Source organism: Macaca mulatta, chromosome 11 (genome assembly GCF_049350105.2).
Source record: "Macaca mulatta isolate MMU2019108-1 chromosome 11, T2T-MMU8v2.0, whole genome shotgun sequence".
Lineage (NCBI taxonomy): Eukaryota > Metazoa > Chordata > Mammalia > Primates > Cercopithecidae > Macaca > Macaca mulatta.
The window spans coordinates 75,497,137-75,641,315 of record NC_133416.1 but is presented as its reverse complement, the minus strand read 5'-3'; the positions used below and the strand labels follow the sequence as shown (position 1 = coordinate 75,641,315).

Below are 144,179 nucleotides of genomic sequence, written 5' to 3'. Positions count from 1 at the left end.
GAAGGAGGAAGGTGCAGACCAGTTAGGCAGAGGGGATGAGAAAGTAGAGATTCTCACCTGATGACTGCTATTTTGTTCTGAAGAAAAGAGGTGAGATTCTCTGCTGAGAGCCTGAGCAGATGCTTGAGAAAAGTGTGAAGCTTTGAAATAGCCACTGAGCAGGAAAGAAGGCACTCTTGTGCCATTTTCCCTTCAAAACCTATTCCTTGTTTTCATTCCTGTAATCAATGATTGGCACTGATGATTCAAGATAGAATCTGGAAATCACTCTCCACATTCCTATCGATCAATAAGGTTCTAGTAATTCAACGCCCTCAGCATTGTCTCTTCAATCAGCCCTCTCTCTCTGTCTTTTTCATCTTCTTGCCTGTATTGCTGCAATAATTTCCTAATGGTCTGTCTAGGTTCATTTGTTTCTTCCTACTCTCAATCTTTCTATTACACTGTTGGCAGGCCCATCTTCCAAAAATTCAATTAAGGACTTTGTTATGACTCTTTAAAACATACTCCAATTGCCTTTAGGATGAAATCCAAATTCCTCTGCCGGATATACAAGACACTTCTTCTTTTTTGTTTCATTGTTTTGTTTTTTATTTACCTATAAAGTTAATTTTAAAAATTTGAACTTATAGCTTGGCATGGTGGCTCCTGCTTATAATCACAGCAACTTAAGAGGCCCCGAAGTGAGAGGATCTTTTGAGTTCAAGGCCAGTTTGAGCAACCTGGTGAGAACCCATGCCTAAAAAATAAATAAATAAATAAAATAAAAGTAAAAAACAATTTTTTTGAACTTACACAATGTTTAGTAATAAAGCCCAAGTTTTAACCTACTTTACGTGTTGAGGATCTGCAACAGATTTTGTTTGAAAAAGGACTTCAGTGCTTTTGAAATTTTAATTTGGCTGAGTGTGGAGGCTTTCACCTGTAATCCCAGCAGTTTGGGAGGCTGAGGTGGGTGGATCTCTTGAGCCCAGGAGATCAAGACCAGCCTGGGCAACATGACAAAATTCCACTTCTACAAAAAATACCAAAAAAAAAAAAAAAAAAAAAAAAAAGCAGGGCATAGTGGTGCGCGCCTGTAGTCCCATCTATTTAGGAGGCTGAGGTGGGAGGATTGCTTATGCCCAGGAGGCGGAGGTTGCAGTGAGCTGAGATTGTATCATTGCATTCCAGTACAAGGCACTTCTTGATTTGTTTTTTATACATTTTCAACTTTATTTTTTCTCTTTATTTGTCCATCCATTCACCCATCCACTCCATCCATCCATCCATCCATCCATCCATCCATCCATCCATCCATCCATCCATTTTTTAAATTTATTTTATTTATTTATTTTTTGAGATGAAGTCTCACTCTGTCGCCCAGGCTGGAGTGCAGTGGCGCGATCTCGACTCACTGCAAGCTCCGCCTCCTGGGTTTACGCCATTTTCCTGCCTCAGCCTCCCGAGTAGCTGGGACTACAGGCGCCCACCACCACGCCCAGCTAATTTTTTGTACTTTTAGTAGAGACGGGGCTTCACCGTGTTAGCCAGGATGGTCTTGATCTCCTGACCTCGTGATCCGCCCACCTTGGCCTCCCAAAGTGCTGGGATTACAGGCGTGAGCCACCACACCTGACTTCATCCATTTATTTTTACTTTCTTCTTTCCTTCCATTCATCTACCCTTCCATTTACAAATGCCTACAATATGCTGGCAACTGTATAGGCTAGGTGCTAGGGAAATAATACAAAGAAGTCTAGACGTGCTGTCTGTGCAAGGGAAACTTAAAGGTCTGGTGAGGGATATAGACTTAAATAAGTGTGATAAATGTTACAGTCATCAAAATATGTACAGGATGCAGTGAATACAAAAAGGAATGAATGTTAGGTCTCTAAGGTGAGGGTTGGGCAGAGAGATGGAGTCAAGGAAAGTTTCCTAGAAACTAAGATGACTCTAGGGTTTCTGATAACTGGGTATGTTAGTTACAGAAAGCAACAGAAGCAACCTTCCCCCACCGCTCTGAAAGATAGTAAATTCCCACTACCCTATCATTTTGGGTTATACTTGTACTAAAAAAAATGCATTTGAGGAAACATATCAGAATCTTTCAGCCTCTACATTTTTGCATGCACCATTTTCTCTGCCAGAAACATCCACTATTCACTTCTTCACTTGGCTAATACTTAATATAAAGGCAAATGTGAAAGCATTTATGTATCAGCTAATGTGCTAAGTTGTTTACATTCATTATTTCATTTAATCCTCATAATAATCCTGTGAAGGAGGGATCTCTTTGCAGATGAGAAAACTGGGGTTCAGAAAGATAAGTAACTTGTTCAAGGTTATCCCAACTAGTAAACTGGTGGAGCTGGATTTTGAACTCAAGCAATGAGACTCAAGAACCCACATGTTTAATCATGACAACAAAGTGCCTTGTCAAGATTCAGTTTAACTGTCTTATCTTCCAGAAAGTCTTTCCTGTTGCCCTTTTTTAGTGGGTGCATCTCCTTATTCCCAAAAATCACATGCATGCAAATTCATCATGGGACTCACCATACCCTGCTAGAAGAATTTGCTGCTCCTTTTCTGTTCAATAGCTGCTTCCTTTTCTTTCTCAGACTATGAGCTCCTTGAGGGCAGAAAGAATTCCATACATCTTCCTCAATCCAGAACACAGTACCCAGTTTTCCATAGGAGCTTGATCAATGTTTGTTGAATAAATGGAGGCATGAAAAAGCATGGCATATTATTGATGGGAAATTAGATGGGGCTAGAAAATAGAGTGTATAGGCTAACCCTGCAGAGGTAGAGTGGAGTCAGATAATGAAGATTGTTATATACTAGTTTAGGAATTTGCAAGCAGCAGTTGCAGGATCCTTTAAAAATACTTCCACATCCATGGATATTATACTTTTCAATTCTGTAACTCTAATGTGGGTCATTAACCATGTGTGTGCTGGTACCTATTTAACTACCTCCCACTAAAGTCCTGATGTGTAGTGTTTTTTATTTCCATGATGTACATGTTTTTATCATGGCAAACTTCAAGTTGCCAATGTGATGTTATTGAATGTGGAAACAGGAAGGGATGTGCCGTAGCATGCCATTATATTTTCACCCCACAGTTAAAATAGACATAAATGACCTCAGGAGCACAGATAACAGTGAAATGTAGTAAAATAATTAGGAAATGATGACTTCTGAGTGTTTATTACTTTTGTTTTTAATATCAATCTTTAATTATTTAACATAAATCTTTAATTTTTTATATAATTTAATTTTTAATAATGTCCAGGTTTAACAGCTGTCTTACAAAATTCCTTAAATATTTATTGACACATAATAATTGTACATATTTACAGGGTACACATGATATTTGATACATGCATACGGTGTGTAATAATCAAATCAGAGTGATGGGATATTCATCACCTCAAACGTTTAGTATTTATTTGGGTGGAGAACATTTCAAATATTTTCTTCTAGTTATTTAGAAATGTACAATAAATTATTGATAACAATAATCATCTACTGTGCTATTGTACACTTGAATTTATTCCTTCTATCTAACGGTATTTTTGTACCTATTAGCCAACCTTTCTTCATCCACCTTTCTTCTCCCTTTCCGGTCTCTGGTAACCAGTCTATCATTGATGAACTACCTTCATGACATCACCTTTTTTAGTTCCCACATATGAGTGAGAACATGAGATATTTGTCTTTCTGTGCCTGGCTTATTTCACTTAATGTTCTTCAGACTCATCCTTGTTGCTGTAAATGATACGATTTCCTTCTTTTTATGACTAAATAATATTTGACATTTTCTTTATTAATTCATGCATTGAAGGACACTCAGGTTGATTTCATATCTCGGCTGTTGTGAATAGTGCTGTGATAAACATGGGGGTGCAAATATCTCATTGATATTCTGATTTTCTTTCCTTTGGGTATATACCTAGCAGTGGGATTGCTGGATCATATGTTAGTTCTATTTTTTATTTTTTTGAGGAAATTCCACACTGTTTTTCATAATGGCTATACTTATTTAAAATTCCTTCAATTTTAACAATTGGCTCTCATGAGCTGGTAATGAGTTGGCTCCAGCACACCACTGTCACTACTTTCTTTACGTGCAGATTTGTTCCAGTTCAGCTCCTGGGACCAAAGTTATTCCTAAGCAGGTGACTATAAAAAGCTCTGGGTCAGTGGGTTCTCAAGGTAGCATTAGTTCTCTTATTATCTGCTCTAATCTTTGTGTTCCAGTTCCTCAGTACTCATGTTTCTGCCTTGTTTTGCAGAACATTCTCTGCAGATATAACCATCTTTGCAAAGACTGCTTTTTATCCTCAATGCTAGTTTCCCTCTGATTCCTTTTTTGAGGCAGTGTTGATCAAGTCGTGTAAGTTCTGACCTGCACAGGGATCATTATTCATATATGGACTGTTTGCTTGGACTATCACATGTTACATTGCTTTCTATTGTTTACCTACCTCACTACTGCTTGAATACTCGCCCTGGCCTTTGGACTTTCTTTGACTCCAGTGCATGGATGGCTCTTCCATCTTGCTTACCCTCTTAGTTTTGGATCTACTTTTGGAATCAATGTTCTATATTATTTTTGCTTCAGTGACTGACATCTGGCCTTCGTCTGTGATCTGATTGCAGGGCTGCCTGGCTTCCTGGCTTTGACCTAGCCAACCACAACTCAAATCCAAATGCTGATAAATAGCAACATGAGAAAATGAGCTGATTTAAGCAGATATTACAATGTTAACGTTATCAATATCTGCCAATAGTTACAAAGACAATAGTCGTCTTACTTCTAAACAATTCCTGAAGATTCAAGACTGCTGAGAGTTTTGAAGAGTGTCTAGGTTAAAATAATGGAGCAAATGAATTAAATAAATGGTAGTTTTCTCTGGTGAGTTCAAAGAAGGCTCATAGAAGACTGAGTGAATATGTGCATCTTTAATGGATTGAGTTTCTCCTTTCTATAGCCCCACAGCAAGGACATATGGCTAAATCTATGCTAAGCAATATAAGGTTTTGAAATAAAACACACTATTCTTATACATAGTCTGTTTATTTGCTATTTGAACCTAACAAACTCAAGAAGGAAGACTTGGCATTTGTCTTAATGTTCAATAGTTATTTATTATTATTATTATACTTTAAGTTCTAGGGTACATGTGCACAACGTGCAGGTTTGTTACATTGGTATATATGTGCCATGTTGGTTTGCTGCACCTATCAACATGTCATTTATATTTGGTATTTGTCCTAATGCTCATTTATATTTGGTATTTGTCCTAATGCTCTCCCTCCCCTGGGCCCTGACCCCCTGACAGGCCCCAGTGTGTGATGTTCCCCGCCCTGTGTCCATGTGTTTTCACTGTTCAACTCCTACCTATGAGTGAGAACATGTAGTGTTTGATTTTCTGTCCTTGTGATAGTTTTCTTAGAATGATGGTTTCCAGCTTCATCTATGTCCCTGCAAAGGACATAAATTCATCCTTTTTTCTGGCTGCATAGTATTCCATGGTGTATGTGTGCCACATTTTCTTAAACCAGTCTATCATTGATGGACATTTAGATAATAGTTATTAACATTGTGTATTAGTCCATTTTCACACTGCTATAAAGAAATCACTGAGACTGGGTATTTATAAAAGAAAGAGGTTTATTTGACTTACAGTTCACATGGCTGGCAAGGCCTCAAGAAACTTATAATCATGGTGGAAGGAGAAGCAGGAACCTTCTTCACAAGGCAGCAGGAGAGAGAAGAGCAGGGGAAACCACCACTTCTAAAACCATCAGATCTTGTGAGAACTCACTCACTATCATGAGAACAGCAGGGATCCAATTACCTGCCTCCCTCGACACGTGGGGATTACAGGTCCCTCCCTGCATACATGAGGATTACAATTTGAGATGAGATTTGGATAGGGACCCAGAGCCAAACCATTTCACATTGGCAACCTAATATTGATACAAAACTGACATTAATAGATTTCAGCCTTGAGCATCCTTGAATGATCTAAGAATCAACTTGAGAAAAACTGTAAGGGAAAATGCATTTTAAAATACTCATTTGGTTCCCTCAAAGGGAGTGGAAACCTTGATTTCCTAGTTTAGGATCAGGCTCTTGGTTGAAGGTAGGAGTTGCCCTGTGCCTCAGGCTTCGCTGATATTCTGCTCCTGCTGAAAGGTGACTGGGGCGATTCCCAGTCCAGGAAAAGATTTCTATGCTTATTACTGAGCAGAATGAATCCTTATGAACTCAAAGATTATCTGATTTTTCCATACTCCAGGAGAGCTGTTGCGTTCAATGACACAGAAAAAAAACCTCCCTTAGAACAAGAAGTTGGTTTTCCTCAGAACATTCTAATTCTCAGATGCTTTCCAGAGAAAGGGAGTTACCTTAAATCTTTTCCCGGACAAGGTAGGATTCAAAACAGATATTCCAATAAATAAATAACTGACTGAAGTTAGAGAGCTCTGTGTTTCCAAAAACAGAGAAACAATGTCATGTAAGACTGGCTTCATGGGCATGTGACCTACGTCATTACACAGAATTCTGCACTTAGAGGGCTCCACACTGGATTTAAGATGTGGCTGTTGTAATCTTGAAATTATTATTATTATTATTATTATTATTATTATTTTGAGATGGAGGCTTGCTCTGTCGCCTAGGCTAGAGTGTGGTGGCGCGATCTTGGCTCACTGCAACCTCTGCCCCCCAGGTTCTCACTGCAACTTCCGCCCCCCAGGTTCAAGTGATTCTCCTGCCTCAGCCTCCCGAGTAGCTGGGATCACAGGTGCGCTGTAATTTTTGTACTTTTAGTAGAGATGGGGTTTCACCATCTTGGCCAGGCTGGTCTTGAACTCCTGACCTCGTGATCCACCCACCTCAGCCTCCCAAAGTGCTGGGATTACAGGTGTGAGCCACAGCGCCCGGCCAAAATTCTTAATAATTTTTGAACAAGGGAGTCCTGCATTTTTGTTTTTCACTGGGCCCTGCAACTCATGTGGCAGGTCCTGATGGCAAGAGAGTTGGAAAAAGACTTCCAGAGAGGAGCATTCGCTGCAAGAATGCTCCAAGACAATACTGAAAACATGTCTTGAAGAAAAGTTTTTATTTATGTAGCCAGGCAAGAGTAAACGGAAAACACAGCTACCACAAGTGGCGCTTTATAAACACCCAACTGTAACAGTAGCTGTCATTTATATCGTGTTTACCATGTGCCCAGCTCTGCATGTGTTAACTCGTTTAAACATCATTATACCCCCCCATTCACAGTTGAGGATATGGGGCCCAGAGAGGGTAAGAAAAGCTCCAGAAGTCACACAGGTAAGTACATGACAGGGCCTAGATTCAAACCAAGGCAATATGGCTCCAGAAGTTTTTTTAAATGTAATGTTTCTCCCTATTACTGAGGAACAATGACATTGGTTTGCAAAAAGATATTTTGCACTGTCTCTGATTAGTCTAGCTATTACTTTAGAATACAGAGAAAACTGATGAGCTATGGCCTTTTAAAAGCTTAAGTCAATGTGTCCTTGAAAGCTAATAGTGAATTGCACCATAGAACAAACACATTCTTTCCTTTGGAACATCAGCTACTGACTATTTTACAAAGGGGAAAAGTACTAACATATTATACTTTATTGTCTCATGACTGGCATTCAATTTTGACTCCGATTTAAACTATAGTACTAAGTTTATGTGCTAGAGGCAACATATTTATCTTTGGAAATTTATAGTATATTTTATTCCTTTCAGGGAATTGGGGATTTGGCTCCTACTTATTGAATATATTACATGATTCTGTAAATCCATTTTTAAATTAAAGAGATTTTCTTTGACTTTATTTTTAAAAATCTTTGTAGGCACCATAGCATATTGGTTGAAAGGATAGGCTCTAGAATTCCGCAGCTGGCTTTCTGGCCCTTGTATTTGCATCTGTAACAAATATAATAAAAACAGACACCTCACATAGCTGCTATGAGATTAGGAAGGACCTAGCACTTCCTAGAACATAGTTAACCTCAGGCTATATGAATAATGATTTTATTTATGAACATTGGTATAGAATAGTGCAATAGATGGATCTTGGGGAGATAACTTATGAGCCTCAGTTTCTTCAACATAAGTTAATAACACCTATCTCACAGGGGTTTATAAGGACTAAATAAGATACTCTATAAGAAATGTGTACTTAGCACAGGGCTGGAATATAGTAAGTTCTTATTAAATTGTAACTACTATTATTCTCTTTGAACTTTCTTTAATGTAAGTCTAGGTAATTCCACAGTGAAATTTGGAGCTCAGCATAAAGCCATTTTCATCTTTTTCTTCTTCTAGGCCACACTTTGTTAGAAGAATGAGATAAATATTGGTCTTTATTGTACAGTGATACTTTTATGTATTAATTATGCATTTAAAAATAAACTTTGGAAAGACAAATTGGTCTCTTTCCAATGGTCCTTTTATAAAAAGCTATTAAAAATAAGGCACAAAAGAAATCACATTCATTCATTATTAATACCTTGTAGCAGTGATTACATCAGCTCAGTCTGCCTATCGATCCGCCTCAGAGCCCTTGCCTCAACTGGAGCTCAAAGAGCAGACAACAGCACAGAGGAGGCAAAGAGCACGCCTTTTCCTGGGTCCTCCAGACCTTGCTCCCTCCGTAAGGTCCTTCTCCCGCACCTGCAGCTCTCCTCCTCCATTGATTTCTTTCCCTTGGCCCATCAATGTGCTTGAGTCTTTTTCTACCTTATGCACAAGAAATAAGACAAACTATATTCCCCTCAAACTTGCTGTTCCCTTGAAGTGCCATTTTATCTTTCCCTTTTCTTTGACTGCTAAACTTCTGCTAAAAGTGGTCTTCACACCCTTAACGTCTCCCACTTTTGACCTGCTCCTTTCGTGCTTATGGCTTTCCAGAAACTGTTATTTTGAAAGCATTAAGAACCTACTGGTGAGTTCGTGTCCTTCGTAGGGACATGGAACTCTCGCAAGGACAAAAAACCAAACACTGCATGTTCTCACTCATAGGTGGGAATTGAACAATGAGAATGCTTGGACACAGGAAGGGAACATCACCCCCTGTCGTGCGGCGGGGGGAGGGGGGAGGGATAGCATTATCAGATATGCCTAATGTAAATGACGAGTTAATGGGTGCAGCACACCAACATGGCACATGTATACATGTGTAACAAACCTGCACGTTGTGCACATGCACCCTAGAACTTAAAGTGTATATATAAAAAAAGAACCTCGTAATCATCAAAGCATTTGATTTTTAGACTTCGTTCTTCTTGATCTGTCTGAAACATGTGACCTGTTGAAATCTTGACAGTCTCTTAGCTTCAGAAACATTGTACTTAACATTTGTGCTTTGGTTTGCTCATAGAAAATGTAATGATGTCAGCTTTGCAGAATGTTGTAAGAACAGAAGAAGGTGATATCATTCACATATTTAGCAATCAGCAAAATTAGCGTCACTTCCCCCTAAGACTGTAAATCTTACACTTAGCAGATGACTTTTATATCTGTATTTTTGTTTTAGCGTTTCTCTACAGGTTCATTCTTCCTTTTTAACAGACTGCTGCACATCTATTTCTACTTGTAATAATAAAATCATGGATGGTTAGGGCTGGAAGCATTCTTAGAGAGATCACTCTCAATTTATAGTGAAGGAAATGGTGGTGTGGAGAGTAAATTGATTTGAGCCAAGGCTGCTTGGTCAGTAAGGAAGGCTTTGGTTTCAAACAATAGGAATCCCAATGTGATTGGCTTAAATGTATGATCTTCCATAACAAGAAGTACAAGACTGTGGTATGCTAGGATTGGTTAATGTAGCAGTTCAATGACAACATCAAGGGCTCAGGTTGCTTTCCTGGGCTGCCACCCTCAGCACACTGGTCTTTCTACAGGCCAGCTCCTGGAGGTTAGATGGCCTCAGCAGTTCCTGGTGTCTCAGTTAGACCTGACAATGAAAGGAGAGGCCATCTCTTCCTGTGTGGCTCCTTTTAGGAGTGAGTGTACACTACTCTGCAGCACACAGCTGGCTTTCCTTCATGCCTCATTGGCCAGACTTGTGACATGCTCTGGGAGTGGGACATGTAATTGACTCAGACCGATCAGAATTTACCCTTGGAGTCTGAGTCCCATCTCCTCTGAAGCACATGGCACTACCAACTTAGGTGGATGCAGAAACTAAATCTGGTTTCTTATATTAGAAAGGAGGAAGGTGCAGTGAGAAATGGGTGTTGGGTAGGCTTTGACAGTGTTTCCCACTGTCTCACAGGGAGTTTGTAGCAGTGTCACAGCTAGAACCCACTATCCAACCTTCTTTCAATAATTCTTATCACCTCTGAACACTTGAACCAGACTTACCATGACCAGCATCTGACTGATTACCCTTCTACCCAGACTTGTCCAATACCATATTCTCCTATGTATTGATCATTTTCTTCTAAAGGTGTGTGATATGGTTTGACTCTGTCCCCACCCAAATCTCATCTTGAATTGTAGCTCCTATAATCCCAGCATATCTGGGAGGAACCTGGTGGGAGGTAATTGAATCATGGGGACAGGTTTTCCCATGCTGTTCTTGTGGGAGTGAATAAGTCTAATCAGATCTGATGGTTTTATAAAGAGCAGTTCCCCTACACATGCTCTCTTGCTGGCTGCCACGTAAGACGTGCCTTTGCGTCTCTTTCACCTGCTGCCGTGATTGTGAGGCCTACCCAGCCATGTGGAACTGTGAGTGCATTAAACCCCCTTTTTAAAAAATATTAATTATCCAGTCTTGTGTATTTCTTCATAGCAGTATGAAAATGGACTTGAACAGTATGCTACAATTTTCTTCACAATTTATTCATCTTTGACTCCTACCTTCTCTGTTCTCTACAATGATTCACTCTCCAATCTTATTTAATCTCTTGATTAAAAATCTCACACATTGGCCAGACACAGTGGCTCACGTCTGTAATCCCAGCACTTTGGGAGGCCGAGGAGAGCAGATCACCTGAGGTCAGGAGTTTAAGACCAGCCTGACCAACATGGAGAAACCCTGTCTGTACTAAAAATACAAAAAACTTAGCAGGGCACGGTGGCCCATGCCTGTAATCCCAGCTACTCGGGAGGCTGAGGCAGGAGAATCGCTTGAACCCAGGAGGTGGAAGTTGTGGTGAGCCGAGATCACATCATTGCACTCCGACCTGGGCAATAAGAGTGGAACTCCATCTCAAAAAAAAAAAAAAAAAAAAAAAAAAAAATCTCACACATTCATCATTTTCTTTCCATTATTGCTATTATCTCTAGGCCACATCTTTATTATATATGAATTAGATTATTGTAATAGTCACACAACTGATTTTCCTGATGCAATTTTCTAACTCATTTATCCTTCAAATCACTGGTATATTCATTTTCCTAAAACATTCATCTCACCTTTGTGAAAACTTTCGTAGGGGGGTGCCAAGTGAAACTAAGCTCTAATAATTTTTAAAAATTAGGATAAAGTATGAATTCAAAGTTGTCAGTTCCTTTTATTTTTAGTTTTAGAACTTATTTATTTATTTGAAACAAAGTCTCACTCTGTCACCCAGGCTAGAGTGCAGTGGTACGATCTCAGATCACTGCAACCTCCGCCTCCAAGGTTCAAGTGATTTGCCTGCCTCAGCCTCTGGAGTAGCTGGGATTACAGGCAACTGCCACCATGCCCGGCTACTTTTTTTTGTATTTTTAGTAGAAACGGGGTTTCTCTCTGTTGGCCAGGCTGGTCTTGAATTCCTGACCTCAGGTGATCTGCCCACCTCGGCCTCCCAAAGTGCTGGGATTACAGGCGTGAGCCACTGTGCCAGGCCTCTAGTGCTGGAATTTACAAATTTCCTTGGAGTAGATACCCTTTTACCTGAGAAGAATTGCTCGAATGGTCTCTTTCAGGTAGATGTGATGTCCAGAGTTACCATTGTTCAGGGGAAAGTATGAACAAAACTTTTGTCTTATATTGACAAATACTGTCCTTCTGGGAGACTGTAAAACAATAACAACAACAAGAACAAAAATAACCCTCCATGGGTATATTTGCATAAGGTCTAAGGAGCCTTCTGGGAAGTGGTGGGTAAAGCACTGACACTGCCTTTGAAGTTTAACATTATTACTATAATATCAATAGATTAAGATGGATCCAACTGAAATCATTTAACAATAGGTATCAGGTGCTTTGAGGAGAAAGTCACCATAACAGAAAAGAGAATTTGGAGTGGTAACCCAAGTCATACTGCTAAGAGGGTTAGAATGGGATCGAGGAGGTCTGGCTTCACAATGGGTTTGACACAGCAAGTAAGTGTTGGCAGATAACATTATCAGCCATTAAGAGAAAGAGCTTTGGAAAAATGCGGGGTGTATGTACATAGATATGTATAGGTGTGATATGGTTTGGCTGTGTTTTCACCCACATCTCATCTTGAATTGTAGCTCCCATAATTCCCACCTGTTATGGGAGGGACCTGGTGGGAGATAATTGAATCATGGAAGCGGTTTCCCCTGTACTGTTCTTGTGGTAGTAAACAAGTCTCATGAGATCTGATGATTTTATAAGGGGAAAACCCTTTTCTTGGCTCTCATTTTCTCTCTTTGCCACCTCCATGTAAGATATCCCTTTGCTCTTCTTTAATCTTCTGCCATGATTGTGAGGTCTCCCCAGTCATGTGGAACGGTGAGTCAATTAAACCCCTTTCTTTATAACTTACTCAGTCTTGGGTATGTCTTTATTGGCAGCATGAAAACGGACTAATACAAGCTGTGTATAGACTAGGGACCAAACTCATGGGAGGGGTAATTTAAGAGCCCAGTACAGAAGTTTCTTAAGATTTCCATAGCTGTCTAATAACGAGGAGGAACAATTTCCACTTGCTTTTGAAGAATTCTTGCCAACAATGATGATGAATCAGTGACTTTATTCTCTTTGGAAGGGCCTCTGGAAGTTTGTAGTCACATTTTTCCTGAAGTAATATAAGAAAGATATAACAGCATTCAAGCTGGAAAGCAAGGAGCGAAACTCTATTCACAGATAACATGATTATTTGAATAGAAAACATGATGCAATCTACAAAAAAAATTTCCTAGAACTAAAAGTGACTTTAGCAAGGTTGCAGAATACAAGATCATACATGAAAATCACTTGTATTTTTATCTACTGATAATAAATGAGCAGTTGAAATAACCATTTGTGATAGTATCAAAAATATGAAATATATGGAGAGTAATTTGATAAAAATACTTGAAAGACCTGTACATGGAAAACTACAAAACATTGCTGAGAGAAATTAAAGACCAAAATAGAGAGATATACTGTGTTTTCAGATTGGAAGACCAAATAATAATATTAATTACCTAGTCTTAATATTGTTAAGGTAGCAGTTCTCTCTAAATAAATATGTAGATTTAATCCAAATAAAAATCTAAGCAAGTTTTTTTTCTTGTAGAAATTGACAAACTGATTCTAAAACTTAGAGGGAAATGCAAAGGACCTAGAATAGTCCAAGCAATTTGAAATGAAAGAACAAAATTGGTGGACATAAATTACCTGACTTATGGCATATTATAGCACTATAATAATCAAGACAATGTAGTATTGGTATCAAGGTAGACAAATAGATCAATGGAACTGAATAAAGAGTACAGAAATAGACCCACAGATAAAACATATGGTCAACGGATTTTTGACAAAGGTATAAAGGCGATTCAGCCTCCCAAAGTGCTGTGATTACAGGCATGAGCCACTATGCCCAGCCTAGGCAAAAATTTCTTAGATGCAACACCAAAAACATGAGCCATTAAAAAATGGGTAAATTAGACTTCATTAAAATTAACAGCTTTTGCTTTTTGAATGACACTGTTAAGAGAATGAAAAGACAAGCCAACACTGGGAGAAAATATTTGCAAATCACATAAAGCACTTGTACCTAGAATGTATAAAGAACTCTAAAATCTCAATAACAATAATAATAGTTTAAAATGGGCAAAAGATTAGTGCACTTCAAATTTGACACTTCATGAAAGAAGCTATAAGAATGGCAAATAAAAACATAAAAAGACACCCAACATTGTTAGTCATTGAGGAAATACAAATTAAAGCCACAGTAAGATATCATTACATATCTATTAGAATGTCTAAAATAAAAATAAAGATGACTATCACAAGCATTTCCAAGAATGTGGAACAACTGGAACTCTCATAATCTGCTGGTAAAAATGTAAAGTGGTAAACCACTTTGGCAAATTGTCTGGAAGTTATTTGAAAAGTATAATATTAATTAACCTACTGTGTGACGCAGCCATTTTATGGCCAGGTATTTATCAAAGCGAAATGAAGACATATGTCCATACAAAGACTTGTACGTGAATATTGTTGGCACCCTTATTTGTAAGAGCCAAAGACTGGACACACTGCAAATACCTATCAAAAAGGTGTATGAATAAACTGTGGGACATCAATACAATGGAATATTACCCATTAGTAAAAAGAAACACCCAACAACATGGATGAATCTCCAAAAATTATGGAGTGTAAAAAGCCAGCTTAAAAAGAGTCTATACTTACATGAAAAAATGCGCATCATCACTCACCATCAGAGAAATGCAAATCAAAACCACAATGAGATACCATCTCACACCAGTTAGAATGGCAATCATTAAAAAATCAGGAAACAACAGGTGCTGGAGAGGATGTGGAGAAATAGGAACACTTTTACACTGTTGGTGGGACTGTAAACCAGTTCAACTATTGTGGAAAACAGTGTGGAGATTCCTCAAGGATCTAGAACTAGAAATGCCATTTGACCCAGCCATCCCATTACTGAGTATACACCCAAAGGATTATAAATCATGCTGCTATAAAGACACATGCACACGTATGTTTATTGTAGCACTATCCACAATAGCAAAGACTTGGAATCAACCCAAATGTCCATCAGTGACAGACTGGATTAAGAAAATGTGGCACATATACACCATGGAATACTATGCAACCATAAAAAAAGGATGAGTTCGTGTCCTTTGTAGGGACATGGATGCAGCTGGAAACCATCATTCTCAGCAAATTATCTCAAGAACAGAAAACCAAACACCTCATGTTCTCACTCATAGGTGGGAATCGAACAATGAGATCACGTGGACACAGGAAGGGGAACATCACACACCGGGGCCTATTCTGGGGAGGGGGGAGAGGCGAGGGATAGCATTAGGAGATATACCTAATGTAAATAACGAGTTAATGGGTGCAGCACACCAACATGGCACATGTATACATATGTAACAAACCTACACGTTGTGCACATGTACCCTAGAACTTAAAGTATAATAATAATAATAATAAAAGAGTCTATACTGTATGATTTCATTTATATAAAAGTCTATGCAAACTGAGCTATAGTGACAGAAAGCAGATCAGCAGTTGCCTGGGGATGGGGGAGAAGGGAGAGACTCCAAGGGGTACGAGGAAATTTTGGAAGTTGATGGATATATTCATTATCTTGATTGTGGTGATGTTTTCATGGGTGTATCATACCTTATCAAATTTTACATTTTTTTTTTTTTTTGAAACAGAGTCTTGCTGTGTTGCCCAGTTTGGAGAGCAGTGGTGCAATCTCAGCTCACTGCAGCCCTCTGCCTCTCAGGTTCAAGCAATTCTCGCACCTCTGCCACCCGAGTAGCTGGGATTACAGGCACATGATACCATGCCCAGCTAATTTTTGTATTTTTAGTAGAGATGAAGTTTCGCCATGTTGGCCAGGCTGACCTTGACTCCTGACCTCAAGCGATCCACCCACCTTGGCCTCTGAAAGTGCTGGGATTACAGGTGTGAGACACCACCCTGGCCCAGATTTTACACTTAAACAGTTAATTTTATGTCAATTATGCTTTAATAAAGTGGTATAAAAAAAGGAATACTGTAAACATGTAAAAATAGGTAAAGTATGAAATACTGGTTATACCTACTGAATCTGTGTTTCTCCAACTGATAACCTTCAAATCCTCGGACCTGTTCTCAGCCTAACCTTCCAACTGTATCTCCCAGTGACATCTTAAATTCCAGTTAAAGGAGACTGTTTCCTGAATAGGTGTTAGCTTTTCTTGTGCATTTTGTCACCCTGACATGAGCTGCCCACCATCTTCTGATCCCCTCACCAGATGGGATCTGAACTCCCACAATGCTTTGCATCTTTCTTTAAGGTACTCATCACTCTGTGTTACAGCTTACAAACACGTTTCTTACCTCCCCTATAAGATGAGAGATTCTTGAAGGTAGTGAACTATATATTTATTATTTATCTTTGTACCCCAATGGCAACTTAGAGAATGTCTTGTCAGTAGCAATGATAAATATGTTTAACTGAAGATTTTTTAAATACTGTCCCAAAGGATTGAAAACGTTTCACTGTGCTTAAAAATATGAAACCTTTCCTAATTGTGGTGCATGCAATCTTCATTCACATAAGACTGGGTATTTCTCTTATATTTAGTTTACTTGATGTCTTAAGCTGTCATAAATATCTTTCGTTTATGATCTCTAGTGACATTTCTCATTACCTAAGTATCAGTAGCTATTCTTTGTAGTAGATTTGCAAATGCTTAATGATCACTCTTATAGTGCAGCAGTCCCCAACCTTTTTGCCACCAGGAACCGGTTTTGCGGAAGACAATTTTTCCATAAAATGTTGGAGTAGCAGGAAAAGGGTTGCGGGATGAAACTGTTCCACCTCAGATCATCAGGCATTAGTTACATTCTCGTAAGGAGTGTGCAACCTAGATCCCTCATGTGCGCAGTTCACAATAGGGTTCATGTTCTTATGAGAATCCAATGCCACCACGGAAGTGGCAGGTGTGACAGGAGGCAGAGCTCAGGCTGTAATGCTGGCTCACCCATAGCTCACCTCCTGCTGTGTGGTGATGGACCACACCCCTGTGACAATGTGTACACTCACATTTTGAGCAAAACGGCATAGGCTGTAATGCCAATATAGTAGAGAAAAATAACAAAATTCTGCTTCTGAAATATTTCTTTGTATTTTTTCATCCCATGGTGACATAATGAAACCCAAACCCTGTCTAAGAAATAGTTTGAGATAAAATCTAAGAACAATTTTGTTGCAGAGTTAAGGTGAACAAGAAACTGGGTTAAAAGGAGAGCTTTATTTCAGCTCATATATCTGACAAAATTGGGAAATTGGATAAAAGAAATTTAGGAAACTGTACTGAATGAAAATGTACTGACGTTTTGTATTTGTTCTGATGTAAAAGCATCTATTTCCTTCACACAGAGACGGACACATAATGGTCTCAAATCTAATGGAAGTGCTCATTTCCAAGGGTATTGTAGTTTTGAAATGAGTTTACTTGAGGATTCTAGGTCTAATTTCACATTGTTAAACTCTAAAATTACAGAAGCCTTTTCCAAAGTAATACTTGAACCTCTGAATGGCCTCATAGTGCACCTCGAGCATAGGTTTGTTGTGTACAAAATTTGGTGGGCTTGTTTGCAATACAACAAGCCCTTCAATGCAAAGCATTCAAATCCTCCCTCTCTGTAACAACTGATGCCATATCTTAATTCTTGCCTTTCCCATGGGATAGATTTATTTTTCTTTTTCTTTTTTTTTTTTTTGAGACGGAGTTTCACTCTTGTTGCCCAGGCTGGAGTGCAATGGTGCGATCTCAGCTCACCACAACCTCCTGCCTCCCAGGTTCAAGCAATTCTCCCTGCCTCAGCCTCCCGAGTAGCTGGGATTACAGGCATGCGCCAACACACCTGGCTAATTTTGTCTTTGCCTCCCAAAGTGCTGGGATTACAGGTGTGAGCCACCGCGCCTGGCCTTCTATGGGCTAGATTTCTTCCTTCGCTCGTATAAGAACTTGGCCTGGGTGATGAAGTGACAGCCACTGAAAGTTTCTAAAGCAGGTAAAAGGGCAGACGTTAAGAGTTTAGGGTTTGCAGGTAGACCTGGCTTTGATTTCTTTTTTTTTTTTCTTTTCTTTGAGATGGAGTTTTGCTCTTGTTGCCCAGGCTGGAGTGCAATGGCGCAATCTTGGCTCACCGCAACCTCTGCCTCCCAGGTTCAAGAGATTCTCCTGCCTCAGTCTCCCCAGCAGCTGGGATTACAGGCATGTGCCACCACACCCGGCTAATTTTGTATTTTTAGTAGAGACAGGGTGTCTCCCTGTTGGTCAGGCTGCTCTCAAACTCCTGACCTCGGGTGATACGCTCTCCTCGGCCTCCCAAAGTGCTGGGACTACAGGTGGGAGCCATTAGTTCTGTGGCTCTGATCTAGTTACTTAACTTTCTAAGCCTTAATTTCTTCCTCTGCAAAAAGAGTCCCATGCATGTTAAGAGCTTAGCATGGTGTCTGGCACAGAAAGCACACATCAATACATTTATGCTATTAATATTATTAACAGAAATATCTTAGTTTTATTTCAAGAAAATAGCCTCCTTTGCTTTTGATGCATGAGTCACAAATTGAGAATTACTTATTCACATTGTTATTATAAAATAGCTTTATATGCTAATTTTAAAAACCTGATAGTTTGGATGTGGACAATTTTCTTGAAAACAGTTCTGGAGAATTTGGTGGTTGTGTATCTAGTGTTTAAAAAGCCAGCCCAGCTTTGCCACAAAGACACAAATATCAGTGGCTCCAAATAGATACACAGATGGCCTTATGGAGCCCCAGATATTGTCTTACACAGTTCACTGTGGGCAGGAAGAAGACCTATTTTTAAGGAGAGGGAAGACGACTCTAAGTGGTTAAAAATAGGATGCTTCTCCATCCTCTCTTTGCTGCTTTCACCCTCCATGTTTCCGACTATCCCCATTTTCCCTAAATTCCTCTTATCATCTCTGTACATGTTTCCCTCCTCCTTTTCTACTCTAGAAATGGTACATAATTATGAGAGAGCAAATACTTGACACCATCCCCAGAAAGTCAGTGATGGGGATAATGCGTTTTTTAATCCCAAACATCTGGCCTCCTTTTATTTGCCTGCCAGAATGAGGTTTCTTGATTATTCAAAAAAGTCCTCTTAATGCTGGTGCTCACAAATGAGTAAAAAGGTTAATAAATTTCAGATCTACTTAGTAATCCAGGGAGATAGAAGTCTGCAAACAGAGATTTTTCTTTTTAGGTTGAATCTGACATTATGAAAAGCTACCCACCTCTTATCATACTCAAAGTATTTACCCAACCTTTAAATGCTGGGTAGCAAGACTGTGGTGAAGGAGCTAACATTAATCGTGGGACCATTTTGCAGAATCTCATGCACATTAACTCATTTAATTTTCATGACAATCCCTTGAGGAAAGCATCATCATTCCCATATGACGTAAGTGAGGACAGGAGGGGGCTTTGACATATCCTATCGCAGAGAGGCCCATGCCAATGCAGTTTCATTAAGCCCTAGTGATCCCTTGTAAAATTTAGTCATCCTCTGCAGCCAACCTCCCTCATCCACACAGTGGTATCATGCTGCAATACTTTGATACAAGTGCCTCTTTGCCACTGTGCAATGCCAGTTATAGTGAGATGTAGCTCCCATTTCCAGCCACCTTCTGTGGCCAGCCAATTCATGAGACCATGGACAAGTGCAGACTCCATCTTACTAGGAGAGGAGACAGTGGAACTGATAGCCCCTCCCTCAGCAGTACAAATACAACATCTGTCTCCTCAAAGCTATTTCATCTGCTCCGGTTACGTAGAGGCAGGCATGCAAGTGGCTTTATATTGGCTGGGGCAGTGGAGGTGGCAGAGGATGATAGTGGGAGGTAAGGAGAGTTTTCTGAACTGATACCTCTCAGTAAACCCTGCATGGCCAGGGAAGGGGTACCTGGTGATTTTGGTCTTTGGTTACAATTCTGGGACAAGAGCATCATTTACACATGGATTATCAAATTTAGCTCTTATAACAACCCTATAAGGAAGGTTTGTTCGTGTAATATAGTAGTTACAAACATGGGCTTGGGCTTTAATTACAGGTCTTATACCATTCATGTGGAGTTCAAACATGACCACTTGTTATCTGTGTGACTTTCTGCTCCTTGTGCCTATTTCCTCTCTGTATCATGGGAACAGTGATAGTACCTACCTTATGTTATTGTGAACAGTAAAAGAAATAATCTACATGGTAGTAAATGCTGTGTAAGTGTTTGCTATTGTTATTTTTATTTTCCAGATGAAGAAACTAACACCCAGATAGGTTCATAGCTGTTGAAGGTGACCTAGCTAATATGTGCCTCTGAAACCCATGCTCTTAGCCATTCTTACATGGTGGTGTTACTTAGCCTTTTCCACATTCTGGCACACATGGAAAAAATGTATGTTTATAATAATGATATTATTCATACACAGCATTGGGGAGAATTAATAGGATAGCTCAAGTCTTAAGGTAACTGGTCTGGGAGGCCCTGACTGTCTGAGGCCCCCTCTGATTAACTGACACTCTGGCTGTACTGGAGCAGGGAACAGGACCTGCTTCTCCAGGCCAATAGTTAGGTAAGTCTTCCTGGAGAAAATTATGTTTTAGGTGTGACTGAAAGATTAGTAAAATTTAGTAGTGAAAGCAAAGGATGAGAATGGGGAAGTGGGGAAATCTGCTTAATTTTGTCCTGTGGAAAATGGAGATCATGGTAATACCTATTTCACAGGTTAAAAATGAAATACAGGAACATACATGGAAAAGGCTTTGTAAGATGTGATATCAATGTTAGCTGTTACTTACTATTCTTGAGGAAAATGAATAAAATATTTAAAACCATAAAAGTGAACAGGGCATAGTGTGGTTGCAGAGAGAATGCCTCTACCAAACATTCACTTGGGGAAAGTTTACAGCTTTAATAGGACTCGTATCCTTTCATTCATCCATTTATTCATTCATTCTTAACCAAATAAAAGTGGACATTAGCTTTCTCCAATATTTGTTATGAGGCTTATCCTATTTTCATCAATAACCAAAGCAAGTAGGAATAAGATCAAGAATCCTATAATCTCAAGCCAGGTGTGTCTCTGAAGTCCGTAATAGTTTGGCCATATCTGGGGAAACGGCATGCCAGGCCATCTCAATGTGATGGTCCCAGGGCTTCGTGGGTGAGGACTTGTCCAGAGGGGCAAGGCAGCTAGGCAGAAGCAGCTGGATCCCAAAACAAATCTTCGATCATTGGAGGGAAGGGGTTTGGGGCTGTCACTCAGGTTGTCTCTGGCTCAGGGAGGGACGTCTGCATCCCGTGGAGGGAGCATGGGAAGGCTGTGAGTAAAACTTGCATTGACAGCGTTGTCCATCCCTGGGGTCCAAGGACATCTGCCTTGGACCTCCTGCACTAAGCTAGAGTAAGCCAAGAAAAAAGAAGGGAAGAGAGACCTTCTTTCCAACTATGTAACACAATACCGAGAAGCCTTGCCACTCTGAGGGCTCCATGGCATCAGCTGTGGCAGGGGATGTCAGTACCTGCTGGACATGGTGACAACCAAAGGATGGAGGTCACAGAAGAAGAGAGAATAGCAGGTGCCATGTGGGTGAGAAACAGATTTATTTATGGAAGATATTTATAGAGTGATTAAGGGCAAAAAGTAGGAAAACATGGGTTACATACAGAACAAGGCGAAGATAGTTAAACCTTGAAATTTTCCTAAGTCTTTATAGCCAGTTCATTTCTGTGCCCTTCAGCTACATACATGTTGAAATCCAAGATGAGCTCTGTAGACTAATTCATCTCAAAATATTATATATTTTTAGAAGTGTTTTTTTTTTTTTTTTACAAAGAGAGTTCATTTAAAATTTGTCCAACTTTGACATTTTCTTTTCTGAGTTTGCTGTAAGATTCAAGTTGAGTAATTTACACAAATGCATCAATATTTTAAAAGCTACCAATCTTACACATGCAAAAAAGAAGGCTTACAATCTTCAGTAATCTTTAATGTAACACACATTCATTATATATGAACTCTCAAAGGAGAAACTTGCATTGTTCGGAATCCTAAGTGCTACACAATGGCGGCTTTGGGAAACTTAAATACCACACTTTTGCTTTGTAAAACCATCATTGAGTGACTTTGGTGGATTAACCCTGAAAGTCATCATGACTGTTTTGTCTTTAATAATCTGGACCAAGCAAAAGGAGAAAAGTTTCTATGATGTGACATTCTTGTGGTCATAGTTTTATACAAGATTCACTCCTTGAAATTTGACTCTGATGTTGGAATGCTCCTCAATTCTCGGAGAAGCTGACTCATTCTTTGTGGCTGAACGCAAATGTCACCTCTTCTGTGAACTAGTCCTCAAAACCTTGAGCAAGATTAATTGCCCCCATGGAGCTTGGTACATGCCTTTGTTACGGCACCATTATTACATCGTGTCTTAGCTAGTCATGCATTTGTTTACCCAATAAACTGTGAACTTCTTGGGGTCAGGAATGGTTCTTGGTACAGGAGGCACCTAGTAGACATTTGTAGAATTAGAGTACATATCTATCATCAGTAGATACAACATTTAAAATATGATAGCTTTGCACACTTGTAAAAACCAAGAGAAAAAATGTTCAAGGAGCTGTTGCCATCAGATGTAGGACAGAAAAATGAATTTTGGCATGTTGCCATCTAAAATCTCCTTTAACTGGAGAGATTGAAGAGAAGTCAACAATATTTTGAGGTGAATGACTGAGTTAGTGAGTAAATGAAAGTTTCTCTTTAGCCAGTGTGTACTTGATTTATACCTACATTTGAAGCTATCATTCAGGGGAGGGAAAGGGATGGGTTCAGTATTTGTTGAATGAGTTCTGCCTACTAGGCTCTGTACTAGGAAGTTTCCATTACAGGATTTCACTTTAGGTGCAACCGTCCTGCTGGTTGGGTTCTATCAGTCTTTTTTTTTTTTTTTGTCAAATGGAGAAACAGAAACTGCAAATTAGTCAACTTGTATTTTCAGAGAGATTTAGTAATGTGAACAGTCATTCATCTAGTACATGGCTGGACCAGAATTCTAACTCAAGTCTGAAAAAAAGTCTTAGCATATACCTATACGTATTAGGAAAAAAGGGAGAATTCAGCAGTTATTATGATAAATGAGGGGCAGCCCTCATCTTGTAGTTTACACTTACCCTCTTAAATACGTATCTAAGGAGAAGGGGGAGATGGGATGGGGCTTGGATTAGGCAATATGTATGGTGGTTAAGCAAGTGGACTCAGAGTTAGACAACCTGGGTGCAGAGGCTGGTTCTGTCTCCTTTTAGTTGTGTGACCTTGAGCAAATTATTTAACTTCCTCGAGCCTCAGGTTCTTTAACTGTAAAAATTGGTGGAGGAGAATAATCATCATTTCTATCTCACTGGATGTTGTTAGAATGAAATGAAAGAATGCACATAAACAGCCAAATGTTTGGCACACACTAATGCTCAAGACCTTATTATCATAATTATCCAGTGCTCCATATTTACCACCCAAAGTCAACAGATAATTGCTTATCTTCCTACTTTCTTAATGTTTAGTAGATGTAATGTTAAAGTGGAAGACAAGTTCACTCAATGGACCTGCAGCCAGAGTATTGGGTTTGGAATCATTCAGTCGGAGTTTGGTTACTGGTTCAGCTTCATAATCTTGTCTAGACACATTGCTCAGTTTCTCTGGACTCAGTTTTCTTATCTGTAAAATAGTGATTGAAACTATACCTAGCTTACAGAATTCTTGCCAGGCAAGAATTGCTAAGACAAGGAGTACACGAAAGGACATTTAACTTAGTATAAGAGAGTCAGGAGGATCTCCTGGAAGGGAATGAAGCCCAGGTGGACACCTAGAAAAGAAAAGAACCTTGTCAACTCTGATATACACTTATGTCAATAATACATTATTATTTAAATAACATAAGTATATATAACTAACATTTAAAGTTATTTTGGACTGTATTTCCCATTTTACTGGTTTTTCTTCCTGATTAAACCTTTGAATTTCATTAAGTTTTAAGCAGAGAAATGCTGTGATTTTTTTTTTTTTGGTAGATTGTAATTATCTCCAAAATTTGGTCCATCATTTTCCTAAAGATGTTTCTAGTGAAACGCTGGTCTTCTGCAATGTCTTCAATCATCAACTGTGTAATGTGAGAACTAAAATAAATATAGACTGAACCTCTTTCTTGCTTTCATATTGAATGAGATAAGTGCAGGAGCTGAGAAAGAGAGAGAGAGAGAGAAAAACACATGTTTACATCTTGGATGTGATCCTGAGTTATTCCCTGGATATAAATAAGACACTTTGAAAGGCACATTAACTTTTCCAGGTCACTAGGGTTTTCATTAGAATGCTGGACTATTAATAGTTCCCTAGGGAGGCAAAGGAAATGATGCCCTATTCCTTCTCACTCCCGGAGTTCTTAGCATACTGAAGAACAACATTCTCTTGCAAGTGTTTGGCTCACTATGTGCTGGTATTGTTTATAAGATCAAATTTTGGATTAACCTTTTGAGATTAAAAAAAAAATCAGACAAGGGAATCTTTGTGAACATTTTATTTCTTAGGGAAAATCATTTTACATGGAATTTACCTAGTGTACCACATAAAAATTTTAACACAGAGTACCTAGCACAGTGTGAAAATATATTTCCCTTGAGTAGCTTAAATGTCATCATGTTTGGTACAAAATAGGAAATACTTCATTTTGCAAATTACCTTGCCAGAGTTTCTCTGCTGTGGTCTCATACATAACAGTGACATCTATATAGAAAAGGATAATTGAGGAATTACCTAGTGAATTCAAACAGCAGCGTCAGTCACAAGTGATAATTCAGAAAGTATTTTGTTTTGTTACCTTTTATTTTTAAATGATTTATTTATTATTATTATTTTTTAAGAAACAGAGTCTTACTCTGTCGCCCAAGCTGGAATGCAGTGGCCTGATCATAAGTCACTTGCAGCCTCGAATTCCTGGGCTCAAGTGATACTCCTACCTTGGCCTCCTGGGTAGCTGGGACTACAGGCATGTGCCACCATGCCTGGTTAATTTTCTTTTTTTCTTTTCTTTTTTTCGCCTGGTTAATTAAAAAAATTTTTTTTTGTAGAGATGAGGTCTGGCTGTGTTGCCCAGGCTGATGGAAAACTGCTGCCCTCAAGTGATCCTTCTGCCTTGGCCTCCCCAAGTGTTGCAGTTACAATGAGCCACTGCGCTTGGCCTGTTTTGTTATCTTTTTAGAGCAAGATTATCTGTCTAAAGAATTAAAAAATTACCTATACATATTTCAGTGTATGTCTGAAGTATTTCTGGGAGATGCATTGAACAGGCCACATTGGGATGAAGTGGATTTGTTGGAATAGTGAGATCTGGCACACAGCTGGTCATGTCAGGTTTTTGCTGGACTATAACTGCTTGAGGACACAAACTGTATCTTATTTATCTTTGAATCCCTCTGATGTCTTGAATGTAGTAGGCATTCTCTAAATAGTTATCAAGTTGATTGAAATTCATTTTGTTATGAAAATAATTTCTGGGCCTCCTAGGAATCAGACAGTGTTTGAAAAATATATCCTTCAATGCTCATTATTACATTTGGTTTAGTTTCTCATGGGGACCTGTGTATGTTATTGAAACGTGAAATATATTTGTAACAGGAAAATGTGGATGTGACAAGAAAAGTAGCCGCAAAAATTAGGCAACCTTTGGTAAATATGGGTAAAAATCGATGCAGACCTGTCTGACCTCACAGAATTCTTACAGATTAAGAGTTTTTGGAAACTGCACAGTTATTGTACGTTATACAGTTTGTCTTACTTTTCTCTTTTGACAGTTTTATTATCAAGTAAGCCAGAAAATGAGATGAGGAGATGCTTATCTGTGTGTGTGTGTGTGTGTGTGTGTGTGTACGTAAACAAGAAGTCAATACAACTTCACCTCAATAAGATGAGTCCTGCTTAGGAAGATAATGACCGTTAATTGAGAGACTAATATGTATTAGGCAGTCTTTAAATGCATTCACATAGTTAATGCATACAACAACCCTATGAGGTAACTGTTATTCCATTTTTAAAGTTAATAAGCTGATGTTCAGAGATGTTTAATAATTTTCTCAAGCTCACATAGTAAGTGACTGAGCTGGGATTCGCACCCAAAACTCTTTGAGTAGTGAATCAGTGTTCTTCCTCTGTATTGTGCTTGACACAGAGAAGGCACCCACGCACGCTTATTCTTGGCAGTGTCAAAACATCTTTTTCTTTTTGGCACCATTTGTCTGTAATTATTACCTGTAGAATCTTTCTTTGAGCCTTAGAGCCAGATTAAGGCTTTGCTTCTGTACAGCAGTAAAATAGTCCAATCTTAGCTTCCAGTACTGGCAATTATTTTCTGGAAAGTCGGTAACTGGACAAAAGTGAGTCATTTTGAATAAAAGAAAAAAAGTGAAATAAGCATGTTTAAATAAATAAATAATAAAAAGCAAAATAACATTTTCGTGTGTTTCCTTCTACTCAGAATTCAAATTGCCCAATTAGTTGCATTAGGAAAAAACAAAGGATCAAACACCCTCATATATTTTTTGAGACAAAGTCTGGCTCTGTCGCTCAGGCTGGAGTGTAGTGGTGCAATCGCAGCTCACTGCAACCTCTGCCTCCCAGGTTCAAGCCATCCTCCCACCTCAGCCTCCTGATAACTGGGACTGCAGGTGTGCGCCACCATGCCCATGTCCGGCTACTTTTTGTATTTTTAGTAGAGATGGGGTTTTGCCATGTTGCCCAGGCTGGTCTCAAACTCCTGACCTCAAGTGATCCGCCCTCTTTGGCCTCCCAAAGTGCTGGGATTACAGGTGTGAGCCATGGCACCTGGCCTCACTTTTTAAACCATTGAATTAGTACCCTAGAGTTTTTACTTTCAGGCAGTAATAAAGATGCCCTATGGAAGAGCTGCAGGTGGAAGAGGTTGAGAAGGATTCTGTGTTTCATGAGTTGATACAGGAGTCAAGGTGGTATTTTGTCTGGGGAGGAGAATGGCGATGTAAGAGAAGCATTAGCTAGTTTCTAGTCAATCTTCTTTCCTACGCACACAGGATAATTGCAAAGTTAAAATTAAAAGACAATTTACCTATCTGACTTTTTTGTTCCAGTGATGTCATACTCAGAAGCAGTTAAAATAGCAGACAAGGAAACCCGGGTCTGCTGAGATCTAAACAACCTGTTTCTTTGTTGTATTATGTACCAGGTAAAGTGGTAAACAGGAGAAGCACAGTTCCTAACCTCATGGAGCTTACAGTCAAGACATGGAAAGACATATTTTCATATAATGGTATGTAAGAACTTTCAGAGACATTGCAGTCAAAAAAAATTCAACTCCAAGGGTGAAAACTTGCCTCCAAAACGCCCCTGGAGCCAGGCTACTGCTGGGAGCGTTCAGAGGGACTGTGGGAAGACAAGATAATTGAAGGAAAAATAAGGGCTCCAACTAGTTTAAGGTATTGACATCAGCTGGAGATTGCACTGTCCCTAACTGGGGTTACTGTGTTATTAAGCAGTACAGACTGCCTGGACATTAAAAACTCTGACTGGAGTGGGTACCATAGTGGTCTAATGCAAAGTACCTTCTGTTCATTGGTGACTTGAGGTAGGTATATCTGAACTCCAGCAGCTGATCACATCCACTTTTTGTGAAAAGGCTTTCATAATAATTATTTAAAAATTATTTATTTATTTAGGTAATAGTAACAGCACATAAAATTAATCATTTTAAAGCCAACATTTTGGTGGCATTGAGTGCATTCACAATGCTGTGCATCCATCACCTCTAGTTCTATAGCATATTCATCACTCCAAAAGGGAACCCTATACCTATTAAGTAGTTGTTTCCCATCCCCCTTTCCGCCTGTGCCTCATATCTACAAATCTGTGTTCTGCCTCTGTGGATTTACTTTTGCCGGATACTTAATATAAACGGCATCATACAATAGGTAACCTTTTGTGTCTCGCTTTTTCCACTTAGCATAATGCTTTTGAGGTTCGTCCATGTTGTAGCATGTATCAGTACTTCATTCCCTTTTATGGCTGAATAATATTCCATTATATGTATACACCACATCTTGTTTATTCGTCCATTGGCAGACATTTGAACTGTATCTCCCTTTTAGTTATTGTGAACAGTGCTGCTGTGTACATGGGTGTACAGTACATGTACTTGTTTCAACACCTGTTTTTGATTCTTTTGGCAGTATACCTAGGAGGGAAATGGCTAAGTCGTATGGTATTTTTACATTTAATGTTTTGAGGAACACCAAATGACTTTCTACAGTGGCCGAATGACTTTACCTTCCAACAGTATATAAGAGTTTCAATTTCTCCACATCCTCCCCAATATTGTTTTTTGCTTTTTTGATAGCCATCGTCGTGGGTGCGAAGTGGTACTTCATTGTGGTTTTGATTTACATTTCCCGAGTGACTAATGATGAGCATCTTCCCATGAGCTTGTTGGCCATTTGTGCATCTTCTTTGGAAATATATCTATTCAAGCCCTTGGGCCATTTAAAAAATCATGTTGTTTGCGGGTTTTTTGTTGTTGCGTTGTCATAATTTGTGAGCTGTGTAACTTAACTATGTTATGTTCAAATCCAACACCAAGAGCAGTCTTAGCGATGGGCTTGTTGGGGAGGTGTGGGCAGGGAGAAGAGAACATAAGAGAGGTGGAATTTCGTGTATGGGTGAAAAGGGGTAATGTCAAGATTCACCTTTCCTCATAACTCAGAAGAGGAAGTGCTAACTCTGGCATGCCACTTTGATGGATTTGCCTTCCTAGAATCTGTGATCTCGACTTCATTCTCACCGTCAATGTCTGACTTAGTAGTAAAGATCTACCATTTTTGAGTGCACTGCACACAAATTATCCTCCTTAAGCTTCATAGTTATGCTGGTTGGTGCTATTATTAGCTTGGGGGGATTACGTAACTGGTTCAAAATCACAACTAGGGCAGCGTGCGGTGGCTCATGTCTGTAATCCTAGCACTTTGGGAGGTTGAGGTGGGTGAATCACTTGAGGTCAGAAGTTCAAAACCAGCCTGGCCAACTTGGTGAAACCGTGTCTCAACTAAATACAAAAAATTAGCTGGACATGGTTGTGCATGCCTGTAGTCCCAGCTACTCAGGAGGCTGAGACAGGAGAATCACTTGAACTTGGGAGGTGGAGGTTGCAGTGAGATGATATTAGAGCACTGCACTCCAGCCTGGGGGACAGAGCAAGACTCTGTCTCAAAAAAAAAAAAAAAAAAAAAAAAAAAATCACAACTAGATGGACATCGAATGAGTAGAATTTCTTCCTCCCAGATCCATGCCCTTTCTCTGTTACTTCATGGATGGCTCGCCACTTATTTGTCTCATTACTGCAGGCTCCTAACCTTTCTCCCTTTCTTAAGTACCACCTTCTTCAGTCAGTCCTCTGCACTGCTGACACTGGCATTCTTTCTTAAATGTAAATCTTATCAAGCTACATTGCTGCTTGAAGTCTTTTAATGACTTATCATCCTTCAAGATCTACTGTCTTCTCTTTCAAGTTACCATCTTTTACTTCTCTCATTTGTGCCCTACTTTACAGTCCTGTCAAACTACTCCCAGTTTCTGGAATCTGTCAAGCTGCTTCACAACCTCATGCTCAAACATAGAGTTCCCTCTGCTGGGAATGTGCTAAAGGCCCCTCCCCACCCGCAGTACATTATGAACCTTTCCCCCATGCCATAAAATGCACAAATATTAGCAAATGAGGTAGTCAGGGGAAAAGCCAGAGAGGAAGCTGTCATTATTTATATAGTTCACCTTGACTACCTGGAATATCCAAGAGAATTAACTGAAAAACAAAGAAGAAAGTAGTCAGATATAACATTTAAAAAAATCAGTAGGTCTCCTAATCACCAGCAGTAACCAATTAGAAAACGTAATGGAAAAAAGATCTTATCCGTAATAGCATCAAAATGATAAAATATCAGAAACAATAAAAATATATAAATCCACATATTTAAAAAATGTTCTAAAATGCTATCGAAAGAGAGAAAAAAGAACACCTGAGTCCATGCAAATATACTGCATGTTTCTGCACAGAAGGTTTAATGTGGTAGCTACGAGCCTAAAGCTTGAGTTTGAATGTCATTTCTACTCATTCCTTCCTTGATCATCTCAGGAAAGTGACTTCACTCCTCTAAGGTCTAGCTTCCTCGTTTGTAAAATAAGAGTAATATTATTAGCTAAATAGTGTGTTAAGTATAAGAATTAAAGAAAATGATCTGTTTAGAACACTCAGCCCAGTGCCAGGCACATAGTAAATAATCAGTTATCTATTATAGTAAAGATGCCAATTATCTTTGAGATGATCTGTGCACTTAATGCAATCCAAATTGAGGATTCGTTTTTGTGAGTGATTATAATTTTATTGGGAGATTATCTTTAGACGGTATTGGTTTTTCGTTTCATGTTTGTTTGGAGTAATGTGTTTTCTGAGTTGCAAATGTCTCACAACAAAGATGTTTCGGTTTTGGTTTTGCCTGGTGTTTTGCTGGTCTCATCTCTTTGTCTTTCTCTCCCGTCTTTTTTTCCCTTCTTTATCTATTATCCTTTAGTTATACTATAGCATACACAGAAAAGTCTACAGTATGTTTACTGCTATCCTAGTCAAGAAGTAGCACATTACCTGCACCCTGGAAATTCCCCCTTGTGCCCCTTCCTAATAACTAACCCTTCCCTTCTCCTCAAAGTTAATTTTTTTTTTTAGCACATTCTAACACTTTATTGGAAATTGGTTGCATACATCAATGAAATCAGATCAAAGTAAGAGCATCATTTTCACACAATAATATCCTGATATCTGTGCTATGCTATCTTCTTACATAATTTAATAAATCCCAAGATGTTCCTGATTTTGGTATCAAAGCCCTTAAGTGTCCAAAAATAGCTCTACACAAATAATAATCATAGCATCTAAAATAGCCATCATTATTTTGCATTGGTTCCAAAAGTCCTGGGAATATCTCTTAAAATATAAGTACCTTAGATTGGCTGCAGTGCTGGTGGGAGGGAGTGAAGGGGGTACACATGGAACTAATTATAGCAGGAGCCAGGCAGAGGGAAAAGGCTTCTCGAGGGTGGGGAACATAAGGGGAGGGGGGCTGAAGATTTTGAAAGCTGGGCAGGGAACTCAGTCACCCTGCATTTTCCAACATTGCTTGAATGTCAAAGCTAATAGAGACAGAGACTCCAGTGTGAAAAGATGCCTATCACCCCAACTCCCTTGGCATTGCCCAAAGATGGTAGAGCCCACTTCCAGATTATATAGGTGCAGAGATTCCCCAGAGAAGGTTCTGGAAAGTTCTTCCAACTCCTCCACCCCTTTCCCCCTCCTGCCCCTCTCCGACCAGCTATCACCAGCTATACTCAGTTCCCTACCAACTGAGAAAACATGAGGGAGTAGCACTTTACAGAAAATAACTTTGGGCGGGCGCGGTGGCTCACGCCTGTAATCCCAGCACTTTGAGAGGCCAAGGCGGGCGGATTACGAGGTCAGGAAATCGAGACCTTCCTGGCCGACATGGTGAAACCCCGTCTCTACTAAAAATACAAAAATTAGCCGGGGATGGTGGTGTGTGCCTGTAGTCCCAGCTACTTGGGAGGCTGAGGCAGGAGAATGGCGGGAACTCGGGAGGCGGAGCTTGCAGTGAGCCGAGATTGCGCCACTGCACTCCAGCCTGGGTGACAGAGCAAGACTCCGTCTCAAAAAAAAAAAAAAAAGAAAAGAAAAGAAAAAAAAGAAAATAACTTTGAGCCAGTGTGCTGCTGCTGGCCCCCTGGAATCATGTCAGGGTGCCCTTTGCTTGGTTTGACCTGACAGGCACTGGGAAAGTCTGTTCTGGCCCCAGCGTCCCCTTCACCACGTTTAAGGCATCATCAGCAATTAGGTTTCCTGGTCCTTCAAAGCTTCTCAGCACCCAGCATAACACCTGTATATCTGTGGCGGCTTTACTGCTCACAAACAGCTTTCACTTCCACTAAGTCATGTGGCTCTCACAACCCTATGAGGTAGGAAAGGCAGGGATAATCTGCATTTGAAAGACACGGAACCTGGAACTCTTAGAGTTAGTTCCCTCGACCAAATTCACACAGCTGGCCAGCCGCAGAATCAAAACCAGAACTCAAGTCCACACTCCACAGTCCTTCCCACTGCTTTTCTGACACAGGAAAGAGGCTGGCGGAGGGGACTCCTCTTCTCATCCCTCACCTGGCCCTTTTGGGAGGCTCGCGGACAGCCCCACTAAGGACCCGATGGGTCTGCGTGCGGTCGATGATGACAGCAGTGCCTGGGCACAGCAACGAGGAGGTCGTGATGACAATGATGGCCCGGATGCTGAGGACAGTGACCAGACATCCAGGGTGTGCTTGAGAAGCACGACTGCCACAGGGCCTTGGCTGGCTGCATCCACGTTGCTTCACTCCCAGATTCCAGATCGCGAAGGGTCTGCGGAAAGTTCTGAGGCAAGGATGGCTGTGCGCCTCTAGGGGTTTCCAGGACCCCACCGGATTCAGCAGCGGGAAGCGACCCCCAGCTCTGGAATCTGAGCCCCAGCCAGCCCGCAGAATGCGTTTCGGCTCCTCTAAGCCCCCTTAATTGTTTTTTAACAACTTTACCTTCTTTTGGACTTTATATAAATCATATATATGTGCAGTGTGTATTTGTTTGTTTGTTTCTGGAGTCTTTTCCTAAACATATGTTTGTGAGATTAAATCATGTTATGTATGTAGCTGTACTTTTGTTATTTTTATTACGGTATCTATCCTTTCTATTACTGTTATAAATTTGGATTATTCTCAATTTTAGGGTATTACTAATAACCTTGTTACGATTTTGTACATGTCTTTTGATGTATGTGTATATGTATTTCTATTGGATGGATATCTGAGAATAGAACTGCTCATAGGATACATATGTTAAACTTCAATATAATAGATAACACCAAAGAGATTTCCCAAAGTAGTTGGACAAATTTACACTCCTTCTAGTAATGTATGAAAGTTCTGGTTGTTCCATATCCTTCACAACACTTGATGTTGTCAATATTATTAATTTTAGCAATTCTGTTGGATGTGTGGTGTTATTCCATTGTGATTTTACTTTGCATTTCCCTGTTGTCATTGAGCAGCCTTTTACAAATGCATTTTGGCCATTTGGGTATCCTGTCTCATGAAAGGTCTGTTCAAGTCTTTTGTCCATTTTTAACAAATTGGGTTATCTGTTTTTTTCTTTAATTTATAGGAGTCATTTAGGTATTCTGGATATGAATTCTTTGTCTGAGACAGGTGTTATAAATACATTCTCCCAGTTTGTGGTTTGGTTTTTTACCATCTTAATAGTGTCTTTTTTTTTTTTTTTTTTCCCAAGGCAGAGTCTCACTCTCTTGCCCAAGCTGAAGTGCAGTGAGGTGATCTTGGCTAACTGCAGCCTCCACCCGCCAGGTTCAAGCAATTCTCTTGCCTCAGCCGGTGAGTAGCTGGAACTACAGGCACACGCCACTTTGCGCAGCTAATTTTTGTATTTTTAGTAGAGATGCAGTTTCACCATGTTGGCCAGTCTGGTCTTGAACTCCTGGACTCAAGCAATCTGCCTGCCTTGGCCTCCCAAGGAGCTGGGATTACAGGCATGAGCCACCATGCCTGGCCTCTTGATGGTATCTTTTGATGTACAGAAATCCCAAATTTTAATAAAGTCAAATTTATCAAATTTCTCCACACCCACAACTTTTTTTTTTTTTTTTTTTTTTTTTTTTAAGAGATAGGGTCTAGTTCTGTCCCAGGCTAGACTACTAGAGTACGGTGGTGTAATCATAGCTCACTGCAGCCTCGAACTCTTGGGCTCTAGCGATCCTCCCATCTCAGCCTCCCCAGTAGCTGGGACTACAGGTGCATGCACTACCACGCCCAACTAAGGTAGTGTCATTTTGGTCGTATATCCAAAAAACTATTTCTGGACTCTCCCTTCTGTTCCATTAGGCAATTTGCTATCCTTATGCCAATGCCATCCTGTCTTAATGCTAAGTCTTGATATCTGATGGAACAAGTTTTCTCATCTTGTTCTTCAAGAGTGTTTTGGCTATTTCTGTTTTATTTCTCTTCTACATAATTTTAGAATTGGCTTGTTAATTTCCATATTTAAAAAAGCTGCTGGGATTTTGAATTGAAATTTTACTGGATATATAGATTAATTTAGGGAGACCTAACAACTTTACAATTTGGAATCTTCCAGTCCTTGAACATGGTACATTCCTCTATTTATTTAGATCTTTATATCCTTTCAGTAATGTTTCTCTGTGAAGGTTTTTATGATAATTTCTTAACTTAGGGTTCCTACATAGTTACATGTGGGGCAGGTTTGAAGTTTCACTCTCATAAGATGATGTATTTTCTTCTAAGAGTGGTCCCAGGTTATGGCAAACTTATGCATAGCTATCTTGGGCTGGTAGCCTGTATGTGTTTGATTCCTTTTTCTTTTCCGGTTTTTTTTTTTTTTTTTGAGATGGAGTTTCACTCTTGCTGCCCAAGCTGGAGTGCAATGGCGCAATCTTTGCTCACTGCAACCTCCACCTCCCAGTTCAAGTGAGTCTCCTGCCTCAGCCTCCTGAGGAACTGGGATTACAGGCACCTGCCACCAGGCCCAGTTAATTTTTTGTTTTTTTTTTTTTTTTAGTAGAGACCTGGTTTCACTGTGTTGGCCAGGCTGGTCTCGAACTCCTGACCTCAGGTTATCCACCCGCCTCGGCCTCCCAAAGTGCTGGGATTACAGCCATGGGCCACTGCATCTGGCCCTGATTCCTTTTTCACTGATGGCCATTTTAAGCTCCCAGCTTCTTGCAGAAGCTGTTCATAGTGCTTACTTCTAAAATGAGACTGAAGCAAAGGGTAGGTGGAAAAAGGAGCCCTTCATAGAGTCTTTTATAGTTATTTGTATAGTTGGATTTGTTATTTGATGACAAGAAATACAACTTGAATTACCTGTAAAATTTAATAGCCAACCGTTTCCCCTCCGCCAGCTTAATCTCCCAAACTTTGGCAACCTTCTCGGTCTTCTCCTTTCTTCACCCGCTCATCACCTGTGCTCCAGCACCTAGCTTTCTTTGATTTGTCTTTGTTCCTTGAGAGTGCCATTCTTCTTTTCACCTGAGGGCCTTTGCATTTCTTGTTCTCTAGGTCTGTAATATTCTTCATATTTTTGCCTAGTTAGCTTTAACTCATCCTTCTGTGGCTCTCAATTTCTACAACACATCCTCAGAGCAGCCTTCCATGAATTTCAGACAGGGTCATGTCCCCTGGTAGATGCTCTTCTAATATCTTATATTTCTCTCTTGCACCATTTACCACACTTTCAATTAAATAATTAATTTTGAGAGTAGTTGTATAATTCCAGATGTGAATTTCATGTTTGGTCAGGGAGTATGACTGTCTCATTTGCTGATTAATTCCAGGACTTAGCAGAGTACCTCATACATCACAGGCCTTTGAGAAACACTTCTTGAAGGAATCAACAAGTAAGGGAATAAGATTTTTTAAAGTATACATCATACATTTATTACCAACAACCCCCTCAACTCCAAAATGGGGCACAAGGATTGAAAATAAAAAATTCATTGCACTGCTTAGTAAAGCATTACTAGTAACTTTCATTAAAAATGGACAAGCTTTGTTAAAAATTTATGAAGCCTTCAGATGATTTGGTTACAGATAGTTGTGATATGTGCATTTTAAACTATATGTTAACTGATATAATGGAATATGATTTGAGGAAATGACTCAGCAAATGATTCTACAGACATCCTTGTGAGCGTTCATAATCTGAAACAAACAGCAAAATGAGGTAACCAAATGTACCAACAGGGGGAAAATAGCTTTCTAATGAAGGCCTAACGATATCTGTGAAAAGTATTCTTGAAAGGGAGTTGGGAGATCTCATTCAAAATTATTGCAAGAGGGTCAAATGTAAGAATCTTGGGAAATCACATTTCAGAGAATATATACAAATCTAAATATGCTTTCACATTTTCCAGATTTTGCTCAATCAAAATTCAGGACAGAAAGTCCTAATATGAGATCTTAGGTACCCCCGTCTGCTCCCAATGAATAAGAAGTATGTTAAAGACCACAATTATTGGCATAATAATCCATTACATGTACATCATACGTAGTGTAATCTTTATTTTTCTTCTGAAAAAATAATGTTTAAAAATGGCAAAAAAGTACACATAGGCTCTTTTATATAGCTGTAAAAATTTATATCTGAACAGATCTAACATGATGTTGCTATACTCAGAATTCATTTCATGGGAACATGCAAGTTAAGTACTTTTTCTAATGTATATAAAGATACCTAATTAATAAGGCACATTGTACTAATGACTAGGAAAAGTAGCTTTTTCTCTCCCACCACCCTAAGAATTCTTGTCATGATTTCCCTTTTGTAGTAAAATTTTAAGAAGCAATTGGCAATTCGGGAGGTAACAGGGTACCTTTTGGTAAAATCTTGAATTTTTGAGCTCTTGGGACTGATCTCTCTTGGGAGTCTTTTCTTTGCATGGGACTCCTAGAGATGTGTGCAGATTTGCTTATTAAATGTTTAGTGTATTAGATCACACATGAGTGTGTTCTGACCAGCTCAGGCTAGCCACAGTGAGCAGCTTTGTGGCTGGCAAAAGAGAAAGAGCAGCTGATTTGTACCCAGCTGCTGTCACCTTGGTGATGTACCAGATAGCAAGCAGGCAGATGTTGGTTTTTTGCCTTTGTCTCTTTCCTCCTAAAACAGTATTGGCTTTCCCATTTGAATGCAGCTGTGAGTTTTTTTTGTGTGTTGCTATTTGTCTTTTTGGTGTGAACTGTTGTCATCTTTCATTTTTTTTAAAACCCCCACACTCCCCAAAACAAGTCAAAACCTCCAGGTGAATGAGATTTTGGGGAGAATCTTAAGTATAGTTTCTGTTTCCCTTAAACCTCTTCATGGAACCTTAGGGATCTTAGGCTCCTGGGTTGGGAAATTTGAATTCCTTTTCTGTTTCTGTTTTGTGCAGTGCAGGCAATGTGGTTCTGTAGTCCCCTATACTTGGAGTGAGTTCTGAGGATACCATCTGTAAAACGTCTCCTCTAGAATCCCCACTGCCTGAAGTCTGTGAAGGCCCTCTGCCCATGAACAAAGGAGGGACTTCATAACCCACTAAGGATTTTGGTAGGAAAAGGTAATTATTTCCCTAGCTGAGTGCTGCCTGGGAGACTCTTCTGCTATCCCCAGGAGTCCCTTCCTCTATGCTTGTTTCTAGGCTCCCATCATCTGACATCTTCAACTTCAGATGCAAGCTGGTCTCTTACTACCTCCCTGGAGTTTTGTTGTTGGACAATTTCCTGTCCATGGATCCTCAAGAGATTATGCTGAAATTTCATTCCCAATGTCATCAGGAGTGAAACTAACCAAAATTGAACTCCAGAGAATGTGCTTTAATATATAAGAATACAGCTGAGTAATTGCTGTGTTGATCAGAGGAGGAAATCATTCACTATAAAATGCTGTAGGACAGACAACTCATTTTTAAGCAAGTTCATAACAGGAATCACCTAAACAGAATTCAACTTTTATGGATTTTTTTTTTAAAAAGAACCTATTTATTCATCAGACTTAAGAGAAACATTTCATTTCACTTAACTAACAGGGCAGAAATTTTTGATGTCTCGATTACACAGGAAATGTGTTATGCACATGTTCATCAGAGTTTAACGGATGACTTCAGTTGTAAAAAAAGTTCAGCCATGTTGAGACTCTTGCTCAATGATCCCTGGTGAAATCCCCTTCTTGCTACTCACTCTGTAATCAGATGTTACATCTATAGACCCAATTCTTTTGAATGATTTCTAAAAAGGAGGGGCCATTAGTTCAAATGTGCCATTTTCGCCTGTCAAAAGGCAATTTGCAAATGAACGTTACACTCTAGGAAGCAGAGCTCTTCCACTCTCAGAAAAAAGTGATGATAATTGGAATTTGCATATGTTTCTTTTTTGAGAGACAGACCACAGAGTTTGTTTATGACTATCTTTAGCACCAGCGGGAAGCTCATGATGAAATGGAGGGGAAGAGTTAAAATGTTTTAAAACTCATGGGAAATATGTTCCGAATGATCCAGGGGCTTTTAAAAGTCCATTTTTAAAACATGAGAATGGTGTATTATGGAGTTGTTTTTTCGATAGCAGGGAAGGGCATCACTTTGCCAACTGCACTTTCTGGCCCTGGGGTCAGCTGCTCATTATTTGTCTGAAGAATAACAGGGTGGGACCAAGGCTACAGTCTTTAGCAGTGGAAAAGGTGACTCTTTATGAAAACCTTAGTCTGTAGAAAGGTCAAACCAGGAATGCTGACTCCTTAGCAGCCTAACCCTAACCTCAACACTAACTTGGTTTTTAAACAAGGTAGGTTTTTGTTTTGTTTTGTTTTGTTTTTGAGACAGAGTCCCCCTCTGTTGCCCAGGCTGGAGTACAGTGGCGCGATCTTGGCTCACTGCAACCTCTGCCTCCCAGGTTCAAGTGATTCTCCTGCCTTAGCAGGAGTAGCTGGGATTACAGACACCCATCACTGCGCCCAGCTAATTTTTGTATTTTTAGTAGAGACAGGGTCTTGCCATGTTGGACAGGCTGGTCTTGAACTCCTGGCCTCAAGCAATCCGCCTACCTCAGTCTCCCAAAGTGCTAGGATTACAGATGTGAGCCACCTCAACAAGCCTAAACAAGATAGTTTTTATATGAATAATCTTAGATGACAGGTAAGTGTTCACGAGCGTGTTTTCAAACATTCATATCAGCCCTTAAGGGGGTACCAAACATTCTTCACTCTCTTCCTCTAAGTCTCACACCTGCACTTTAATGTATCCCCATCAGTCAGAATAGGCCAGGTTATGCTGCTGCAACAAAAAAGCCTACAGCCATGTCATGTTGGTTTAGGGATTGCTGGTGGATGAAGAGAAAACCATTATCTGAGGCAGGAAGAATGTTTGTTTGTTTGTTTTTTTCCCTCTGCCCTGGGGACAGTGTTTGAGATGGTGGCTGCTCTGTCTGCTGAGCTCCTAGGATGAGATGAGCAGCACACCCCAGCTGACCTGCAAGGCAAATAAACTTAATTTTATAGCCAGTAAGATTCAGTAGCATAACCTGACTTATCCTGACTAATACAATATTTAGTGTAGTTTTACAGATAAACAGACACATTCTCGTAGAGGGGAAATAGCTATCCCAAGACTTCACAATGACAGGGAAACCATGTATGGGTTCTGTCTAACACATCAGGCTGACTCTTCCTTTGTGTCTGGCAGAGCCATGAAAGATTCGTTTTTCCATCAACTACTGAATTCTCATTCTAATGAAGTCATTCTGATCCCATGGGCCTCTGGGAATGAACGTGGTCTTTTGCAGACAGAAACATAACTTTTTTTGTTTTGTTTTGTTTAGCATTGCAGGTAGGATGACCAACCATCCTAGTTTGCTAAGGGATTTCCCAGGCATGGGAGCATCAGTGGTAAAATAAGGAAAGTCCCAGGCACATTAGGTTGAGTTGGTCATCCAAATTGCTGAAGTGATTTCTCCTAGCAACACTTAGGAATTATGCAGCCTGGATTCCCACTGCACCTTGTAATTCTTTCCGTTATAATATTTATCACATTGTGTTTTAAATGACTCAGACTGTTCAGTGTCTATCTGCACACAAAGCCCTGAACTCCTGAGACCAAGAACTATTTCTTTTCCATTTTGTATTTCAGATACCTTGTATGGTGCCTACCACTTCAAAAGAACACAATAAATATTTATTGAATGGATGAATGAATGCTATTTCTCTGTTGTTTTTCATTTCAAAAACTGGTGTGATGTAATTAGCTTTCTGCTTTGAGGATTAATTCTACCTAGATTATAATTTAACTATAAAGAAAGGTAGGAATCTTTCTTGGCTGCAGCTACAAGCTTGCATAAAGCTTTCAGTATGACCCATAGTGTAAAATTATATAAACTCAGCACTGGGTTTCAGCATACACCGATTCCTTTTAGACTGACTGAATAATTGAATCTCCTTGTTTGGCATTTGTTTAAAGAGAGAAGGTCATGGGACAAATAGTGGATATTTGAGGCTATGGAAACATATGTTATAAATTTGGTTTAGCTGTTTCTGGTAACTGGTATTATTGTGACTGAAGACCCAGGCTTCCCCAGTCTGCCCTCCACCCTCGGGAATGCATAACTAGATGCTTTTCAAAAACCAGAGGCAGAAAGAAAATCGCCATGGGCACGCCTCACTGATGGACTGCATTCATGCCCACTTAAGGAAAGCAAGCAGAGGACTGAGAGACTTGCTCCAGAGAGTCAGACCCAGGGCTTATCCAGTTGAATCTTTTCATAACAGGTCTAAGAGGTGTGCTGAGAAAGAGCTTGGTGGTTTTTGATCTGCTTACGGTCTAACTCCTCAGACATCTTTGTTAATCACCCACAGAGGCTCTCTCCTAAGTGACTAAGCTTTTCTGAGAAGTTACTTGAATTCTATGAAGAGGCCCTCCGGATTGGTGGGAAGATCATGGAACTTGTTTTAAGGGGACTTAAAAAAAAAATCCCCATCCTCAGTTTCCTCATCTGTAAAACGGGTTTCAATTTACTTACCTTTCTCACTTCACAAGATAGTTTGTGAAGGTCAGTGAAAACAGTTTGAAGATTGTAAAATGCAGAAAGAATATAATATATATTTTCTGCCTCTATTAATTCACCTGATTCTTTCCACTTCCTATAACAAAACTTTCCTAAGCTTGCCTTCTGCTTTAGAACTTCCTTTTATTTATCCCAATATTTTTCTCATCACAGAAAGAGAAAAAACGTTTGCTGTGTGCTTTGTATGTACACTGTCTCCATAACAGACTTGTGATGCAGGTACATTATCAGAATTTTACATACAGGTACTAGTTTGTAGTGGTTTGGTAGCTTGTCCAAGGTCATGCATACAGACAGATCTTGGGTTTAGACTCAGTTGTTCAATTGTGCCATGCATTTTCCATCCACCACACAATCTTTCAAGTTTTAAAGGGTTCCTCTCCTTTTTTTTTTTTTTTTTTTTTTTGATCCTGGATTTGGTATACAAGTTCATCTTGGGCTTGATCACAGCATTTTGATTTTCTAGAGTTTGATAATATTCTTCATCTTCTGTCACTCCAGCCTGAAATGTCCTGCTCTTTATTCTGGCAGTCCTCTCCATTTTCTGGATCTTTATACTTGCTTTTGTTTGGACCTTTCTTGAGATGTAAGAGCTAACGCTACATGTAGTAGTCCAGGTGAGGCACTCCAGGGTTGGGTACCAGGGTAGGATAATGTTTCCAGATGTATTTTCAATACTCAACTATGATGCCCAGACATCGTTTGTTCTTTTGGCTGAAGCAAGGCAATTCCAGCGGAATGTCCTCTGGCTATAGCCAGCAACCATGTGGCCAGCCCATAGGGAACACAATGTTTTGAGGTCTCTAAAATCCATTCATTTATTCAACAAATACTTTAAAATACTTGTGCCAATCTCTATTCTAGTTGCTGTGGATAGGGTAAAATAAAACACCTCAAGTCCCTGTTTTCTTAGAGTGTATTGAGAAGTATGGAAAGACAGTTGATGAATACAAAAATCTAAATGACAGGTGGCAAGGGATATGCAGAAAAATGAAACTGGGGAAAGGGAATAAAAGAATAGTGGGTAGCGGGCTTGCTTTTTAAAAATAAGATGGTTAGGCATATTCCTGATAAGGTGACATTTGGGCAGAAACTTGAATGAAGCGGAGGTCATCTCAGGCAACAACAGCCTAGGCAGAGAACAGCAAAAGCAAAGGTCTTGGGGAAGCTACTTGCCATGTTTGAGGTTATGCCAGTGTACTTGGATCAACATGAGAGTGGAAGGGATTGGGGGCGATGAGGTAAGAGATAAGGCAAGAGCATCAAGATCAAAGGGAGACGGATGATGTGTGGTCTTGTAAATTATGGCTAGGGCTTTGGGTTTTATCCTGTGTGAAATAGGAAGCCATTATAGTATTATGAGCAAAGAGCTGACCTGATCCAACTTAATATTTTAAGAACTTACTCAGACTGCTTTGTGGTGACTAGATTGTAGAAGAGGCATGGTGGAGGCAGGGAGGCCAGTTAGACAGCTGTTGTAATAATCCAGGAGAGAGATGATGGTGTTCTGGATCAGGATGATGGTGGAGATAAGGGCAAAATGTGGTTGGATCCTGGATATAGACTGGCTAAGACAGAAAGAGAAAAGCCAATGATAACTCCTGGTTTTCAGCCTGAGAAATTGGACACACTGGGTGAACAGAGTTACCTTTTATTCAGGTGAGGTATCCTGTGGGAGGCACATGTTTTGTGTATATGTGTGTGTGTGTGTATGTTTGTATGTGGGGGTAGGGAATCAGGAGTTCTATTTTATATATTTTGAGTTTAAGATTATGTCCAAGTAGGGATATCAAATAGGCAGCTAGATATGAGTATGAAGTGTTCAGGGTAAAGGTCAGGGTTGGAGTTATACATTTGAGATTTTTCAAGTCTTGGGGTGAAATGAGATCATCTAGATAAATAGAGAAGTAGATTAAAAGGAGATCACAGGACTGAATCTTGGAGCACTACAACCTACCATTTAGAACTTGGGGAAATAGATGGAACCAGCAAAGAAGTGTAGTTTCTTAGAAAGCTGTTTTGGTGGGTTGTGTGACAGCAGCTACCGTAAATACTGATGTATATATTGGAGAACTGCTTCCAAAGTGGAACAGGATCATTGTGAAAAAGCACACATAAAAAAAGAGACTTTTGTCTTATCATTGAAAAATCTGGGCCAGGTGCAGTGGCTCAGGCCTATAATCCCAGCACTTTGGGAGGCCAGAGCAAGAGGATCGCTTGAGCCCAGGAGTTCAAGACCGGTCTGGGCAACATAGTGAGACCTTGTCTCTATTATTGAAAAAAAAAAAAAAAAGAAAAAAAAATCTGTGGAAGATAGGACAGTTGCTCCCAGAAGAGAAAATCAGGTTGAATTAGTTCAGGTTAGGGAAATTTGCTTAACTGACTAGAAAGCAAAGGGATTATATATTCCTGGGAATATAAGCAAGGGATAGAAACAAAGTTCCAAAACTCTTGATACCGCAGATATGCAAGTCATAAGTACATGCATTTATAAATTCACAAATCAGACTTATATCAGGATATGTATATTAACAGAATCATCTACACAACGCATATAAATACAGTTTGGCCTTTGGAACACTTTTTTTTTTTTCCCAGTGGCAATTGGTGTTAAGTTTCCCAAGTCACACAAAGAGAGATTATTTAACTCAGCAGGGTGCAGTGGCTCACACCTGTAATCCCAGCACTTTGGGAGGTCAAGGTGGGTGGATCACTTGAGGCCAGGAGTTCGAGACCAACCTGGCCAACATGACAAAACTCTGTCTCTACAAAATATACAACAACAAAAAAAATTAGCCGGGTGTGATGGTGTGCATCCGTAGTCCCAGCTACTTGGGAGGCTGAAGCATGAGAATCACTTGAACCTGGGAGGCGGAGGTTGCAGTGAGTGCAGATAGTGTCACTGCAGTACACCCTGGGTTACAGACAGAAACTCTGTCTCAAAAAAAAAAAAAAAAAAAAAGAAAACAAAGACTATTTAAATCATGATGTATCTCAAGTATGGGCCTAATTTTTCAATTTTTAATTTTTTAAAAAATGCGTCATAAGCTGTTTTATTTCAGTGTATGGGAGTGTCTAACGGAGCAACATTTTTGTAAGCAAACCTTGAGAATATGTTGTATGAGTGTCCAATCTTTTGGCTTCCCAGGGCTGCATTGGAAGAAAAAGAATCGCCTTGGGCCACACACAAAATACACGAACACTGATAATAGCTGATGAGCTAAAAAAGAAAAAAAAAATCGCACAAAAAATCTCATAATGTTTTAAGAAAATTTACGAATTTGCGTTGGGTCGCATTTAAAGCTGTCCTGGGCCACATGTGCCAGCTGTGGGTTGGACAACCTTGTATTAGAGCATGTTTATTTCTTCATTGGTACCTATTGGTACAAGATGAGAGATCCAGCAATAAAAGGCAAATGTAAGCATGGTTTCTTTAAGATGCGTCATAAGCTGTTTTCTTTCAAGAACGAATGTGTTTGACAGAGAAACATCTTTGTAAGCAAATCTTGAGAACATGTTATTAGAAAATGTTTCTTTCTCCAACAGTTCGTATTATATGGCTTTACCTATGGAGCTAAAAGGCAAATGTAAGCATGCTTCCTTTGTTTGTTTGTTTGTTTTTTTTGGAGAACTGACTCAAACAGATTTTATTCAACTTTGTAGATGAGGAAACAAATGATACAAAATAAGTCATAAGAAATGCTTTCTTATACCACTATCTCAAACCACTTTCAGTGTTTTACAAAATGCTCACACAGCAAATACGAAAATCTTCAACACACTCTTCCTTTGTAACTTGCTGCAATAAATGCAACATTAACAAACATACACATTTCTTCTGTATCAATCTTAAAAGTTGAATTACTAATTTTTATGATGTTACTCATACATATTTTTATTCATATACTTTTAATGACATCATTGCCAATACATACATTATTTTCTTTAACTTTATTTTTATGTTAAGCCAACATCTGTCATGCAGCTATCAAAAATCTTACAGTAAATTACACAGGTTTGTAGTCCAATTTAGACTCTAGCTTGTTAGAATCAGCCACTTTTCTGACTGCTTTCATGAAGTCTTCCTGTACTACAAAATCATGATCAGCATGAATTGCGAACATACCTGCTTCAGTACAAACATTTCTCAGGTCTACTCCATTAAAGCCATCTGAAAGCTTCACAATTGCTTCATAATCTATTTCACCATGCTTTGTAATGGAACCTGCATGGATTTTCAGTAGGTCTAATCTTGCTTGTTCATATGGCAAATCAGTATGTATTTTTCTATCTAATCATCCTGGATGCAGCAAAGCAGGATCCAGTGTATCTGGTCTGTTTGCAGGACCATTTTAACTCTATGCAGAGTATCAGATCCACCCATTTGATTCAGTAACTCCGTTAAAGTACTCTGAATCTCTCTGTCAGTTGAAGTACCCTCAGAAAACAGACAACCACCAATAACATCTATTTCATCCTAAAAATGATGCATAGTTGACGGTCCTTGGCATAATTAAACATTTCTCTGATCAACCACAAGCACTTTCACCAATGTACTTGTCTACAATAGAACTAGACACAGCCTTGAAGAAATTGTAGTCCAGCTGGCTAGCCACGGCTCGTGCCAAGAGTGCTTTTCCCATACCTGGTGGTCCTTGTAGCAAACAGCCTTTTGGAGGCATTATTCCTACCCGCTGAAATAACTCTGGGTTTGTAAGAGGTAATTCTATCACCTCATTTAATTCCCAGATCTGTTCTGATAGCCCTCCAATCTCAGAATAAGAAACATTCCCGGGGTCCTCATGAGACATGTTATAAACCAGTGGATCCACCTCTCTTGGCAAATATCTCATGATAGTTAGTGTAGTCATATCCACAGCAACTCCTGTTCCTGGCTTCAGCTTACTTTTGTCAAGCTGTTGACGACAACCCACAACATATCTTGGTCCATTTGTGGCTTTAACAATGAATTTTTCTTCAGTTAACTGTTTAAGCACTTCACCCACAATCTGCCCAACACTTTGTAGGGCCTTCAGATCATTTTAAGACTTTTCAAACTGCTTGGTAAGTTCTTTTAATTGTTCCCTTAACTCATTAAGACGGCCGTCGATCTCCTTGTGCTCAAGCAGCTTCTTGCGGTAGTCCTGAAGCACCTTATCTCTAGGGTCCGCCATGATGAGAAGCTGCTTCCCTTTTTAAATGATAGATTTAGAGCGTATAAATGCAGCTTTTTTACATGGATGTATTGTGTCGTAGTGAAGTCTTGGTTTTTAGTGCAGCCATCACCTGAATGGTGTAAATTGTACCCATTAAGTAATTTCTCATCCCTCACCCCCCTCCCACACCAATTTTCAGTTTTCAATCATGTTCTTAAGAGTGTTTTCAATCGCAGTTCTTGTCTGTGCAACGAACTCATCTGACAGATAGACAATCAAAGCAGTATGTATAAGAAGGGTGAAATATTAACAGATTCTTAAAAAGCATAGTCTCCTTTTATCCTGTGGACCCTTGCACACCCTCCCTTCCCCTAGTGCTGCATCCCAAATTTGGCCAGCTAGAGGTAGGTCTCCAGTTCCCAAGGGGAAGTAGAGTCAGGAAACAAAGATATTGTTCTCAGTTAAGTTTGAAATGTCTTGATCTTTGCAGAAGACAGATTTAAAGAATAGGTCAGGCACAGTGGCTCACACCTGTAATCCCAGCACTTTGGGAGGCTGAGGCAGGCAGATCACCTGAGGTCAGGAGTTGAAGAGCAGCCTGGCCAACATGGTGAAACTCCGTCTCTACTAAAAATACAAAAAATTAGCCAGGCGTGGTGACACAAGCCTGTGGTCTCAGCTACTTGGGAGGCTGAGGCATGAGAATCGCTTGAACCTGGGAGGTGGAGGTTGCAGTGAATCGAGATTGCACCACTGCAGCAGCCTGGGCGACAGAGCAAGAAAGATAGAACTCTTGTGGACTGGGTCATCAGGGGAGAATTGGAGAGGCTGAGACACTGATGGGGTGCTAGAAGGGACCCTCCCCTACACCCCTACTTCATTTTCTGAAGATGTGAATGGAGTGAATGTCATTTCTCCAAACATCACATATACTCAAGCTGCATCCTCTAAGTTCTAGAAAAAGCTCATTGTCTTCTCTGACTTAGTTTCAGAGAAGCTCTATGGCAAGTTTGTCACCAGCGTAACAACCAGGATGTCCAGTTGCCCATTGTGCTGGGGGAGAGTTGGGCCTTAGTGGAAGAAACAGTGGTTGGGAGCCCTGTCTATTGATCGCTGTCTTTAGGAGGAAGGCTCTTCTCGCTCCTCTTCCATGTGGTGGTAGGATGGGCTGAGGCTGCCCCTGCTTGGGAGAGACTGCGGCCCTTGGCAGACCAAGAAAGGATCAGCTGAGCCTTCTTTTGGATGTCTTCATCTTTTCATAGTTTTCTGAAGGGAGCCTTCTTCGTGCCCACAAACATAGATTTAGTATCCGTTTCTTTGTGCTCCAATATTGTCTCCATTATAGGACTTACTGCACCATCCACTTGTCCGTCTCCCCTACTAGACTTGTGAGCCCTTTGAGAGCAAAGACCAAGTTACATTTGTCTTTATATACCACCCCAGGATGGTGTCTAGGTCATGGTAGGCAAGCTATAATTATATGCTACGTTATAAAGAAAAACAAATGCATTCACTCTCCATGCTGTTGAGTGCTTTGTTACCTGGTGGGAGTAACTGGAGTAACTGGAGTGAGGAGAGGAGAGTGCAGGCCTATGCAATACAATGCATTCTGTTCAACAGATGTTAAGTAACAATAACTGCAACCACCTACAGTGTGTCTTCTCATCTTTATTTCTTTTCCTTTAAATAACAGATTGAGGCCTATTTCCCCAGAAAGATGGATAATTGCAAGATTATCCATCTTACAATCTGTTAGCTCGTCCCCTTCTTTCTAAGACATTTCCTGTCATCGCTGTGACTGTAGCCTTGCCTTAAGTACATTTTATAGTCAGTTCCCTCTTTTGGCCACATTGTGTTCTTTGAAATCATGTCTTTGTAAAATGGAACATTTTCTCCTGTAGTGACAAGGTTGTAAGTAAAACTAAAGGCTGACCAAAGACTCGGTATCAAATAAAATATAGTCATGATAAATAACGTGTCAAAAAGACAAACCTGCAACTACAGTCCTCTAAAGCAATTTAAAATAGTAAAATCACACCCCAAGTCCTATGTAAAAGTCATAAGCACACATTGGTTATACAAAGATATGTGGAATTATGTAAATGTATGTAAAAACATAAAATTACATCCTACTCTATCATAAATTTTTCCTAAAACCAATACGCATTAAGATGAATGTTTTTAACACATTAATGAATAACAATTTATTCTGCTTTTAAATTAGAAATGGAGTATCGGAAGATGATTTAGATCAAGTCTCTTTTTAAAAAAGTCAAGTCTAAGCAAGTTTGAAGTTATGTTCCTTTTGCCCTCTTTAGGTTGTCCTCTTCAAAGTGGAGGCCTTCAAAATGATCCAAGTGATTCCATAGTTGCACCCACCAATTAGTAGGCTCAAGAAATGTTTCCTGTTGTTTATGACAATGATGGTGTTTCTTTCCTCTTCTGAAAAACTCACCCGATATTTCTAATCTTCTTTCTTTCCTTCTCTTTTTCTTTATTTAAACCTAAAGGCATAGTTGCTCAGTAGAAGACCAAATCAGAGCTAGGAAAGGACAGGAAATGGCCTTAAATCCCTCAGGCTCTGCTTCCTTCTGTGCGTGATTCTTCCTCGATTTAATTTTTATTGTAGAAACAATAAAACAATTGCTGATTGTGAGCAGACTCCACAAAAAGAACTTCAAGACATCTGTGACAAGATTTCTAAGAGGTCTGGCTGACCCTGCATAAAATTCAGCAAACAATTCAATCAACATTTATTGAAGGCTTACTGTGTTCCAGGTCTGATGTGGGGCTCAGGAGATGTTGAGGCAAAGGGAACATAACTCAGCCTTCAAGGAGCACCTGTGAAGTATGGGTGTTAGGGAAGCTGCACCTAAGTCTAGTTGTGAGAACTTCCTATAGAACGGTAGCAGACTTGGGTCATCTTCTCTGGGGTCTTCTCGTCATATGACTACCAGGTTTGTGATTGATACTGATCTACAACCATGTGTGGTAAGAGGAAGGATATGTAGAAACTGTTATCCAATAAGCCTCTGTGTTTTCTTTTCTTTTTTTTTTTTTGAGATTGAGTCTCACTGTCACCTAGGCTGGAGTGTAGCGGCACGATCTCGGCTCACTGCAACCTCCACCTTGTGGGTTCAAGCAATTCTCCTGCTTCAGCCTCCAGAGTAGCTGGGATTGCAGGTGCCCACCACCAAGTCCAGCTAATTTTTGTATTTTTAGTAGAGATGGGATTTCACTATGTTGGCCAGGCTTGTCTCGAACTTTTGACTTCAAGAAATCTGCCTGCCTCAGCCTCCCAAAGTGCTGGGATTACAGGCATGAGCCACTGCGCCTGGCCAGCCTCTGTGTTTTCTAGTGAGATTTGAGGTTTGGAATTTGCTTCATGTTTAATTAAGCAAAATCTCATAATCCCATTGAAAACATAAATAAGATTATCATAATGTAAGGGAAAAGCTGATAATATAGCCACAGGGGATCCAGATAAGGAAATAAAAGGGCGAAACAGTAATGAGGAAATGAGCCCTTTGGTCTTGAATTGTGGAACGTATTGAGAAATTTTTTAAAGAGAACCAGCTTGACTGCGCGTGGTGGCTTATGCCTGTAATCCAAACACTTTGGGAAACCAAGGCAGGTGGATCACCTGAGGTCAGGAGTTCGAAACCAGCCTGGCCAACATGGTGAACCCTCCATCTCTACTAAAAATACAAAAATCAGCCAGACGTGGTGGTGAACACCTGTAATCCCAGCTACTTGGGAGGCTGAGGCAGGAGAATCGCTTGAACACAGGAGGCAGAGATTGCAGTGAGCCAAGGTCACTCCACTGCACTCCAGCCTGGGTGACAAGAGCAAAAGTCCGTCTCAAAAAAAAATAAAATAAAATAAAAAGAAGGAGCCAGATTGGATAGAGTAGGCTGGATTTACATAGTTCAACCAATATTTCTCTCAGAGTTTTTAAGGGTTTTTTTCAGGAGATAGTAAGTTGCATACTTCAGTGAAAATAATACATATCTGTGTGCATGGTAGTTTTCTGGGAAAAACAACTAGCATCAGGGATAAGATTATTTTCAAATAATATATCAAAAAATGAGACATGCAAGCAAAGAATGAGTGAGTGCAATTCACATGTTAATGCTTACATGGAATTCTGTTTGTCTGGAAAGTTGTTGCTGTGTGGCAGACTTATCTGCCTTTTTTGCCTTATAAAATAATTCTCAAGTGACTTTTTGATAAGTGTGAATACAATTAGAAACAAGACCCCAAAGGTTTTCTATTTCTCTGGAGCTACATAGCCCTGCATTTGAAACCATTACTCTAAGCCTGTTACATATATATTTTTTTTTGCACAGAATACATTTCTAAAAATAGGATATGACCTCAGCAGAAAATTAAGCAAAAACATGTGGTTGTCTTCATAAGCATAATGCTTTAGAAGTCAAAATATATGCAAATAAACCGGAAGGAGGCCTGAGAGCTACCTCTGCCCCATGTCTCCATTGCAGTGTCTTCCTAACTGTTCTACCGTCCTGTCTCTGCTCCCTCCAGTTCAGCTTGCACATGACCTCCCAGCTAATTTGAACAGGACAGATGTCTTCCGCACCAGCCCCTTCAGTGGCTCCCTTTTGTGCTCAGTAAAGACCAAACTCTTTAGCATGGCATGTGAGACCTCTGTAATCTGGCCTTTGAGGCTCATCTTCCCCCATTATCCAGCACACACACCCCCTATATTCTCATCATACTGCACCCTTCATGGAGCATGCCATGTAAATATGTTTATGCTTTTGCATAGAATATACCTTCTGCCTAAAAAGCAGTTCATATGTCACTTCTGAGAAATCCTTTCTAATTCTTTCAGGAAAGGAATGAGGTCCCTCTCTGCGTAAGGGATCTCTTTATATCACTTGTCAGAATGCTTTGTCATTATTCGTCAAAATGGAACCTTCTTTTTATGCCTCCATTGCCAGTAAGACCCCGAAGTTTGAGACTGAAAATATAGGTGCTATGTACTACCGTAATTCCAACATGAAATGCTAGACCACAAGTGCTGGGATTCGAAGACCTGTTTTGTGAGATTATTATCTATTTCTGGGACATAAAAGAGTTGAAGAGTCACAGGGAGAGGGGATGATTTCTTCCAAGAGCATCGACAATAGGTACTGTTTGTTTCTCTCCCTCTACCCACACTGAGGGACTGGAGGGAGAGACTTTCTTCTCTTCTTGAGTCAAGCAAGAGGGCTTCAGCAGGACCATTCAAGAGAAAAACAGAAGTCTCGCAGGGTTTGAGGGCTTCGGTTCTGTGCCTGAGAATATTGAGGGGAAAAGGCTGGGACTTGAGCCACCTGTCTGATGGCAGAGCAGAGGGAGACGGACCTCCACTGGGAAGAAGCTGCACTCCCATTCATAACAGCTGGCAAGACTGCATGAGTGTTTCTCATTGACCAGACATGGACTCATCAACACAAAACAGCCTGGAGCTAGTTTTGGACCGTGCCCAAGAGCACAGCCAGAAGACAGGGAGCTGTGACTTCAGTAGAGGAGGTATGAACATGGATGGCTAGGGCCACAGAGAGGAATGAGAAGCCAGAAGAGAGGCACTGTCCACATGAAGGGGCTTTTGAGAAGACTCCAGTGGGCGCACCTCTGTGGATCCCACAAAAGCACCCATGATAGGAAGGGTCAGCTCCAACATTCTCTGAGGCCAGAGAGCACCAGCGCTCGCAAGAGTACTTGACAGGAAGAAACCTCTTGCTGTTTCTCTCTGTGTTTTCCAGCTCTAGCCCTGGAAGAGCCAGAGTGTGGTGGGTTGTGGGGAACAGAGGAGAGGAGATGCACAGGGGAGGCAGATAGAGGAGAAACTGACCATGGCCCTTCTTTCCCATTGCCTTCTCTGCAGCCTGAGGCAGCCCAAGTCAGGGAGCTGAAGAACTTTAATTTTGAGTGACAATTAAATTATTAAACTGAACTAAAAGCTTACTGTTCTTGTGACTAACAGATACAAGGACTTTGCATTAAGAGTATTCAAAAGAGTTTATGGCAGCTGCCCAAGATTTCTTCCACTTTCCATGTAGGGAAGGAAGTTCACAGAATGGGATTAGACAACTAGCAGACAGAAAGACTAGAGTTTCTACCTGCCAAACCCCAACCCTAGTTTGGAGACCTACTTGTTCAATGTACCAGTGACATTTGTTTATTAATTTGTTGTCTCTTCATACTGAGAGCTTCTTGGGGATAGAAACTCACATATTATATTCATCTTTATAAAGCTTAATGAAGCAGTATCTGCCACATAGAAAATGTTTGTTGAACGAATAAATGAACAAATTAATTGATAAATGGGAGCGATATAGTATAGTGTATTAGGGGTCCAAAGCTGGGCTTTGCCACTGATTAGTTGTGGGTTCTTTGGTCAATTTCTTAACCATGAAAGACTTGATTTACTTACCTTTTAAAGTGGCAACAAAATAGTGCTTACCTCATCAGATTTGAGAATTAGTCGTGAGGTACTGTATTGAAAATGCTTAGCACAGTGGCTAGTACACAATGAATGTTCAATAAATGTAAGCTGTAATATCATTTTGCTGTTGTTAGATTTGGAGTTGCATGGATTAGTATGTAATGACCACTCCCCAAACCCAGCTGAGCCTGGTGTCCTTGATCTTGGTAGTATGCCCTTGACCCCAACTAGGCCTAGTGATCTTGATGCCTGGATCTCCCTGTTTCACCTCCTCAAGGAGGAAACTTTGTTTTCTGCTGGGCTGAGGAAGGGCAGTTACTTCACTCCACTGGGTAGCAAAGAGTTCTGGCTGGTGGACAAACTGCTCTTACATGGACACTCAAATAAGACTCTGCTTTCTAGAGATATCTGGGACCTCTCATTCCTGAGTCTTTCTGGCGTTCTATAGCACAGGCCAGCCATCTTCTAAGCTCCTCCCAAAGCTGTTTCAGCTTCCTTGACTTTGCTAAATCAGTTATCACTGACACTTCAGCTTCTGATATTTTCTTGTTTTTGCTTCTTCTTTGTCCTTGTGTGTACCTATACCTTAAACAAATTAGGGCAGACAGTAGGGGAGATTGGGAAAAAGCTGCAATAAATATGAGTGTTCAATCTGCCATGTGTATAGCCTGAAGTATGTGTAACTCTAGTAATATGAAAACATAATGGTAGTTGTAAAAAAGAATTTATTTAGCGATATAAAATGTACTTGTCCATATGTTTATACATTTAAAGTTAATAATACAAAGAAATGTGTGCTATTTTGCAAAATAAACCACGTAGAAAATAAACACATCGGTGTTTTGATGAAGTAGCAATCACAAAGAAGCTGAGGTTATTAGAGAAGTCTTCCTGGCAGAGGTAGCAATTTTCCTGGGCTCTGAATAGTGGGTAGAATTTGGTTTTATTAAGGATAGGAAATGGGTCTGTAACTCATTTATACATTAACAATCATGTGTAATTCAGGGTTTTATCTACTGTAATAGCAGTGCCTTGAGCTTCTCAACATGCCTTTTCTTTGTTACCCTTCCTTTTGATAAGAGACAAATCCTCTTTCTTGGAGAACAAAGCCAGCTCAACAGAGGGAAGCAGCTCATGAAGACAGAGAACAAATGACAAGACCCCAGCCAAAGCCAGAATGCCCTTGCCATCATGCAAGAGCCAGTAACTTACCCTCCTTCCCTCCCCCTTTTTTTTTTTTGCTTAAGCTAGTTTTAGTTGGATTTCAGTCATTTGCATCAGAAAGAGTCCCAACTAATATGACAGGGTAATGAGACTATATTTAACTTGACATTTTATTATTTATTTATTTATTTGTTTATTTATTTATTTATTGAGATGGAGTCTCACTCTGTGGCTCAGGCTGGAGTGCAGTGGCACGATCTTGGCTCACTGCAGCCTCTGCCTCCTGGGTTTAAGCAGTTCTCCCAGCTCAGCCCTCCAAGTAGCTGGGAGACTACCATCACCACGCTCAGCTAATTTTTGTATTTTTAGTAGAGACGGAGTTTCATTATGTTGGCCAGGCTTGTGTCAAACTCAAGTGACCTCAAGTGATCCGCCTGACTCGGCCTCCCAAAGTACTGGGATTACAGGCATGAGCCACCGCGCCTGGCCTTAACTTGGATTTTAGAAGAACACAGTGGGCAGAGCTAGAACTCAATTTATCGTCTAACTTAAAATTACAACTTGTAGATTGTTTCTCATTACATTTATTGCTGGTAGATAATTCTTATCCTTTGACTCCAGGCAGAATGGGAACAGACTTGTGTCTGCATTTTTCCCTTTGGAGCTTGTTATTTTTCTCATAAGAGATGAATTATTTGTAAGCAAAAATTAAAGATAAAAATCAATTCCCATCATCTTAAAAAAAATGTGGTGAGCATGTCCCTAGAGTTATGAGAGTTGCAGAGTAATTCATCTGCAGAGTGCTGCTGGAAGGCAGAGCCCACCAATTCCCCACAGTTCAGGGTTAAGGGAACTGATCCTTTAATGCTTATAAATCAGAAGTTTTTGCTGCAGCAACCAGGGAAAACATAGTGAATCTTTAGGTGACATGGCAAATAACTTAATTATAGATAATTAGTAAATAACTACACACTATGGGTCTACTACCGTTTTCAGTGCTTTTTATGTATCACTAAAAACCCAAGGATGAGGTACTGTTACTGTCGTCATCCCCATTTGCCGGATGAGAAAACTGAAGCACCAAGTTAAGCCAGGATAGGCCCTCTGGCAGTCTGATGCCAGCATGACATGCTCTTGATCATTGCACTACACTGCTCTAGGTTTTAGTCAATTTACAGAATTTTACGTGTATATGCTCTAGGTTTTAGTCAACTTCCAGAACTTTAAATGTATAAAAATATGGACATGTGCATTTTATATCTCCTTTGTTGTATAGCAAGTCTCAGGTCTACACTGACAAACCAAGAGATTGGGGTTTAAGTCAAAAGACAGTATTACTGAAATAATCAGGACAAGTGGGAAAATCAATTTCTGCCTGAAATGCATTCCTCTATTTGTTTTAGTGATAGCCATGTGAGTTTTCTTAGTTGGATTTTAAATATTGCTACTACAAGGGCGGGCATGGTGGCTCAAACCTATAATCCCAGCACTTTGGGAGTCTGAGGCAGGTGGATCACTTGAGGTCAGGAGTTCAAGACCAGCTTGGCCAACATGGTGAAACATTGTCTCTACTACAAATACAAAAATTAGCTGGGCCTGGTAGCGCATGCCTATAGTCCCAGGTACTCGGGAGGCTGAGGCAGTAGAATCGCTTGAACCTGGGAGGCAGAGGTTGCAGTGAGCTGGGATCATTAATAATTTGTTAAGTCATTGTAGTGTAATAAGAAAGATATTTGGTGAGCCTCTGGAATTTCTTGAGTGAGAAGGGTGATGAGAGCATCTTTTGTTCTAATGAGGTGACTTTGGGAGGCCCATAGTTTCAGGATGGGAGCTGGTCCCCAGAAAGACCAAGCCTTGTTTAGAAGCTTGGAACTTTTTTAGCATTACCTCCCAACCTCCAGGGAGAGGAGAGAGGCTGCAGATTAAGTTAATCACCAATGGCTACAATCACACCTATGTAATAAGATATCCATAGAAACCTCGAATGATGGGGTTTGGTAAGCATGTTGAGGTGCTGGGAGGATAGCGTACCCTGAGAGGGCATGGAATCTCTGTGTCCTCCCTTCCCCCATACCTTGCCCTATGCATCTCTTCCATCTGGCTATTCCTGAGTTGTACCTTTTATAATAAACTGGTAACAATAAGTAAAGCATTTTTCTGGTTACTGAGAGTCATTTCAGCAAATTATTGAATCTGAGTGGGGGTTGGGGGAACCCCTGAATTTATAGTCAGTCTAGCAGGAATGTGGGTAGCTTGGGCATTCCATTGAGAGCTGGCATCTGAAGTGAGGACAATCTTATGGGACTGAGTCCTTAACCTGTGGGGTCTGGTGCTAACTCCGGGAGTCAGTGTCAGAATTGAATTGAATTGTTGGAAAAGACACCACATATTTGGTTTCTGGTGGAAAGAAACCCCACTAATTTGGTGTCAGAAAACATGGGATTTGCTAGAACAGCCCTGACTAATATTTGGTTTGGGAAGAGAAAGGAAGAAAGGGTGGGAATGAGGAAACTTTGATCCCTAGATGGCTACCTAGTCACCCATGGTATGAAACTGCAGTCTCGTGATCAGTTACTAAGGGTAAAAGATAGGCTGGGCGTGGTGGCTCATGCCTGTAATCCCAGCACTTTGGGAGGCCGAGGTGGGCACTTCACCTGAGGTTGAGAGTTCGAGACCAACCTGGTCAACATAGTAAACCCTGTCTCTACTAAAAATACAAAAATTAGCTGGACATGGTGGTGTGCGTCTGTAATCCCAGCTATTCGGGAGGCTTAGGCAGGAGAATGTCTTGAATCCAGGAGACGGAGGTTGTGGTGAGCCGAGATTGTGTCACTGTACTCCAACCTGGGCAACAAGCGTGACACTCCGCCTCATTAAAAAAAAAAAAAAAAAAGACTAAAGGTAAAAGTTACTGGTGGAATTTTGAAATGCTGGTAGACCTAAATTCCAAGGAGTTGGCAATTGGATTTGTAAGACTATGCAAAATAATAACAAGCATCCTAAATCTACAATCTCTTGGTTTTTGTTATTTGTAATAGCTGAAACGAAAGTAAAAGTGTGAGTGCTGGGTTGGGCTTTGATGGTGGAGTTGGCTCAGATTTCGGTTGGTCTGAGCTTCAGTCACTAGCCTCAAAACTACCCCTAATGGGGAAACTACGCGGAGAAAGTAACTCTAAATCCTCCGGTCACCAAGAAGGTAGACCACATCGGGGAGAGACAAAACCCAAAAATGACTTAAGCCAATGGTGTGGCATGAAGGAGTTGTCTCATTTTGTGGATCAGCTGTCATCAGCTTCCCAAAAAACCTTTACTAAAATGGATTGTGAGAGTGACAAATTTAGGGGCAGTTTCTTTGGTTTTAAATGCTGCAGAGTGCAAGAGCAAGTTTGGTTAATACAGGACCTGCAGCTAACTATGGAACAATTACAGACCGCTAGACATCATCCAGACACACAGGAGGTTATTCCTGAGAAAACCGGCATCCTGGTGATCTGGATAAAAGCCACTGTAAGGTGTATTTACCCAAAGATGGGGGGCTGTTCAACTCTCTCTACAAACCAGGTAGAACACCCAAGATGAAGCAGCTGATGCTTTGTATGCAAGCTATGTTGGATTGACTTTATGAGGACCAAGATATTCATCCAGGAATATGCCTGTTACCCAGGACCTGGTAAATACTGTGAGTAAGGGGGCCCTTCTTACAAGGGTACCCCATGAAATCCTACTGCTGCAAAACTGAACAACAGTTTGAGTAGAACAATTGTCTGGCGCCTAATGTGTGCTCTCAAATTGGTTTGAGTCTTAGATACTTGTTCCAGATCGTGGTAGCAGTGAACAAAACAGACAATTCATGGTCCCCATGGAGCTAATATTTTGATGTTCTATTACAGAAATGGACGTGGGATGGAGACACCTGACATATTCAGAGAACTAAAGGCTCCTCCATCACCAAAGGAGTCTTGGAAATTTACAGCCGTGATTCTATATTGTAATGATGGACGGAACCTTACACTGGGTGGAGGTCAGCAGGACTGTTGGAATGCCAAAGTTGGCTCCCTGAGTTTGTCTTTGAGCTATCTGGACATCCGTGCCACATTTTAGAAAAACTGATGATAATTTATTTTTATGTTAAAATTTATCTTACAAGTATTTCATCTGTTATGGGAGCAAAACACATTCCAGAGGGGAAAATACACACATTCCTGTACTCCATGTCCGAGAAAGCAAAGTGAATACTTTCTGCTGCCAATACACTTAATTAGGATAGACAAGGGAGACAGTACCATTTAAAGTCATGTTTTTGTGAAGTCATATAAGGAAATGGACATAATATTGAGTGGTCAGAAATCTATGTTCTAGGAATTTAAAAAAATGCACTGGGTCTGTTTTATAAGAAGAAGAATTAAAAGAAACATGAGTGGGAGTTAAGTATTATTATAAAATGTTCTGCAGATTTAATAATGTGGTTCTTTACAATTTGTCATTCCTGCACAGCAGGGAGATAAGACAATTATTTTTGGTGCTTTATGAGTATTGTTTAAATTATTCAGTATTCTCTTTTATAGTTAAATTGCTGAAGTAAAAATATATCAGAAAATTAATGTACTTTGATTTATACAATAACAATACCTTATAACTAAATATGAGCTGATCACACTTACGTGCTCTTTCATCAAATACTCCCAATGCTTTGAAATAGAAATTATAATTGATATCACTTTAGGTATGAGAAAATTATGGTTCAAGAAGGTTTTATAATTTTCCCAAGATGCAAGCGGTGTCGTTGGGACCAGAACTTGGGAATTCTGACTAGAGATTTTGAGCTGGGTAGATGTAGCGATCAAGAGAATGGGTGCTAGTGTCAGCTGGACCTGGGGTTGTTCCCCACCTGTATCCTTACTTATTACTTAACCTCTCAATCCTCACTTTCCTCTTCTGAAAATGGGGATAATATGACCTACCTCATAGCCTGGTAGTGAGGATTAAATGAGATAATTACTAAATGTGAAGTGCTTACTTGGCGTGTAGTATATATATGTTCAATTAAGTATTGCAAATATTATTGATAAAGAATAAAGTGGAAAATAAAAATAATGACTTACTATTGTCTTCTTATTTGGAAGAAAACAATAGATTAAAACAGTGGAGGCCAGGCATGGTGGCTCATACCTATAATCCCAGCACTTTGGGAGGCCAAGGCAGGAGGATCACTTGAGCCCAGGAGTTTGAGACCAGCCCAGGTAACATAGTTGAGACCACATCTCTATCAAAAAAAAAAAAAAATTAAAAATTAACCAGGTGTGGTGGTGTGTACCTGTAGTCTCAGCTACCCAGCTACTGGAGATGGGGAGGCCCAAGATGGGAGGATTGCTTGAGCCCAGGAGGTTGAGGCTGCAGTGAGCCATGACGGAGCCACTGCATTCCAGCCTGTGTGACAAGAATGAGATCTTGCCTCAAAAACAAACAAACAATCAACAACAACAACAACAACAAAAGCCTAAAATGCAAAAGAACAGTGATTCTCAATTGGAGGCAATTTAGTCCCCCACCCCCATAGGTCATTTGGTAATGTCTGTAAACATTTTTGGTTGTCACAAATGGAAGGGTGCTACTGGTGTCCACTTGGCAGAGGCCAAGGCTGTCATGAAACATCCTACAATGCACAGGGCGGGCCCCACAGTAAAGAATTATCAGGTCCAAGTGTCAGTAGTGCTGAGGTTGACAAGCCTTGCATTAGAACAACAAGAATTCATTGAGTATACTTAAAAAATTGTATTTGTTTTTGTTTTTTGATAGAGATGGGGGCCTTGCCATGTTGCTCAGGCTGGTCTTGAACTCCTGGTCTTAAGCAGTCCTTCCTCCTTGGCCTCCTAAAGTGCTGGGATTATAGGCATGAGCCTCCACACCCAGCCCTTATTGAGTATACTTTTAATGAGCCATGTAAACATCACTTCTCCAAGCACAGAAGAATTTGAAAATAGGAGATAATATATTATCTTTGCAAGTGTAGAACACAAAAATTAGTGTAAGGAAATGGCATGGTTTATGTTGGACATATGAATAGATGATAATCTAGAGTTTTTAATAAGAAAGAAAAGTTACCAGTTAAGTTCTTTGTGGTTAAGAGGTGACAGTTTTCAAAACTGACAATTTATGGTTCATTTTTTACAAAATAAATTTTCCTGTGATAGGAGCCCTTAAATTCATCAGCAAATGGCCTCCTTCGCTGGCTTTCCATTATTCATTGAATAATAGCCAGGGCTTTAGTAACAGCAGTAAGATATGATTTAATGAAAATAAATTATAGAAATTTGTATTTAAGTGAGGGCTGGATGTGGTGGCTCATGCCTGTAATTCTAGCACTTTGGGAGGCCTAAGCGGGTGTATCACTTGAGGTTAGGAGTTTGAGACCAGCTTTGTCAACATGGTGAAACCCCATCTCTATTAAAAATACAAAAATCAGCCAGGTGTGTTGGCACACGCCTGTAATCCCAACTACTCGGGAGGCTGAGGCAAGAGAATCACTTGAACCTGGGAGGCGGAGGTTGCAGTGAACCGAGATGGCACCACTGCACTCCAGCCTGAGAAACAGAGGGATACTCTGTCTCAAAAAAAAAAAAAAAAAAAAGGAAAGAAATTTGTAACTAAGTGGGAAATAATGTAATTTAGATGTATTAGTATTAAGACCAAAATGCAGTATTCTCCTACTTAGAAATCAGGAGACTCAGTACTTTTCACAGTGATCTTAGCTTCTCTTAATTTGAATATTTTAAAGCTAATGATATTATGAAAATGGAATCCCACATACCAATTCACTTAGCGGTATTGATCATGATGGACTAATTTCTCTAGATTTATAAACTGAATAATTTATTATTATGCAATACACCCCACATTAATGGCTTCTACAAAGTAAAAGCAAAAAACTAATCTTTCACCAACTTCTACTCATGTTTGAAGAAGAACTTCCTGTATATATGTCAAAATCAGTCACCACAGAGCCCAGAGGTATCAGATTATATAATGTGCTGGTGTAGAGAGCAGATATAAAGGGATTTTTTTTAATTTTTAATTTTTGTGGGTACGTAGTAGGTGTATATATTTATAGGGCATATGAGATGTTTTGATGCCAGCAAGCAATGTTATAATGATCACTTCATGGAAAATGGGGTATCTGTCTCCTCAAGTATTTATCCTTTGTGTTACAAACAATCCAATTATACTTTTAGTTATTTTAAAGTGTACAATTAAATTATTATTATTACCGTAGTCACCGTCTTGTGCTGTCACATAATAGGTCTTATTCATTCTTTTTTTGTACCCATTAACCACCCCCACCTTCCCTCCCTTCCCCCAACTACCCTTCCCAGCCTCTGGTGACCATTCTTCTACTTTCTATCTCTATGAGTTCAATTGTTTTTATTTTAGATCCCATATGTGAGAACATGTGATGTTTGTCTTTCTGTGCCTGGCTTATTTCACTTATCATAATCATCTCCAGTTCCATCCATGTTGTTGCAAATGACAGGATCTCATTCTTTTTTTACAGCTGTATAGTATTCCATTGTGTATAAGTACATTTTCTTTATCTATTCATGTGTTGATGGACACTTAGGTTGGTTCCAAGTCTTGGCTATTGTGAATAGTGCTGCAATAAACATGGGAGTGCTGATATCTCTTTGATATACTGACTTCCTTTCTTTTTGGGCATATGCCCAGCAGTGGGATTGCTGGATTATATAATAGCTTTAGTTTTAGTTTTTTTGAGGAACCTCCAAACTGTTCTCTATAGTATTTGTACTAATTTACATTCCCACCAACAGTGTATGAGGGTTCCCTTTTCTCCGCATTCTTGCCAGCATTTATTACTGCCTGTTGTTTGGATAAAAGCCATTTTAACTGGAGTGAAATGATATCTCATTGTAGGTTGTTGTTGTTGTTGTTGAGACAGAGTCTCATTCTGTCACCCAGGCTGTAGTGCAGTGACGCAATCTCGGCTCACTGCAACCTCTGCCTCCCGGGTTCAAGAGATTCTCCTGCCTCAGCCTCCCAAGTAGCTGGGATTATAGGCATGCACCACCACACTGGGCTAATTTTTGTATTTTTAGTGGAGATGGGGTTTCACCATATTGGCCAGGCTGGTTTCAAATTCCTGACCTCAAGTGATCCGCCCGCCTTGGCCTCCCAAAGTGCTGGGATTATAGGTGTGAGTAGCCATACCTGACCTCATTGTAGTTTTGATTTGCGTTTCTCTGAAGATCAGTGATTTTGAGCACTTTTCTTATACCTGTTTGTCATTTGTATGTCTTCTTTTGAGAAACGTCTATTCAAAATCTTTTGCCCATTTTAAAATCAGAGTATTAGATATTTTCCCATAGAGTTGTTTAAACTCCTTACGTATTCTGCTTATGAATCCCTTGTCAGATGGGTAGTTTGCAGATATTTTCTCCCATTCTGGGGATTGTCTCTTCACTGTGTTGATTGTTTCCTTTGCTGTGCAGAAGCTTTCTGACTTGATGTGATCCCATTTGTCCATTTTTGCTTTGGTCACCTATGCTTGTGAGGTATTACTCAAGAAATTGTTGCCCAGATTAATGTCCTGGAGAGTTTCACAGATGTTTTCTTGTAGTAGTTGCATAGCTTGAGGTCTTAGATTTAAGTCTTTAATCCATTTTGATTTGATTTTCGCATATGATGAGATAGGGGTCTGGTTTCATTCTTCTGCATATGGATATCCAGTTTCCCAGCACCATTTATTGAAGACACTGTTTTTTCTATACATGGTTTTTTTTTAAAAAAATGAAGAATATTAAAGAAAGATGCATTGTTTCAGCTAAAGCCAGGCTTACCACCATGATTGTACCCTGAACACTGTTTCAGGAAAGACCTCAAAAGTATTCATGGGCTCAACAAGGGGTATGGGTATGGCATATGCTTCTCTGGTCCTAGCAGGGCCGGCGTGCTGCCATGGTTGGAGGAGAGGACCAGATGTTGTGCTGAAAGGAGAAGACTGGGGGTGGGGGAAGGGTGGTGGTATCATTCATTCAGTATGTATGTATGCATGTGTTTATTATTTATCCAGTTTTTAAATAGGGTGAGAATATACATCATTTAATATATATTTATTGATCAACTAATATGTGCCAGGCCTGTTTTTGTGCTGGCAACAGAACAATAATGAAGGCAGAAGAGAAGGAAAGGGAGACAGCTTGACAAGGAAACACCTAGCTCCCCCAACCCCTCATAAATTCACACGTTTATAGGTTGATGGAGGAAAAACTTATCTAAACTGAAAATTAGACAAACTATTTATTACACATAGTATACTAACAAAATATATAAATACAACAACAAAAAGTAAAGTGGATTATGAGTAAAAGAATAACTATAGGAACTAATCTAACCTAGGGGGTCAGAGGAGGTAGCCAGTAGGGTATAGTCTTGCTTAGTGTAAAACAAACAAAACCCCCCCAAAAACAAAAGCATGACTTTGGTTTGATAAGCAGCATAATTCAGATATCAAATATTCCTAGTTAAGTGTGTGGTTCTAGGCCTTTAAAAGACAGAATCCTGTGGCAGGTGGCGGTCAGTTTCACGATGTAGTTGGTAGAACAAACCAAGGTTGATGGGATATCAAAAATCCTGATTGGCTTTAGTTACCGAGTGACTGCTGGGAGAAATGTGGTTTTAAGAAAGGGTGAGATTGGTGTGCAGGCAAGGAGCTGGGAGAGAACTCCAGGTCTAGGAGATACTTTGGAAGGAGTAAAAAGCAAACAAGAGGTAAACAGAATAATGTGATAGGTGGAAAAGCACAGGAGCCCATGGGGAAGGCTGGGCTTTAAGGGCACAGACAGTGAAACCAGCTAGAAGGCAGGAAGTGCACCCTGGGGTGGCCCTCCCGCACAGGAACCTGACCTGGACAGGAAGTGAAGGGCATCATCTGAGGAACAGGAAGGGGAGATGTGAGGGAAATAAGTGTCTGTTGCATAAACTTTGCTAGAGCTTTTATCCTGTTACAGGGTTGTAGGCAGCTTGGAGCTTCTCTGACAAAATAATCTGGCCTGCTGGGAGGTATTCGTGAAGGACAAGAAGGGAGACGGGAAAGGTTAGAGTGTGGACAATTACTATGGGGCTCTGTCTTGTCTTGGCTCCCTTTTGGGTGACATAAAATATTTGTCTTGGATCCAAACAGGATGAAAATAAGTCTCATTTCCTCCCCTCTCCCAACCCCCTGCCTCCCATGATGAAATGATCTATATGGGACTCTTGGTTGACATATATCTTCGTGCTTTAATACAAACTAAAGGTTCAGGAGTGGGAAGTGGTTAAGAAGTTGTTTGCTGGGGATTATATCGATAATTCATCCTGTTTAGACTGAAGAATGACAATGATAAAGAAATTAAAACAACAAACAAACAAACCCACCAGGGTAAATGGGGCAGGGGAAGCTGAGAAGTTAAAATGAAGACAGAATTGAACATATGTAAATATAAACTTTTTTTTTTAAACCAGCTGTAAACAAAGTGGTATGAGGACAGATGGGAAGAGATATAAAAATAAACATTAAGTTAAAGGGGATAATTATAGGAGCCAAAATGAGAGGTGAGTGTTGCAAAGGATCCAACTAACTTTAGAGACTTGAGAAGTTTCTTCAAACATTTCCTTTCAGGACACTGTGGGGCTTTCAATCTTTCAGGATTTACAAGACCTTAAATGTATATGCTTTAAATATACACAAACACTCACATTTTTTTTGTTTCTTTGTTTTTTCCCATTGGGGGAGAAGAGAGAGTAGGAGATGTGTTCTTCGTTGTCATTTGGAAAACAGCTTCCGGTACATTTTATTTGCTTTTAAAAGCCCTGGAGAATAGTCAGCAAATAGAAATTGGTTTGCAGAAATAACATGGCTTCCTGGAACTTAGGGGGAAGGAAATGGGTGGTTTCTTTAATGACTATAGTATTTGTTTAGTATAGTGTGTGTTATAACTAAAGATAGAATTCTGGCTAATGTCCAGGAGGGAAGGTGAATTTGGATATTAATGAATTCGGAAGCTTCATACAGTTGCGTTGAATGTACTAGGTTAAGTAAGACAATAATGCTCTTTGTTTTCCCTATTGTGGCCAGATCAGAGTGGACTGAAGTTTGTTTGCAGATATCTAATCAGTTTAAATTGAAGGGCGTTATTATTTACATATGAAGAGCTAATGACTTTAATGTAAGCAAGTAAGCTTATTTACAACAAAGAAGTGATTGGGTGACAAGAGGAGGGTCGATACTGCCTTAATTAGTTGATTTGCTAATTATTCTTTTCTGCTGGGTGTGATAGTACTTTTCCTAATGAGCAAGAATGCTCCAGCAAGCGATTTTAACACAGTAGTAGTAGCAATAGCTTCTTGGCCATTTTAGGTCCATTCGTGCTGAAGTTGTTGACTTTATACAATTTTGCAGACTTCATAAGATCTAAGTGTATTCCTGTAGGTTTATCCTATTTATCAGCTGTATGACTTAGCTCAAGTCTGAGAAGCTTAAAAGGCATTTACTGAAAGTGAAAATAAATTAGATGGCAGGTTTGAATTTAAATAAGAATTAAAAATATGTCACGCAGCAGTGCTATGCATTTATTTCTTCAGGCTTCTTAAAGATATTGATTGGTAATAGATGCATCCATGCTCATTGGTGTGGGAAGCCCTGGGGGAATGGCTAGAAGGCTCCTTCATTTTCTTTTGTGCAGGCTTGCATTTCTTCTGTATTTGAAAGTCATGATACTGAAGAAATTCAAAAAAATCCCCAGGAGATTCCATGTCCACATAACAAATGCAAACTTATCTTTATTTTAATGTGTTCACTTCTTATAACTCCTTGACTGGAACCCTTGACTTCTTCCAGTCTGAGAGTCCTGTAAGTTTCTGCCATAGGCATGCACATTCCTGACACCACACTTTTGCTTGGCTGTGCCTCCTGCCCAGAATGCTGTCTATTCTCTATGCACATCCTCTCTCTATCCCATTTTTGTCCTATTTCTTCCTGATTCAGAGAGGGTGGCGATTGGTGGATATGGCTAACATTATTAAGTATATCTCATGCTTTACGTACTGTGGTGGCAATTTATGTGCATTGTTTAATGATACCCCTGTTTTACAGGTAGGGAAAAAGAGGCTTAGAGAATGTCACTGGGCTCACACTAGTAAGTGGCACAAAGCCGGACTATAAATCTAGGTCTTTTTGGTCATTTCTGGACTTAATCTTATAGTGCCTTGAATTGTTTCTTAGCTATTGCATCTACTAAGGCCTTATTTCTCTAACCAAATTGTCAGTGGCTAGAGGCAAGGAGCTTATCTTTTAGTCTGCGTAGAGCAGGCCCTCAATAGTGATAGCCTTCTATTGAAGTGAAAAATAACATGTAAAAAGTTAAAGGATTTTTATTATTTGGTTAAACACTGGAAGAAAGAAACAAATCCCAGGAAACTAATTTCTCAAAATTACTGCATGAACACAAGACACTGTGGTTCTTAATGTGGTCAGCGCCATTCCCATGGGTGTCTGGAAACGTGGGGGGCAGGTCTTAGGTTGTCGGGATTCTGAAGGTATCTTGCAGTTAGTGTGTGGTAGACGGGGATGTCAAACATCTTGCAGAAAGTGGGACAGTTTTGCACCCTGCAGGGGCCCAGTAAGGGAAGCAGCACCTGGAAAACATGAACCCAGATGCCAGATTGAGTTCCAACCAACCTCCACCTTTTACTAACTGAGTAAATCTTTCTCATGTTAACCATGTGCCCTCTCCACTCGTGGCACATGGTTAGTTCCCAATAGCGTCAGCTCATAATCACCGTCCTCTAGAAAAGTGTTGCCCATGGCAAGACATGATCTTTGCGGAGAGACAGAACTTACTAGACTAGTAGTAACAGTATAAAAATCAAGATGTAATGAACATATAGAATGGAATAATAGACAATGGAAACTCCAAAAGATGGGAGAGTGGGGTGGGAGTGGGGATGAGGCATGAGAAATTACCTACTGGGTGCAATGTATAGTATTCGGGTGATGGGTACACAAAGAGCCCAGACTTCACCACTACACAATATATCCATATAACAGAACTGCATTTGTATTCCCTAAGTCTAAAAAAAAGAAACCAAAACTTAAAAAAAAAAAAAAAAGAATCAAGGTGTGTTCCAAAACAGTGCTTCTCAAACCTGGATGTGCTTACAAATCCCTTAGAAATCTAGTTAAAATGCAGATTCTGATTCAAGGAGGGCTAGGGTGGGACAAGAGTGTCTGCATTTCTGATAAGCTCATAATCCCAGAGCTGCTGTTGGGTACCAAAGTTCTAAAGTACCTTGAGGGAGAAGCCAACTTAATGAGTGAAATAATGAAGCATTTATTGCATATCTACTATATAACTTAAATGATAAAAATAGAGTAATGGAGGTTGGATATGAGGAGTATAGAATTTGATTTCTTCACAGAAGGAGCTTCCATCTGCTTTGCCACTTTTATCTGAGAGACAGAGAGAAAGAGAGAGAGAGCGCACGCACATTTTCCATAGATAACTATATTTTTCAGGGGAAAAAGGCAGAGAGGTATTTCTTATGTGTGTTTCCCCACACGAAAAGGCCATTTTGGGTACCCAAATAATTTTACAGGAGGTATTATAACTAAATAAAGGAAAAACTTGGCAGCCATTCTTGGATGCAGGGGGTAAGCCTTGCATATCTCAGAACTAGTGCGAATGGTGTGCATTTGGGTGTTTCTGTGTGTGCACAGTTTTACATGTCTGTGAGCTGGAAAGTATATTGGGCCATTGCTAGGGAACTGATTTCTTAAACATCACTGGAGAAGAGGGATATTTTCCCTTATACAGATTAAAGCCTCAAGTTAAGGGGCAGGAGTTCCTAAGGCAGCCTTGACTAGGAACTTTGCATATTACAGGCAGTCGATGTTATTTGAACGTAGTCATTGAGAGAAGAGACTACTCATTATCCACTTAAAATACTTCCCGGCTGCAGCATGGTGTTGTACGGAAGCCAAAGCAATTGGCTTTGCATTTGGCCAGCTGATTTAGCAAGAAATTTCGCAAATGATGCAGTCCTTACAGATGGTGCTGTTGGGTTTTTTAGAATGTTTTAAAACACTGATGGATTTGACCATGAACTGAATTTCCAGTCTCTTAGATACACCTCTAGCCACCCCTTGACCATCTCCACGGCAGCTGGAGACAAGGAACAGACCTTTTCTGCAACCTTATGATAAATGATTTCCTTTAAAAACCACTTACTTAATAAAAATGATTTGGTGTAAACTTGGCCAAGGGGAACTCTTGAAACGTTCAGTTTCTTTGCCTAACTCTGAGTTGCTTAAGTCACATTTTTGCATGGCTCTTGATTGACTTTCTGGTGCTCTGCCTGGAGGTCCTTGCTTGTCTGTGAGTTGCCTGAGTCACATTTTTACATGGTTCTTGATTGACTTTCTGGTGCTCTGCCTGCAGGTTAAGAAGGAGCCAGTATCTCCAGGAGGAGTCAGAGAGCGCTCTGCCAGTGTGAAGTGTAAATTCTTGAGAGGCTGTGGCAAGGGTCCATGCCTGAATGTGTAGAGCAAGAACAGCTGGAGACTGTGGCTTTCTCCAGGAAGAAGTTTCTAAATTTGCCTCTTAGAAGATACCAGAAAGTTCAAGGTACTGTACCATCTTCACAGGCTGAATTCTTGTTCGGATCTTTACAACACGGACCGGTTCTGATCTTTGCTGTTGACTGCTTGCTTGTTTTCTTGGTTTCTATTTGAATCATCACCTTTTATTTGTCTTTCTTGGTGCCCTTTTGGTTGTGCTTATTTCGGCTTTATGTAAGCAGCATCTCTGCATGCATAAATGAGGCAGATAAAATTCCCCAGGGTGACTGATCTGCCCTTCATCTATTTTTAGCACTGCAAAGAAGTTACCATAGCCTACAGCATAACTCAATCACTGTAAGCCAGTGAGCACATTCTGAGGTTTTTTTTTTTTTCTTTTTTTAAATAACCTTTCCTGGAGGCATTTGGTATAGGCTAAGCTTAAAGGCACATGATTCAATCATTGATTATTCAAGACATGTCATACTTAGGCTTTTATAATCACCATATTGTCACTGTCAACTAGGTATTCAGCTCTGGTTTCTAATTTTGCACTGGAAGCTGTACAAAGTCTATTGTGTTGTGTGTGTGTGTGTGCGTGTGTGTGTGCGTGTGTGTGTGGCTCTGGCAATGCAGAAATGGCAACAAGGAAGTATCTAGCACCCACTAAAAGACTGATGAACACCAATTTGCTTTCTCTCAGTCAAGCCATCTTTCTGAAGAGAAACCTTGGCCTGTAGCTTGAACTGTTTGATCCTTGTATATCTTCCATCCCTTCCACCCTTAAGGAACCTCCATAAGGTGAGGACAATATGTCTTATTTACCACCTGCTATGGTCTAAATGTTAGTGTCCCCCTCAAATTCATATGTTGGAACCTAATACCCAATGTAATAGTATGAAGAGGTGAGCCCTTTTGGGTAGTGATTAAGTCATGGTTCAGTGCCTATATTAGTCGGGGTTCTCTAGAGGGACAGAGCTTATATATATATATATATATATATGTGTGTGTGTGTGTGTGTGTGTGTGTATATATGTATGTGTGTATATATATATATATTTTTTAATTTTATCAAGTTTATATAGTTTATTTAGTGGTATTAACTCATACGATCACAAAGTCCCATACTAGGCTGTCTGCAAGCTGAGGAACAAGGAAGCCAGTCCAAATACCAAAGCTGAAGAACTTGTAATCCAATGTCTGAAGGCAGGAAACATCCAGCAGTGGAGAAAGATTTAGTCTGGGAGGCTAGGTCAGTCTAGCTTTTTCACATTTTTTCTGCCTGCTTTATATTCTGGCTGAGCTGGCATCTGATTAGATGGTACCCACCCAGATTAAGGGTGGGTCTACCTTTCCCAGCCCACTGACTCAAATGTTAATCTCCTTTGGCAACACCCTCACAGACATACCCAGGATTAATCCTTTGCCTCCTTCAATCCTATTAAGTTGACACTCAGTATTAACCAAAACAGTGTCCTCTTAAAAGAGGTACCTTGCCCTTACTGCCATTTGGTAGTATAACAAGAAGGCATCAGTTTTGAAGCAGAGAGCAAGTCCAGACACCAAATCTGCTGTCACCTTGATCTTAGACTTACCAGCCTCCAGAAACTGTAAGCAATACATTTCTGTTATTTATAAATTACCCATTTAAGGTATTTTGTCCTAGTAGCCTGAACAGACTAAGATGTCACCTTACCTCTATAGTTCAGCACAGGGCTTAAGCTTAAGGAGGCAGTTATTCTTTTTGATCAGTTCTTTAACAAATGTGTGTTGGTACACACACATTCCAGCTTGTCTTGGAATGAAGTTTCCCCATCTTTGATAGGAATACATGCTTATCACTTCCATTCTGGCTGTAAGAGCTCCCCTATACCTCCTCTACTTCTTGGAAGCATGCTCCTCTAAGGTTGTTAGCTCCGCCCTCTTATCCAGATTTGCTCTTTTCCTTTGCATCTGCAGAATCAGCACTATTTCTATAACAGAGTGGTTTCCCCTACTCCTGAATATCACTGATTTCTGTTATTAATTTCTTTCATTCAAGGTTAAAGAGGTAGTTATATGATGTGACCTGTGATGGTTTCATGGTATGTCTGCTTTGGCTTGGATAAGTCACATCCCCCAGAACTCCCTTTCTAGTATGTTTCTGACTAGGGTGGTCTACAAGGAGAGTCTCTTGCAAAATTTGGAAGATGGAAGCGAGGCAGCAGCCACTTTGTAGCACACACGTACCTTCTCCTAATTATTGAAACACTAATCTAGGTGCTGCTGGGAAGGAATTTTGCAGCTGTAAAGTCCCTAATCAGTTGACTTTAAGTTAGTCAAACGATATGTTATTCTAGGTGACTTAATCAGTCGAAAGTTTTTTAAAATTAGATTCTAGATCAGACCAAGGGAGAGAGTACAGTCATGGGTTCTTAGTTTCTATTTCTCATTGGGCCAGAAAAGCCCCTTCCTCATCCCGCTTTTCTGCTTGTTACTAGAGACGGAAACTAAAAACTATGGCTTCAGGCTGCTAAAAGCCTAAAACAAAACAAAACAAAACAGAACAACAACAACAAAATAAAGTGGTTTGGATAAGCTTGATCTATACCCTCCCTGAGGTCAGAGATTCCAAGTAGTAGAGCAGAAGGAAAGTTGTAGAACTTTGCTGCATTTTGGGACAAAAACATTCATGTTGTTGCTGCTCTGCTGATTTGCCTTGTTGGTGTGAAGCAGCAGCTAGGTCTATAATTGCTTTACCTTCCAGATGTGTGTACTTCCAGTTTCACTGGCTCTTGGGTTAAGTGTGTGTGTACAGCTCCATGACTAAGAGCCCTGGCTTCTGCATGACATCCTCATCACTGAGCTCATCCTTGTGGTAGCCTAGCCTGCTTATGACTTTCCCTTTCTGATTACCTGCCTTGTGGATGTCAGGCCTGCTTAGCCAGCTCCTGCAGTTGTGTAAGATAATTCTTTGTAAAAAATCAATGGATAGATTAAAAAACAAAAACAAAAACAAAAACTCTTCTGCTGGTTCTGTTTTTCATGTCAAACCCTGACTGATACATAAACTGAAGAAGCAATTGTTGCCTTATATATCATGAAGTTGGACAGTTTGGAACCCAGATGTCCACCAGCATTCATTCAATTATTCATAACTGTGCCATAGATGACAATATAGCAATAAACAAAGCAGATATGGACCCTGCCCTTGGAGAGTAGATCCTAGCAGGAAACAGATGTTATCTAATATTTATAGGATAATACATTAGCATGGAGTTGTCAGAAGGTGTAACTAGGAGACCCTGCCTAAACTTAGGTGTCAGAGAAGGGAAGTAAGGGCCTGGGAGAAAGAGTGAGGGTCTGACAACAAATGAAAGTAATTCAGGAGGTTCTGCAAAGTTGTTGTTCATGGCAGTAGAAGGGATGAGGCTTGGGAGATAAACCACAGAGAGCTATGCAAGCCAAGATAACGATGTCTGACTTTACCCCAAGGAACAAATATTTTTATTTAAATACCTTCGTGTTCTGGAATCCTATATAGTTATTTTATAATGTCACAACATGGTTATATTTTGAACCTTTGACGATCCCATGGTGTTAGTGTGTTTGATACAGCCATTCCTGCCACTGTGCTCTTATTTTTTTGCACATTTTTTACAATCCTCTTGTGTAACCCATGTTGCCCTTTCTATTGTGCAAGCATCAGTTGGCTACTGTCATACTATTTTTAACTCGTTCTCCTGCCTTATGCTTTGAATTCTCACCCATTGAAAGGAAAATAAAACAAAACCTGCACTTTTCACATTAATTTACCTGACAGTTTCGTTTTGTCAGCGTTTACTTTCTGTTCTATTTAGATGTACAGAAAAGCTTCCAGAGGGTGGGCAGTTCCCCAGCCTCATTATTCTTGGTCTTCTGTCATCACCTGCGGTGTGGGAGCTCCGTCCTTCCTGAGGCTGTTAACCCTTTCTGACTGCTGAGCCGTCTGATGCTCTAAGGATTTTCTTAATGAAGTAATTGATTTACTTAATGAAGTAAATGCCATCCTTGAAAACTAGGGCAGTAAATACCATCAATTCTATGTAGTAGAGAGAGGAAACACTGAAATGGTGCTAGAAGCTGCATGACAAAACCAGTCACAAATCTGAATGAGGTTGAACAATGTGAGCCTAGGATCAGTTTTTTCCTTTTTTTTTTTTTTTTTTTTTGAGACAGAGTCTCACTGAGTTGGAGTGCAGTGGTGCAATCCTAGCTCACCGCGTGCAGCCTTTAAGTCCTGGGCTCAAGCACTCCTCCCGCATAGCTGGAATTACAGACAAGGACCACTGGGCCTGGCCAGATTTTGCCATTTTTTTTTCTCTTTCATTATTTTCAGGTTTCCCTGTATTCTCTATTCTGGTTTCCGTGTAGATGTCTTTGGGAAAGCAATGAAGTACAGAGGTTAAGCCAAACTGTAAAGTCAAACTGATTTGGGTTGGGAGTCAGGTTCTACTATAGCCTATCTCTATACTTGTAACATGGGAGTAATGTTACATGTAATAGGTAAAAAAGGTGACATGTGCAAAGTAACTAGCTTTGTGCTAGGCACATAGACGGGGCTCAGTAAATTTGGTATATTAAGCATCATGATCTTTATTTTTCATCTCCAAATATTTATTCTGGAAACTGGAACATGCTGATAAGGTAAGCATGTGACATTGGAAATGCAAAATAAAATTTACATTCTCTAAGCCACAAAGAGCTACATTCACATAGCACTGGGGGAGGTGGGCAGGAAGAGGATAACCTACTCCCAGCCAAAGGAGGCTTCTGACAACCTTTTCCAGCAGCAAAGACTCATGTGTGAGGATCTCAGCACCTGAGCACTCACCAGTCCTCAAATCCCGGAGTCTTAGACCCTCACATCTTAGAATCATCTCTTAACAAAATTTTATTTTTAAATTGACACATAATTGCACATATTTATAAGGTACATAGTGATGTTTTGATACATACAATGTAAAGTGATCAGATCTGGGTAATTAGCACATCCATCATCTCAAACATTTATTATTTCTTTGTGTTGCGAACAGTCAATATCCTCTCTTCTTGCTGTTTGAAAAAATATAATATTGTTAACTATAGTCATCCTACAATGCCACAGATCACTAGAATTTATTCCTCCTATCTAGCTGTAATTTTGTATCCTTTAACAAATCTTTCTCTATCCCTTTGTTCTGCCTATTCTTCCCAGTCTCTGGTAACCTCTGTTCCACTTTTTACTTCTCTGAGATCAACATTTTTTAGCTTCCACACATAAGTAAGAACACGTGGTGTTTGTTTCTGTTCCTGGCTTATTTCACTTAACAGAATGTCTGCCAGTTTCATCCATGTTGCCATGAATGACAGGATTTCATTCTTTTTAATGGGGGGATAGTATTTCATCTCCTATATATACCATATTTTCTTTATTCATTCATCTGTTGTTAAACATTTTGGTTGATTCCTTATCTTGGCTATTGTAAATAGTGGTGCAATAAACATGGGAGTGCTGATATCTCTGTGATATATTAATTTCTTTTCCTTTGGATAAATGCCCTGTAATGAGATTACTGGATCAAATAGTAGTTCTATTTGTAGTTTTCTGCGGAACTTACATACTGTTCTCCATAGTGGCTGTCCTAGTTTACATTCCTATCAACAGTGTATAAGAGTTCCTTTACAAAAATTAGCCGGGCATGGTGGTGTGTGCCTGTAGTCCCACTAGGGAGGCTGAGACAAAATAATTGCTTGAATTCAGGAGGCGGAGTTTGTAGTGAGCCGAGATTGCGCCACTGTACTCCAGCCTGGGTGACACAGCAAGGCTCTGTCTCAAAGAAAAAAAAAAAAAAAGTTCATCTTTCTCTACCTCCTTACTCACATTTGTTATTTTTTGTCTTTTGATAATAGCCATCCTAACTGGGATAAGATAGACAGTATCTCATTGTAGTTTTGATTTGCATTTCTCTGATGATTAGTGATGCTGAGCATTTTTTCATATATTTGTTGGCCAACTGTACATCTTTTCTGTTTGGATCATTTGCCCATTTTTTAATTGGATTTTTTTTCTTGCTATTGAGATGTTTGAGTTTCTTGGTATTCTGAATATTAATCCTCTGTCAGATGAATAGTTTGTAAATATTTCCTACCATTTTGTAGGTTATCTTTTCACTCTGCTGATTGTTTTTCTTTTTTGTTACCCAGAAGCTTTTTAGTTTGACATAATTCTATTAATTTTTGCTCTTGTGTCTTGTGTTTTTGAGGTCTCATTCATAAAGTCTTTTCCCAGACTAATGTCCTGAAGCATTTCCTCTTTATTTTCTTTTAGTAGTTTTATAGTTTTGGGTCTTACTTTTAGGTGTTTAATTCATTTAGGGTTGGTTTGTGTATAGGTGAGAGGTGGGGGTCTAGGTTCATTCTTCTGCATATGGATATCCAGTTTTCCCAGCACCATTTATTGTAGAGACTGTCTTTCTCCAATGAATATTCTTGGTGCCTTTGTCAAAAGCAGTTGGCTGTAGATAGATGGATTCATTTCTGGATTCTCAGAATTGTTCTCAGTGAACAATTCTGTTCCATTGTTCTATGTGTCTGTTTTTATGCCAGTACCTTGCCATTTTGGTTACTATAGCTTTGTAGTATATTTTGAAGTCTGGTAGTATGATGCCCCCAACTTTATTCCTTTTGCTTAGGATTATTTTGGCTATTCAGGGTCTTTTATGTCTCATAAAAATTTTAATATTGTGTTTTTCTATTTCACTGAAGAATGTCATTGGTGTTTTAATAGGGATTGTACTGAATCTGTATATTGCTTTGGGTAGTACAGTCATTTTAACAGTATTAATTTTCCCAGTCCTGGAACATGGAATGTCTTTTCATTTTTTGTGTCCTCTTCAATTTCTTTCATCACTGTTTTACAGTTTTCTTTGTAGAAGTCTTTCACCTCCTAGATTAAATGTATTCCTAGGTAGTGTGTGTGTGTGTGTGTGTACTTATTGTAAATGTGGTTGCTTTCTTGATTTACTTTTCAGCTAGTTTGTTATTTGTATATAAAGATGCTACTGATTTTTGTATGTTAGTTTTTGATATGGTTTGGCTGTGTCCCCATTCAAATCTCAACTGAATTATATCTCCCAGAATTCCCACATGTTGTGGGAGTGACCTAGGCGGAGGTAATTGAATCATGGGGCTGGTCTTTCCCATGGTATTCTCGTGATAGTGAATAAGTCTCACGAGATCTGATGCGTTTATCAGGGGTTTCTGCTTTTGCTTCTCCCTCATTTTCTCTGACCTCCACCATGTAAGAAGTACCTTTTGCCTCCCGCCATGATCCTGAGGCCTCTTCAGCCATGTGGAACTGTAAGTCCAATTAAACCTCTTTTTCTTTCCAGTCTCGGGTATGTCTTTATCAGCAGCATGAAAACAGACTAATACAGTAAATTGGTACCAAGAGTGGGGTGTTGCTGAAAAGATACTCGAAAATGTGGAAGCGACTTTGGAACTGGGTAATAGACAGAGGTTGGAACAGTTTGGAAAGCTCAGAAGAAGACAAGAAAATGTGGGGAAGTTTGGAACCTCCTAGAAACTTGTTGAATGGCTTTGACAAAAATGCTGATAGTGACATGAACAATAAGGTCCAGGCTGAGGTGGTCTCAGATGGAGATGAGGAACTTGTTGTGTACTGGAGCAAAGGTGACTCTTGTTATGTTTTAGCAAAGAGACTGGTGGCATTTTATCCCTGCCCTAGAGATTTGTGGAACTTGGAACTTGAGAGAGATGATTTAGGGTATCTGGCGGAAGAAATTCCTAAGCAGCAAAGCATTCAAAAGGTGACTTGGGTGCTGTTAAAAGTACTCCATTTAAAAAGGGAAATGGAGCATAAAAGTTCAGAAAATTTGCAGCCTGACAATGCAGTAGAAAAGAAAAACCCATTTTCTGGGGAGAAATTCAAGCCAGCTGCAGAAATTTGCATGAGTAGCAAGGAGCCTAATGTTAAAACCCAAGAACATGGAGAAATGTCTCCAGGCCATGTCAGTGACCTTCATGGCAGTCCCTCCCATCACAGGCCTAGAGACCCCCCAGGAGGAAAAAGTGGTTTCATGGGCTGGGCCTAGGGTCCCCGTGCTGTGTGCAGCCTAGGGACTTGGTGCCCTGTGTCCCAGCCACTCCAGCTGTGGCTGAAAGGGGCTAACATATAGCTTGGGCTGTGGCTTCAGAGGGTGGAATTCCCAAGCCTTGGCAGCTTCCACATGGTGTTGAGCCTGCAGGTGCATGGAAGTCAAGAATTGAGGTTTGGGAGCCTTAACCTAGATTTCAGAAGATGTATGGAAATGCCTGGATGCCCAGGCAAAAGTTTGCTGCAGGGGTGGGGCCCTAATGGAGAACCTCTGCTAGGGCAGTGCAGAAGGGAAATGTGGGGTCAGAGCCCCTACAAAGAGTTCCTACTGGGGCACTGCCTAGTGGAGCTGTGAGAAGAGGGCCACTGTTCTCCAGACCCCAGAATGGTAAATCCACTGACAGTTTGCACCATGCTCCTGGAAAAACTGCAGACACTCAACAACAGCCTATAAAAGCAGCTGAGAGGGAGGCTGTACCCTGCAAAGCCACAGGGGAGGAGCTACCCAAGACCACAGTAACCCACCTCTTGCATCAGCGTGACCTGGATGTGAGACCTGGAGTCAAAGAAGATCATTTTGGAGCTTGAAAATTTGACTGCCCCACTGGATTTTGGACTTGCATGGGCCCTGTAATCCCCTTTTCTGGGCCAACTTCTCCCATTTGGAACTGTATTTACCCAATACGGTTACCTCCATTGTATCTAGGAAGTAACTAGCTTGTTTTTGACTTTACAAGCTTATAGACAGAAGGGACTTTACTTCTCTCAGATGAGACTTTGAACTGTGGACTTCTGGTTAATTCTGAAATGAGTTAAGACTTTGGGGAACTGTTGGGAAGGCATGATTGGTTTTGAAATGTGAGGACATGAGATTTGGAAGGGCCAGGGGCGTAATGATATGGTTTGGCCTCTCCCCATTCAAATTTCAACTGAATTGTATCACCCAGAATTCCCACGTGTTGTGGGAGGGACCTAGGGGAAGATAACTGAATCAAAGTCTTTCCCATACTATTCTTGTGATAGTGAATAAGTCTCACAAGATCTGATGGGTTTTTCAGGGGTTTCTGCTTTTGCTTCTTCCTCAGTTTCTCTTGTTGCCACCACGTAAGAAGTACCTTTTGCCTCCCACCATGATTCTAAGGCCTCCCCGGCCACGTGGAACTGTAAGTCCAATTATACCTCTTTTTCTTCCCACTCTTGGCTATGTCTTTATCAGCAGTGTGAAAACGGACTAACATAATTTTGCATTCTGTAACTTTACTGAATTCATTTATCAGCTGTAAAAGTTTTCTGATAGAGTCTTTAGGTTACTCTACACATACGATCATATCTACAAACAAGAACAATTTTACTTACTCTTTTCCAATTTGGGTGCTTTTTCTTTCTCTTGCCCAATTGCTCTGGCTAGGCCTTTTAGTACTATATTGAATAAGAGTGGTAAGAGTGGGCATCCTTGTCTTGTTCCAGTTCTTAGGGGAGAAACTTTCAGCTTTTTCCAGCTCAGTTTAATGCTAGCTGTGGGTTTGTCATATATGGCTTTTATTGTGTTGAGGTATTTTCCTTTCATATGTAATTTATTTAAAGTTTTTATCATGAAGTGAAATTGCATTTTATCAAATGCTTTATCTTCATCTATTCATATGATCATGTGATTTTTGTACTTCATCTGTTGACGTGAGGTAATACTTGTACTGATTTGTATATGTTGAACCAGGCTTGCATCCCTGGGATGAATCTCACTTGATCGTGGCATATAATCTTTTAGATGTGTTGTTGGATTCAGTTTGCTAGAGGTTGTTGAGGATTTTTGCATCTGTGTTCATGAGGGATATTGGTTTATGGTTTCCTTTTTTTGCTGTGTCCTTTACCTGTTTTAGGTCTCAGGGTTATTAAGCATTATGATCTTGAACAAGGTGACTTCTCCAGAGGCAAAGGGGGATTTAACTGCCCTTTACTCAGCAGTTTACTCAACAGTTTATCTTTTCCCTTTTTACTCCTTTTCATACAGTGGGAGTAAGAAGCCTTGTTTGCTTTCAGAGCAGTACCTGATTTTTCAAGTTCCAAATCAGGAATCGTGAGAGGCAGCCAGGTTCATGAGTTGTGAGGACCCTCGCAGAGCTTGCCCAGATTATTTTAAAAGTGCGTTGGGCCGGGCATGATGGCTCACACTTGTAATCCCAGCACTTTGGGAGACTGAGGCTGGCAGATCACTTGAGGTTAGGAGTTTGAGATCAGCATGGCCAACATGGTGAATCGCCTGTCTCTACTAAAAATACAAAAAGTGACCAGGTGTGGCGGCACACACCTGTAATCCCAGCTACTTGGGAGGCTGAGGCAGAATTGCTTGAATCTGGGAGGCGGAGGTTGCAGTGAGTTCGTGCCACTGCACTCCAGCCTGGGCGACAGAGTGAGACTTTGTCTCAAAAAAAAAAAAAAAAAAAAAAGAAAAGTGCATTGGAATGAAATATTTTCAGAAATAGTGGTAATGGCTTACAGTATTGTAACTGTGTAATTAATGCCACTGACTTGTACACTTAAAAATGGTTAAAATGGTAAGTTTTATGCCATCTGTATTTTACCACAATAAAAAAAGTACTAAAAAACCAAACCAAAAAAATTTAAAAAAGAAACAAAAAAGGAAATTAGAGACAGGCCTGCTGGCTGTCTGAATAATCCCCTCCTCCCACTACCAAATGTAGGTTAGCTCAGTAATAACGTGACCCACTTAAGAACTGTATGGGGACTATTATTGCTAACTGATTCCAGAAGGTGAGTTAGAAAAGCCCATATCTAACCTCCTCACTTATACAAGTGAGGTCGGAGACCTTGAAAGTGTGACTTGCTAAAGACTATGTAGCACCCGAATACTCTGGGGATGAGGTCACCAACGCTGCACAACACCATGCTGATTCACTGAGGCCACTGGAGCATTCCAGGCCTTCCGAGCGCTGAAATAAGGCCTCTTTTCTTCCATTCTTACTCCAGGTGCCTAATCCTTGTCGCTAAGCATCCAGTTGCTCAGGGTTCTAAAATTGTACAAAGCAGGACCAAGGTATTAGGTTTCAGTCACAGCCAAGCAAGTGTGGACAGTGAATAATGTGTGAAGATTCCATAGCTTGATCACAGTCTCTTCTGTCCTGCTGTCTGAACTTCATTGTCAATCCTCGAACAGGTCACACTCTCATGATAGGGACTTTTCATATGCTGTTCCTTCTACCTTGAATGCCCTTCTCTACTTTGATAATTCCTATTCTTCAGGTTTCAGGTGAAACATGGCTTTGTTTAGAAAGCTTTCCTATCCTCCCAGCCTATGTTAGCTCAGCCTATTGTGTAATTTCTTAGTAACCTACACTTCTTTGTAGCCTTCATCATACTGGTAATTATTTGTATTATGTTTGAGTTCCATGCATGAGTGCAGGATCTTGGTCTGTCCTGTCCACCACTGTTTCCCAAGAACATAGAGTCTGTCTGGCACATTTGTGTTCATTAAAGAAAAAAAATAAATTAACCCTGTCTTCTCATGGAAGAATGAAGATAATGAGATACCCTTACTTGTATTAGCAGGCATGTGTGCTGAAGGAAGTAGGGCAGACACTCCCTTTAATCTATAAATACTGATCTAGGCATTAGCTGATACACCAAAGAAATATACAAATGAGCAGGGTAGAGGGGCTGAGTGCAACTGCTCACATTTGCATTGTATGCAGAGTAAACAGTAAATCAACAGCAGAGGGGATATAGGTTGGATATAAGGCAACGTTTTCTGGTATGATATTAAGGATTGTTAAAAATGGGTCGGATAACAGAGGAAGGTGGTGGAAACACCTTCCCTAGCGGCTTCAGAAAACAGGCCAGAGTTCCACTTTAGCCGGTTATTTTAGGCCTACTCCAGGCAGCAGGTAGACTAGACATCCTCTTAGGGTCCAATCGTTCTGTTCCTCTGACCCATAATAAATAAAGCTATAGATGCTGTTGTTGCCAATACATACGCAAATGCAAAATGCTTCTGCACAGTCTTGTGGCTGTAAATGTTGCTAGTTCATTTTCTACTTAGCGTTCTCAATTCACCTTTTGTTTAGGAAATTACCTCAGTCTTTAAGCATGGCAATCTCTTTCTCTAAAGGACTTATTCTATATTTCAAAGCAAGAACTGCAATGCATACCAATTTAAGTTTTGTATTGATACTTACCTTAAAAAGTGGAGAATACAAGCTAGGAGAAAGAATTTTAAAATAGCCTGCTAGTTCGACTAAGTTCCAGCATACAAACAGAGTGGTCTGGACATGTTGTGTGTTGTAATCCCAGTGAGGAGGCTGGGACAAATTTTCTTTCTCTGCCTTTAAAGTGAAGGAAGGGAATGGTCTTGAATATGCAAATGAATCTAATTTAATTAACTTTTACGACCGCAGCTCCTTTGAGATAACCATGGGAGCCAATTCGATTCCATTAAAATTCAACTATTTCCCTAAAGCTTCGATGAGACACCCTTGTCTGTTATAAGAAAAAAACAAAACCAAAAACAAAATGTGAAAAGATCTAATCAGAAACAATGAAAAAGAGTAAGTTATCTGCTGCAGTTCTGCTATTTGGTCTCACCAGAAGCTGCTCACACAGTCATTTACTTCACTGCCAGCAGCAGAGCGAAATCATTCCAGGTCAGTCATGTAACTGCTGACCCAGAGTTTATCCTAAACTGGGACTATGAAAGGTAAAGGTAATGATATTTCATGCTTCTGAGCAAAAACTCAAGCCTCATGAGGCTGAGGGAAGAATTGCCTTGACCTCAGGCCAGAGATGAAGACGAATTTATGCCACTTCTTCCTTTTGTAATATTCTTTCTTGTCTTCCCCCTGATTACAAATATAATACATATTTATTGGCCAGGTGCAGTGGCTCATGTCTGTAATCCCAGCACTTTGGGAGGCCCAGGCGGGCAGATTGCCTGAGGCCAGGAGTTCGAGACCAGCCTGACAAACATGGTGAAACCCCATATTTACTAAAAATACAAAAATTGGCTGGATCTGATGGTGTGCCTGTAATCCCAGCTACTCAGGAGGCTGAGGCAGGAGAATCACTTGCACTCAGGAGGTGGAGGCTGCAGTGAGCCAAGATTGTGCCACGGCAGTCCAGCCTGGGCAACACAACGAGACTCTGTCTAAAAAACAAAAAGCACTCCATATTTATTGTGAAAAATAAAAAAGAAAACAGAATGACTGAAAGAAGCTGCTCAGATCTTGGAAGAGTTTGGAAGGCTCTTTCCCAATTTTGTTGCCTTCTTTTCCCCTTAATAAGCAGATTTTAGAGGACTTTGTGAGTGGTGGTAGCGGTGGTGGGGTGCTAAGTTTGTAAAGTGGGGATATTACATTCAAGTTCTTTCTTTCCTTTTTTTTAATCCTTAAAATTTTTTTTTATTGTGGTAAAATACTCATAACATTTACCATTGTAATCATTTTTAAACATGCAGTTCTGTGGCATTGATTACATTTACATTGCTGTTACCCATTGCTGTCATCCCCCTCCAGAAATTTTTCATTTTTCCCAACTGAAACTCTGTGCTCATTAACAATAACTGTCCAGCTCCTGGCTACCACCGTTCTACTTTCTGTCTCTATGAATGTGACTATTCCAGGTACCTCATATCAGTGGAATCATACAGTATCTTTTTGTGATTGGCTTATTTCCCTTAGCTTAATGTCCTCCAGTTTCATCCATGCTGTACCATGTATCATGTCAAAATCTCCTTCTTTTTAAGGCTGAGTCATATTTCATTGGACATATATACCACATTTGCTTATCCATTCATTTGTCAATTGAGACTTGGGTTGCTTCCACCTTTTTGCTATTGTGAATAATGCTGCTATGAATATGGGTATACAAATATCTCCTTGAGACCCTGCTTTCAATTATTTTGAGTATACACTCAGAACCTTCCTTTTTTTCTTTTAAACCTACATTCCGCACCACTCACCCCTCTTGTTTCTAACACTATGCAATTACATAGCTGCTCATGGTTTCTAAATCCTGGCCCCTGAATCATTGTTCACAGTTGAAAAGTATGTGGTGGATCCACCCATTATCTGATCCACCTGAAAGTGCCTTGAGACAGGTTCAGCAATGTGCAATTGGGTTTCTGGGAGCTGTGCTACCTGCTAGTTCTAGAAACATTAAATGTCATATGACTTAAATATTGCAATTAATTTTAGCATGACCAGAGGCAATATTTCTACTTCTTCACATAGGTGAGCTATGTCTAAAACACAAATCTTCTGAAGAGTAGGTCACAGTGCTCTGCATTGTGTGTTTATATAATTGTGCAGGCTACTAATTGGAATGTAGAGTTAAAGTTACTGTAGGAGGCTTTTTAACTGAGTAGATTAAAGAACTCAAAGTTTATATTTCCTTTAGTTAGATTTTTAAAATAATAAAGTACTGACATTCTAACAAAAGATACACAATTATAAAATCATTAGAAAGAAAAAAGATGATGTGATAAACAGACCACTTCTGTGGTTATAGGACAAAGGAGAAAGAAAGATAATAAAAAACAATTAAAACCAAAGTTATTTTCCCACCAATAATTTTATCTGTCTTTCTTTTCAAGCCCTTAAGTCTCAAAATTATTCCCTCTTCCATGTCCTAGTCCAGGATGAATATTCTGTGCCTGAATTATTGCAATTTCAACAGCTAAGATCTATTGAACACTTAATTCCATGCCAAACACTGTTAGTCTAAAGCATGTATCAGCTTACTTTAACCCTTATATCAATATTCTGAAGTCGACTGTATCACTAGGGGCAATTGAATATCTAATATTCATTCTCCTCTCTTCTTGCTTGCCAACAGAACACAATTTTGCTTGGAATATCAATATATTCAACTAAATACGCATGTTCCCCGTCTCCATCACCACTAATGAGGCTCTGTGATCCAGTTCTGGCAAATGGGAAGTAAGCAGAAGTCTGCTGGGGACTTCTGGGAAGCTTTTCTCTTTCCTGATAAAATAAGACACACGTAGCTAGATTAAAGCTCTCAACCTTCCCCTGCTTCTTTCTGTTTTAAGTCTACGACCTAAGACAGAACTGTTATGGCTGGAGTGATATAGCAGCCACCTTAGAAACACAAGGCAATGAGCCAATCTGCTAAGAAAGGCAGAGTTGAAAGCTAGAGAGAACCTGGAATCCTGGTGGCATTGCTGAACAGTTGAATCATTCCCAGCAACTGCCTACCTCTGTACTTTCAGTTACAGAGGAAAAATAAACTATTTGTTTAAGCTGTGAGTAGATGGGTGTTTAGTTACTTGCAGCTGTAAGCCCTCCTAATCCCATGTTTCAGTTAAGGAAATAAAAGGCTAAGTAACTTACTAAAATATATATGATCCTTCAGTGGTGATATGGTGATTTGAACTTATATCATCTGACCTAGAGTCGGAGCTTACTCTCTTACACATGGTTCTATATCACATCCCCCTTGTGCTATACTGCCAAGTCTACTTATGAGTTTTTCAGGAAATAAACTTGATCTTGAGCCTCCCTCTTACTTCTTCTTCTCACAGATGCCAGTGTGATACGACTAAAGCCAGATCTGACCTTCTCACTTTCTTGCTTAAAACCATCAACAATATTTCTTTCTGTAGAGTTGGGATGTAACCTCAACTGTCTTGAGAGCCAGGTAGGTAAAATAATTGATAGAGACAAGCAGATCGTAAGAAAATCAATTTTGTTGGTGTATTAGTTATCTACTGCTGTATAACAAATTGCCCTGCAAACTTAGCAGCTTAAAACAACAAATGCTCATTTCTTGTATGGTTTCTGAGGGTCAGGAATCTGGGAGCAGCTTAGCCGAATGGTTCTGACTCAGGTCTTTCATGAGTTTGCAGTCAAGATGTTGATGGGGGCTTCAATCATCTGAATGCTAGAATGGAAGTTCTGCTTCAAAAAGACTCATTCCTATGGTGATTGCTGGAAGCTTCAGTTTGTCACCATGTGGGCCTCTCCTCACAACATGTCAGCTGTTTTCCTCCAGAGCAAGTAATCTAAGAAAGGCAGAATGACAGCTAGCCTGGGAAATGGAATAACATCACTTCTGTCATATTCCATTGACATATCAAACATATCAAACCTGATACAGTGTGAGAGGGGACTGTACAAGGATGTGGATACCAGGAAGTGAGGATCAGTGGGGACCAGCTTGGAGGCTGACAACAACAGGTAGATATTGGACAAAAGGGTGATATTTGCTATTTAACTTCAGCCAATTGTTCCACTATGTGGAATACAGGTCCTATGTTATTGGATTTTCCCATTTCTCAAATAAAGTCAGAAATACAAATTTCTGAGTTATATCCCATGATAGTAAATGCTGGCTCAGAATTGCAAAAAATCCTGTGCAGGTCAAATAAAATACAGATACCATTCAGATATGGCCGGTGAGTTGCCATTTTGCAACCTCTCTGACCCATAGCTTGGAAAACGTATGTAGGTCCAATTCCAATCTGTGATACTGCCTGAAGTGATATTTTCAGTAGGATTTTGAAGACAAGTCGGGGCCTAGCTAGGAATGTACCATGGTAATTTAGTAATGTCTTCCATGGATAAAGGAGGGGAGAGTGATGACATATGTGCCTCAGATTGACACAGATGGCTATAATTCATTACCCAAACTAGGATACTTTTGAGAGTAAAAGGAGGTGCTATATTAATTATGCTGACACAGTGACCATAAATTAGCACTGACTCAGGCAAACCAGGATGTGTGGTCACCACCTGTACCACCCTTAGTGAAACCTTCCCACTTCTGAACCCCACTGCCCACACTCCTGCTGTTGCCCCGCTCATCCTATCTTCTCTTCCCCACTTATCTGCTTCCTCCTGGAGTTCAACTTCTTCAAGTTCCAGTGGAAGTATCACTTTTTTCCCGTTGTCTTCACCTCCTCCCCTCCTTTTCAGGTGAATCGCTCTTTTACTGGAGTTTTGTAGTATTTTATACATATCTTTAATGCAGCATTTCTGACAGCAACCTATGCACAGGGACCAGTGATTAAATCCTAAATACTCATTTAGGATTCTCAGTACCTATCTCAGCATCTGGCATACAGTAGGTGCTTGATGATAATTTATTGGAATTTTATTTTGAATCTCACCTCCCCTTTTTTTCTCTAACACCCTCTGCAGGAGATGATAATGAATAGTAAAAAATGCCAAGCACACAGTAAGCAGGAGGAACAGAGGAAATCCACAGATTGGATAATTGTTTCTTGAGTAACTGACCATCAATCTAAATAGTGGTTGCAGTAATTTCAAATTCTTCTCTTCTTTTTCACTTCAGGTGAATGAAACCTGTTTTCACCGAGAATGAGTTTCTGTCTTGACAGTAAGAATGGCTACTATCGCCCATAGTGTACAGACTAAATTCTCAGTGTATGTATGTGTTTTATAAAAGCTATCCCCTTGGAAGTTCATAACTAAGCAGTGAAACTCAATCTCAGGCATAAACAGGACATGTAGGAAGATTTATTCTCTCATGTACGCATCTAACACTTAGTAATACTTGTGCAGTGTCTATAAACCTCAGGGGGGACAATAGAAACCGCTGGATAGCAATGCTTTCTATAAATGCCCATGAGTGAAATTAAACTGGAAGATGTTAAATGGAAAGCTCCGTGGGACTGAGGCATGTTTTTGTTGGAGATGGCTAGAGTGAATGGTAGGACACTATTATAATCCAACAAATTATTATTAATTTTAATCCTAACGTCAGAGAGGTGGGGTGGAGCAAAGGATAACCATATGCTACCTTTTCTTTGGCAGGCTTTCATTTGGTCTCTTTTCAAATCAGAAGACTCAGAAAACTTGGATCCACTTCTGGCTTTGATCCTTCTGGGCAGTGTGATTTAGAGTCAGTCATAACTTTTCTCTGTGTTATCTTTCTGTTTAGGAAGGGACTACTAATGGCACCAATTTCACAAGGTTATATGAATAAGGTATGTGAAAAGACTTTGTAGATTGGGGTGATGTCTGCAAATGGTAGTTGGGACTATTCTTAGGCTGATGTTCAGGCAGGGTGTTGGAGAGAGAGTGGGAGGGAAGAACGGAATGAACAACCATCCTTAAGCCGCCCCCAGGCCTCCCCTGACTGAAACCCTGGTTTATCCCATGAAAGCAAGGTTAATAATACTATCCAATAAAGCAGGAACACTTAGAAATTAGTCTGGAACAAGATGGAATTTGCCAAGGAGGGTTGGTCCTGACATCACATGCTTTAAACCTGTGGCTGGCAGCCAGTTGGTTGCTCTATCATTACCTGCTCTGGAGAGGGCGAGTCTAAATCGGAATGCTCTTTCCTTGGTTCAGGCTGTTTCTGCTGAGTCCCATCGTGTTGATTATAGTTCTTCTTCTCTGTAACTGGCTGTTTCATTCTTGACTCACCTCCAGACTCATAAATAGCCCACAGAAAACACAGAGGCTTTAAAAGTTGCCTATCTTTTAACCTTGTGCCCTAATATGTTTTGTAGAATTGTCGAGACATACAGTATTTTTCCTGCCTTTCCAATACCCAGTCAGGAGCAAAAACCATGATAAACTCCCTTCGCATCTTTTGTAGGAGAGATAGACAAACGCCGGAGAGTTTCTCTGCAATTGTGTGGCCTTGGGTGGTTTCTTCAACTACAGAAAGAGAGGTAATAATAACTAACGTGGAGGCTGTTGTGAGCATGAGGAATAATTTAAGGAAGAACACCTGGTACATGGCAAATGTCCCATAAACATAATTGTCATTGTTATTAATAATAATGTGAAAAGCATTCAGAACAAAACATTTGAAATGAATCCTGGAAAGATTAATTTATGCTTAATAGTTGAGAGACTATCTCTCAATCTTTTCTATGTGGTGATTTAGAAGAAAGTGCCTGCTCTAGCTGGAGAGAGAAATGTCACACACAGACATTTAAATAATGCAATGGATGGAGGACATTTCAATATATTGAAAAATGATTAAAGAAAGTAACCCAAGACGGACCGAGTGTACCTACAGTGATTTTGTTGTTGTTGTTTGGTTTTTCAGTTGAGCAGATGCTCTGGGTGCCACTCCATCATATATTGGAAAGAGCATTACTTTATGGTAAATCATGACCACGGTGTGTGACAATGAAGTTGCATCTGAAGCAGCCAGCACCCTATACGCTAGTTGGCTTTTAGACCAGGAGACTGTGAATGTGTAGTCAGGACCTCTTTAGGGCTGGCTAAATATATACTACCTACTATCACTCACTGGAGCTGCAGACCCTAGTCTTAGAGTTTCACTTCTTAAAGACCTTCATCCTTATTAAAATGGTAATATCCTTGCTGTCATCAATCACTGACACATTGGTATGAGTGAGTTTGAGTCTGGTTTGAAGAGTAGGTTTACTGGAGGGGGAGACTAACAGGGAAACTGGGAGGGAACCCACAGCTACTCTGCAGAGAAGGAGAGAGGGAGGTGCAGAGGAGAGAGGGAGGTGCAGAGGGGAGGGTGGCCATACTAAGACTGTCCTGGCTAGAGAGGAGGATTGGGCCATTTTGCATTTTTTTTTTTTTTTTTTTTTTTTTTGAGACAGAGTTTTACTCTGTCCACTAGGCTAAAGTGCAGTGGCATAATCTTGGCTCACTGCAACCTACATCTCCCCGATGCAAGTGATTCTTGTGCCTCAGCCTCCTGAGTAGCTGGGATTATAGGTGTGTGCCACCACGCCTGGCTAATTTTTGTATTTTTAGTAGAGACGGGGTCTTACCATATTGCCCAGGCTGGTCTTGAACTCCTGACCTTAATCCACCTACTTCAGCCTCCCAAAGTGCTGGGATTACAGGTGTGAGCCACCGAGCCTGGGTATTTTACATTCTTAAAGTAGCTTTATCGTCCATGCCTCTTCTCCTCTATGCTAGCACTGGTTACACTTACAGAGATGGAGCACGATTTTCTTCCTTATTCTTCTCTTTGTTCTAGGAACCAGAAAGTACAGGTGTCAATCTTACTAGCAAGGAAAGAAGGCCTCAGCAATAGCGAGAAACCGAACTTATTCGTGAGGCCTTGCATTTTGATGTAAATTGTTTCCAGGGATTTAAAAATATTCAATAAAACACAAAAAAAGTAATGAAAAATTTTTAATAGCCTGAGGTGAGTATAGTGTAGTTCTTCTGGTGGAAAAATTATGTAATGTTAAATCATCTTTCTTCATGAAGATATATGTATTCATATATGAAACTGAGGTTTCATAGGTTATTGTGAATGGTTCAAAGAGCTATGGATAGGCTGGGCATGGTGGCTCACGCCTATAATCCCAGCACTTTGGGAGGCCGAGGCGGGGGGATCACCTGAGGTCAGGAGTTTGTGACCAGACTGGACAACGTGGTGAAACTCTGTCTCTACTAAAAATACAAAAATTAGCCGGGCATGGTGGTGCACACATTTGTAATCCCAGCTACTGGAGAAACTGAGGCAGGAGAATCACTTGAACCAGGGAGTGGGAGGTTGCAGTGAGCCGAGATCACTCCAGTGCACTCCAGTGTGTGTGACAGAGTGAAGCCTCATCTCAAAACAAAACAAAACAAAACAAAGCAAAAAAGAGCTATGGATAGAGTGATGGGAAAACTGAAAGTAGATTTACTGTGAATTTTTGTTAATCGCCATCTATAATTATTTTTATATTTGTGTACTTATTTATTGTCAGTTTTCCCCCCTAGAATGGAAACCCAGTGAGAGCAAGGACCATTTCTCTGTTCTCCACCATGTCTCCCACCACCTAGCACAGCGGTTGGCATATGTTTGAGGAATGACAAATTTGTGATCCGGTTTTATCCACTGGATCAAAATTACCTTTTTCCTAAATTTACTTTAATATAAGCACTAAAATGAGATACCTGAAGATTGTTTAAAACATAAAAACTCAATCCTGACAATGAAATTATTTATGATAATCATGAATGTATCCTCTGCTAGACCCAGATTAGTATGACTGTATATTTTCAACATCTGTCATTTTAAAATAAATTATTCAACATTATTAGATTTCTTATAAATGACATCAATCAATTAGCACTGCAAGGCTGAGTCTTGAGAGTTTTTTTTTTTTTTTTTTTTTTTTTTTTTAGAGGCTGGGTTGGTAAATGTCTTAACTCTTCATATTCCCTAGAAAGGATGAAAGCAATCTGGGTTCCCAGCAGGCTCCCTCCCGCCCATCCCTATTGAAGATTTAATTAATGTGCCCATTATTTTGGGCTGCCCATTCCAACACTGCTGGACATAGGTAAAGGTAAGAGTTTGAACCAGGAGAATGGGACTGAAGCCCCTGCTTCCCACCACTGGGAGAGTTACAACTGGCACTTCCCATCGTTTAGTGGCAGTGAATCAAAGACTCTTGTGCTGACGGCTAAAGACTCACTTTTATATAAAGGCCCTGCCGGGCCTTTACATATTGAAATGAATCATTGTCGCCTGTGTCAATTTTGCTCTTCATTTGCTTGATGTATTTCATCACATTTGGAGGTATTAAGAATCACTGTTTGAGCTATTGTATTTATTGTCACACAGTTATACTTCGGGCTTTCCGCAAACCTGTAGAAAATATTCTGCTTTAAGATATTAATGGGCTATTAGCATCCTGCATTGTCAAGGCATTTAGTTCTAAGACACCTCTTAAAGTTTAATAAGACAAAAGATTTGCTTTTTCTTAAATCTCTAGATTAGGGTGACCGGCTTGTCCTGGTTTGCCAAGTACTTTCCTGGTTTTAAAGCTGAAAGTCCCACATTCCTGGTGTCCTTCCAGGCCTGGATAAATGGAGGTTAGTCACCCTATCCCTACTTGTGTTGTTGGGAGACCTTATCAGGATTTCTTGAAACCAGAGCATACAATTGATCTGAGTCCAGCTTTACAAGTTAAAGAATAATAAATCTCCACCATGGCAAAGAAACTGAAGTCAATAAGTAGTAAAAGTATACTAAGGAAGAATAAGTAAAAGTATACTAAGGAAAAAACCCTCAAGACTCAGCCTTGCAGAGTTCTTTGAAGTACTGCTCTTTGGAACCAGCCTGGGATTCAGACATTTGTGCCTTGCTGCTTTTCAATCCAAGGAATGCAGGGTCAAGTTATCAGAAGCATTTGAAGTTGTTTAGAGAATTGTGAAGAATTTCACTGGGCTAAACAAATTATACATCTCGGGATTGATTGCAGAGGGGCATAGGATGATAGTGTCTGCATCAAAGATAGCAGCGATGCCTTTGATAGAATGAATCACTGCTACTAAATCATCTTAAATGAGAACCAGCTTTTCCCTCCAAACCAATCGGATTGATCTGTGCATTGAAAAATGTTTCTGTCACTCCTTTTGCTGCGTTGGAGACAAGAATGCTGCAAGAAGTGCCAGAAGTCGTGCTTGCTGGGATTGAGAATATCGTATTTATGGTCTGAGCGCATTATCATTTGACCACTCCTCTATCGTGCATGCTAATTCCTTGAAAATTACTAAAGGACCCTCTGAACTTCTCAGTCTGCTTTTCCAGTCCTTTTTTTTGTTGTTGTTGTTATTGTGTTCCATGTTCTTTTATGTGATGGTCATTGGGGTGTGGCCACAAGAAGCCACACAGCAGAGGCTCAGGAAAACAAAGCTTATTATCCCCACAGGGTCTGGAAACAGGAGGCATCTTTACTGGGGTTTTCATGGGAAAGGTATGGCAGAGTAAACTGGTTAGAACTGGCTATTTTGAATAATTCCTGTAAGCTTTGGGCTATAGGAGTGGTCTTTAGTTGCCTGGTATGTGACCCTGGGATGATTAAGGCAGAGGAATATTGCCTCCTGGTAGAGGAGGTATGGCTCTGGACTGGTTGGTTTGCATATCAAAGGCATTCTCCATGAGCCCTCTGCTATTTCTAAGAACTGGCTAACCCAAAAGGGGCAGTCTCTTCTCAGCTAGATTTTTAAGATGTTAAAACATCATAACAGGTCAGGCACGGTGGCTCATGCCTGTAATCCCAGCACTTTAGGAGGCCAAGGTGAGCAGATCCCATGAGGTCAGGAGTTCCAGACCAGCCTGGTCAGCATGGTGAAACCCCATCTCTACTAAAAATACAAAAATTAGCTGGGTGTGGTGTCGAGTGCCTGTAATCCCAGCTACCTGGGAGGCTGAGGCAGGAGAATGGCTTGAACCCAGGAGGCAGAGGTTGCAGTGAGCCTAGATCGTGCCACTGCGCCCCAGCCTGGGCGACAGAGCAAGACTCTGTCTCAAATAGATAAAATAAATAAATAAATAAATAAATAAATAAATAAATAAATAAAACATCATAACATATAGAAAAAAATTACAAATACAAATTGACACTTCGCTGATTCCCAGAGAGTGAAGGCAGCATGGCATAGCAGAAAGAGTGAGGTCTGAAGTCAAATCGTATGGGTTTAAATCTTGGCTTTGCCTGATATGAACCGTAAAGTGTAGGCAAGTCTGTTGATTTCTTTGGGTCTCAGTTTATCATCTACAAAATAGGCTTAACAATTCTTGTCATGATTGCTGGGAGGACTAGATGGGATGATATATGTGAAAGTTCTTAGTAGGTACAGAAATTATATTAAAAAAGAAACAAATCCACATGCTATGATGCAGTGTGGACTATCTTCGGTCACCTACCGAAGATGTCAAAGGTGGTCTTAAACTGCTTTGGTTTGGTAAATGTTGGAGTAGACTAGAAGTCAGAGAGTATGGGATCTACACTTATCTGCTCTCAGGCTTTGGTTTACAATGAGTTCAAGTGTGGGGATTGTGTCAAATGATTCCTGGAATCCCTTACATTTGTAAAATTCTATGAATTTGTGAAGTCTGCAAAATGTGAATCTGAGTTGTATGTAGAGCAACTATTAGACCATTTATCACATTATATATATAAAAATATATATATAAAAATATAATTTTTTTTTTTTTTTTGAGACGGAGTCTTGCTCTGTCGCCCAGGCTGCAGTGCAGTGGTGCCATCTCGGCTCACTGCAACCTCCATCTCCTGGCTTCAAGCCATTCTCCTGCCTTAGCCTCCTGAGTAGCTGGGATTACAGGTGCCTGCCACCATGCCCGGCTAATTTTGGTATTTTTAGTAAAGATGGGGTTTCACCATGTTGGTCAGATTGGTCTTGAACTCCTGACCTCAAGCAATCCACCCACCTTGGCCTCCTAAAGTGCTAGGATTACAGGCGTGAGCCACCGCGCCCAGCCCTATCACATTATATTTTACAGAAGCCATCATCCCACACCTTTGAGCCTAGCCCCAGAAAGAGCGGTCCCCTGCATACCATTCAACATGGCCTTGGGCATCCTTTCCCCACTCCCCAGCCACAGCTGTTTGGGCTAGGGTTGGAAACCTGTCCACGGTAGGCCCCTTGGAGTCTCTTGCTGGACACTTGGGATTAGAATGGAGAGAGTCAAGTTAACAGACATAGCTGGACCTGGACGGTCGCCAGTACTTGTTGGAGGCTGAGGGCACCATCCAATGTAAGCCATGGTGGATGGTGTAATAGGAGAGCAAAGGAAGGCAATCTGGGAATGGGCTGGATGGGGAGGGAGAAGAGGTGGGGGAAAGAGAGAAATGTAAAATGAGGGAAGCAGAGGAAGAGATAACATGGCAATGAAGAAAGTAACATCTTTGGTCATTTTCTGTTCCAATCACCCACAACAGGCCTGTTGGTTCTCTTTTACCTTCTGTTTTCTTTTACCTAAGTATATTTTAGTGGCTTTTCTATTCTTGATCTCCAACCATGCCCTAAGACATACAGTAACACAGACTGAGGATTCTCTGATGGCAGGGCTTTGTCTCATTCCTTTTTGCAACAAGCACAAAGTAGATGCTCAATGAATTTATACTGAAATGACATGAAAATCATATGTTTGTGTATGAAGTGTCACTACTGATGGCATTTATATGAAAAATGTTAATTAAAATAGGTAATTATGTTTCAACAGGCATTTCCCTGGATCTTCTCATTTGGTCTACAAGTATTTCAAGTATTTTCTTTTCTTTACTTTTTTTTTTTTTTTTTCCCCCAGAGATAGAGTCTTGCTCTGTCATACAGGCTGGAATGCAGTGGCATGATCATAGCTCAGGCTGGAATGTAGTGACACGATCATAGGTCACGCATGGTTGCCTCAACCTTCTGGGATCAAGTGATCCTCCCACTTCAGCCTCTCCAGTAGCTGGGACTACAGGCTTGTGCCACTATGCCCAGCTAATTTTTCAAAAATTTTTTGTAGATATGGCGGGGGGTTCTCTCTATGTTGCCCAGGCTAGTCTTGAACGCCTGGCCTCAAGGGATTCTCCTGCCTCAGCCTCCCAAAGTGCTGGGTTTACGAGTGTGAACCACCACATCTGGCCCACAAGCATTTTTGAGTGCTGTCTTCACTGTGTTGTTGGGACCCACACAGGCTCTAGCTCACTGTAGGGTTTATTTTAAAATGTCTGTTGAACGGAATGGCTCAGGATTGCTTTACATACTGTAGAGATATAAAAAGAAACATAATTTATGGTTGCTCTACATAAGCAGTATCCAGTATAGTTGGGAAGATACATGGAAAAAAAAAAATCAAACATAGTGATTTGCAGTGGATTTCAAATAGCTGGAAGAATGGAGATTCAGTGAGGTCTCATGTATTTAGAGAAGTTTTGTAGAAAATCAGGAAGTTGAGTTACACCTTGAGAGCTGGGTGGGATTTGGCATGGTAGAGATAGGTAGAAGACAAAATGCTTAGCAAAAGCTTGGGGGACAGTAATGAGAATTTTGTTGTAAACACAACTTACAATTTAATGATTCACATGAAGAAACCTGAGACACTGTGTCCAAGTACGGGAGCCAATGGAGTGCCACGGCAAGGGTGCTGACGATGGTGATAGACTTTCTGGATTCAAATCCCAGCTCCTCCCTCCCCCCTACCCCCCCCACAACTGGCTTTGTGGTGTTGGGCAATTTACTTAACCTTTCTGTGCCTCAGTTTCCTCATCTGTAAAGTTGGGGATAATAACAGTACCCACTTCATAGGGATGTTGTACAATTGGAGGGGAAGCTGTTTGTAAAGTTATTAGATTAGTGTCTGGCACTTGGTAAGGATTTGATCAATGTCAACTAATTGTTTTTGTAATGGAACTCTGGTGCTATGCTGATTGAAAGAACTATCCAGTTAATTTTGAACTGGATATAGAATAGCAGATCTCTTGGTCATTAAGTAAGCCAGTTACTGTCTGAATTGGTGCTGGAGTACTGGTAGGAACTGGTTTATGGTCAGAAGAACATCGAGTGTGTAGAACTCAGTGGAAGGCTTTGAGAGCCAGGGAGAGGAATTTGGACTTGGGAATGATGGGCAGGGCACAGTCATATTTCCTGAGCAGGGGAGTGATGTGATGAAGGTGACCACAGGAGAACCGGGGCGGGGGCAGTCCATGAATACCAGTGAGGGAGTGAGGAGGTTAATGAAATAATTCAGGGGTGAGGTGATGAAGGCCAGGGACAGGACCGTCGCTGTGAGAGGGAAATGCGGTGGGAAATTGGAGAGACTTCAAAGGGAAGGTGTCCACTTCTCACCTCCTCTACTGCTGCCACCCTGATCCAGGCGACTGTCACTTCCTGTGTGGATTACTGCAATGTTCCCCTAATCCCTCTGCCTCTGGCCTTGCCCTGAGGTCTAATCTTTTCACAGGTACCCCTTTGCAGTCTGGCAGCTCTCCTACTGCCCTCTGAGGACAAGCTGAACGCCTCGCTTGGATCTACGAGGCCCTCGTGGGAATCCCGCTTCCACTGGCTTCATTCCCTACTAGGCATCCACCTCACTCCACAAAGCTGCCATCCCTGACTTCCTGCAACACATCAGGCCTTCCTCAGGGAACTTGCCTGTGCCTGTTCTTAAACATCTGCCTAGGCTGAGTGTGGCTGCTCACGCCTGTAATCCCAGCACTTTGGGAGGCCCAGGCAGGTGGATCACTTGAGGCCAGGAATTCAAGACCAGCCTGGCAAACATGGCGAAACCCTGTCTCTGTTAAGAATACAAAAATGAACCAAGTGTGGTGGCACATGCCTATAGACCCAGCCACTTGGGAGGCTGAGGCACGAGAATTGTTTGAACCCAGGAGGGAGAGGTTTCAATGAGCAGAGATCGTGCCATTGCACTCCAGCCTGGGTGATGGAGTGAGACTCTGTCTCTAAATAAATAAATAAATAAATAAATATCTGCCTAGATAAATCCTTTACCTCTTTTCTTGTTTAAGTGTTTGCTTGAATGTCATCTTATTGGTGACAACTTCCTTAGCCGCCCTTTTAAAACAGCAGCCCTTCTTACCTTGGCACTCCCTGTTCCCCTTACCCTGTCTGGCTTTGTCTTTGTAGCCCTTATCACTACCTGACCTGGGAGCTCTTTATTTGTTTATTGTCAGATTTCTGCAGTGGGATGTGGGTTCTATGAGGACAGGTATTTTTGACTGTCTTGCTTATGGATGTATCCCCAGGAACTAGAACAGTGCCTGGCATACAGTGGGTGCTCCATAAGTGTGTTGAATGAATGCATGCATAAGATGCAGTCAGATTTGTTGTGTTAGGCACAGTGCCCAGGGGCCCTTCAGAAGCCGCCTTATTTATGCTTCCAGTGACGCTGGTCAAGGAATGTATTGTTCTTCTTGTTTTACACATGACAGCGCTGAGGCAGAGACCAGAGGGGAGCAGGGGCACAGAGTTGGTAAGTGATGCAGTCAGGATTTGTGTCCAGTTCCTTTGACCTTGGTGTCACCATTCTGCATGGCTAAGATGAGACGGGGAGGGAGGAGTCAACAGGATGCTGGGGCTTCCAGGTTCTGGAAGATGGAAACGCGTCAGAAGCACTGACAGAAATGCAAATGCTGGGAAGAAGGCCAGAGCTTCAGAAAAAGAAGTAGCTGAGGGAGGAAATGTTGGATCAAGTAAATATTCAGGAAGAAAATCCTGCTTTTAAGGAGAATGACTAAATAATATATTGTCCAAGACCCTTGTGAGAGTGAAAGTGGGCACTATTTTTTTTTTTTTTTTGAGGCAAGGTCTTGCTTTGTCGCCCAGGCTGGAGTGCAGTGGCATAATCTTAGTTCACTGCAACTTCTGCCTCCCGGGTTCAAGCGATCCCCTTGCCTCAGCCTCCTGAGTAGATGAGATCACAGGCATGTGGCATCACGCCCGGCTATTTTTCGTATTTTTAGTAGAGATGGGGTTTCACCATGTTGGTCAGGCTGGTCTCGAACTCCTGACCTCAGGTGATCCACTTGCCTTGGCCTCCCAAAGTGCTGGGATTACAGGTGTGAGCCACCATGCCCGGCTGCACTATTAATAATAAGGTGCAGCAACAGGCATACATGGAGGTTGGCCCAGCAAAGGGGGACGAGCGGTGCCTTTGGACTTAAGTGATTGGAACATCCACGAGAGTTATGGCTAGAGATTTGGGTATCTCCCTTCTGGAGATACACAGGGAAGCCACAAGGTTGGGGTTCTCATCATCAGGGAGAAGGAAGAAGAGAACATGAATACCAGTTTTGAGACCCTATCTAAGTGGGAGGAGAAGAAGGAGCCCATAGAAGACAGAACTGGAAGGGAGAAGAGGCATAGAGGTCAGGAGGAGAGGGGACAGGAAGGAGGGGGAGCGGGGGAGGCCACATTTTTCATGCAATTTAAAAGTAGGTCAATGGGAAGCTGGTAACAAAAACAAGATTAGAGAATCACTTCTTTTTTGATTTTGTAACAAAATCTTCATATGTTTCTATACAGTGCTAAAAGGCATTTAATTAAAGCAGCTTTGAATTCATTTTGACTTGAGAACATTTTTTCTGTGACTCCCCTATAAACCTTGAGACTCTTTGGGATGCTTTCTTTTCTTTTCTTTTTTTTTTTTTTTGAGACAGAGCCCTTGCTTGGTCACCTAGGTTGGAGTGCAGTGGCGCGATCTTGACTCACTGCAACCTCCACTTCCTGGGTCCAAGCGATTCTCCTGCCTCAGCCTTCCAAGAAGCTAGGACACAGGTGTGCGCCACCATGCCTGGCTAAATTTTGTATTTTCAATAGAGACGGGGTTTTGCTATGTTGACCACGCTTGTCTAGAACTCCTGGCCTCAAGTAATCCACGCGCCTCAGCCTCCCAAATTCTGGGATTACAGGTGTGAGCTACCACTCCCGGCCTGGGGTGCTTTTAAAGGCTGGATCAGGAATCGGGTTTTGGTGTCCCAGCCTGAAGTTTAAAAAAATTTTTTTTTATTTTAAGAAATATTATTTGTTTCTGGGTAATTTATTTTTATTTTTTTTTTTTCCTTTAAGTCTGGGTTACATATGCAGAATGTGCAGGTTTGTTACATAGGTATACATGTGCCATGGTGGTTTGCTGCACCGATCAACCCGTCATCTAGGTTTTAAGCCCTGCATGCATTAGGTATTTGTTCTAATGCTGTCACTTCCCTGGCCCCCCACCTCCCGACAGGCCCCGGTGTGTGATGTTCCCCTCCCCATGTCCATGTGTTCTCACTGTTCAGCTCCCACTTGTGAGTAAGAATATGCCGTGTTTGGTTTTCTGTTCCTGAGTTAGTTTGCTGAGAGTGATCAGCCTGAAGTTTTTTCCTGTACCTTCGCATGGCCCAAGGCAATAAGAGGTCCTGCATTCAGAGTGGCGTTGACACAGATCAAATGTGGGCCCCAGGTGGAAGATACAGAAGCAAAGAGGATAATTCTGTGATTTCTTTGGGGTCAGAAAGTTTAAAAATTGAGTTTCTGAGCCAGCATGAGTAATAGTGTCTAAACTCTGGTTTTCCATGGTAAAGCAGAAATTTTAACATTTCATGAACAATTCAAGCAGGTATTTTCCTACCTTGGCTTCTTCCTTCAATGGAGGGAGGGAGATGGGGTGGGGGAAGCAAGCAAGCCAACAGAACCCTAGTTCAAAACATAATTGAAATGACAGCATTAACAACAATGCTGGTGTCTTGCAGTAATGTGGTTCACCAACTCTGATGGTCTGTCTCATAATTGGGAAGAAGAGAGAGCTAGGTTGCTGAGCACAACATTTTTGTCTATCCAGACATGATAGTCCATTTGGCTCTAGCCAGAAGGTGCCTTTTCCAGGTAGTGACGATGTGCGCTTAGCGCATGGCTTAGTGTTCTCAGTTTATTAGACAGTAAATTCTCAGGACTGAGGCCCTGGAAACAGAATCACTCTCTCACATTCTCTGAATGCGAGTATGAGTAATTGTGTTGGGTAGCAGCGTCCGGCAGAGGACAAGCAGCAGGCCTTTCCCGCAGTCTCTTTTTATCACAGCAGAAGTGTTACTGGGCAGAAATCACTGTGGCACACAACCCCTGGGCACCAAAGGGAATAAAATCTCACAGGAATTCAAAGAGAACAAAGTTATTAACATTGAACCAAAGCCTGCTGGCGTACATCGCAGAAATCGAACGGATATAGAGGGCTCCTGAGAGGACAAAATGTGTAACTCTAGGCTACCCTGCACCAGATGCTAATATCAGTACCTAAATACTGGTTTTCACAGAAGCGGTTTGTCTGTAGCTGGTGTTCATGCCACATTGGACGAGTGTGTGTCAAGGCTGACCTTGAGCAGAATGAGGAAGCAGGAATTTGTTTTGGCACACCACACCTCTCTGCCCTTCTCAACTCCACCCTAAAGACTGAGCCCTCTTCAACAGTCCCATGCAAGGGTTTGTATTCAAAATGAGAATTTATTGGCGGTATAAGGTATGGCACCGACGATGCTCAATACGCTCCTCCTTTCTCCTTTGATCACCTCCCTCCTTCCTCCTCTCCTCTTTTCCCATCTGTTTTATTTCCGTGGCTTTTCTTTTCCCTTCTCCCTTCTTTTTGACTGTTGTTCTTTTCTTTTCCAGAAATATGAAACAGGGAGAGAGAAAAAGGACGGGAGGGGGTAGGTAGGGTGGGGCTGGGGAAGACAGAGAGAGGAGTCAGTGAGGGAGGGTTATCTGTAGATTTTCAATCTGTAAGTGTTTGTTGGGGTTTCTTTGTACTGTTGGTGTTTATTTTCACCTCATAGGGTTGTTGGGAGGATTAAATGTGGAGTGTTTAGCTCAGGGCCTGGCATGCAGTAAGGTCTCAGTAAACACTATTTATTACTATTGAAAAGTTTACCCTTGGAATAAACATCTTCAGATCTAGGCCATCTATTTGGGGAATGGGGGATTTCTTCTCTCCTCTTAAAAAGTTCCTTTTTCTCAAGTTCTTGTTTTATTTTTATCTATTGTTATTATTATTTTTAGCGGCAGGGTCTCACTCTGTTGCCTAGGCTGGAATGTGGTGGCGTGATCAAAGCTCACCACACCCTCAAACTCCTGGGCACAAGCAACCCATCTGTCTCAGCCTCTCCAGTAGCTGGGATCATGGGTGCATGCCACCATGCCCAGCAAATTAAAAAACTTTTTTTTTTTAAAGAAATGGGGTCTTGCTATGTTGGCCAGACTGGTCTTGAACTCCTGGCCTCAAGCAACCCTCCAGCCTCAGCCTCCCAAAGTACTGGGATTACAGGTGTAAGCCACAGCACCTGGCCCCTTTTTCTGAAATTCTTTTAGGATAATTACATATATACATGCACATAGTCATATGCACATGAATGTACATACATACACACAGACATTTTCTTTCTGTTTTACAGAGGGGGCTTGATGCAGAAAATAAAGCCAAGGCTTCAACTTTGGTCTAGTAAAGTAGCTTTCAAAAAATTTTAACCTCCACAACTGCCGCCTATACATACTTCTACATAAGACAACACACGAATTTTCAATAAACAGTACTTATCTTCACTGCTGGCACTATTGTGTTCCACTCTGTTCCCTTCTGTTTCATTTAAAAAATGCTGGCCAGGTGTGTGGTGGCTCACGCCTGTAATCCCAGCACTTCGGGAGGCTGAGGCGGGCAGATCACAAGGTCAGGAGTTCAAGACCAGCCTGACCAACATGGTAAAACCCCTGCTCTACTAAAAATACAAAAATTAGCCGGGCATGGTGGTGTGTGCCTGTAATGCCAGCTACTCAGGAGGCCGAGGGAGGAGAACCACTTGAACTTGGGAGGCGGAGGTTGCAGTGAGCCGAGATTGTACCACTGCACTCCAGCCTGAGCAACAGAGTGAGACTCCGTCTCAAAAAAAAAAAAAAAAAAAAAAAAAGCTGATTGTCACATACTAAATTAATTGCATGACCCACAATGGGTTTGTCATTGGCAGTTAGAAAAGTCATGGTCTAGTAGTTCTGTAGGACTTTGCTGGATGCCACTACCAATGTCCTAACCCTGGACCTACTGTCCCACCCTGACTCTCCAGATTTGTCATATTCTCAATTTTTTCAGTTTTTCCTTTTTTGTCTTCTAAGTTAAGAAATGGTAAATCAGAAATGCCTCATCTATCTTTTCTTACCCTTCCATACCCCCATTTTTCCTTTCCGTCCCACGCGTCCTCCATTCCCTATCAGAAATGATCATTTTAACTGCTACTTCCTGAATAATAGTAATAATGACAATGCTAACAACAGTCATAATAACAATGGCAGCTAACACTCATTTCACATCTTCTTTGTGCCAAGCACCTATCCAAAGTGCTTTATAATTTTTTTTTTTTTTTTGAGACAGAGTTTCGCTCTTGTTGCCCAGGCTGGAGTGCAGTGGTGCGATCTCGGCTCACTGCAACCTTCGCCTCCCTGATTCAAGCAATTCTCCTGCCTCAGCCTCCCGAGTAGCTGGGATTACAGGCATGTGCCACCATGCCCAGCTAATTTTATATTTTTAGTAGAGACAGGGTTTCTCCATGTTGGTCAGGCTGATATTGAACTCCTGACCTCAGGTGATCCACCTTCCTCAGCCTCCCAAAGTGCTGGGATTAGAGGCATGAGCCACTGCATCCAGCCTGTGCTTTATAAATTTTAACTGATTTAGTACTCACAATCACTCTAACTGCTCTAGACAGTAGACTACACTATAATTACTCCAGGGGAAGAATTGCCTGTTCTTTTTTTCCAACATCTAGTCAGAATCCAGAAGACTCGCATATTATAGAATCTGGGCTAAATACTTAAGTAGAAACGAGAATAATATTATGGAACGAGCAATTGCTTTCATAAGTCCTGATGGGCAAACAATAGCTAAAGATAGTGACCACAAACCTCGAATCAGCAAACCTGAGATTTGGCCTATTGCTGTAGTTAGGCTGAAATTATTTGTGATGTACTGCAAACTTTTGTTGTAAAACATAATATAAAAATTTAGTTACATGTAAACATTGACCCAGAGAAAATGTCTGTAACATTGTTGTTTTATCCTGATCTTAATGCAAGATAAAACAACAAGGGGCCAGGGCACCCCACCTACCTATTCCCCGTTGTCACCACCATCACCACCACCACCCACAGAAAGAACAACCTGGTGTCTGAAATGATGGGTAAAGAATTGCTTGTAAACTAAAAAAGAGAAAACTCAAATGTCTACCTGTTTAGTTAATGGAGTTTTAAATATTTGACAACCTTCATTCTTCTCTCATTATAAAAGTAATATGATGTTCACTGTTAAAATTCTGAAACAAGCAGTGAAATATAAAAATGAAAATATAAACGACCCCAAGCATCACCACCTACAGACAGCAGCTATTCACACTTGGTGTAGTGTGAGTGTGTTTAGGCCTTCAGGCATGTTTTGTTTGGCTTACCCAGTGTTTTAAAATGTTTTTCATTATAAAAACCTGGATTTCCAGTATCTCTTGAGAAAATACCAAGATCAGACAACACTGGGCCCACATTCTTCCACAACAGCTGCTGAGAGCCGAGTAGCCGCTGCCCGTCGTGGGCAGGGCAGTGCAGGGCGTATGTATTTCCTCCACCCCAGTTCCTACCATTCCCATTTTTCTTACACTTGGTCAGCTTCATTTACTTGTTATTTTTATATTCTAGTGGGCATTTGAGTTTCCTCTCTTTCAGTTTACAAGCAATTCTTTACCCAACATGTCAGGGATCACGCTGTTCTTTTTGTGGGTGGTGGTGGTAATGATAGTGGTGACAAAGGGTGATGGGTAGGTGGGGTCCTCTGGTCCCTTGTTACAGGGGGTGGGGGAGAAGTCTTTTATTTCTGGATTCTGCTTTTTCTTTTCTAGTATATCTAACACTTTTAAAAAGTCCTATATGTAGAGGATTAATTTCTTTTTTCTTTTCTCTCTCTCTCTCTCTCTCTCATTGGTTGCATTCTGGTGGGACTGTTTTGCTCTGACTACCCGTAGCCAGGTGGAAACTGTAAGACCCAAGCTAATCTAACAGGGATCTGATTCTCAATCAGTGTGACAGACTGAAAATAGCTAAAGCTCACTTATTCTAGTAACACTAGACAAAGCAACACTGTGTCTAGACCACTGGAATATTTTCGCTACACAGACCCTGACATGGCCTTACTTTTTGTCATCTGCTGGCCTGGTTCTCTAGCTTTCCCTTTCATGTGAACTCCCCCATATCCTCCTAGTAAATTTCCCTCTGTTTAAGCTAGCCATAGTAATTTCTGATCTGACCAAAAAAAACCCTTAATTATAATGGACAATCTGACCTGGGATATCCAACCACCACTTTCCACCAAATCTATATAGTGAGGGGCATCTCAATAAACATTCATTCATTATCTACAATTTGCCAGGTGGTATGCCAGGGACTATCTTCTAAGTTATCTAAATTAACCTTGTAACAATACCACAAAATAGGGATTACTATTTAATTTGAGATGGAAATACCAAGTGTCTTAGTCCATTCAGGCTGCTATAACCAAATACCATAGACAAGGTGGCTTAAATCAATGGAAATTTATTTTTCACAGTTCTGGAGGCTGGGAAGTCCAAGATCAAGCCCCCAGCTGAGTTGGTGTCTGATAAGGGCTCACTTCTTGGGTCATAGACAGTCATCTTCTCTCTGTGGTCTCACATGGTGGAAGGGGAAAGGGTGCTCTCTGGGGTCTCTTTTATAAGGGCACTAATCACAAGGACTCCATCCTTATGATCTAATCACCTCCCATTGTCTTTTTTTTTTTTTTGAGATGCAGTTTTGCTCTGCTGCCCAGGCTGGAGTGCAGTGGTGCAATCTTGGCTTACTGCAACCTCTGCCTCCCGGGTTCAAGTGATTCTCTTGCCTCAGCCTCCTAAGTAGCTGGGACTACAGGCATGTGCCACCACACCTGGCTAATTTTTTGTATTTTTAGTAGAGGCAGGGTTTTACCATGTTAGCCAGGATGGTCTTGACCTCCTGACCTTGTGATATGCCCATCTCGGCCTCTCAAAGTGCTGGGATTACAGGCGTGAGCCACCATGCCCAGGCTACCCCACTGTCAAATACTATCACATTGGAGATTAGATTTTGGTATATGAATTTTCAGGGACACAAACATTCAGTCTATTACATCAAGGATAAGTAAACTGCCAAACGTCATATAATTTGTAAGTAGCACAGCTGGTTCGAACACATGTCTAATATTCTTTCAATATGTCTGTTTTTCCTTTTTCCTTTTCCTCAACTGTAGTACTTGTGTTAAGAATCTAAAGGTATTCAATGAAGCTAAATTTGTTCTTTAGAAAATCTATCAGCTATTAGGAAGATTTAGGAGCCAAAAAATTATTCTGATCAATATTATAGAAAGCATACATCTTAGCAATAATAGACTCCCAGAAGATATATGTGGTGTTTCATAACTACAGCGCTTCAGGACTATAGAGATTGATTAATTCAACCTTCTCATCTTCTAGATAAGAAAATAGAGGCCAACAGGTTTCTGTATTGTAAGTATTACTGAAATTACTATGATATTTGCCAATAATGAGGTTTAGAACCCAACCAATTTAGCTGAGTTATAAAAAGGTGGACTGTGTACATTTATATAGCTCAGTTAAAATCTGAGAGCTGGAAGAGACATCCACGTCTCTTACAATAATGTATCTATCTGCCTCTATCATGGTGAGTTTCAAACACATCACCAGGTTGTCTTTTTCTTTATAGCCTATAAAGAAGGCAATTCAGTCACCTCCCTTGTAAAGCATTAGAATATTGTTTATACCTCTCAACCCAACGACATTAAAAAAACTAATATATTCTATTTAAAGGTATTTAAAATTGTTATTTGAAAATTAGAAGCAGCCTTAAAATAGAAGTATTACTAGGCAACTGTAATAGTTAGAAATAACATAAGCCCGAGGTTTCAAAAGGAAGTAACTAGGGTGAAAGATGGAGAGGCAATGGAAAAGTTTCTTTTAATCTAGGAGAACAGTTATGGGGGTCTTCACAATATAGTGTGAACCTGTTAGACTCATTCTGGGACCCTCCACGGTTGAATTTTTTTGTAGCAAATGTTTATTGAAAGCTTCTTCTATATGAGTTACTGAGCTAAGAGCTTTTAGAATACAAAGACAACCGGATGCAGTTCCTGACTATAACTAGCTGGGAACTAGTTAGGGAGATACGGCAGGTCCACACATACCTCTAACAGGTATCAAGTGAAAAGTGGTATCAGATCCACAGAAACGCACTGCAGGTAGGGCAAGGCTACATCATGCTGGGGGGCGGTGAAAGCTCTTGAGGATGAATATGATTTTGACAGAGACAGTGGAAAGGTTACGCACCCAGAAAGTATGGCATAAAGAGAGGCCTAAAGATGAGAAATGTTTGTATATACACTTTTCATTTCAGGTCCTAAATCTACATTGGGACCTGTACTTTCCTGTTTGGAAGCTCCTCTCTTCAGTTCTCTATATATTAAAACCCTAACCACCAAGGACGTATATAAAAAGATTGAGTGATGTGTTAAAAGGGTGAGGTTGTTGGTAAATTTGTTCTCTCTCTTTTCTTATTTAGTTTCGTTTTTCTTTGTAAGTAGGATTGTAGTATAGAAAATAATTATTTTTTAAGAAGATACTGTACATACCTCTCACAGCCAACTTAAATCCTTGCTTCTCAACATAAATTCCTGACTATCTGATAACATTACATTTGAATTGGAGGGTTAATGTGAACTCCTGATTTAAAGGGTGTGTGTGTGTGTGTGTGTGTGTGTGTGTGTGTGTGTGCGCACGCATAGGCTCTGTCCACTGTAAGAGCCTAGAAGCAATAATGACTCACCGGCAAAGAGAACACTTACTGGTCTCTAAATAGCATTTTCTTTTCTTCTTCTTCTTTTTTTTTTTTTTTTGAGACAGGGTCTCACTCCATCGCTCAGGCTGGAGTGCAGTGGCTTGATCACTGCAGCCTTGACTTCCTGGGCTCAGGTGATCCTCCCGCCTCAGCCTCCGGAGTAGCTGGGACTAGAGGCATATGCCAACATGCCCAGCTAGTATTTTTGTATTTTTTGGAGACACGTGGTTTCACCATGTTGCTCGTCTCAAACTCCTGGGCTCAGGAGATCCTCTTGCTTTGGCCCACAAAAATGCTGGGTAATAGGTGTGACCCGCCATGCCCAGCCTCTAAATATCATTTTCTACTAAAAGTAGCCAAGGTTCTTTGGAGGTCTGGGGCAGGGAAATATCACTTAAACCAGGTAAGCCTAGACATGCCAGAGCTCCAGAAGGAAAGTCCCCTAGGACTAACAGGGGCCTATCAAGGGGTTGGCTTGAAGGAGCTCTCACTGACTAAATTTGGGACAATTTGGGCATTAAGAAGAAAAAGTGAAGAGAGAGAGAGAAAGAAAGAAGAAAAAGAGGAAGAGGAAGAAGAGGAAGAGGAGGAAAAGAAAAGCAGCAGTTTAACATTCATTTGACTCTCACTTTGACAACTGATATATAAAGGAAAAGAAGTAAATATTAACTCCCTCTTTTTTAGGAAGAACTGTAGGTTTTCTCCATTTGAGGAAAGATTTCCTTCCCAAACAGTGCTAGGTAATAAATATTTTCATTTGAACCTTATGAAATGGTTTATATTCAACCTTTTTTTTTTTTTTTGAGACAGTCTTGCATTGTTGCCCAGGCTGGAGTGCAGTGGCGTGATCTTGGCTCGCTGCAACCTCCGCCTCCCAGGTTCAAGCAATTCTCCTGCCGTAGCCTCCTGAGTAGCTGGGACTACAGGCATGCACCACCACACCCAGCTAATTTTTGCATTTTCAGTAGAGACGGGGGTTTCACAATGTTGGCCAGGATGGTCTTGATCTCTTGACCTCGTGATCCACCTACCTCGGACTCCCAAAGTGCCGCGATTACAGGCATGAGCCACTGGCGCCCAGCCTCAACTATTTTTAATGTATAAAATTTCAAATGATTTTCATTCCATATCCAAATATGGGATGAAAAAAATCAGAAAGATCAACATTTTGTGACACCTAATGAAATGACCGATTGTAAGAATCATCCATGGATGCTGAAACAATTATGCAAAAAGTTATTGGGGCAAAAGCATGAACCCCCCTGGTGCCAAGTGTCTCCAGCTGGATCACTTGCTGATTGCAAAGTGAAAACACACCTTTACATCTCAGTGGGGAGATGTGGTTAGCACTGCTTTAACGGAGGAGTCAAATCCAACTTGGTTAATGGGTGAGACAACCTAACATTTTGTTTCCCCTGATGTGATGCAGTCTGAAGTTCACAGCATGACCTATAAAGCATTCTAGCCAAAACTGTCAAAGCTGTGTGCTCATCATTCTCCATTTGCCCTTAGAAATCCATTCGACACCTTTCACCATCCTGCCCTGCACCCCTGGAGACTCCCCTCTGCAGACTCCATTGTCCAGGCTCCTTTGCTTTTGGGCTTCTGGTTAGATTTGGCCAGTGCAGGGGCTCCAACAGCCATTTTGAAGGTAGATGAGAGAGATGTTGTGGTATTTGTTCCTCACCACCCGACTCCCTGCCCGGGTGCAGTTTTGGCGGTGCCTGTGTTGCTGCTACATCCATGGCTCCTGGTGGGGAGCCCTCTCCCAAAGCTCCAGCTCCTGCAATGCTTCAGTAACTGCGCTCAGCTCAGGCTGTTGTAGACCTAGGGGCAGCAGTCCCACAGTGCCTCACCATCGCTTGTTCCCTATGCCTGCCCACACATCTGTAAATAGTCCCTTCATTTCACATCCTTCAGTTAGACCCTTTGAGTATGCCCTCTGCTTCCGGTCAGGACAATGATTGATTCTATCTGAATCAAACCTGTCCTTTATTTGAACAGGACATCAAGTCTAGAAAAACAAGTTAACACCTTGAGATAACAATCAAACAAATCTAGAATTTGGGACCATTTACTAGTCTGATAGTTTCAAAGGTTAATGTTATAAAAAAAAAAAAGTAGAAGAACTCTTCCAGATTAAAGTAAGCTAAAGAGATATACCTATCAAATGCAATTTATAAATCTGGTTTGCAAAATCATATTATACTATATCCTATACCGTATTTATTTTTGGAACAACTAGGAAAATTTTAATATTGACTAGATTTTTGATAATATTAAAAACATTACCTTAGATATGATAAAGGTATTATGGATTTCAGGCAAATGTCCTTTTTAAAAAAGTGCCTACTGAAGAAACAAGGCTGACTATCTTATCCTTATACAGTGACTGCAACTTCCTTTAAAATGGGTAGCAAAATATTTAGATAGGTAATATGGCAGAAAATGAACAGGTATTAAATCTAACTGGTGGGGTCATGGTGTTCATTGTACCATCCCTTCAACTTTTCTGTTTGAACATTTTTATAATAGAATAAAATAGTGGAAAACATTAATTAAAAAAAAAAATTGCTAACCTACCCAGCAACGATTTATCCTTTTCCCAAAAGGCTATAGTTTTTTTTTTTTTTTTTTACTTATACTGTTCATTTGGTTTTTGTATGTGCCTATTCCAACAGATTGTCAGCTCTTGGAAGGGAAGGACTGGGCTTTTAATTCTTTTTATACCCTACAGAGTCTCATGTAAAAGTTTTATTATTATTATTATTATTACTACAGACAGGGTCTCACTCTGTCACCCAGGCTGGAGTCCAGTGGTGCAGTCGTAGCTCACTGCAGCCTGGAACCAAGTGAGCCTCTTGCCTTAGCCCCCTGAATAGCTGGGACTACAGGTGTGTACCACTATGCCTGGCTAAATTTTTTTCTTTTCTTTTTTTTTTTTTTTCTTTTAGACAGAGTCTCGTTCTGTTGCCCAGGCTAGAGTGCAGTGGGGCTATCTCGGCTCACTGTAAGCTCTGCCTCCTAAGTTCTCCTGCCTCAGCCTCCTGAGTAGCTGGGATTACAGGTGCTTGCCACCATGCCTGGCTAATTTTTGTATTTTTAGTAGAAGTGGGGTTTCACCATGTTGGCCAGGCTGGTCTCAAACTTTTAACCTCAAGTGATCCTCCCACCTTGGCCTCCCAAAGTGCTGGGAGTACAGGTGTGCTAATTTATTTTTTGTAGAGATGGGGTCTCGCTATCTTGTTCAGGCTGGTCTCAGACTCCTGGGCTCAAGCATCCTCTTGCCTTGGCCTCCCAAAGTGTTGGGATTACAAGTGTGAGCCACTGTGCCCGGCCATTTTAAAATCGATGTAAGCCAGTCTCATTGTGCACAAACATAGGCATGCGTGGTAAGAAGGTTTCTATTTCTTTTTTCATTAAAGGAAGGGAAAAAGCTCAAAAAGCTGAATGGGATGCAGAGAAGTGCAATTTAGACACTTTCTTGGAATTATCAAAGAGCAGTTTTGGGGTCCCTTCCTCGGAGCCAGTGAAGACAGATGGCATAGAGTCTGATACCTCACAATACCCTGGGAAGTTTTGGAACTTCAGACAAGCCGTTGAAGAAGCTGGCTCCCAAAAAAGATTCAGGTACATTCCAACTTTACGGTCTACTCAAGCCAGAGAGAAAATCAGGCTTAGATTAAGTCTGAAGAGAGAAAAATTAATTTTGAGTAAACTGCCTAATGAGATCTAGTCTTGTATTTATTTAACTTAATTGAAATAGCATGTCAACACACAAAAATTATTGTGGCATGCCGGGCGCGGTGGCTCACACCTGTAATCCCAGCACTTTAGGAGGCCAAGGCAGGCGGATCACGAGGTCAAGAGATCGAGACCATCCAGGCCAACATGGTGAAACCCGGTTTCTACTAAAAATACAAAAATTAGCTGAGCGTGGTAGTGTGTGCCTGTAGTCCCAGCTACTCGGGAAGTTGAGGCAGGAGAATTGCTTGAACCTGGGAGGCGGAGGTTGCAGTGAGCCAAGATCGCGCCACTGCACTCCAGCCTACAGAGCGAGACTCCATCTCAAAAAAAAAAAAAAAGTAATATGGCTGGGCATGGTGGCACGTGCCTTTAGTCCCAGCTACTCAAGAGGCTGAGACAGGAGGACTGTTTGAGTCCAGTGGTTCAAGTCCAGCCTGCGAAACACTGTGAGACTCCATCTCTAAAAACAAACAAACAGACAAACAAACAAACAGAATTAATGTAATTCTCTTCCTGGCAAACATTTAATCCTTTTTGCCCTGTAAACCTGCTGAAACCTCCATGGTGGGCCAGGGCAGAGACAGAAGCTCTGAATCATGTGGCAGAATGTGTGTATGGGCACGAGACAAATCCTGCAGATTCCTCACACAAACACTACCTCCTACCCTATTTCCAGCTAAGAAAACCCTGATTTTCGGGTATCAGGTGCCCATACTTCAGGGAAATTGTCATCCTGTTCATTTGTCAATCTTTGGTTAAAACGTGGGCATGTGACATAATCAGGCCAAGGAAGTTGGGAGGGTGAGGGTGGGGGTGGTGGATTTTCTACGAGGCTTTCAGAAAATGTTTCTCTGCTCTTTAAAAAAAAAAAAAAGAAGATATATTTGAGAAATAGACCCTTTCTGTTTCTAAATGTTATTGTATGAAGATGTGATGCAGCATTAACCTGCTGCTAACACCCTCTCCAAGAAATGAAAAGCCCTGGTTTGTAGCATTTGTCTATTTCCATTTCTATGGTGTAAATTCTCCCATTATGGCCAATTTCAAGCTCTACAACTGACTGGCAAACTTCCTAAATATTTAGCAATTGGCACTCAGGAGCCTGTGGGAACCAACTCCAGCCCACCATGATCACTGACAGCTGCAGAACTCAACTTGTGAAAAGAGAAGGCATTGTGGTGGGGATGGCGGAGCAGAAAGGTGAAAGACTCTGTGTCTTTAATGACACTTGAAAGCCATTAAATTAATCAACCCTGGAATCTTCCTACCTCTGGACTTCTTATTACATCAGTTAATAAATGTACTTATTGGTTTGAGGCGGGTCAAACTGGTGTGTATGTGTGGGGAATCTGGGCTTGATGTAGCCAGTGCAGATATCCATGGATTCTCACCCAGTGGAGGGAGGGGAATACAGCAGGGGAAAAGCTGAACGCTGGATAATGGAAATGTTCAGTTGGTCAGGAAGAGGGGGGCAGCAGAGGATGGGGGGTGGGGAGGACCATCCGGGTTGAAACAGGACTCTGGCTGATTGCTGAGAGGAACAGGATGGTGGCTGGGGGCCAGCTGGGCTGTCAGGGCCCTTGCCAAGGAGGCTGAAGTTCAGGGCAATGCTCCAGCGAGAGCAGGCGACTAAGTGACAGTCAGGAAGCCAGGCAGAAACCCAGCTTGGGAAGGGCTGCCCTGCCGGGTGCTGCAGATCACGGTGCTGTGGGATAGAGGGAAAGGGATGCATGAGAGAAGGGGAAATGCAGAGAGAGGCAGCAGTATAATTCCAGAGGTCTAGACTACTCACTTGCCATAGGATGGGAAAGGGCTTTCAATGTCCACTAAGGCAGAGTCAGAATTCGCTCAGATGCTGACCAGCTGAGGCTGAAGGTTGGGGGGGCTTTCAGTAACTGCCGTGGATCAGGCTGAAAAATGCAGAAGAAACCAGCATCTTCTCCAAAGCTGCCTTAGCGAATTTTCTTGGTTGATTTTAGAGAATTGCTGCCTACCTGTCTTCTTAGACCTTCAAAAAGGGGTATCATTCCTCCCTCCTTTTGTCACAGTCCCTGGGGTCTTGAGATACACTGCCAAGACTGATGTTTGGCCTTCTGAAATATGCTCCCTCCTTCCTTGTGTGAAGAAATTTGTTTGCCTACTTGTGGCAGAAGCAATTTCATTCCTGTTGTGAAATGCCCCTTACTTGCAGTGTGATTTCTCCTCTTATTCATTTACTCTTTTTCTTTATTTTCTCTTCCCATCCAGTTAGTAACCCACCCACAGGTATATTCTTCTTCAGCCCATTGCCATTCATTGAATGACTACCTAGGAAGGACTTTTATAATTGAATTGTATGGAGGAAGTAGGTGCAGGAAGAATGAAAGCTGATGTGTCAACAACATTCTCTGGGGATTTTCAGAACATTATTTTCCTTTCTGACTTAGCTGGGAAGCCAAAGGGCAGGAAACTGGGCTTCCTTTGCACTCTGTTACTGCTGGAAGTCATGGTTAGTGATTTTAATGTATTCAGTGGGCTGAGTTCTGTGACAATATCATTACCAAGGAGTAATTAAGGGTGGGATCAAACAGGAGAGGAAACCTTCAAAAGTGAAGTTTTCCCCAGTTCACGCTGCCTCTTGCCATCTAGGAAAGTTTGGCTTATTTTCTGAGCATCTCCCAATTTAGTGAGATGCTTCACAGAGTGAATAAAAGGAATGCTTTTCTGCAATGCAAAACCCATCATAAAAAGTCACTAGACAATTATAAAAAGGGAAAATATTTGGAACTCATTTAATAGACAAGGGCTAATTTTCTTTATAAGTAAAGAACTCCTAAAAATCCATAAGAAAAAGACCAATAGCCCAATAAAAAATGTGCAAAAAGTCCATAGAAAATGGAGCACGAATGTTGTTTAAACATATACAGACATCCATTTTTCATGTATTAGATTGGCAATGATAAAAAAATTAACAACACACTGTATTGGCAAGAATGTGAAGAGACAGGTGCTCTCATATACGACTGGTGGGAAAATAAATTGGTACCATCTTATAGAGGGTTATTTGGAAATATCCTTCAAAATTATGAACATCTATATGCTTTGACTTATTAAAGCCAGTGCTAGGAATTTATCCTATAGGTTTAGTCACATACATAGAGAATGAGGTGTTCACAAGATTGCACATTGCAGTTTTGTTTGTAATAGTGGAAGACTGAAAACAATCTAGATACCTCAGTGATTATTTAAATAAATTATGCATATTCATATAATGAAATATGATATAGCCATAAAAATGAGGGTACTGTTAATAAAGGAGAATACTATCTTTATGTGTATACCTTGAAAGATCTCCAAGATATTTTAAGTGAAAAAAATTAAGGTGTAGAAAATTGCTCAATAAAAGAGTGGAGAAAAAATACTTACACAAGACATGCCTGTATTTGCTTCTTATGCATAAAATATGTCCAGGAGGATATCCAAGAAACTGATAATATTTTGTACCTTGGTGAGAAGAAATGGGTGCCTGGGGCGTAGGGTGGCGGAGAGAGTTTTTCCTTTTTAACTTTTGTTCATTTTGGAAATGTACTGCTAATTCAAATTAGTAAATAAAAATTGTTTAAGAGAAATGTTGGACACATTCCATCTGAAATGACCTAAATTCACCCAATCTGCACTATGTCCTTAATTTTCCATTTCAGCCTCTTTTATTATTGATGTTAGTGGCTTTCCATCTTCATCTTTACATTTTCTCTCTTCCTCCAGGTGCCACGCGTTTTCTCTCTGCTTCTGTCCTCAGTTTGCCACTTGATTTCCCCTGCAGTTGTCAAGTAACAGCCTTTTTCGCTGGAAATTACTACATAGACCTCTTTCTGTGTGCCAGACCGGGGTAATCATCTCAATCCTTTCTTCAACACCTCCTCCCCTACAGAGTAGAAAATAAAGTCATGGTTGGGAGTTAAGCCGGAAGCTGGCTATCCTTGCAGGGAAGCAGGCAACTGCCAGAGTAGTTAGTAACTTATGGCATATATGTTGCTAATGGTGGATGAGGTATTTCAAGAGCTGGAATTGGGAAGAAGGATAAATACACACATGGAGGAGCAATAGAAGTCTACCCTATGGAGCGTGTGGTAGTGAGTACTGAAGTTGAGTCTCACATCCTTGCTCTGCCACTTACTGGTTAAGGCAAGTTTTCTGAGGTTAACTTCTCTCCTCTGTAAAATGGGTTCTATAATGTTTAATGTGGCTAAGACTGCCGGGCTGGCAGTTAACCCGAATCCATTCTTGTTTTCTTTTGTGGTAACAGATACAGTAGGCACATGGCTACTAACATATTTCCAAGTCTCCCTTGCTGTTAGACATGGTCAAGGAACTAATTCCCTGCCAGTGGAATATGAGCAAAGTGTGTGTCATATTCAGCTCTGGGACGTAAGACTCCTCCATGTTCTTTCCCCTTCCTACAAGGTGGAACCCGGAACAACTCAACCTTGACTATGGAGACAAGAGCAAGATCATAGGGGTTGCAGAGTAATGATTTGGGAGGAACCTGGTTCTCTAAATGAATATATGAAGCAGAGCTGCCTGTCCACCTGGAACACCTGCCCACTGTTACATGAGAGAGAAATGAACTTAGATTTTTAAACCATTCCATCATTGTTGGGTTTCCTTCTTATGGCAGAATAGCTTTACCCTAATCAATAAAGTGTTTTTATGTTGCAAGTAATGGAATACTCAACTCAGACTAGGTAAATTAGTAAGTGGTTTTACTTGGCTCCCATATAAGAGAAAATTTTTAAAGGACGGAAAATTTTAACGTTTTTGATTCGGTATTCAGTGATATCATCAAAATTTGATTTTCTCCTGTCCCTTTGCTCTTTTGTGAAGTCAACTTCACTCTGACGCTGGTTGCCCTTATGAACAAAAGCTCTCTTGAGAAGGAATTTGGAGGAAAGACTCCATCCCTGTGAACAGTTTCCCAACTGAGATCACAGCCGTTTGTGTGTATTCCAGTGAACAGTGTTCAGGTTTTATAGCAAAATTTCTTGTCTGGGATCCCAGTCAGGCCTGTTTATGCAAATAAAGGATTCAAACTTGCGTGGTTCTGATTAGTCAACACTGCTGATTTCTGATTGGTTGATACAGCTGAGCCCTGATTGGCTGAGGCAGGTGAACTCTGATTGGTTGGTTCAGGTCAGAGCTGAAAGTCCCCAGGTTAAAAAGGTGTGGGTTTTCAGGGAACTCAGAGGACTTGTGTGACCTTTAGTCAGTAAATAGCCTCTTGGCTCCATTTTAAATTTGGGACCAGTTAGCCACTCAGGAATCATCCGAAAGGCTGGGTCTTTCAGGTTCACATTTGTTCACATCCTGAAGGTGGCAAAAGGGCTATGGCAATTCCAGGCTTCATGTCAGCTCCTTCCAGAAGGAGAGAGAGGAGAGAGGAAAAGTTTGCACAAGTGAGCGTCTTTCTTACGCCCCCAGAAAACTTCTTATTGGCTCGAATTTGGTGACATCTCTTCCCTGAACTGTGACCAGGCTTATACTCATCAGCTTAAGCCCTAGCCACTTGCCCTGTCCCCAGCAGCAGGGGTAGGCCAGCTTTAGTAGAACATGCGGGCTATGTGGAGGAGGCGGCGGTAAAAATTGGAATGCGTGGTAGGGAAGTATCACATATCCACTACAGGAATGTATTTATTGTTTTAAGGATTAAATGGAGTGAGATAGCATATAAAGGGCCGAGCACAGGGCTTGGCACAGAGGGGGTGGGTACTGATTGTTAATTTACTCTTCCTTCCTCCATCTAGTTAGCTGTGCAGCAAAGTGGTATGGGGTTAAGGAAGATTCCCTGTTTAGGTTTCTCAAGGCTGTGTATTTGTAGGACCAGTGAAACAGGACTGTGATGTGCACAGAGAAATCTCCTCTCAGTTTCAAGATTCCTGTCACCCATGGTAGTTATTGGCAGGAATCGCCCAGGGAGAGCACCACCACCTCATACTCAGTTCCCAAGAGAATGAATACAAGACTTGGCTCCACCCTTCCGGAAGCTCCTTTCCACAATCCTAGATGATTACTGGGCCATCAACTTTTTTTTTTTTAATTGTTTGTTTGTTTTTGAGACTGAGTCTCACTCTGTCACTCAGGCTGGAGTGCAGTGGTGTGATCTTGGCTCACTGCAACCCCTGCCTCCTGGGTTCAAGCAATTCTCATTCCTCAGCCTTCCGAATATCTGGGATTACAGGCGCCCGCCACCATGCCTGGCTAATTTTTGTATTTTTGGTAGAGATGGGATTTCACCATGTTGCCCAGGCTGGTCTCAAACTCCTGACCTCGAGTGATCTGCCTGCCCTGGCCTCCCAAAGTGCTGGGATTATAGGTGTGCGCCTCTGTGCCCGGCCAACTTTGAAAGACGCAGGTTTGAGATTCCAGAAGGGGCTGCCTACCCAGCATCTTGTGTTATCAGTGCTTCTTCAGGTGGGATGGTGATTGAGAGACGTGTCTGGGCCAAGTTAATAGCTTCTCCTCCATTCACTTGGTTAGAGGCTGTATCATGTAATAAAAAGGTTTTGGACATGAGTCTGAAACTTCATTTTACCATCCCTATCTGTGTGATTTTGTGTCATTTAATTCTTTTTGCTTTAGGTTCCTCATCTGTAAAATAGGGCCTTGACTCTTGCTCTACCAGCCATTTAGGGTTGTTGTGAGGCTCAAAGAAATGTATCTGAGAGGACTTTGTAAATAGAAAATGCATTTTAAATAAAAAGAGTTGGCTAACATAATAATGGAAATACCTTTCTAGGATCTAAATTTCTCCATACTAAGGGTCACCTGGGGCTTGTGAACAAAACTAGTTGAGGGAGAACAGGCCAAGTGGGATATTTGTGTTCATACTGACAGCAGATAGGGCTAGGTTTAATGAACAATTATGTATTGGTTACCTAGGTGTGTTTGTTACTGGTGTTTTACATGTTAGCTGCTAATTTAATCTTATTACTAACTCGATAAAGTAAATATTATCATACCAGTTTTATAGATGAGGAAACTGAGCCTGAGAGTGGTTAAGTGCCTGTGCCAGTATCACACATTTAGGAAGTGGCAGGTCTGGATTTTAAAGTTAAGTCTGTTTAGCCACCAAGGCAAATGAGGCCATCAACTGATTCAGGCAGGAAAAACGTGACCACCCACGATGCTGTATCCAGGTGGACTAGCTTATAAGACAAGGAGACATTCATCCAGGGGCTTGTAATCACTCTTTCACTTGCCTATTCATCCATGTAATCCACAAACATTGACTGAGCACCTCTCATGTAAGAGGAACTGTGCTAGATTTGTAATAAAACAATGAAGAAAATAGAGTTCCCAAGGGTTCAAGAAACATCACTGCAGCAGAGTAGCTTGTCAGACATTCTATTTATCCTTAGTTCAATCCTGTCAGGAAAATTGCTCCTATTGCTTGGCCAGTATTAAAGTTTTAAACATTATTGTTCTGTAGAAATGATCTGCTTACACTGTTTCCTGCCAAAGAATGGCTTAAGTCCATAATAACTGAAGGTCGTACACCCGATGATTTCTTTTCAGAGGCTGCTGCACAATGGTTTTGAAATGGTAATAATTGCCTATTGCTCTCTGGATTATCTTATTGTCTGGCAATGGTTATGAAGACAGTGGAGTTTTAAGAGGCCATTCAGTAAGAGTGACAGAAGGAACTATTTTTTTATTTTTCTCTGAATGACTCTCAAAGTGAGCATTGAATTCAGAGCGCATAAAGGTTTGAAAGAACCTCTGTAATAAATTCAAAGTTCTTAAAGCTGAAGGGAGACTGAGTTATAAAATAATATAGAAACCTAAAGGTGTGGCTCATACATAAAGTGTTGTTGAAGGATCGTGAGTGAGATGGAGATGGGCTGGGTGAGTCTCACGATTAAAATAGCTGCCGAAAGGATGCTTTGCATCTTGATTTAAAGGTGCTATGATCCTCTCCTTTGCGAAGTGTTGCGCAAATAAGCATCCCAGTCTGAAAAAATTCTACAATTGTATATGTCCATTCCAATGCTACTTGATGACAGTTTCTTTTGAGGATAAAAAGCATACTTTGTTAAGCACCTACTAAGGACTGGACACATGAAGTATTTTGCTCATTTAACACTCACCACAACCTTGTGAGCTAAGTTGTGTTTTCACCATTTTGCAAAGCTCTTTCCCGTACTCAGATTTGTTGATTCATTCAACAAATATTTTTGAAGGGGCTACTATGTGCCAGGCAAGCTTTACATGCTGGGATATAGAGCAGTGAACACAGCTACACATATCCCTGCCTCCATGAGCTTTTGTTTTAGTGGGTGGAGATTGAACTAAACAAACAAACAAACAAACAAACAAACATAATATTCAAGGCTTTGGAGATCAGTACTATGGAGCAAGTAATGGAGTAAGCGGGAAGAAATACTAGAGTGGCAGAGGTAGGATTTTGTGAATTTATATAGGATAGTCAATGTATTAGTTATCTATTGCTGAGCAGCAAATTACTCCAAAACTTAGCGGCTTAAAACAACAAACATTTATTATCTCACAGCTTCTGTGGGTCAGAAACCCAAGTACGGCTTAGCTGGTGTCTCTGCTTCAAGGTCTCTCAAGAGGATGCATTCAGTGTGCCAGCTGGAACAGTTGGCAGGATTCAATTCATTGCAGCTTGTTGGACTGAGAGAACTCAGTTCCTTGTTGGCTACTGGCTGGAAGCCTCCCTCAGTCCCTTGTCATGTGGGCCTCTCTTTATGGCAGTTCACAGTATGGCAGTTGGCCTCCCTCAGAGTGAGCAAGCAAGCAAGAGAATGAAAGTGTGTGTCCAAGACGGAAGCCACAGTCTTTTTTGTAACTGAATCTCAGAAGTGACACTCTATCATGGCTGCTTAATTCTGTTTGTTAGAAGCAAGTCACTAAAGCTAGTGCATACTCAAGAGGTGGGAATTACACAGGGTGTTGAGTACCAGGAGGTGGGAGTCATTGGGGGCCGTCTTGGAAGCTGTACTACCACAGTCAGTAAGACTTCTCTGGCTGGGCGCGGTGGCTCACGCCTGTAATCCCAGCACTTTGGGAGGCTAAGGCAGGTGGATCATGATGTCAGGAGTTCAAGACAAGCCTGGCCAAGATGGTGAAACCCCGTCTCTACTAAAAATACAAAAATTAGCCAGGTATGGTGTCAGGTGTCTGTAATCCCAGCTACTTGGGAGGCTGAGGCAGAGAATTGCTTGAACCTGGGAGGTGGAGGTTGTAGTGAGCCAGGATCGCGCCACTGCACTCCAGTCTGGGCAACAGAGTGAGACTCCATCTCAAAAAAAAAAAAAAAAAAAAGATTTCTCTAAGGAGAGAACATTTGAACAGAATTCTAAATTAAGTGAGAGAGCAGGTGCCACCTCTGTGACCTCATCTTACACCGGTCTTTCCTCAGCCTTTGCACTGGTTGTTTCCTCTGCCTTTCAGCTAGTGGAAAGGCTGAGGAAGGGCTAGTACAAGATGAGGTCAAGGAGGTAGCCCTAGATTTATGTGGGTTATATTGTGGAATTCGGATTTTACTTTTAGTAAGATGGGAAGGCTTTGGAAGGTTTTCAGCAGAGGAATGACATGAGTTGACTTGTGTTTTAAGAAAATCACTGTGGTTTCTGTGTGAATAGTTTCGGGGAGTGGGCATTAGCAGAAACAATGAAAGAAGTTAGGAGGCTATTGTAGTAATACACTTGAATGATAATTATGGCTTAGACCATAGATAGTAGTGGAGGTGTGGGAGAGGTGGTTGGATTTTGCATATATTTTCTAGTAGAGCTGACAGGATTTGCTGATGGTTTAGATATGGAGTGTAAAGAAAGTGAGAAGTTAATGAGGACTCCAAGGTTTTTGGACTTAGCAACTGGAAGAATAGAATTGCCCTTGATGAAGCTGGAAAATACTGATGGAGGAGCAGATTTTGAGAGAGGAAGTATAAATAAGAGATTTTGTGCATGTTAATGTATGCTTATTAGACTTCCAACTAAAGATGTTGAGTTGGCAATTGGCTATTTTAGTTTGGAGCTTGAGAGAGTGCAGCGGACTATAAATATTAATTTGGGAATTCCCAACATTCACAGGATATTTAAAACCAATGGACTAGATAAAGCTACGGCAGAAGTGAGGATAGATTGAGAAGTGGAAAAGCCTGTGGATTGAAAACCAGGGGAACTTCAAGGTGTGGAAATGAGGAAAATAAAGTCAACAAAGAAAACTGACAAGTCACTAGAAAGAGAGAGGGAGAACCAAGAGAAATTAGTGCCTTGGAAGCCCAGCAGTGAAAGTGCTTCATGAGGGAGAGAGTGATCAACTTCGTCAAATACTGCCAATAAGTCAGACAAGATGAGGACTGATGATTAACAATAGATCTGGGAACATGGAGGTCATTGGTGGCTTTGATGAGTGCTGTTTCAGTGGAGTGGGAGCATGAAAGGGGAGCAAGTGGGGAAGGTGAGAACTGAGGTTTTATTAGAAATTGATGTCTTTTCAAAAACTGGTTTACTGAACACATGCATTGCAACAAGCTCCCCTGTAGTGTTTATTAGAAATATTGATTTTGGGGGCTCCACTTCAGAATCTCTGGAAATGGCAGCCTGTAATCCTCATTTTTAGCAAGTCTCACAGGTGATTTTCAGGCACATCAAAATTGGAGAACCAATATCCTGCCCCATGCACTTAATCTTGCATCTATTAAAGCCACTGTTTGACTTAAGATACTGTAAGGATGTTCCGTTTGTGTAACCCAAATGAGCATTTGGTGGATAATAGTTTGTCCTGGATGCATTTCTACATTTTCCTTCAGTCTTTTTTTGTTGTTCTTGTTTTTGTTTGAGATGCAGTCTCACTCTGTCACTCAGGCTGGAGTGCAGTGGCACAATCTTGGCTCACTGCAACCTCCCCCTCTGGGTTCAAGCGATTCTCCTGCCTCAGCCTCCCTAGTAGCTGGTTCAAGTGATTCTCTTGCCCAGTCTCCCATTAAGTTACAGGCCTGCACCACCACGCCAGGCTACCTTTAGTCTTTTTATTCCCTGAAGTTTTAAAGAAAACCAGACAAAGATATTCTACAACCCCAAAGAGTAGCAGTAAGTAAACAAATCTCTCTTCTGTAATGGCTCCTAGGAACCTCTCACATTTTGGAAATTTCAGAATCAGCATGTTAGCTTCCTGAGAATGCTGGAAATAGACAAAATTCATGCAGATTCAGGAGGAATTCAATATTTTCTTGGTCACTGAAGTGCTTAATTTACTTAGCTTGTCCACCTGGAAAGACAGAGGCATTATTCCAGTTGGGTCTACTGGGAAGGATGGGGGTCACCTGGGCTTTCTTTTTCTTTAGAGCAAGGGTTGCACCATTCAGCAGTATCTGTGGATTGTTTTTTATCTGGCCTGAGATTTTTGCCCTAGGAACAGATATGTTTCAAAGAGAACAATGCGGTGTGGGAGGAATAGAGGTGGTAAAAATTTAAACTTAAGTTTTCCATTGTGTACTACGCAGAAGAAGGGCCTCATAGGTTTTAGGAAAGGTTGTTCCTTCTCTCCTCAATCCTCTTTTCTTTTTTATGGCCGCTTTCCAAGGCCTAGAGACTTGTATTTTAATCCCCTTAGTCCTTTCTCATAGCTTGCAAACTTCAGGACCTGGATGCCAGTGGAGGTTCTCTGCTCAGGCATTCTGGTCCCAGAAGAGAGTGGGAGGATCTAATCCCATTAATGGAAGCTCTATTTTCAATCCTCCCTTTAGTGAGAGCTGCTACTGATTTCCTCCCCAGTTTACTCAAGAAGCAAGAGACCACTGACAATGTCTTTCTTAGAGGTAGACCAACGTGGCTAACAAAGGTGTATAGAAATTGTATTCCAGTTACTCTTATATGTATTTATGTTATCCATTGTGGCCAAAGCAATTTAAAATATAACAGAGACTAATGAAAAACATGACAATGATGCATGTAAATTTAACTGTGGGGCCCGGCATGGTGGCTTACGCCTGTAATCCCAGAACTCTGAGAGGCTGAGAACAGGTGGATCACTTGAGGTCAGGAGTTCGAGACCAGCCTGGGTAGCATGGTAAAGCCCTGTCTCTACAAAAATATGAAAATTAGTCAGGTGTGGTGGTGTGTGCCTATAGTCTCAGCTACTCAGGTGACTGAGGTGGGGTTTGAGGCTGCAGTGAGCCATGATTGCTCCACTGCACAGAATGACATCTTGTCTCAAGAAAGCAAGGAAGGAAGGAAGGAAGGAAGGAAGGAAGGAAGGAAGGAAAGAAGGAAGGGAAGAAACTAGATTTACCCAAGAATGGCTCCATGAGAAAAGAAAGTTATCTGCTGATCAGAACCCCTACCTTCATCACCTTCTGTATGAGACCTGGTAGCCCTGGCACGCAGGCAATTAATGGTAACATCTGGAGTGGGAGTCACATGTGAACACATGGGCATCCTTCATTCTTCCCTTTGGGAAGATCTCCATGAAGACCTGTGATCACTGAGATTGATCTTTTTAGTTTATGACATCCCAACTGATGGTGTTAGTAGATAGTTTGCAATGTTAACTGCATTTTTTTCTTTACATATTTGAACCAAATGCCTCTTTAACTCACAGTGAAAATCTGTGCAAAACAATGCACAAGTTAGCATCCTTGGGGTGCTTAAAAATAACAGACAAACAAGACTGGAACTCTAGTTCTAGCTAATGAAAAAACTTTAAAGTCTGGAGTAATTTCTTTTCCTAATAATCACTCAGTATGTTTATAGCAAATGGCGCCAAATTTCTTTCAAGAATATATGTGGTTTAAAAATTACAAAGTCTAACATTTTATTTCTTTTAGTGAATAGATTTGTCAAACATTTCCCAAATGTACTTTTTTGCTCTTAAGAGATGCAGCAGTGACACTGAACAAACAATAATTCTTGCATAATTAATACGTAGCAGGTGGACCTAGCAATTTCAGTTTGGAATCCCCACTCCTTAATCCTTAACTGCATTGCCCTGTCATACTCCTACCACATCTCCTATGATGCCCGAGAACCTCTCCTGACTCTTGTAAAAAGCACAATGGACACAATTTAATTTGCCTTTGAGGGCAGCTCTTAAATTTACTGCAAAAGTAAAGACAGGCACTCTCAGATAAATATATGTGTGTGCATATGTGCAAACTCACATATTCATTTTCCTCAAACCTCATTCTCAAAGCTCTTTATTACCTCTTTAGTTCAATACACCTTCCCTAACATTCTGCATCCCCATCTAACACCTGCTTGTTAATTTCATTCAATTTTCAGCTAGTCTTTTAGCAAGCGAAGGCAACCCACTCAAATGATATAAAAGGACTTTTCCTTTTTCTTTAATTCTCGGATCCTTTTACTAACACTAATCACATGCCTACCATATGCTTTCCAAGATACTGGTTTCCATCCTTTTGTTAACTTGTCTTGTGTATCACCCAAGGTCGAGTTTCCTTTGTTGAGTACAGACAATACCACAGGGTAGGGGTGGGATGATATGAAATGAGTATCTGAAAGCACAGCTTCCTGCTTCCTGGGAAGTGTTGCTTCACTTGTGCACAGGGGATGGTGTGAGAGAGGCCGGAGTGTCAGAAAGGTCCCCCTGCTCTTTTCAGGTGTGGCATGACTGCCTTTCCCACTAAGTTACATCCCTGATGGAAGAGCTACCTAGAGTTGTCTTAATTTAACTTCTTTTATTGTTCTTTTTCTTTTTCTTTTCTTTCTTTTTTTTTTTTTTAGACAGGGTCTCACTCTGTCACCCAGGCTGAAGTGCAGGGGCGTAATCTTGACTCAGTGCAGCCTTGTCCTCCCGGGCTCAATTGATCCTCCCACCTCAGCCTCTCAGCTAGCTGGCACTACAGGTATAAGCCACCATGTCTGGCTAATTTTTTATATTTTTTGTAGTAACAGGGTTTCACCATGTTGCCCAGGCTGGTCTTGAGCTCCTGGGCTCAAGTGATCCACCCACCTCGGCCTCCCAAAGTGTTGGGATTACAGGCATGAGCCACTGAACCCTGCCCAATTGTCCTTCTTAAGCATTTTTCTATCTCATTCCAATAGCTGTTTAATTTTTAAGTTACAGATAAAAGATCTGGTTTTGCTTGCCAGTAAAACTGTAAAACTTTGGGCAACTTACATAACTGCTCTAACCCTCAATTTTCTCATCTGTTAAAAAAGAGAATTAGATTAAATAAATTCTAATGTTCCTTTCAGCATGATGTTCTCTTAGTCAAGAGGTAAAACGGCTCAAGAGAAAGATCTGTGCTGCCGCAGATCTCGTCTGTGTTCAGCAGTACAATAAGAGGAATGCCCCCTTAACACGTTACCACTTATTGAGCACCTACTATATGCTGGGTACTCTGTCAGATGTTTATACACATGGTGTTTCATTGAATTTCCATGGCAACCCCAGGAGTTAGACTTTATTATTATTATTATTACTAATCTGTTCTACAGATGAAGGTGCTAAGACTCAGAAAGATAAGTAGCTCTTTCCAGATCATAAAGTAATTGACATAGCTGGACTTTGACCACCAAGCATATGTTCTTAACCATGCTGCTACCCTACTTCCCACTTTACTTGCTTTTTTTCATTGCCTGACAATTTACAAATGCCTGTTCATGGCTGCCATCTCGGAATCAGATGGTCTGGGATCCGGTCTTGGCTCTATTGCTTACTGACACTTTGGCCAACTTGTGTAACCTCTTCAAACCTCAATTTTCTCCTCCGAAAAGAAGACAATACCTACCTGCTATGGTCTGAATATTTATGTCTTCCCCAAATTCATATGTTGAAATCCTCACTTCCAAGGTGACCGTATTGGGGATGAGGCTTTAGGAGCTGATTAGGTCATGAATGTGGAGCTCTCATGAATGGGAATAGTGACTTTGTAAAAAAGGCCTGAGAGAGACCCTTCACTCTTTCTGCCATGTGAGGTTAGAGTGAGAAGATAGCTGTGTATGAGGAAGTGGGCCTTCACCAGACACTGCCTCTGCCAGCACCTTGATCTCAGACTCCCAACCTGCAGCACTGTCAGAAATAAGTTTCTGTTATTTATAAGTCACCTAGTCTATGGTGTTTTGTTATCATAGCCTTAACAGACTGAGATACTACCTCATAGCGCTGTGGTAAAATGAAAATATGTAAGATGTGTGGCAGTAGTTGCCTGGTTCCATATTGTTGCTATGTGGCCATCATTTAAGCACCACCTGCAGGCTCAGCCCCAGCTCAGGCTCCAGGATCCGTCCTTCCTCCATGGGAGAAGCTTTAAATACCTCTTGTTTATGCTGAGAGGGATTCAGTATCAACCACGGTTCCTCCCGGTCCTGATGCCTCAGATATAGTAAGTGAGCCTCTAGCCTGAATGCAGCATGGTAGAGTTAAGATGGACCCTGGGACCATACTGCCTGTGTTTTAATCTTAGCTCTGTATTACTGATGACTTGGGCAAGCTACTTTGCCTTTCTGTGACTTGAATTTCTCATCTGTAAAATGGAGAAGAATAAGAGTAGCTATTTCAGAGAGTTGTTGTGTAGATACATTAAAAATAGAAATACATATAACAGCATATGGGAAATATTTGTTATTTTTATTTTTACAGAACTTACCTGATATATACACGTATATGTAAGTGACATCATACATGCTTATATCATTAATGCTTTTTAGGTCCCTGCATGGTTGCCTCAGGTTCTTGAATCACTTGCCCAGTCTCTGAGGTTGCAGGCCTCATTGCAATCATGCACTTGGGCAGGGCTCCTGCCACTGAACTCCTCTTCTGAGGTGGAGCCTTGCAGTCTGCCGAGAACTTCCTTGATGCTGACTCCCTTCCCGCATCTCTGAATATTGCTTCTCCAAAACCGTGTTCTGGGGTTGTATGTGGTTCCTTGGTGCAGACCACTTGTTACCCATCAGCCATATTCCCTGGAGCCTGCATCTGCTCCCTCCTGCATCCTTCCCCATTGCTTGTGCTTCGGACCTGCTTGCCCGGTCCTGAGCTGGTACAGTGTGTGTGTTTAGAAGTTACCACCTCAGCTTGACACAACCTTATCAAACAACTTTGTGAAACAGTTTACACATAAAATGGTTATGAATCTCAGTACACATCAGGTAAACAAGAGACATCACATTTTTCTACTTTTTTGGGGTAGTAGCGATATAATTCACATATCATACAATTTATCTATTTATAAAATTCATTTTTTGGTATATTTGCAGAGTTGTGCAATCGACACGCTTATCAATTTTGGAATGTTTTCACCTGTGCCTGCAAATCCTCTATTCTTTAGTTGTCACCCCTCATTTCCCCTAGCCCTAGGCAACCACTAATCTATTTTCTGTCTATAGATTTGCCTATTCTGGATGTTTCCTATAAATGGAAACATACACTATGTGGTTTTTTGTGACTGACTTCTTTGATTTAGCATAATGTTTTTAAGGTTCATCCATGTTATGGCATGACTTACATACTTCCTTCCTTTTTATTGCTGAAAAGTATTTATTCTTCTCTACTTTTGGCTCAATAATCAATTATTACTTTTGGCCCCTGTTCCATAGGTCGGTGAGAAATTCAACTTCAGTCATTCTTGTGCTTCCCATTTGGGGCTGTGTCAAGATTCCAGGCTTTCAAGCAGAGCCGAGATCTCAGAGGCCCAGGAAGGCATCAGACATATGAGCACGCAGGTTACTGCTGAGATGTCACTGTCTCTCCCTATGTGGTCTTTAAGAGTCTCCCCTCTCCTGCATTTATGCTAGCCTCTGGAATATGAGAACTGTTGTGGTTGGGAAAACCTGGGCTAATGTTCTGCCTCTTGGTGCACCAATGGCCAGTCTCTCTGAGGTCCTGCTGTGTCCTTGGGGCCCTGCTAGGGAGTAAGGCAAAATACAGGGTACCTTAAAATCTGACTCCTCCTCTAAGTCAGAGAGACTTTCATTTTAGATGGGGGTTATTCTTCCCCCAGAACTATTTAAATTTTCTTCCATGCCCTCAGGTTTTTAAAAATAAAAATCAAACATTCCAACCTTGAACTTTCCCCCAGGCAAAAGCAGCACAGATGTCAAAGAGGAAAAACAGAAGGGAAAAACATAAGTAAACTTTAAAAAGTTATCTTGTGTTAGAGTTCTTTTCTGGTTGTTCAAATCTCTGTACCAGCATAGGCTCATAATGTATTTGAGCATTTTATCCCACTACATCTTTTCATATTTCCAGTCAAGTCACTGTAGCTCTTTCCTATACTACCAGCCCACCTGCCACTGTTCTCTGACAGCTTTTTAACTCCTGCAAGCCACTGGTTGCTGTGATGGCAACACCACAACCTGGACGCTGTTGCTTGAATTTTTACTTTAATTGCATAATGGAACTCTCTCTCTTGTGGTAGAATGAAAATATTAAATATCTCATCTATGCTGTCAGAAATGTAGGATTTGCATTTCTGTTACACATTTCTATCATACATTTTTTATTTCTATTACATATTTCTGTTATAACTATCTATTGTACTAGGTTTTGTTCTCAAGATTCCTTTATGCTCTTAAAAATAATTAAGGATCTCAAAAAACTTTTGTTTATTTGGATTATATCTGTGGATATTAACTATGTTATAAACATTTTTCTTTCTTTTTTTTTTTGAGACGGAGTCTCGCTCTGCTACTCCGGCTGGAGTACAGTGGCATGATCTTGGCTCACTGCAATCCCCGCCTCCTGGGTTCAAGCGATTCTCCTGCCTCAGTCTCCTGAGTAGCTGGGATTGCAGGTGCCCGCCACCACACCTGGCTAATTTTTGTATTTTTAGTAGAGACAGGGTTTCACCATGTTGGTCAGACTGGTCTCAAACTCCTGACCTCGTGGTCTGCCCATGTCAGCCTCCCAAAGTGCTGGGATTACAAGCGTGAGCCACTGCGCCCAGCCAAACGTGCTATAAACATTTTAAAAACAATTATTTATTCATAACAATAATAAACTCATTGCATGTAATATAAATAACATATTTTTAATAAAGAATGTATTTATTTTTCCAAGCAAGAGAAACTTAGTGATTAGCATAGCATTGTTTCACGTTTTTATGTTTTTTGCTTTTTAATGTCTGACAATAGAAGATGGCTGGATTCTTATATTGGCTTTTGCATTCGATGTGGTATGTTACGTTGTTTTCATTGAAGAATATTAAGAAAAACCTGGCATCACAGAGTGATGTAGTTGGAAAACAGAGGAGTATTTTAATAGCCTTTTGGATAATTGTATCTTCTATCCTAAACCTCAGCTAGAGGTAGTTTCTTAAAGGTTATTGGGCAATAAATATTGCCATATATTTCCTTTGGAGTGACAGGCTCACTTTGTACAGTTTCAAGGAAAGGTTTGGCAAATACCTAAATCTGAATACGTTGGTCTTTCACGTGAAATGTTGTTTCTTGAGGAGAGTGGTTAGTTCAACTTGCAACTCAAGGAATATTTTATGGTAGAGACAACCATGCTACTTCAGTATTCAGCAGAAGTGCTTTCTGTGTACTTGATAGTTTGTCACACAGAATATTACAAAGACATGTACTGAAATGTTGAAATTCAATGAGGTTAACAATTTTTAATGCTTCATCAAGGACGTTCTTAAGTAAACTGGCTTCCTTCTTTGTTTGTCTGTTCCCCACTCCCACCTCTTTTATTGTGAGTGTGTGGTGTGAATAATGTGATGACTGTTAGGTGCTGTTTGGTGCCACTGCTTTGACTTGTACTAAGATGCTGGCAGTTTGACCCAGGATTACTTTTGTACCATCATTGTAAATGTCCACACAGTGAAAAAGGCAAATCATTTTTATAGTATTATTATGAAAATAGTTTTGATTTCACAGATGCCCTGAAAGGGTCTCCAGGACTTTGCAGACCACACTTTGGGAAGGTGAAAAGCAGGGGTGATGAAAGGCTCCAACGGAAGAAAGTCTTCCTTTCTTTCTGACTTGTTGCTGCCTAGGACCTTGTATTCTGTATGTGCCCAGGTCTATCCGAGCACCTGAGATCACAAGGTCCTAGGCTTGTAGTGGGATGGCCACGACGCAACACGACCGTGTCTTTGGGAGCCCTAGGCACTGAGCCTTTTTACTTGCTCTGCTTGCCCAGTGTAGTAGCACTGGGAGGGGTAGTGGCATGAGATGATGTCTTTTCCCCTTTCCTTCCAACTGTAAGAATTTAGTAATGAAAATACTGGCACGACTCCATAAAATCTTCAAACTGCTGAATAAACCATCTAGAAATAGAACTGACCAGAAATGTACACCCTTCTCCTTGTGGTTTGAAAGCATGTGTCCCTTAAAGGGGCTGTATTGATTACCTTCAACATTTTTCCTACACAGTTTAATTTCACTGGATTGTAACTGAAGAGTTTGGGGAAAGTTCCTGGCCTTCTATGTTGTACAGAGGAATAGCCTGAAAGACAGCCTTTCTGAGCATCACCACATATAAACGGATCTGGAAGCTTTGAACTGTGAGTCTGTTGGGCTCCCTTCCAAGCTCACGATGGTTTGTTTTATGTAAAAACATGATACAAGTTACTTGGCAAGTTGTATCAAGGGTCTAATCCTTTATTATGCCACCATAACTGGGTTAAAGAGTATATGTGGTAAGCAAAAATACTTACCTGTGATAGAAGATAAGCATAGGATTAAGTACATTTTGTGATTTCTGAATTAAATATGCTAAAAAAAGCTTTTATTTAAATCCAAAATTCTGTTTTGCTCTTGGAGATTTTAGACAAGAAAATTATATGTTTCCAGAATCATACATGTTGGCAGATCTCTAAGCATCCATGGCTGTGTGTTTTTTTTTTTTAAAGAAAAATTCATCTATTTATTAAGAACAATATTTATCAAGGGCCTAATTTGTGCCAATATTCTTCTAGATATGGGGATGGAGCGGTGAATAAGATATACACAGTCCCTGTACTCATGAAGCTTTTAATCTAGAAGGAGGAGAAAAAAAGTAACAAGTAAATAAGCAAGATAATTTTAGACAGACGAGCATATGAAGGAAATAACATAGGGTGTTGAGATCATGAAACACAGGTGAGATGGGGTGGTCAGAGAAGGTCTCTCTAGGGAGGTGACATTGGAGCCGAAACCTGAATGATGAGGAAGAGTCAGGTGGAAAAGCAATTGAAGCAGAGTGAACAGCAAGTACAGAGGCCCTGAGGTGAGACTACATTTGGTGGCTTTGAGGAATGAAATGAAAGTAGTATGGCTTGAGTGCAGTGAGCAAAAGAGAAAATGGTGCAAGATGAGATCAGACCACATATAACTTTGTAAGCCATAGTTAGTGTGTTAGTCTTTTTGGGCTGCTATAACAAAAATAATATAGACCAGGTGGTTTAAACAACAACAATTTACTTTTAAAAAATTTCTATTATTATTTTTTGAGACAGTCTTACTCTGTCACCCAGGCTAGAGTACAGTGCTGTGAACACAGTTCATTGCAGCCTTTACCTTTTAGGCTCAAGCAGTCCTCCTGTCTCAGCCTCCTGTGAGGCTGGGACCACAGGCTCATGTCACCATGCCTGGCTAAGTTTTTGACTTTTGTAGAGACAGACTCTCACTTTGTTGCCCAGGCTTGTCTTGAACTCCTGGGCTCAAGTGATCCTCCTGCCTTGGCCTCCCAAAATTTTGGGATTACAGGCATGAGCCACTTCACCCAGCAAAAAATTTATTTCTCATAGTTCTAGAGCCTGGGAAGTCCAAGAGCAAGGTGGCAGCTGATTTGGTTCCTGGTGAGGACTTTCTTCGTGGTTTGCAGATGGATGACTTCTTTTTCCTGTACCTTAACATGGTGGAGAGAGAGAAAAAGAGAGAGGAAGCAAGCACTCTTATGTCTCTTCTTAGAAGGGCATTAATCCCATCATGAGGGCTAGACTCTCATGATACCCTCATGACCTATTTACCTCCCAAAGTCCCCAATTTCATATGCCATCACAATGGAGTTTTGATATATAATTTTGGGGGGACACATTCAGCCCATTGCAGCTAGGCACTTGGATTTTATTATGAGTAAAATAGGAAGCAATTGGAAGGTTTTAAAATTGAGAGTGACATGACCTAATAGGTATTTTTGAATGACTGCTCTGAATGCTATGTGGAGGATGATTGCAGGGGGTCAAGACTGCAGCAGAGTGGGCAGTTGAGAGGCTATGATGATGGATTGGATGGGTAGGTGGTGGAAGTAAAAAGAAGAAGATAGGTTTGAATATATAGTTTAGAGGTAAAGACAGAAAGGAGGCATCAAGGACATACCCAAATTTATATTTTCTTGAGCTTCTGAATGAATGGTGATGGTAGAAATTGACATGTTTATGATTGGGAAAGAAATAGGTCTGTGAGATGGTTGGGGAGGTGGTCATCAGGTGCTCTCTGAAGATGAAAATCAAAATGTTTATTTTGTATGTTATGTCATGTGTGGTTGTGTTCAGCTGCAGAGGAACCAAAATCCTGACAAACCATATCTCAAACAAACAAGCTCTTTGATTAATCAATTAATCTATTGTCCACACAAAAAGCGTGTCAAAGATTGGCAGACCCAGCTAGTATGGTAGCTCCCAAATGCCACTGAGATCATGGGCACATTCTCTTTTCTCCTTGAGCATCCTTATCATGTCTTTCACTCTCACCTTTACAAGAGAGGGACTGAGCTTTAGGCATAGGGTCTGCATGTAAGACAGGAGAAGGGGAAAGCTGAAAGAAGTTGGGGTGGTGCCTATGTCAGGAAAGCAAAAGCTTTTTCAGAAATCCATCCCCCAGACCTCCATTTTATGTACCAAAACTATATCATGTGTCCAATTCTAGCTGCAAGGGAGGCTGAGCATTTTAGCTGGTCACAGTGGCTCACTGAACAAAACTGGAGGCATTTTTATAAGAAGTAAAGGGTGAAAGTGTACTGTGAAGGTAGGCAACCAGTAATGCCACCAGGGACACATTAAGTTTAAGGTCTCTGGTAAGCATTCACATGGAAAAGTCAAGTAAGGTTGAAATTATAAGCCTCAAGTTGAAAGTTCAACTTTCAAAGTTGAAAGAAAGAGCAGAGCTGATACCAGTTCAAAGGGAGAGCAGAGCTGATAACAGTTTGGAAATCATTAGCATGTAGATTATATTTAAAGCAAAAAGGGCAGATGAGATCAATTAGTGACCGATTAGAGTTGAAAACTTGTCAATTTTGTATTTATTACTGTGACTTGCTTTAATTAATTTTATTAATTCAACAAAACTTTAATGTATACCTTCCATGTGTTTTAAATTGCTTTGAACCCTCAGGGCAGAAAGATGAAGATGTATCTTTTGCTTTTAAGAAGCTTAGAGATAGAAAAGAAGATAAAAATTAGTTTTGTTAACTGATTCACTACAATATATATTAAAAATTAACCTATTTAAGTATATTTGTGACATTTGGATAATGGTAGTAGCTCTACTGAAGATTTACTTTTTAAGTGAGAATTTAAGTAATTTATCTTGAGTAATGCAAGATTCACCTGTCTACATATGTACATTTGCATATTTTAATAATGCATTAAGAAAAGCCTGAGTGTTTTAATGATTAAATAATAATCTTATTATTAGTAAATTTGCTGCTAAAATGAACACAATGCATTATGGAACCTTAATCTAAAACTTTTGACTTCTAAGGAAGAGAAAGGAACTACTTGTCAGATGACCTTGTTTAGATTTGGACTGAAGAATGGTTTAGCGACTCATTGCTACCTATAATTCCACTTGGAAGACTCATGGGTCTCTCAAACTAATCATGTTTCAAACTGAGTTTTTTACCTTACCCATCCCTCATTCTTTTCCCAACATCATGCTTTTCTGTATTACTTTTGAAGTAAGTGACATTACTATTTTGACTCAAGCCAGAACTCTAAGTATTATTCTAGACAGTTCTGTCTCCTTCACTCCACTGTTACCAGTAAAACTTACAGATTTTACCTCCTGAATATTTTTTGAATTTGCTCTGTCTTCTCTGTCCTGGCTCACCATTATTTCACATCTTCTCTCCAAGTGTGCTCCTTTAAACTCCATCTCTGTAGCTAGAGCAATTTTATGAGGCTAAACTGCTCAATTCATTACTCTTGTTAAAATCTGGCAAAATATCTTTCAGCATTCTGTAAAAATGGTGTCCTGAAGTACAATCTATTTAAAAAATATTGAGCTAAATTGAGACAAAGAGGTTCCTTTATTGTAAGACTTCTCAGAGCCTTCAACATGCTAACGCATGCACTGTGAATTACTAAAGGGGTGAAATTTAGGATGTTTCCAAACAGAAGTCACAGTGAAGCTATTATGTTGAGGAATACCAAGGAAGGTTTCATGAAATGCCTCTGCGAACACTAGAAATTTCTATAACTGTCTTAGGAAATTTGGTCTATAAGGAGGAAATTCAGTCACCTCAACATGACCTATGAAACTTCTTGTGACCTAGTCCTTATCTTCCTCATGAGCCTCAATCTTTTATTCCTCCCCATCTTGAAACCACAACCAGTTCCTGTACACAACATGCTCCTAATGATTTTGTTTAAGCTCTTTCCCCTGAAATACCTTTTTTTTTTTTTTTTTTTGAGATGGAGTCTCACTCTGTCACCCAGGCTGGAGTGCAATGGCACGATCTCGGCTCACTACAACCTTCCCCTCCCAGGTTCAAGCAATTCTGCCTCAGCCTCCTGAGTAGCTGGGATTACAGGTGTGGGCCATCACGCCTAGCTAATTTTTGTATTTTTAGTAGAGATGGGGTTTCACCATGTTGGCCAGGCTGGTCCTGAACTCCTGACCTCAAGTGATCCATCCTCCTCAGCCTCCCAAATTGCTGAGATTACAGGTGTGAGCCACCACGCCTAGCCAAAAGAACTCTCTTTATCTGGTTAACTCTACTCACCTTTTGACTTTCAGCTCGAAGACCTTCCTTGGATTCCACATTGAGCTAAGTGCCTCTTTTCTGAAGTCCACTTACCATCTCACAAAAAATGGGCATAATCTGTGTGTGTGTGTCTTTTCACCCTAGATTACCGGGGGATAAAGACTGTGAGAGTATGCTGCAATGATGATGGTGGTGATTATAGCTAGTTATTGCACATACTAGATGCCAGGCAACCATATACGAATTATCTTATTTGATAGTCACAAACTCCCATGAAGTAGGTATTATTAGTATCCTTATTTTGCAGATAAAGCAGCCAGAGCTTAGAAAGGCTGAGGAACTTGCCCAAGGCTATCCAGCTACTGAGAGATAAACTGTGGTGTGAATTTACAGAGCTTGACTCCTGAGGCTCCACCTGTGCCAAAATTCCAGCATGACACTTGGGAATGCGCACTTAGTAGATGCTTGTTGATCTAAACTCAGTGTGTGTGTGTGTGTGTGTGTGTGTGTGTTCCTGTCACATCCAAAACTACTAGCACCAAGGAAGTTGGGCATGGTGTAGGAAAGAGAAACCTTTGCTGTTAAATCTCATTTCCAGCAAAACTGTCAATGGAAAGGTGGCATGGAAGGGACAACTAGCTCATGTACCAAATTACTCTCAGCTTCCTTGTTGTCTTAGACATATGTTCTGGGAGTGGCCAACCCTTGTTTTACATCTGTGTTAGTCTTTGCAGAATAAAAAGCAAATTAGTGTTTAATGGGGACTATTAATCTTGTCACCTAATTGAGTAGATCTAATAAATCTTGTCATTCAAAACCCAGTGGAAATTTCCAGTTGGAAATGAGTATGGGGAATATCCAATCTCAAAAATATTTTCATACACAAAGATTATATATAAGTTTGTGAAAGATGTTGAATGCTCAATGAAATTTAATGAGTATGAATTGAACACTTATCCTGGGCCTAGAACTGTTGGCAGTTGCTTTTGAGAGTTACAGAATACATTTATGATAATTACTGCACTTACAAATTTTGCTATGTGGTTTGGGAGTATCTGAAGTGTCTTATAGTAGGTCTCTAAACAGGTAATAATAAAAAGTTCAAATACATTATTTTGTTACACTCCACGAGGATCAAACTTCATCATGACATGATTATAATTTGAAATATGAGTAAGAAATATGTAGGGTCATGATCTCTATAAGCCCATTCTTGCTTCTTAATTAAATTTTGCAGCTGATAGAAACATTGAAAGCAGAGCACTAGCTTATAAATAATTCAGAAAAGGATTGGTAACTCCCATAGTATATGTTTTATGAGTTTTGTTTAAGAAGAGTCTATTTCGTGTTAGGTAAAGTTAGCCATTGTTTAGAATAAAGACCTGCATTACTTTCTATTCTAAATTAAACTGTTAAAGGGAGTGCTTGCAAATAAATGCCTTAGTGCTTTTTTTTTTCTGTTTAATAGGAGCAGCATCACTTTGGATCAATTATTTAATTTCCTTATGTCAGAGTTCTTTCAATTTAAAGAAAAATATTTGCTTTCCTCATTTCTTTTTGTCTGAGGATGAACCAGACATTGGAAGTTGTAGCCTGGGATTGCACTGGAGTTCTCACTGTGGTTGCATTCTTTCTTCACATTCAGCATCCTCCCTTAAGCACACATTTTTCATGCACATCTATTAAATTACCTGGGAGAGAGTTCTAGACATTATCAGTCAGTAAATCCGGTTGTCTCATTTTTCATTTTAGCTATTGTTGGGGTCATATGCCAAGGCTTGTATGAAGGGTCTAGAAAAATATCTGCTGCAATGTGATTTCTTTTATCCTTGTATGAGACCATAGCATGAGACAGTAGACTGGCGAATTGGCAGGGCGGGGAGTGTGTTCTTACAGCAAGCAAAGAAAAGAGTTTTGATTCTTCTTTAGCTAAATGTTGTAAAACTTTAAAGCTTACATTTGAATAATCGTTGCAGATGGGTTAGATAAAATCCATCAACTCACAATGTTTTTCCTGTTTCCATTCACTAGTGAGTAACAGAAGCTTAAAAGAAGGAATGTTCTCTAAAATAAGATATAGAATGTGGGTTAGGTTTACAAGTTAAGAGTTCCTCTTTGCCCTGCCCCCAAATTATTTTTAGGCCCCAGGCCTCTGAAGCCAAGGTAATCTGCAGGCAGCTTTCTCATTTTATCACAAGTCAGTGGTCTCTCCCCTTCCTTGTCCCTCCTATCTTGTCGGCAAATGGCTCTGTGGGAAACCAATTCTGCTTCCTGTTTAAACTGTAGAAACAATTCACTTAATTCAATATCTAGCTTTTGATTCTATTTGCAAAAATAGAGTTGTAAATAGTTCCATTCATTAGTCAATACTTTGTGTGTGTGTGTGTGTGTGTGTGTGTTAAGCATATTTGGGTCATTTTATAGTTAACCTTGGCTGAGGGAGAAAAGTTCTTTGAAGCTCTTACTTACTTACTTGTGATTTTTTGGGTGTGATACGGAGGATTTGCAGGGCAGAAGCATGGCTTGACTGACCCAATGCCCATTTCTGGCTCTCTTCATCCTCTCTGACCTCTATAATAGAGAAAGAGGAAACTGAATATTCACTGCTGTAACCTCCCCTGAAGCAAGGGTGGCCTTGTAACAGTTCTGGCCAATGTGGCATAAGCAGAATTCTGGTGAGGTGGGTTTTGGGAACGGCTTTTGATTTCCTAATAAAAGAGGCCAGAACCGCAGGCACTATTCCTTCCACCCCTCTTATCTTGAACATGGCTACAATGTCTGGATCTATAGCAGTCAGCTTGCAACTTTGAGACAATATGCCAATTTAAAAATGGCAGAGCAGAATTATAGATGAACAGATGAAGCCTTGGTTTTTATTAGATCATGGAGCCCCATATTATACAGGACTGCTTCCCTTTAAACATCATACATGAAAAATAAATCCCTTTGTGGTACGTTAATACAAGGCCACAAATTCTTTGACACTCCTCCCAGCAAAGTCTAATTCACCCTCCCTTGAATATAGGCCAGCCTTACCGACTTGATTCCAACCAATAGAATCAGTAGATGTGACACTGCATAACTCTCCATGCTAGGTTCACAAGGTAATGCGGTTGCTGCCTTTTTCTTCTTCTCTCTGACATGTGCCTTGGGAGCATTGAGCTGACATGTTAGAAGTCAGTCTACACTGAAGCTGCCATGCTGAAGAACTCATGTGTGAGAACACATAGAAATCGAGATGCCTGAGGAGCCCCAGCTGTACCAGACTCCAGCTCTCTGAGTCTTCTCAGCAAGAACTGTCAAACATGAGAGTGAAGCAGCCTTCAGATGACTCTGGCCCCAGTCTTCAGGTGCCCTAGTTGGTGCCAAGTGGAGCAGACAAGCTGCCACCCACCAAGCCCTTCCCAAATTGCAGACTAGGAGCAGAATAAATGTTATTTTAAGCCACTAAATTTTGGTTTGTTATATATTGTAGCAATAGAAAACCAGAACCCCTTTTGCCACTGTTAGTTGGATATTCTGTTACTTGCGGCCAAAAGCATCCCTATCTGAAATACTTAGTAGTAGAGAAGATTAAAATAAATCACTAAAACGATTCTTTTGAGTTGCTATATGCATTGATTATCCAATCTACTCCTCTCTTATTCTGTTTGTGGCAATCCATTTCACTGTAGTACTAATATCATAACTTTCCATTGAAGTCAGTACTGCTTTAGTTATATAAAGGTTTTATTTACAAAAGGGCTGGACTAGTAGAAACATGGAAAAAGAGAGACTTCAATTCAGGGCACCATACTGCTGTTTTCCTGCTCTTTTGGCATTTTGATTATAATAAAGACAATATTAGTAACTTTTTCACTAGCAGGTACAACTTGAGAGTTCCTAACTTTATAAAACTCTCATCAGTGTTTGAAGCTGCTTTCTTAATAAAATGCTCCTAGCATTTGACAGCTTTATTTTTTTATTGACATTTGAAGCTTTTAAAATAGATGAGTATTGCTTGCAGAGCCGGCGCCGGAGGAGACGCACGCAGCTCACATCGTGTTCTCCGCACTGCTGTTACTGAGGTCTCCAGCGCCTTCTCCCTCCTGTGTAAAATGGCAACTCTTAAGGAAAAACTCATTGCACCAGTTGCGGAAGAAGAGGCAACAGTCCCAAACAATAAGATCACTGTAGTGGGTGTTGGACAAGTTGGTATGGCGTGTGCTATCAGCATTCTGGGAAAGTCTCTGGCTGATGAACTTGCTCTTGTGGATGTTTTGGAAGATAAGCTTAAAGGAGAAATGATGGATCTGCAGCATGGGAGCTTATTTCTTCAGACGCCTAAAATTGTGGCAGATAAAGATTATTCTGTGACTGCCAATTCCAAGATTGTAGTGGTAACTGCAGGAGTCCGTCAGCAAGAAGGGGACAGTCGGCTCAATCTGGTGCAGAGAAATGTTAATGTCTTCAAATTCATTATTCCTCAGATCGTCAAGTACAGTCCTGATTGCATCATAATTGTGGTTTCCAACCCAGTGGACATTCTTACATATGTTACCTGGAAACTAAGTGGATTACCCAAACACCGCGTGATTGGAAGTGGATGTAATCTGGATTCTGCTAGATTTCGCTACCTTATGGCTGAAAAACTTGGCATTCATCCCAGCAGCTGCCATGGATGGATTTTGGGGGAACATGGCGACTCAAGTGTGGCTGTGTGGAGTGGCGTGAATGTGGCAGGTGTTTCTCTCCAAGAATTGAATCCAGAAATGGGAACGGACAATGATAGTGAAAATTGGAAGGAAGTGCATAAGATGGTGGTTGAAAGTGCCTATGAAGTCATCAAGCTAAAAGGATATACCAACTGGGCTATTGGATTAAGTGTGGCTGATCTTATTGAATCCATGTTGAAAAATCTATCCAGGATTCATCCCGTGTCAACAATGGTAAAGGGGATGTATGGCATCGAGAATGAAGTCTTCCTGAGCCTTCCATGTATCCTCAATGCCCGAGGATTAACCAGCGTTATCAACCAGAAGCTAAAGGATGATGAAGTTGCTCAGCTCAAGAAAAGTGCGGATACCCTGTGGGACATCCAGAAGGACCTAAAAGACCTGTGACTACTGGGCTCTAGGCTATAGAAATTTTAAAACTACAATGTTATTAACTCTGAGCCTTTAGTTTTCATCTGTGTACATGGATCGCAGTTTGCTTTGATCTTCTTCAATATGTGAATTTGGGCTCATAGAATCAAAGCCTATGCTTGGTTTAATGCTTGCAATATGAGCTCTTGAACAAATAAAATTAACTATTGTAGTGTAAAAAAATAAAATAAAATAAAATAAAATAGATGAGTATTGAATATCATGTTTAATAGGTCAGATTCTTTGAAGAAAATTTCCATTAGTTAGTTCCCATTTTCTAAAGAATTGATGGTCACTCAGTATTGTTGGAATTCTTAAAAAAGGTTTTAATCATAAATTTATTTTTAAGTCTGGCATATGGAAACTAGCAAGGTTGTTCTAGATTAATATTCATATCCTTACATGGGAGCTACACTATAAATTAAAAATCTTTTATTCCAAAGTAAAATAATACTATTTTTAGTGATGGAGATTCCTAAGCAGCTTTGCAATATTGTTTGGGCAGTCTTCTTATCCTACTGCACTGAAACTTTAAACCTGAAAGAACAGAACTGCAACTCCTGAAAGCTAGTTGCACAAAAGCCAACTTCAATTTTGTGTCTTTGTTTACTCAATGTCCACATCCTTAAACTTTTGGCAAATTTGCAGCTGGGTGGAGCAGCAAAAATGTCGTTGTGCTGATGATATGGGGAGGGATGGGTGTGGAGGCTAGATTGGGGCACCAGAGGGGTCTTTGCAAAGGAAAGTTACGTAAGTGATATCATATGCAGAAGCAGCCTCTGGGTTGAAAAATAACTGCACAGGGAGTGTCAGCCTTTCTTGGATTTCACTCCCTGATTTACTATCCTTAAGGGTCAGACCTATATTCCTGGGTGGGCTGGAGAGTCTAAGTGCAGTGAGTTCCTAATAGCAACCCTGCGCAATAGCTTAAAAAGTCTGGCAATGTTTTTTTTTTTTTTGTTTTTTAAATTTTGTCTCAAGGCAGCAAGGTGCTGTATGCAAAAGCTGAACGAACATCTCAATGAGAAGCCAAAACAGGACAGATGTTTCATGCTGCGCCTCAAATCTGGTTGCTTCCAGCATGATTTCCTTAAACAAACAGGAAACACAGAAAAACGGAGAAGACAACTGGTTTTCCATGGCAGCTCCAAAGCAGATTAAAACAAGCACTAATTTCTCATCCTGTCCTTCTTCCGCCTAGACATTTTTTTAGGAAACTAAATTATTAATTCATTAGATAATGCCTTGTATTCATGCCACCTGGTATTTTTATTTTTGTAACCTGTGAAAAGTAAATTCTCATTGTGTGTCTATCCTGTGTCAGAGATTCCTTGGGGGCCCATGTCATAATTTACTTGGTACCGAATCCCATCTAGCACCTGAGGGAAATTATATATACGCAGTCCTATAGACCGAGGGAATGGTGGGAGTAGGGATGAAATGTAACAAAACTGAGACAACTGCAAGTACATATGAGATCTGCCACCTGCCTAGGGTGACCCTGAACTCTGAGCACCCTAATATGTTAAGTATCACTTGAGATCTTCACATCATTAGGGAGAAGCAGGTATTTCTGTTCTTTGGCCATCGTGTGCTCCACATCTTACTTGATGGCATTCTTTGGATTAGGACCCTTGGTGTCAGTCCTAAGCTCCTCGGACACCCTCTCTTAGCTAATGCCTTTCTGTGGGTTTCTCAGATGCCTGCAGCATCCTGCTTGCCCCCAAGCTCATTAGCAGATACAGCCTATTAATTCCTTTCTAATGCCACTGCCTGTTCCTGAAGTCCTACACAGCTCCAGAAAACAGAAAACCTTCACCCATATAAACGATTGCCTTTAGAAGCATCACCTTCTCAAGCTGCAGCTAACTCCTTCCAGAAGCTTGAGTTTTCTCATTCACAGAGGCAGTATTTCCCAAAGGATCAGAATTATGTAGCATGCCTGTTAAAATACAAATTCCCACTGAATCAGACTGTCTCAGGGTGGGATTGGGAGTTGGCATATGTAACAAGCTCCTTATGCAGGCAGTTACAGCTTCCATTTCAGGATAGAGAGCTAGTTAATTTCATCCTTGTACACATCAAGTTTAGCATTTCCTCTTAAGAATGAGAATACTTTTCCCCCCTCACAGCTTGGAGACCTTAGGAAAAGGCTGTCAATTTCAACTACCACCCAACCCTTCAACCTGCAGCAGCCTTAAGAAAATTGAGGCTTTGTGGGTAAAAACTGAGTCTAAAACCTGCACCAATCTTTCACCTTTGGCCTTGGCCAGACTTCCATGCTTACCTTTGAGGAGCTGCCTGCAAAGTTATCCATACTCTCCTGTACTCTCATGTTTTCATTGTTTTGCCTCCTCACCCCTGCCTTACCACACTTCATGTTCACTCCCATTTCTTCTACCCTCTGGACTTTTACTCCATGGTAGACTCCCTCAGCCCCCAGACCTCAGCTGAAATCTGGGTCTCACTGGGATGATCTTTGCCTTTCAGTCTTCCCACATGCCGGTTGCCCTTTTCTCCACTTGCATTCGGAACCATAGAGCTGTGGGTGACAGACGAGGGATAGAGTTAGAAAGGGGTTGGCCAACTTTTCCTGTAAAGAACCAGAGAGTAAATATCTTTGTGGGCCACACAGTCCATCATAACTACTCAAGTCTTCTGTTGCAGCACAAAAGAAACCATAGACAGTATGTGAATAAATGAATTTGTTTCAATAAAATTTCATTTATGGACGTTGAAATGTGAATTTCACATAATTTCCACACGTTACAAAATAGTATTCCTTTTCTGAGAAATTATCAACCATCGAAATGGTAAAAACCACTCTTAGCTTCAGGGCAATACAAAAACGGAGTGGGGGGGCGGGGCGGGGGGAGTGCGACTGGAGTGGCCCGTGCGCTGTGGTCTGCTGATTCCTGATAGAAACCAGTGCTTCTCAGACTTCAATGTGCTTACATGTCACTAAGGATCTTGCTAAAATGCAGACTCAGATTAAGTACATCTGGGATGGAACCTGAGATCCTGCATTTCTAACAAGCTCCCAAGTGGTGTTAGTGCGCCTGGTGAGCGCACAGCACTTTGAGTAATAAGGCACTACAGTCAGTCAGGTGTAGAAGCTTCTCTTTTATATAATAAAGGCATTAAAAATAGCTTAATGACATAGGAAAATGTCCTGACTGTAATGTGTGTTAGATGGAAAGTGAGACAGTCGAGAGCACAGGCTTTCAAGCCAAACATACTCCCACTTACCAACTATATGCATCTGGACACATTTCTTAACCTTTCTCAGTTTCTGTTCATTCAACCGTAAAACAAAGAAAAATTGTCTCTGCCTCGGGTGGTTGTTTGGATTCTAACAAGACAATGCTTGCAAAACACTCAGCACCTAGCAAGGCCTCAATCCTCGCCCTTCTTATTTTTAAATTTAAAAAGCAAGACATGAATCTGTACATAACAAACTAATAGGAATGTTAATTTTGAGTGTCTCAGGGGATTTCCTTGCCATCTTTTTTAGAAAACATTTGCAAGAGTCATGCCCATTCATTCATTCATTCATTCAAGAAACATTTGTTGAGTTCCTACTTCTGCCAGGCAATGTGTTTTGCTGGATCTGCCAAGACGAGCGAAACGTAAGCTCACATAAGTTGGGGGGCTGGGAACAAAAAACAATCTCAGCAAAGAGGAAGAGCTGTATGGGAGTGCGCAGTGTGCTAGGGAACATAGAGGAAAGAGTGTTCACTCTGCTGGGAGGAGAGGCCAGAGGGATTCCACACAGGAGGCCACTGTTAAGTTGCACTTCAAAGGATACATATGGACTGCCTAATGGGGGAGGAAGGAAGAGAGTACGCAAAGGCAGTGGGGAGTCCAGAGAACCTAGACCATAGGAGTGTGTGGGAGTGACCAAGAAGGCCCTGGCTAATTGGAACAGGTGTAGGCCTTTATGCAGCAGAGATTTGAACTGGCTGGGTATCAGTTCTGGAAAGGCCATTATCCCTTTTGGAAAACATCCTGACAATTACAATAATATGTGCTAGCAGGGACTTCAGAAAGGACAGTGCCAGAAAATCCCTCACCACTTTTGTGGGAGCTGTCTTCATAAGTAGTTCTCTGGGACCGTACTTGACTTGGTAATTGCCTACCAAGTGTCTGTTACAGGAGGGAGGCTTTGCATAGGGCTGCAGGGATGCTGCAATGAGGTCTGCCATCTGCCACAGGAGAGGTTAATCACTACACCACAGGGTGAAGGGAGCCAAAAACGTCTCCTGGAGCTTTATAAGAAGGAGAAAAAGATGAAGGGGTATGGGTCTGAAAGTGAGAGCTCCAGATGGGCTTCATGGAGCAGGCAGCATTTGAGTTGGCCTTAGAGATGGCTCATTCTGTCTCTGGGCATTCTCTCCAGGATCTCCAGCTTGATGGCGGATTCAAGTCTATTTGTGTAAATCGCTAACTTCAATCAAGGGCATGGGAACTAACAGTAGGTTCCTGAACTGACCTTCTAGTGCTGAGAAAGGGACAGAAGGTGTCATCTGAGAGGGTCCTTAACCTGTCTCTCCAGGGGAAACCTTGCTATCAACGAAAACTTGGATTATAACTTACAGAATTAAAATTTAGAAATGGTTCCTGGCAATCTCTCTTCTGTCTTCCATTCCTGGTTCTCTGAGGCCTTCTGTCCTCTATAGTAGTTCTAAGACAGAGGGTTATGTGTGAGACAGAGTAGACCCAGCAGCATGGAGAGGAGGTACCTATTTGGGTTGGTCCATTTGCATTCTGATTCACCGTGTCCTGAGTGGCTTAATACTGTTTCCAGCCTGCTCTCTTCTCTGTAAATTCCTCCTTTCTCAGTGGTACGAGATGGATTTTTCTGCCCTCATAGTCTCCTAAACCTTGCCTGATCTTTTTAAAACAGATTTTTCTCCATCTTGTTTGCCCTTAATTGAGATTTAGCCATGCCCAGACCTGTCTGGTGACCCCAGAGGGCCCAAGCTGAGTGGCTCTGCCCCAGGGGAGATTTGTGCCTGGGTCTTGGAGCTGAGAATGTGGGGAAGGCACCATGAGGCTGCTCCCCAGACCAGCCTGTGGACTAGGTTTGTGCTCAGTAGAGAGGGGTCTGCAGGCAGAAGCAGAGGTGCTGATTTTTACGAGGAACTCCCTGAGACAAAGATTCATAAGCAACATTGCTCAGGGTAAACCCAGACATTGTTAGTTGCTTCTAGAGCTAGTGCTTACAGAGTCCTAACACTTGACCTGAACTGGCTCAGCTCGGTCTTTCCACAGTGTTAGGGGAAAGGGATACTTTCTCCACGGAAGAGAGTTTTTCTGTCCCCAGAGTTGTAGTTTGGGGGATTTCTTAAACTGCTTCCTAGGCAAGAAAACAGAATGCCTATGAAGGGCTGGGCTGAGAAGCTGCTCCAAATCGCTATTTCTGTAGCCGGGTTGCCAGAACATAAATAAGAAGCTTGTTTGTGAACACACGAGATGCCTTTGGATGCTCCCAAATATAAGCATGTGAGAAAAGATTGCAAAGGTCTCCATTTATATGGTTGGCAGAACACATTACTAAAATGTGTGTCGTTTAGTGTAAGCTCATTTGTACTCACTGGCTGGCCAGATCAGGCGAAGTTTGAGTTACATTTGTAACTGTACTTAGGTACATACGAAATCGATACTGAAAGCCCTATTCTAGTAACAGTGTTACCCAACCCAGTCAATCCAGTCACAAACACCATGGCACGCATAGGTCTCTGTTTACAGGTGCCATATTTAGTGTGGCTATGAGTCATCAAACCTCTAATTACTTCTTAAAGTTTCCTAAACCACTCTTGTCAGTAAATAGCAGTATGGCATGCGGCTCTACCTCTGCAAATGAGGGCGGGAGTATAGTTAGCTGAATTTTTATTCATAGATGGTCTATCTTATTTCCTAGAATGTGTAACTGGGACTTTGTCATTTTGTTTACTTCTGTATCTGCAGTGCCTAGAACAGTGCCTGGTACACAGTGGGTGCTTAATATTTGTGAATAGATAAATGAATGAATGAAC

The 144,179-nt window shown here is 40.8% G+C and overlaps 2 protein-coding genes and 1 pseudogene across 8 annotated transcripts; 2 read left to right on the top strand and 1 right to left on the bottom strand.

Moving 5' to 3' along the window:
* Window positions 1-44,737: 44,737 nt before the first annotated feature.
* Window positions 44,738-45,927, bottom strand: LOC718132 (26S proteasome regulatory subunit 10B pseudogene; annotated as a pseudogene).
* Window positions 45,928-63,455: 17,528 nt separating this feature from the next.
* On the top strand, window positions 63,456-136,624 carry LOC144332952 (uncharacterized). Of its 5 annotated transcripts, none has more exons than XR_013401224.1 (5): window positions 63,456-63,622; window positions 68,004-68,189; window positions 77,324-77,401; window positions 83,791-83,906; window positions 85,409-85,562. XR_013401224.1 is itself a non-coding variant. In XM_077954699.1 (5 exons), exons 2-4 carry the CDS (start codon window positions 68,093-68,095, stop codon window positions 128,504-128,506), a joined length of 327 nt encoding a protein of 108 aa, XP_077810825.1. In that variant the 5' UTR covers window positions 63,457-63,622; window positions 68,004-68,092; the 3' UTR covers window positions 128,507-128,612; window positions 136,111-136,624. The 5 variants fall into 5 exon arrangements, 2 of the variants coding, with proteins under 2 accessions (XP_077810825.1, XP_077810826.1); XM_077954699.1 differs by lacking the exons at window positions 77,324-77,401; window positions 83,791-83,906; window positions 85,409-85,562 and adding exons at window positions 108,814-109,018; window positions 128,482-128,612; window positions 136,111-136,624 and having other exon boundaries at window positions 63,457-63,622; XR_013401225.1 differs by lacking the exons at window positions 83,791-83,906; window positions 85,409-85,562 and adding an exon at window positions 128,482-128,612 and having other exon boundaries at window positions 63,457-63,622.
* Window positions 136,625-137,012: 388 nt separating this feature from the next.
* LOC706110 (lactate dehydrogenase B) lies at window positions 137,013-138,324 on the top strand (the record flags this gene model as incomplete). Of its 3 annotated transcripts, none has more annotated exon segments than NM_001195809.2 (1): window positions 137,013-138,324. In NM_001195809.2, a coding segment is annotated over 1 exon segment (1,005 nt). In that variant the 3' UTR covers window positions 138,118-138,324.
* Window positions 138,325-144,179: the final 5,855 nt, after the last annotated feature.

What these genes read in the sequence shown, in the direction of transcription:
- LOC144332952 (XM_077954699.1), top strand. Translation starts at nt 68,093, where the DNA reads ATGCCTGAATGTGTAGAGCAAGAACAGCTGGAGACTGTGGCTTTCTCC. An exon ending in AAGATACCAGAAAGTTCAAG is followed by an intron (nt 68,190 to 108,813) that starts GTACTGTACCAT and finishes TTTTCATTAAAG; the next exon opens with GAAGGGAAAAAGCTCAAAAA. An exon ending in GGCTCCCAAAAAAGATTCAG is followed by an intron (nt 109,019 to 128,481) that starts GTACATTCCAAC and finishes TTTCCTACACAG; the next exon opens with TTTAATTTCACTGGATTGTA.